Here is a 124,885-nt window from a genome sequence, read left to right on the forward strand (position 1 = left end):
TGTTGCTTAATTAAAATGTGCTCTCTCTCTCTCCCTCTCCAAGGCACCTGTGTTCTGACTGCCTCTCTGCTCTTTCTCCTCCTGCTCTGTGCACATTCTGACCTTGAACCCTACGCTGACAGTCTCAATGACTCAACCCCCTAACTAATTTCCTCACACAGACACGCATGAACCCCCTGAACTATTTACTACTGCCATTCACATCAATGGGACACACACCATCCCTCCCCTTCCTCCCACTTCCACCCCACTTTGATGTTGGTGCACTGTTTATTCCCACAAAAGTGTTGTTTTGAGCTGGGTGTGTAGATGTATAGGGTGTTCTCCCCATGCAAGGAGGTGGAGAATTGATCCACCTTTAGAATTGATCAAGTGAAAATTATTCAAAAAGAATCCCTTTCTATATGTGTAAAGGAGTATGTTCAAAAAATAATAAATAACTAGCTATTGTAAGTAGGCTGTTGTTGGAGCATCAGATATGGTATTGAGTAGATATGTTACTGGTTTGACCCTGATCAAGACTTAGAAACAACTTCAATGTCCCTGTCATGACTGGTGAGACCCAGAAGAGTGCTGAGGCTAAACAGTGTTTAGGGGGAGTCACAAAACAGAAAGGATTACTGCCACATACACACACACAAATGACACACGTTTCTCTCTCATGTGTGCACACACTTTCGTACGCACATACACGCATATACTATACAAACACACACATGCAATACTTGGGCACCATAAAGGTAATCAGTGGGGATTTAAAAGTCAGAACACTCAGGATGGAAGGGGCTTGGGTTGCTTAGCGACGGGCCTGTTGATGTCCAAACAATGTTAGCGTCATCAGAGCGGGGTTCTGCTGAGTGCAACAATGTCACTTGTGTTATCTGTCCCCCGTCTGCAGCTAGTCAGTGGAATGCTCCAACCCAACAGCCGTCGGGCAGACAGACATGACTTAGCCTACATCTCTGAGACACATTAACAGTGACACACTCTCTCTAAAACACACACTATAGGCTAGGTATGCACTCAAACAAACACATGCAAGCTCATGCACATCCAGTTGCAGCACACAAGCAATCTCACAGATGATTGTAAAGTATTCAACTAGTATACTATGTTGTACACACACACAGACAGACAGACAGACGTCCACCACACACACCACTTAATTCTGGAATAGTTTGAGGATGATCTCTCATAACTGTCTCTCACCTAACACATTTGTGCAAAACGTCATGAAGAGAAACAACATTTCCATGAAGGAAAATGAGGAATAGGGTCATGTCCACAAAGCACTGTGCTACTCCATAGGAGCAAGATGCATTCTCCAGGGGAAGGGGATAGGGATGCAACATGCTGGAGGATTATGAAAACTCCTGAAGGAATAATTGCTTTTCAGATTAATGAAAAACAAGGTGAAATGTATATTTTGTTTTCTAATGGTAGCTTCTTTGAATATCAATTCCATAATAGGTTACATATCAAAGAGAGATTTAGTGAGACTTTTAAAACGAATTATTCTAATTGCAACACATTGATATTTTAAGTGGGTTTCTGCCAGTTTTAGGCCATAATAATAAACAAGGACATAATTTGGACCAAATCTCACAAGTATCCATATTTATGTGGTGCACAATTTCAGTGAAGGATCAAATACTTTGCGCTCTGGGACATTGTTGATTCGTTCCAGGTTTAGATAAGATTTTACATAGCAGAACTTTGACAACCTATTGCCAATACTGTACAGTCTTTATGTTTGGCTATCAGAAACCGTTCCATCGGCACGGTTGGTTTTGGCGCGCTAGGACCCAGACGCGTGAAAGCGCAGCGCTTGGCCGCGAGCAGCAGCACTGGCGGCAGCGGGGCTCGGATCGCTTCCCCTGATTCCAAGCTTAACTTCCCGAGCTGCTGACGTCACTTGGCAGCCTGGGCTGTACTCGCCGCTCCATACATAGCGCCGAGAAAAATGCTGCTCTCCGTACCGCCAAGGACAGGAATCAATCCATACAACGGCTATAACAGCAGAAACGGCAAAAAGGTAAACCCTTTTCTGTTTTTTGTGCGCTCCCGGTCGACCAGTGGGGCAACACGCCCGTGTCAGTGGCGACAGAAATCTGTGTAGTGCGTGACAGCAATCTGCAGTGTCCTTGAAAAAGCGAATCGTACAAAACCAACTTCGTTCTCCGTGGAGAAAATTGCTGCTCACTATTCTGCACCCCCACTGTGGTTTGTGTAAAAACTGCTATTCGATGGTCCGGGCATCTATGCAGCCTTCATATTTAGTTGTTATTCCCGATTTGGGAATTCAACCGTAGAGAGCAATACACGAACCATATACTTCTGTTCAGTCATTAGAAAAAGTCAGTAATGGATACAAACTTTTATGGGCAACTGTACGGTATTGGGTCAGTGTACGTCTGTGCGTAAATGTGAATCCGAATAGGTGGGGGTGGGGTGCAGAAGAGGGAGACAGGGAATGTGTTATTCAATGTAGCCTTAATTTATTTCAGTCTCCTTTTCGGGATGGTGAACAATGAACAGTGATATCAAGTGTCAAATCAAGTATCCATTGTCTACGCAGCCGCGTAAGTTTGGCAAAGTTTTTTTTTTAAGGCAAAGATGCCCCACCCCTTGAAAGAACCCACCATTGTGACGATACTTACTTTCCCCAAATTATGAATAACAAAATAACAGTTACATTCAAAATACTGTAATGTTGTAGCCAGCAACAATCAATCTGCAACTGAAACGTTACAATTAACGTCGGGGATTGAACATTATAAAACATTGTAATATAACACATCTACAATGTAGCCTACCGCTTATGTAACAGTGATAATACATTTTTTGGGGTTTAAATTGTTTTTATGGCCTTACTATTAACGAGATTTTACAATGTTATTACAACATATATTTTGTTATTATATTGATTAAGAGTATTCGATTTTCTATTGCATAAATGTTGAGTTCAAAAGAAACACAATCCAAGATCAAAGCCAAAGATATTGGTATCTATTAATGCAACACCTGACATATTTGATCAGTTATGCTGTAGCCATAATGGTTTTGCCACAAAGAGAAATGCAATCGTGTTTTAATAGTTGTTCTGACGAAGTGAGGTTACCATAATTAACAGCATTTCAGTCTCTCTCTGGAATATGAACGTAGCCTAGAACTTTATATTTTAATGAAGGTGTTTTACTTAACTGTGATCAACTAAATGACTATATACTAAATGAAGATATGTCTCATCAGCCTTTCAAATTCGGCACATTTCAGGGTTGTTCATGTGGCTCTTGGATGCATTTGCACAACAGGAAAAACTCACATTGTTGAAATAATGCTTTTACATGAATATATTTGCAATGTAAAACGTGGCCTGTCTTGTATTATGTTGCTTGCTTGCCAGAGAGGCCTTTGAATAGTGTTTGGTATCCCTTCAAAGCCTCTGTCCTGTTGTGCAGGCCTGCTTGTGTCTGCTTGTGTTTACCTTTCCTCTACAAGAGCCTGATGTCATTTGTATTGCTTGAAGGAGGAGGAGGGTGTGGTCCTTTTCTCCATTGCATCAGAGAGGGAGAGATAGACAGAGAGGGAGAAAGAGAGAGCGAGAAAGAGAGCGAGAGATGCAGGACAAAATTAATACCACAGACCTACACCAATCTGTGACGATGCTAATTTTAGAAGTGCATGGTCTTGTTGTGACATATTACTATATCTATCATGTCTAGACAATCATGTCTGCTATATCACTGAATTGAAACTGAAACAACGGACATCTTCAGTTATCACACAATTGGCCTAATTTTATTACTGTATTACTGGGGTAAGATTATTGTGATTTAGGGATTGGGGGAAACTAGGGGAATCAGGTTCCAGAAGTAAAATCATTAGCCGGTTAGAGTTCTAGGATTTTTTTCTATAGGTGATTTCCCAAAGTGACTTTTCTTTCTCAAATTCCACTTCTTCCAACGGGTGATATCAGTGCACTCTATTTCCTCTGTTTTCCTTGATGAGATCTGTTACAACATGTATAATGTGACTGGTTGAATCAAAGTAAGAGGATGTGTTCCTGTTTCACAAGCTTTGGCCTGATCTCCCCTGTATTCTTGACTTTACTACCATCATTCTGGCATGGTGCCACTCCATGAAACTCAACTGACTCCTTAGGGATAAACATTGAGAATGCCCCATAGAAATGTGCACTCCTAAGAAGAGGACCATCAACCTACACTGAGTGTACCAAAAATTAAGAACACCTTCCTAATGTACACCTTCCTAATACTATCATACCCTGTTCAAAGGCATTTAAATATTTTGTCTTGCCCATTCACCCTCTGAATGGCACACGCATTCCATGTCTCAATTGTGTCAAGGCTTGAAATTCTCCTCCCCGTCATCTGCACTGATTTGATGTGGATTTAACAAGTGACATCAATAAGGGATCATAGCTTTCACCTTTATCCACCTGATCAGTCTATGTCATGGAAAGACCAGGTCCTTCTTAATGTTTTGTACACTCAGTGTATATACTATAGTATTCTAAGTAGCCTGTGTTATACTGTAGGGCTTATGAGTAAGGACATAACAGTCACAGTCCATATGAAACAGTGTATATCAAATATATTATGATTCATTTATTGAGAGCTGAAATGTAATGACGACAACAAGCATAATATTTCTTCAGTGACAGTTTGAGTTCTGGTTCATAAGGTTAAGGTTTGATGATTGAGTAGCTTAAGCTACCACTGTGAACTAATGTTTATTGATGTCGAGAGAGAGAGAGAATGAAAAGGTTTCTTTCCTAAGGATAGACTTTTTGAGTTATAATTTTACATATTCTCAGCACAGACAGATTTAACAAGTTGCTGTTCCCTCTGTATTTCATTTATACAAAGATTTCTACATTAAAGGGAAGGGAGATAGCCAGCATGTTGGTGCATTGCAGGCAACGGTCAAATATCTACACTAATCCTGTTTTTGTTTAGAAATTGGTCAGTGTGGTGGACCTGGAGTCCACTAAGATGTCATATGCACTAAGATGTGTGGAGAGATTCCTCGAATATCTCTCTCCCCCTCTCTGTTTCTCTCTTTCCCCATCAATTTGTCTCTCTCTGCCACCCTCCCTCTTCCACCCTCCCTCTCTCACCCTCTCTCTCCCACCCTCTCTGTCTCTCTCGCTCTCCCTCGCTCTCGCTCTCTCTTTCTCTCTCCCTCTGTCTCTCTCCCTCCCTCTCTCTCCCTCCCTCTCCCTCTCTCTCTCCGTCTCCTTCTGTCTAGCGTTCCCGTATACCTGAGCGGCTGGCAGGAGTAAATAAGAGACAGAACACAAAATATACAGCGTGCTGAGCTGAGGGCTGAAAAAAGAGCCCTTTGTGTGTGGGAGGTGATTAGCAACCAGATGGCACCAGGGGTTTGGTTACTGTGGTGCCTCCAGAGTCACCTGCTCCTCCTCCTCTGCCTGCCCCACTATCTCAGTTTCTCTCCTTTCCTGAATTTCCTGGTAGAAAATATAAAACGAGGAGGCAGGTTAATCCAAACCAAAGACTGAATGTTTCTATACAGTATTGTGCTCTTTTGTATGTGCACATTTGTGTTTTTTGCAATCAAATTTAGTACTCAATTAATGTGAATGAATGATGATTGAATGGCAGATGTAATTTGCAAGGTTTATCATAGTTTTATTGAGTGTTAATATATGCTGGTGTTTAGTGCTAAAACCCATGATAAAATAAATTATACAAAAGGCATGGTGCCTTGTCTTTGTAAGAGGATACCCTTCAATTTATAAAGATGGAAAAATTCTTAATGTTTACTGAATGGCAGCCTTTCGTTACGGTCTCTCTCTTTAATACTTATGACTAAGTATTAAAATGCAACGTGAAAATAAACATAAGCGACCACAACAAGTACCTGTTTATGAGGGAAAGATCTGTGAGTGTTCCACAAAAAGGCTATTCACTGTAAGATCCCCCTGAGGAGGCCTGGTGGAAGTGAGGCCCTGCATGCCTTTCCTTTGAGTTAAACCATTTCATACTTTCACTTTCAACCCCCAAAAACCTTTGAAATATCACCAACATAATAGGATGCTAGCCCTAATGCAAACCAGGGCGCTTACTTTCAGCACTCTTTTGGCTTTCATGTTCCTTTCTTTGGTGCCGAGAGATCTGAGTTGGGGAGATGACAGCTATGCAATTTTTTGAATCTGAAAAAATATGCTCCACACAACAATGGGTGTTTGTTTGTATGTCTGAAATGCTCAGAAGATGTCTGAAATGCTCACCAAGTTGTGTATCTTGTCATGACCAGGCTTGCCTTCATCCATAAATGTATTTTATTTTACTGCATGCACATAGAATTTTATCAAATGTAGCCGCCTAACCAACTTAAGAAAATATATTTAAGCTTAGTAAATTCAATATTCTCATGAATAGGCCATTGCAGTATGTCCTTTTTAGAAAAGGTATGACATTCACATCGAGAAATAACATAGCATTCAATGTCTTCTCCATGAAATCGGTCGTCACTAGTTAACACAGCCACAAAGTCTTAATTATGGTTAAACCTCCCATTTCTAAAATGTATCTTAAAATCAGATTTTAAACCTAACCCTAACATTTACCCTAACCTTAACCACAAATCTAAGCTAATGCCTAATTCTAACCTTAAATGAATGCCAAAAATCTATTTATTTTTGTCAACTTTGACTTTGTGGCTGTGTTATCTAGTGGAAACCCACCTAGAGTCGATTGACGCGCCGGTACGTCTATCTATGTAACATAATAACATAATCTACATCAAAATCTGTCAGTCTAAGCTAGAGATACCTGTGTTTTTGCTTTGGATGCATCTCAATCCACCATATCTGCCTATGTCGCACTTCCGCATCTGCCGTGAAAGGTGACAGAGCTAGAGCGGTATTTGTCAGATCATGAGACATCCTGAAAATTGGTCTTCTAACGAAATGTCTGTAGTGTCTGAATGGTTTAACCTATTATGACCAGGCTATGGAAAGGGGGGATTCTCACAAACACGATGCTGCGCTCCGTTTTGCTCTACGACGCCCAGAAGTGTCACGGGACTCGTCTGAAGATAATCAGTACCGGTTAAAAAAATATATGAAATTATGAAAGTAGTTTTATGCCTACCCCCAAAATTTGTTAAATATGTGTAAAAAAATAGTTTCCTGAGCTTTCATATCCTAGATATAGGACAGACACTTCAAAACCTTGTTTCTTAATATGTACTTTTTTATGTATTTGCCATTTATGAATGTGTTATTCAATGCATTTCTCTGGGCTATAGTAGTAAAGGCCATATTCAATATTTTACAAATATATATATATATTATACCTAAAGGGGTCCTAAAATTCAAAATCAAATAGCTAAAAGATCCATAGTATGACCATCCTTTAACAATTCCATATTTCAGCGTAGAACTGAACTTTTTTTTTCTTTTTTCTCCCCCCTTTTTCTCCCCAATTTCGTGGTATCCAATTGTTAGTAGTTACTGCCTTGTCTCATCGCTACAACTCCCGCACGGACTCGGGAGAGGTGAAGGTCGAGAGCCATGCGTCCTCCGAAACACAACCCAACCAAGCCGCACTGCTTCTTAACACAGCGCGCATCCAACCTGGAAGCCAGCCGCACCAATGTGTCGGAGGAAACACCGTACGTACACCTAGCGACCTGGTTAGCGTGCACTGCACCCGGCCCGCCACTAGCGATAGTGCGCGATGAGACAAGGATATCCCTGCCAGCAAAACCTTCCCTAACCCGGACGACGCTAGGCCAATTGTGCGCCGCCCCATGGGCCTCCCAGTCGCGGCCGGCTGCGACAGAGCCTAGGCTCGAACCCAGAGTCTCTGGTGGCACAGCTTAGACCACTGCGCCACCCGGGAGGCCTGAAAATGGTACCTTCTGGCGTTTGGACTTGTGGAGGTCTACAATTATTTTTCTGAGGTCTTGGTTAATTTCTTTTGATTTTCCCATGATGTCAAGCAAAGATGCACTGAGTTTGAAGGTAGGCCTTGAAATACCTCCACAGGTACACCTCCAATTGACTCAAATGAAATCAGTTAGCCTATCAGAAGCTTCTAAAGCCATGACATCCTTTTCTGGAGTTTTCCAAGCAGTTTAAAGGCACAGCCAACTTTTGTGTATCCACTGGAATTGTGATACAGTGAATTATAAGTGAAATAATCTGTCTGTAAAAAATTGTTGGAAAAATGACTTGTGTCATGCACAAAATAGATGTCCTAACCGACTTGCCCAAACTATAGTTTGTTAACAAGAAATTTGTGGAGTGGTTGAAAAACGAGTTTTAATGACTCCAACCTAAGTGTATGTAATCTTCCGACTTCAACTGTATATTTAGTATCTCTACCAGTAAGTCTTCTGTTGGGTGTCTGTGCTTTGTTACAGACTTGGTATATCTGGCCATTGTTATATTGTCTCCTTTGTATTGTCTCCTTTGTAGACTATGTCATGGATAATACTCTGTATAAGAGCCAGTTAAAATAAGTCTGGGCTTTTAAGTCCCGTATAGAAACATGCACAAACCTTTTGTCCCCCGGGGGAATATCAAAGAGGCCTTCTCAAACATGAACACATTGTTGTTTGCAGCAACATCAACTACCAGGGGGATGTATTATCAGACACTACACATTTATGCATTTTAAGCTGGGCTGGTGTAGTGGATAGGTGGAATAGTTGCAGTCAGTGGCTTCATTCCAGGCTGACTGCATTGCAGATGCTGCCAGATCTAACAACGCCTGGATAGGTGTTTACCATATCAGCTAACCATATCATATGACATACCAATCTGATGCCCAACTGTGCAGTCGATGGGAAGGTACATGTGTTAGTTGATGCAAAGCAACAACTGCAATGTAGTTGGCCTGGAAAGCGACCACTGGCGTAGTGGATGGGTGGGATAGGTTCAGTATGTTCTTCTGGTGTAGTGGAGGGTTGGGATTGGTGCAGTCAGTGAGTAAGGTTTACTGATGTAGTGGCTTGACACTGGATCAACTTGGCCGGTGAAGTCACCTTTGTCCCGCTGGCCCCGCTCCAGCTGTATGTTTATCTAACTCTCTGTCATTGTTTAATGCGTCAGACATTTGAAAGTGGTCTCTCCCTCCATTGCCAACCACATGAGTAGTACAAGGTGAGCAGGTATAGAGAGCAAGAAACAGAGGGAGAGAGAGAGAAACAGGGGGAGGGAGAGTCCTTGGAGAAAGCACAGCTGTCTGAAATATGATGCCAAGCACTGCAGTGATGCCAGGTACTGACATGAACATTACGCCTGAATGTGAGCAAGAAAGACAAAGAAAAGGATGAAAGAGATAGAGAGAAAATGGCATGGAAGAGGGACGCAAGAGAGAGAGAAAGAGGCAGGCAAGAACAGTAGGAGAGAGTGAGAGAGCGAGAGAGGGTACTAGGGGGAGAAGCGGGGGGAGGGGGGGGGGCAGAAGAAAGAACGTCTGGAGCCTGTTGTCCTTTGTCACCTGGTAGGAATGCAGAGTGGCTGTCTGGCTGGCTGATGAAAATGACTGATCAGGAGAAAAAGTAAAGGGATGTCCTGTCTGCCTCTGTGTGCTCTATCAGCCTGCCAACTATAACCCACAGCACCGGAACGTTCAGCCTATGTTCAGAGTAACGTTTGCCAGTCACCTGAGGCTAAGGCCGACAATAATGACTTCCTTTTACTGTAAGCAACCAAGCCTGTTGCTTTGTGGTTGTACCGTGTTGGCTGGAGAACAGGATAAGGAAAAGTAAGTCTTTGGTGGATCTGAGAGCACAGTAGTGGATTAGATGGATTTCGTTATCAGATACGTCATACATAGATTCAAATGTTGAATGATCTACTGTAGTTTTAATATCAAATTGACTCATTGGGTTTAACGTTGTAAAACCGTTAAGCATTTTACAGTCTTTAGTCTAAATGTACTCAAATGTGGGCTATTTTATTGGCTCTGAAAGAGTATCTCTAGTTTATCAAATATTTTCTCAACTAACAGAATTATGTATCATAAAGACTATGTAATTAGGACCAACTGGAGGCTGCTTCTCAGACAGTTCACAAATGTGTATGTCACCGTCCTCTCCTTTTGGAGGTGGGAACAAATGTTCCAGCTATAGGATACAGGAAACCAGCTATAAACAGACAAGCCCAACAGGAAGAAAAAGATAGAACCACAGAGCAAGACCAACAGAGTTATATCTAAGGGAGAATGGGTTTGTGCGCTCAGATTTCATGAAACTATTAAACAACAGAGTGGCCTATAAAATGGTCAGTGAACAGCAGTGTCTTCTATCCCAGGCCATTCTTCTGCCCATCATGGAGGAAGTGGGGAATATATTAAAGTTTGTCTGATATATGGACAGGGAAACTGGAAGCATTTCAGTGTAATGCAGATTGGGTAGCCTAGTCTGAGGGGAAATTGTCAGGTTGGTAGCAGAGGGACTGCTGAAGGAAAACGAGTTGAGGTTTTAGTGTTATCCTGTATGTGCGTGCGTGCGTGCGTGCGTGCGTGCGTGCGTGCGTGCGTGCGTGCGTGCGCCCTGGAAACGAGAGTGGTCACAGGATAAGGTAACTATTATGAGTTAGTCTGAGGTGGCTGCATGGTCAGAGAAACAGGTTGGAAACTCACTTCCCACTTCCCTACAGACAAAGATAGCCAAGCTAGACTGTGTGAATGTAACAAGTACCTTTGTGAATTAGTTCATTACAAGCAGAAAGCTACAGGCTATTTAGCCACTAGGTTTGGTATGATGGAATTACAGGCTCTGTAGCCACTAGGTTTGGTGTGACGAAAGCAGCTCCAGTCTACTCAACATCACACACACTGTACTTGCTGTGGTCATAATCCCTCATTTTGGGAAATGGAGAGCAATTAGATTGCTTTGATCTTCCACAGCAACTGTGTGTGTAGCCCTAGTTAAAGGTTACTGTAGAAATCATGTTCCTATAAAGATGTGGGCACACCATTCCTGCAGTTTTTCTATTCTACATAGGACACACACAAACGCACCAACATTAATTTCTAGAGTTACGAATATATAATGATCAGTATTCATGTGTTCATTACAAAAAAAGAGTGGGGAAAGTATTTGCTGGAAAATGATTGCACACCGTTAACACCAAGTGGGTGCACTGGTGTGTGTGGTGTAGTGCACAATGTTCCTTCTAAACTGCATGCGTGCTGGGGCGCGCAGCTTCCCGGGACTGCTGCACAGAAGAAATATCAGCTTGCGTAGAGAAGCACGAGATTGACCTTCACTCAACTTTCTTGTTTTCCCCTTTAGTTTCCCTCTACGGTGAGAATTGTGATCGAATCAACGCAATATACTGATTGCAACATATCGAAACAAAACAAACTATGCAAGAGATTTTCTTGTAGGCAGTGTGCATTGGAGTAGGATTCTATTACATTGACAGGCAGGACCCATACTCTATCTACCAGACTGGTGCGCCATAACCAATCAGAACTGCAGTATCCCTATATGCAAATAGACCATTGCCATATATGGATCTGTGCCATTCACTTTGAACTGGACTGTGTTCACAGTATGAGCGGTCGTGAGCAGTGCCTGTTTCGAGATCAAAGCGAGAGCTGCATGTAGCCAGTGTGCACATTTGTTCATATTATTTGCTATTAAGTGAGTTATTAGCCCAGTTATAGCTCATTTCTAGTCAGCAATGGGGGAGTGGTTTCTTCCTCCAAGAGCACAAAACATTTGCATTTCTAGCCATCTTTGAAAAACGAGTCAGGTAAACAGCTTTTTTATGTCTTAAAGGTAAGCTAAGTAGCCATTAGGCAGAGGTTAGCACAATTTGTATGATTCTCGGTAATAATGTTATGGGAATAATAATGAATTTTATTTTGTAAAGTGGTTTCTTGCATCAAACAACACAATATTTTCGGTCACCTACTTATCTGAAGGACAAGTGGATAAACAGGTTAATGTCAAGCCATGCATGTTTTTTTTCTCAAAAGTCTCATGAAATGTTGTTGAACACCGCACATTGGCTGCTACTGTAGGCTGAATGATAGAACAGCTATTTCCATGTTAAAATGTTATGGGATGCATTTTCTCCCATTGTTTTTGATGTTAGTCCACTCTGGTAGGCCTACATTATGATCAAATAGCCACAGTAGCCTGCTTGGCCACTGTTATAACTGTAACTTAAAGTGGGTACAGCCTCAATGTTCACAGTAAACGCGCACCAAAAGTTGCACAGAATTTTCAAATTTGCTCTATCGTAGTATAGTGTGTGTGTGTGTGTGTGTGTGTGTGTGTGTGTGTGTGTGTGTGTGTGTGTGTGTGTGTGTGTGTGTGTGTGTGTGTGTGTGTGTGTGTGTGTGTGTGTGTGTGTGTGTGTGTGTGTGTGAGGGAAAGAGAGAGAGGGGGGGGGGAGAAAGGGAGAGAGAGAGTGAAGGGGAGATTAAAACTCCCCCGTCTTTTTGTGTTTTAATTTGACCAGGGCATGCCCTCGTGTCATCTAACATGAGCAAATACAGAGAATCTTTTCAGGCTGAATCAGCATTGGAGGCCCTGGAGAAATGAGCCTGAGCCTGGGCTTCAGGGGGGCCAGTGGCGGCTCATATGGGGGGGGATATCTCCTTTTTTTTGTTCAGGGGACACAAAGGGGGACACTGTGTCCCTGTGGATGGGGTGTAATTAGCGAGATTCGGCCCCTGCTCTTGACTCGCCCCTCTGTGTCTCGACCCCTCCCCCCCCCCCCTGCCCACTGAGGTATTCCTAAACATGGGGAGTCTGATCTGTAAACAAATTGACCCATTGTCCCCCTGGTGCAGTTCGTACACTAAGCCTGGCCTAATTAGAACCCCTTCAGGAGACAAGCAGGGAACAGGAGAGGGCCTCTATAGGAGAGGTATACTATAGGCAGAATTCTACAAAACACCTTGGAATAGGCTACTGCAGAGAGGCTGGCAAGGATGAAGAATATTTGTTATTTTTCGTTAGTCAAACGACGCGTGGCGGTCGATTGGGAAGGTGAATGGAATGCTTCAGTTGTCTTAAGAAATGTTATTAAACACCGCAACAGATCTCAAGGAACTACACTGGACTTTGTGCAAACTGGAAACCGCATATCCTGACTCCTCATTTATTGTAGCTGGGGACTTTAATAAAGCAAATCTAAGGAAAATGCTATTGAAGTTTTATCAACACATCGCCTGCGCTACTCGCTCATCAAGAATTCTTGACCATTGCTACTCCCCCTTCCGGGATGGCTACAATGCCCTCCCCCGCCCTCCCTTCAGCAAATCAGATCACTCCTCCATTCTGCTCCTCCCTTCCTACTTAAACAGGAAGTACCTGTGGTAAATACTGTTCAACTTTGGTCTGACCAATCGGAATCTATGCTTCAAGATTGTTTTGATCACGCATCTTGGGATATGTTCCAGGTTGCCCCTGAGAATAATATTGACGTATACACTGGCTCTGTGATTGAGTTCATCAGGAAGTGCATAATGGACGTTGTTCCCACTGTGACGATTAGAACTTATCCAAACCCAAAACAGTGGATAGATGGCAGCATTCACACAAATCTGAAAGCGGGAACTATCGCATTTAACCACAGCAAGGTGACTGGGAACATGGGCGAGTACAAACAGTCCAGCTATGCCCTCCGTAAGGCAATCATACAAGCAACACGTCAGTAAAGAGACAAAGTGGAGTCGCAATTCAACGGCTCAGACACAAGACATATGTTTTAGGGACTCCAGACAATCACGGATTATAAAGGGAAAACCAGCCACGTTGTAGACACCGATGTCTTGCTCCCGGACAAGCTAAACACCTTCTTCGCACGCTTCGAGGAAAACACAGTGACCACCGCCGCTCACGAGGACTGTGAGCTCCCGTTCTCCGTGGCCGTGGCCAATGTGAGTAAGACATTTAAGGGTGTTAACCCTTGCAAGGCTGCCCGCCCAGACGGAATCCCTAGCCGTGTCCTCAGAGTATGTGCTAACCAGCTGGCTGGAGTGTTTACGCACATATTTCATCTCTCTCTATCCAGTCTATTGTCCCCACTTGCTTCAAGATGTCCACCATTGTTCCTGTACCCAAGAAAGCGAAGTTAACTGAACTAAATGACTATCGCCCTGGAGCACTCACTTCTGTCATCATGAAGTGCTTTGAGTGTCTAGTTAAGGATCATATCACCTCCACCTTACCCGACACCCTAGACCCACTATAGTTTACATATCGCCCCAACAGATCCACGGATGACTCAATTGCATTCGCCTTTGCACTGCACACTTTCCTATCCCATCTGGACAAGAGGAATACCTATGTAAGAATTCTGTTCATCGACTACAGCTCAGCCTTCAACACCATGGTGCCCTCCAAGCTCATCACTAAGCTCGGGGTCCTGGGTCTGAACTAGAGGTCGACCGATTAATCAGCATGGACGATTAATTAGGGCCGATTTCAAGTTTTCATAACAATCAGTAATCTTCATTTTTGGACGACGATTATGGCCGATTACATTGCATTCCATGAGGAAACTGCATGGCAGGCAGACCACCTGTTACGCGAGTGCAGCAAGAAGCCAAGGTAAGTTGCTAGCTAGCATTAAACTTATCTTATAAAAAACAATCAATCTTCACATAATCACTAGTTAACTACACATGGTTGATGATATTACTAGGTTAACTAGCTTGTCCTGCGTTGCATATAATCAATGCGGTGCCTGTTAATTTATCATCGAATCTCAGCCTACTTCGCCAAACGGGGGATGATTTAACAAATGCGCATTCGCGAAAAATGCACAATCGTTGCACGAATGTACCTAACCATAAACATCAATGCCTTTCTTAAAATCAATACACAGAAGGAAAATATTTTTTTAAACCTGCATATTTAGTTAAAAATAAATTCATGTTAGCAGGCAATATTAACTAGGGAAATTGTGTCACTTCTCTTGCGTTCATTGCACGCAGAGTCAGGGTATATGCAACAGTTTGGGCCACCTGGCTCATTGTGAACTAATTTGCCAGTATTTTACATAATTATGACATAACATTGAATGTTGTGCAATGTAACAGCAATAATTAGACTTAGGGTTGCCACCCGTTCGATAAAATACGGAATGGTTCCGTATTTCACTGAAAGAATAAGCATTTTGTTTTCGAAATGATCGTTTCCGGATTTGACCATATTAATGACCAAAGGCTCGTATTTCTGTGTTTATTATATTATAATTAAGTCTATGATTTGATATTTGATAGAGCAGTCTGACTGAGCGGTGGTAGGCTGCAGCAGGCTCGTAAGCATTCATTCAAACTTTACTGCGTTTGCCAGCAGCTCTTAGCAATGCTTGAATCACAGCTCTGTTTATGACTTCAAGACTATCAACTCCTGAGATTAGGCTGGCAATACTAAAGTGGCTATTAGAACATCCAATAGTCAAAGGTATATGAAATACAAATGGTATAGAGAGAAATAGTCAACGCGTCATAATTCCTATAATAACTACAACCTAAAACTTCTTAACTTCTTATGGCTGCAATCCCGTTAATGGGATCGATATGACAACAGCCAGTGAAAGTGCAGGGCGCCAAATTCAAACAGCAGAAATCTTATAATTAAAATTCCTCAAACATACATGTATCTTATACCATTTTAAAGGTAATCTTTTTTTTAAATTTTATTTAAATTTTACCCCCTTTTCTCCCCAATTTTTGTGGTATCCAATTGCTAGTAATTACTATCTTGTCTCATCGCTACAACTCGGGAGACGGGAGACACAAAGGTCGAAAGCCATGCGTCCTCCGAAACACAACCCAACCAAGCCGCACTGCTTCTTAACACAGCGCGCCTCCAACCCGGAAGCCAGCCGCACCAATGTGTCGGAGGAAACACTGTGCACCCGGCTCCCTTGGTTAGCGCGCACTCCGCCCGGCCCGCCTCAGGAGTCGCTGGTGCGCGATGAGACAAGGATATCCCTACCGGCCAAACCCTCCCTAACCCGGACGACGCTTGGCCAATTGTGCGTCGACCCACGGACCTCCCGGTCGCGGCCGGCTGCGACAGAGCCTGGGCGCCAACCCAGAGTCTCTGGTGGCGATGCAGTGCCCTAGACCACTGCGCCACCCGGGAGGCCCCATTTTAAAGGTAATCTTGTTGTTAATCCCACCAAAGTGTCCGATTTCAAATAGGCTTTTCAGCGAAAGCACCACAAACGATTATGTTAGGTCACCACCAACTCACAGAAAAATTCAGCCATTTTTCCAGCCAAAGAGAGGAGTCACAAAAAGCACAAATAGAGATAAAATGAATCACTAACCTTTGATGATCTTCATCAGGTGACACTCATAGGACTTCATGTTACACAATACATATACAGTGGGGAGAACAAGTATTTGATACACTGCCGATTTTGCAGGTTTTCCTACTTACAAAGCATGTAGAGGTCTGTAATTTTTATCATAGGTACACTTCAACTGTGAGAGACGGAATCTAAAACAAAAATCCAGAAACTCACATTGTATGATTTTTAAATAATTAATTTGCATTTTATTGCATGACATAAGTATTTGATCACCTACCAACCAGTAAGAATTCCGGCTCTCACAGACCTGTTAGTTTTTCTTTAAGAAGCCCTCCTGTTCTCCACTCATTACCTGTATTAACTGCACCTGTTTGAACTCGTTACCTGTATAAAAGACACCTGTCCACACACTCAATCAAACAGATTCCAACCTCTCCACAATGGCCAAGACCAGAGAGCTGTGTAAGGACATCAGGGATAAAATTGTAGACCTGCACAAGGCTGGGATGGGCTACAGGACAATAGGCAAGCAGCTTGGTGAGAAGGAAACAACTGTTGGCGCAATTATTAGAAAATGGAAGAAGTTCAAGATGACGGTCAATCACCCTCGGTCTGGGGCTCCATGCAAGATTTCACCTCGTGGGGCATCAATGATCATGAGGAAGGTGAGGGATCAGCCCAGAACTACACGGCAGGACCTGGTCAATGACCTGAAGAGAGCTGGGACCACAGTCTCAAAGAAAACCATTAGTAACACACTACGCCGTCATGGATTAAAATCCTGCAGCGCACGCAAGGTCCCCCTGCTTAAGCCAGTGCATGTCCAGGCCTGTCTGAAGTTTGCCAATGACCATCTGGATGATCCAGAGGAGGAATGGGAGAAGGTCATGTGGTCTGATGAGACAAAAATAGAGCTTTTTGGTCTAACTCCACTCGCCGTGTTTGGAGGAAGAAGAAGTATGAGTACAACCCCAAGAACACCATCCCAACCGTGAAGCATGGAGGTGGAAACATCATTCTTTGGGGATGCTTTTCTGCAAAGGGGACAGGACGACTGCACCGTATTGAGGGGAGGATGGATGGGGCCATGTATCGCGAGATCTTGGCCAACAACCTCCTTCCCTCAGTAAGAGCATTGAAGATGGGTCGTGGCTGGGTCTTCCAGCATGACAACGACACGAAGCACACAGCCATGGCAACTAAGGAGTGGCTCCGTAAGAAGCATCTCAAGGTCCTGGAGTGGCCTAGCCAGTCTCCAGACCTGAACCCAATAGAAAATCTTTGGAGGGAGCTGAAACTCCGTATTGCCCAGCGACAGCCCCGAAACCTGAAGGATCTGGAGAAGATCTGTAGGGAGGAGTGGGCCAAAATCCCTGCTGCAGTGTGTGCAAACCTAGTCAAGAACTACAGGAAACGTATGATCTCTGTAATTGCAAACAAAGGTTTCTGTACCAAATATTAAGTTCTGCTTTTCTGATGTATCAAATACTTATGTCATGCAATAAAATGCAAATGAATTACTTAAAAATCATACAATGTGATTTTCTGGATTTTTGTTTTAGATTCCGTCTCTCATAGTTGAAGTGTACCTATGATAAAAATTACAGACCTCTACATGCTTTGTAAGTAGGAAAACCTGCAAAATCGGCAGTGTATCAAATACTTGTTCTCCCCACTGTATGTCTTGTTCGATTAAGTTCATATTTATATCCAAAAACCTCCGTTTACATTGGCGCGTCATGTTCAGAAATGCCTCCAAAATATCCGGAGAAATTGCAGAGAGCCACGTCAAATAACAGAAATACTCATCATAAACTTTGATGAAAGATACATGTTTTACATAGAATTAAAGATACACTTGTTCTTAATGCAACCGCTGTGTCAGATTTCAAAAAGCTTTACGGCAAAACACAATATTCAATCATCTGAAAACAGCGTTCAGCCACAAAAGCAAGCCATACAGTTACCCGCCAAATTGTGCAGTCAACAAAACTCATAAAAAGCATTATAAATCTTCACTTACCTTTGCTGATCTTCGTCCGAATGTACTCCCAGGACTCCCACTTCCACAAGAAATGTTCGGTTTTTTTCTCGGTAATGTCCATCATTTATGTCCAAATAGCTATTTTTGTAGCGTGTTTGGTAAACAAATCCAACGTCACGAAGCGCGTTCACTAAAACCTGACGAAATGTCCAAAAGTTCCATAACAGTCCATAGAAACATGTCAAACGATGTATTGAATCAATCTTTAGAATGTTTTTAACATAAATCTTGAATAACGTTCCAACCGGAGAATTACATTGACTTCAGATGAGCGATGGAACAGAGCTCCCTCTCATGTGAACGCGCAGGGTCAAAGAATGGTCAGGTCATGGCAGACCTGACTAATTCCCCTCTCATTGAGAGTGGGAGCCGTAGGAAGTGCAAACTCATCCATATCTCGCTGTGATTTCAATAGGATCTTGGTTGAAAATCGACCAGCCTCAGAATTTCCACTTCCTGTTTTTTTTTTCCCTCAGGTTTTTGCCTGCCATATGAGTTCTGTTATACTCACAGACATAATTCAAACAGTTTTAGAAACTTCAGAGTGTTTTCTATCCAGTACTAATAATAATATGCATATATTAGCAACTATGGGCACCTCTGTGCACCTTTCATCCAAGCTACTGCCCCTGCAGCCATAATAAGTTTTAACTGGGAATATTGAAGAACTGGGAACATTGAACCACCAGCTTTCAAATGTTCTCATGTTCTGAGCAAGGAACTTAAACGTTAGCTTTTTTACATGGCACATATTGCACTTTTACTTTCTTCTCCAACACTGTGTTTTTGCATTATTTAAACCAAATTGAGCATGTTTCATTATTTATTTGAGACTAAATTGATTTTATTTATGTATTATATTAAGTTAAAATAAAAGTGTTCATTCAGTATTGTTGTAATTGTCATTATTACAAAAATATATAAATATCGGCCAATTAATCGGTATCTGCTTTAATCGGTATCCGCTTCCTGATGTGCCGACCCCAGGTGGTGAAGGTAGGCAAAAACACCTCCACTGTTCACCCATGACTGCATGGCCACACACGTCTCCAACTCAATCATCAAGTTTGCAGACGACACAACAGTGGTAGGCCTGATTACCAACAACGACGAGACAGCCTACAGGGTGGAGGTGAGGACCCTGGCGGAGTGGTGCCAGGAAAATAACCTTTCCCTCAACGTCAACAAAATGAAGGAGCTGATCGTGGACTTCAGGAAATAGCAGAGGGAGCACTCCTCCATCCACATCAATAGGGCCGCTGTGGAGAGGGTAAAAAGCTTAAAGTTCCTCAGCGTGCACATCACTAACAACCTGAAATGGTCCATCCATACAGACAGTGTGGTGACGTAGGCGCAACAGTGCCTCTTCAACCACAGGAGGCTGAAGGAATTTGGCTTGGCCCCTAAGAACCTCATGAACTTCTACAAATGCACCATTGAGAGCATCCTGTCAGACTGTATCACCACCTGGAATGACAACTGTACAGTCCGCAACTGCAGGGCTCTCAAGAGGAAGGTGCGGTCAGCCCAACGCATCCCTGGGGACACACTGCCTGCCCCCCAGGACATCTACTGCAACCGGTGTCACAGGAACGCCAAGAAGATCATTAACCTCACTAGGGTATGCGTCCCACCTCGTCAACAGCCAGTGAAATTGCAGGGCGCCAAATTCAAGACAACAGAAATCCCATAATTAAAATTCCTCAAACATACAAGTATTTTACACCATTTTAAAGATACACTTGTTGTAAATCCAGCCACAGTGTCCGATTTCAAAAAGCCTTTACGATGAAAGCACACCAAACGATTATGTTAGGTCAGAGCCAAGTCACAGAAAAACACAGCCATTTTTCCAGCCAAAGAGAGGAGTCACAAAAAGCAGAAATAGAGATAAAATGAATCACTAACCTTTGATGATCTTCATCAGATGACACTCATAGGACTTCATGTTACACAATACATGTATGTTTTGTTCGATAAAGTTCATATTTATATCTAAAAATCTAAATTTACATTGGCGCGTTATGTTCAGTAGTTCCAAAACATCCGGTGATTTTACAGAGAGCCACATCAATTTACAGAAATAGTCATAATAAACATTGCTAAAAGATACAACTGTTATGCATGGAATTTTAGATCCACTTCTCCTTAACTTCACTAGGGTAGGGGGCAGCATTCGGAATTTTGGATGAAAAGTGTGCCCAAATTAAACTGCCTGCTACTCAGCCATAAAAGCTAGAATATGCATATAATTAGTAGATTTGGATAGAAAACACTCTGAAGTTTCTAGAACTGTTTGAATGATGTCTGTGAGTATAACAGAACTCATATGGCAGGCAAAAACCTGAGAAAAAATCCAACCAGGAAGTGGGAAATCTGGTTTGTAGGTTTTCAAGTCATTGCCTATCGAATACACAGTGTCTATGGGGTCATATTGCACTTCCTAAGGCTTCCACTAGATGTCAACAGTCTTTAGAACCTTGTTTGATGCTTCTACTGTGAAGGAGGGGGGAATGGGACCTGAATGAGTTAAGAGGTCTGCCAGAGTGGCATGAGCTGATCATGCGCGTTCACGTGAGAGTTAGCTTGCGCTCCATTGCATTTCTACAGACAAAGGAATTCTCCGGTTGGAACATTATTGAAGATTTATGATAAAAACATCCTAAAGATTGATTCTATACTTCGTTTGACATGTTGCTACGAACTGTAATATGACTTTCCGTCTGAACCTTCGCCTGGACTTGCCCGCGCCTTGTGAGTTTGGATTGTGAACTAAACGCGCGAACAAAAAGGAGGTATTTGGACATAAATGATGGACTTTATCGAACAAATCAAACATTTTTTTGTGGAACTGGGATTCATGGGAGTGCATTCTGATGAAGGTCATCAATGGTAAGTGAATATTTATAATGCTATTTCTGGCTTCTGTTGACTCCACAACATGGCGGATATCTGTATGGCTTGGTTTTGTGTCTGAGCGCTTGTAACTGGCAATCTGCTGTGTCTGAGACCAAGAACTGTCAATCTGCCAGACCACTGACTCATTCCCCTCCCATCCGGTCCCACAACACAGCATAAGCTTCATTCCACGTTCTACTGACTGTTGACATCTAGTGGAAGCCGTAGGAAGTGCACACAGATACATATCCTACTGTGTATTCAATAGGGACTGAGTTGAAAATCGACCAACCTCAGATATCCCACTTCCTGGTTGGATTTTTCTCAGGTTTTCGCCTGCCATATGAGTTCTGTTATACTCACAGACATAATTCAAACAGTTTTAGAAACTTCAGAGTGTTTTCTATCCAATAGTAATAATAATATGCATATATTAGCATCTGGAACAGAGTAGGGGGCAGTTCACTCTGGGCACGCTATTCATCCAAAAGTAAAAATGCTGCCCCCTATCCCCAAAATGTTTAAACCATGCTAAAAGGAATATTCTATATCTGCAAATTCAAATTTACTGCACGACTGATAATTGTATGTGTGGGGGTACAGCGATGAAGAAGTTAATCAAAAATCATGTTAAACACTATTATTATTGATTCCATGCAACTTATTATGCGACTTGTTAAGTAACATTTTACTCCTGAACTTATTTAGGCTTGCCATAAAAAAAGGGTTAAATACTTATTGACTCAAAATATTTCAGCTTTTCATTTTTTATGAATTAGCAAAAATTTCTAAAAACATAATTACACTTTGACATTATGGGGTCTTTTGTGTAGGCCAGTGACAGAAACAATCTAAATTTGATCCATTTTAAATGCAGGCTGAAAACTTTCTGAAAGCACTGTATGTAAGTATATACTGTATTCTAGTCAAGTCTCATCCTATATAACTACTGCTGTACCCACATGTTGTATTCATATACTGTGAATATACACTACCGGTCAAAAGTTCTAGAACACCTACTCATTCAAGGGTTTGTCTTTATTTTTACTATTTTCTACATTGTAGAATAATAGTGAAGACATCAAAACTATGAAATAACACATGGAATCATGTAGTAACTAAAAAAGTATTAAACAAATACAATTATATTTTATATTGCTGCAAAGAAACCACTACTAAAGGACACCAATAAGAAGAAGAGACTTGCTTAAGCCAAGAAACACAAGCAATGGACATTAGACCGGTGGAATTTTGTCCTTTGGTCTGGAGTCCAAATTGGAGATTCTTGGTTCCAACCGCATGGAGGAGGAGGTGTTATGGTGTGGGGGTGCTTTGCTGTGACACTGTCTGTGATTTATTTAAAATCCAAGGCACACTTAACCAGCATGGTTACCACAGCATTCAGCTGCGATACGCCATCCCATCTTGTTTGGGCTTTGTTTTTCAACAGGACAATGACCCAACACACCTACAGGCTGTGCAAGGGCTATTTTACTAAGAAGGAGAGTGATGGAGTGCTGCATCAGATGACCTGGCCTCCACAATCCCCCGACCTCAACCAAATTGAGATGGTTTGGTATGAGTCGCACCGCAGATTGAAGGTAAAGCAGCCAACAAGTGCTCAGCATATGTGGGAACTCCTTCAAGACTGTTGGAAAAGCATTCCAGGTGAAGCTGGTTGAGAGAATGCCAAGAGTGTGCAAAGCTGTCATCAAGGCAAAGGGTGGCTTTTTGAAGAATCTCAAATATAAAATATATTTTGATTTGTTTAACACTTTTTTGGTTTACTTCATGATTCCATGTGTTATTTCATAGTTTTGATGTCTTCACTATTATTCTACAATGTAGAAAATAGTAAAAATAAAGAAAAACCCTTGAATGAGTAGGTGTTCTAAGACTTTTGACCGGCAGTGTATAGGAGACTAATGTCTATAGACACACCATCATGTACATAAAGTACATATTTACTGTATATTCCGGACTCTGACATTGCTTGTTGTAATATTTCAATAATTCTTAATTATTTTATTTTTTGGGCTTTGTGTGTATTGTTTTGTATTTTTAGGTAGTCGGAGCTAGGGACATATGCATTTTGCTACACCCATGATAACATCTGCAAAATATGTGTATGTGACCAATAAAATAAAAATTTTAAAACACGAGTTGATACATACACATACACGAATGTGCACACACACACACACACACACACACACACACACACACACACACACACACACACACACACACACACACACACACACACACACACACACACACACACACACACACACTCATTAAATCTTTCACAATAACAAACGGTCACAGCCTCTAGCCACTGGTGTTTATGTACTGTTGAAGGAATGTTTATTTGAGATTGTTAAAAGCATCGTGTAACGTTGTTGTGCTAAAATAGTGTTATTGCGTCAATATACTTGTTTTGGAAACGGCTCTCTTTCCTGGGAAGCAACTTCAATCAATCTCCAACTTAATGGAAGAACACAACGGTACTCAAACCATTATTACTGCCATAAGAAAACGATTTCACTTAACAGTTGTGAAATAAAAAATTGTGAAGCTTAAACATTTACTCTTGAATCCAACTATTCCAGACTCATTCATGGGAAACTGTGATGTTTTGCCTATTGGGCAAGAGCTCTACAAATCAAATCAAATTGTATTTGTCACATACACATGTTTAGCAGATGTTATTGTGGGTGTAGCTCCAACAGTTTGTGTGTTGCGACTCAGTGTGTTGAATAACTGATCCTCCCCATAGGCTATTTTAGCACCACTCAGAATGCTGCTAAAGTGCTATAGGGAGAGTTGTTTATAGGCTGAAATAGAGCCGCTATGAATGCGTTAAGCAGCTTGTTATAAACAGTTATAGAGGGTCAGAGAATGCTGCTCTTCTGTGCCAGGCTCAGCTGACGGGGAACTCTTCCCTAAAGAGTGTTTTGTTAATCATCGCTGGGAGCTCTCCTGTCTCCTCGTTTCCCCTTTGCTGTGACATATGTAACCACGGTGCTCATGAATGTACGGACCTTGGACCTATTTTGGACTGAGCTGACCTCACATTTTTAATTGTTTACTATTTTGGCACCTTTTGAGGGAGTCGAGCAAAGGTTAGCTATGCTGTATTGTTGAGGACACAATTGACTTAGGGGGGCATGAGAGGGAAATGTCTAAACAACTGAGTTGAACCTGTGGGTGTTGTCGAGTTGTGGAATAGGCCCGACCGGATGTTTGTGTTGTGTTTTGAAGCACTCCCTTTATACAGAGAGTGTGGTATGGGAGAAAAGACAGCTCATGACTTCTCACAAAGAACAAAAGGGAAAAAGTGTTTACACACGTCACAGAATTCAGCGGCATCAAATTAACCAAATATTGGTGTATGTTGTTCTTTGAATCATTGGGTTTCGCTGTGCAAAGCCGAGGAATTTTTCGCGGTTTGGAAATTGATAGAGAAAAAAGGAGCAGTTGCCCAATATGGAGTAAGCAGAAAGAGGCCCGTTTTCCCAATATGCCCTAGGCAGCGAAGAGGCCCCACGTTCACTTCAGAATGCAGTATTGGTGAATTTTGACATGAAGGCTGTGTGCTATCGTTTTACGCTGCTCTCACACAATTGCCTTTCTCTTGACCCACCATTTGTGTTTGCTAAAAACCGGGGTTTGAATTTTAGTCCTTTTGAACGGTAACAGCTATAACAATTAAAAGCATGCTATGAATAATTTATGAAAATGTAAAGTAAAGTCCTGTGTGGCGCGGTGGTCTAAGGCACAGTGCTAGCTGTAACACTAGAGGTTCTGGGTTCGAATCCAGGCTCTGTCGCAGCCATCCGCAACCGGGAGACCCATGGGGCGGCGTACAATTGGCCCAGCTTCGTCCGGTTTAGGAGAGGGTTTGGCCAGCAGGGATGTCCTTGTTCCATCGCGCACTAGCGTCTCCTGTGGTGGGCGGTCGCCAGGTGCACGGTGTTTCCTCCAACCTTTGGTGCTGCTGGCTTCCAGGTTAAAGTGGGTGTTGTGACAAGAAGCAGTGCGGCTTGGTTGGGTTGTGTTTCGGAGGACGCACGGCTCTCGACCTTCGCCTCTCCCAAGTCAGTACGGGAGTTGCAGCGATGAGACAAGACTGTAACTACCAATTGGATACCATGAAATTGGGGAGAAAAAGGGGTAAAAGTAACCTCAAATTAAATAAAAAGGTACCTGAACTGAATACACACCCACACATATTCCTAACCACCTAGAAAGAGAGGAATCTACCAGCTCCCGCTCCCACCCTTTAATTAGATTCTCCAATTCTAAAATCATAACTTTAAATTGTTTATCATCTTTGTGGTCCAGCAGAAGACCTGAGGACCTGAAGGACCTGAAGGACCTGAAGACCTGAGGAGCGTTACTGATTTCATGAAATAGATATATGATATATAACGGGTCCCGTGTGGCTCAGTTGGTAGAGCATGGCGCTTGCAACGCCAGGGTTGTGGGTTCATTCCCCACGGGGGGACCAGGATGAATATGTATGAACTTTCCAATTTGTAAGTCGCTCTGGATAAGAGCGTCTGCTAAATGACTAAAATGTAAATATAACAAGCATATTCAAATCTGGGCCTCAAAGCCAGTTCCATTGCTGATTTTCATTCTTCCCCTCTAATTAAGGGATGATTTAGACCTGGGACACCAGGTGGGTGCAATTATCAGGGAGAACAGAAAACCAGTAGTACGTCTGACCTCCAGGCTAGGATTTGAATACCCCTGACTTGTAACCGTCTCTCGCTCTCTCTTTTGTTTTCAGCATACGTATGTGTCCTATATAACCGTCTCTCTCTCCCTCTCTCTCTCCATCTCTCTCTCTCCCTGTGTTCTCAGCATGCGTATGTGTCCTATATAATTGTCTCTCTGTTTCCAGCAGGCCTATGTGTCCTCCGGCCACCAGATGGCACCCCCCAGTCCCAACACCAACAGCAACAACAGTGGCGGGGGAGGGGAACAACTGAGTAAAACTAACCTGTACATCCGCGGTCTTCACCCCGGGACCACAGACCAGGACCTGGTCAAGCTATGCCAGCCGTAAGTCTTCTTCTCCTCCTCATTGTCTGCCTTCGTTTACACGGGTAGGGTGAAGTTTCCCCTAGACCACATTTGTCAGACCCATTCCACAGAGGGCTGAGTGTCTGCGGGGTTTCACTCCTTCCTTGCACGTGATCGATGAATTAAGGTCACTTATTAGTAAGGAACTCCTCTCACCTGGTTGTCTAGGTTTAATTGAAAGGAAAACCCAAAAACCAGCAGGCACCAGGCCCTCCATATAAATTAGTTTGACACCCCTGCCCTAGACACTGATGTAGAAGAAGAGTACTTTATTAATCCTTACAAAATGGAAAAGTGTCTTCTGCTGTACCTAACCCCCTGATATACACACACACAAACACACATTTAGGTTAGGAGTATGGTGAAATAGCCCCTTAGACACATTATGTAAGATAATTTTGGTATTTTCATCCTGGTGGTTAGGGTTAGAATGGGAGCAGGAAGCTGATCCTAGATCTGTGTCCACGGGTGACTTCTAGTGGAGTTTTTCAACAGGTGCTGCTTTGCCACAAAGTGGCTACAGTTATTACTATCAGGCTACCTCCATATTCAGTAAGCCTACCCTCAGATCAGAACTTGTTGACTTTGCTGCATTATGGTTGGCGATACAACCTACACGTGTTGCGACAAGGATTGTGGCTGGATATTGCTTACTCTCAGGGCTGCCATGTCACATTTGGCGAAAGTTGCCCCTGACGCACGCACCAAGGCCGTCAATTGTTTCAGGTACAATGCACATTACAGACTCACAATATAAGTGCTGAAAATAAAAGGATTGGGTGGTGCTGTTCAGCCTTGGGCAGAGTTGGAAGGGCATGGATGTTAACTTCATAACAAGCTATTCTTTATAATCACATAATTTACATAATGACACTATGAACATCGAATGTAATCAAGTGGGTGTTTCATAGAATTGATACCTAGGTTACTTTCTAAATGTAATCAGTTACTAGTTACCTGTGAAATTGTAATCAGTAACGTAACTTTTGGATTACCCAAACTCCGTAACGTAATCTGATTACAGTTACTTTTGAATTACTTTCCCCTTAAGCGGCATTAAAATAAGACAAAAAGGATCCATCAAATGCATTTTTGTGTAGTCATAGTAGTCTCTGACTTGTGGTCAGACTCGCTCAGGTGGAACAAACTTAAACTTGTGCCTTTTTTCAATAATTTATTGAATGTCATTGAGAAAACAGAAAGGTGTCAATGTACATCCTTTCTGAATTTAAAAGTAATTCAAGAAGTAATTATATATTTTTTTCAAAAGTATCAAATCTGATTACAATATATTTGCTGGTAACGTAACTGATTAGTTCGTTTTTTTGTAATCGGATTACGTCATTGATTACATGTAATCAGTTTCTCCCCAACCCTGCCCCCGGGAAACAACTTTATTCGCCCCAGTCCAAATTAAGAATTTGAATCAGTTTTTACCAAGTATGTATCTGTCCATTTGAAATGTGTGTGAAGAAAAAAACAGGGGATTAAACACAGATAAAAACAGAGAAGAAAATAAATAGAGGTTAACGGGAGGGAGGGAGGGAGGGAGGGAGGGAGGGAGGGAGGGAGGGAGGGAGGGGGAAAATCAAAACCCACACCCAACAAGTCACTGCATACAAACAACACACACACACACTTATACTGCTCTCTCCTGACAGAGCACCGGGGCTGAGTGTACACTGTAACCTGATCTCTCTCTCTCTCTCTCTCTCTCTCTCTCTCTCTCTCTCTCTCTCTCCACACACGCAGGTAAAGCACCCTTTCTTCAAATCCTAGAAGCGTTTCCCTATAGTTCCTCACTCCAGCAGTAGTGTAACAGTCACAGTCTCCTGTAGAATAAACCAGTGGAGTATTGCAGATAGATAACAAACTGGTTTGGCTGGTTTGTTCCAGGAATTATTTATTTCTGTAAACATATACTTAAGCTCCTGTCGAGTGGGAGAGAGGTTAGAGGACTCTATGATCATCTGGGCCATCAAAATACCTAGGATGCATCCCAAATGACATCATATTTGCTATATCAGGCCTTTAATTTCCCAGCGGCATGTACTACCTTGACCGCCACTGCCCCCTGGCCGTAATGCCCAAAAAAGGAAAGGAACGCAGGAAAACGCAGTTCCACAAAGCACAACGCAAATGCGAGTGGTTTCATATGACAGAGATTAAAATATCCTTTAGAAAGAGGGAAGATCTAAAGAAGCAACAACTTGCATGGGTTGTAAATATGACTAGGATTGTGTCTTTTGGCTGCTGAACAATGAAAGGAAGTTGAGAACATGAGAGAAATAACCCTACTTGTTTCAATGGTATATGAGGAAATGTTCAGAAAAGAATCCCCTTAACATTCCTATGGTCGGCATGCATCAAATTGACAAAAAGAATGTCCAGGTTTTAAACAATTTTGTTTCTGGTTAAATAGTAAAAAAACTGACTGCCTCCGTTCAGAGGCAAGGTGGCTGATTGTTGTGGTGCGCTACAGACACAGGCCCTTCTCTCTTATCTGAATGACAGAATCAAGCCTTTAGACATTAATATGAATTATCCTACATTATATTTGTCATACATGACTGGAGTTTAGCATATACAGTACCAGTCAACAGTTTGGACACACCTACTCATTCAAGGGTTTTTCTTTATTTTTGCTATTTTCTACATTGTAGAATAATAGTGAAGACATCAAAACTATGAAATATTACATATGAAATCATGTAGTAACCAAAAAAGGGTTAAACAAATCAAAATATATTTTAGATTCTTCAAAGTAGCTACCCTTTGCCTTGATGACAGCTTTGCACACTCTTGGCATTCTCTCAACCAGCTTCACCTGGAATTATTTTACAACAGTCTTGAAGGAGTTCCCACATACACTACCGGTCAAAAGTTTTAGAACACTTACTCATTCAAGGGTTTTTCTTTATTTTACAATTTTCGACATTGTCGAATAATAGTGTCAAGACTGAATAATCAAATCAAGACTGGTGAAGGAGAGTCAGGCGTGTTCTACTGATGCTGAAAGACAAATTCCAGATACAAATATTTTAGCATTATTATACAATAGATGGCCGTAATCACCGTCAGACACACTTGAATATCTTGACGTGTCATGTAATAATCAAGCGAAATGGAGTCTTTGTTTAGATATATATCTAAAGATCAACCATAATCCTAATCCATAGAGTTCTAGCAATACAAACCGATTATCATAGCTAGCTAAAGTTAACCAAAATTGTTTCAGTGTTAGCTAGTTAGCTAGCTTTAGCTTGCAATGAAAACAACTTTCTGCTAAAATTAGTCAAGTATAATATATGAAACTGTGGCTAGATTCTTACCCGTATACATGGATGAACGCTTCCCGGCAGACTGCAACCCCTTTCAGTAAATAAGACGTCCTGTATCATTTCCATTTAGTTTGTACAGCTTGCTTGGCCTGTTGTGTCAAGTCACTCTGGTTCATACTGACCGTGTGCAATGCCATAAGAATCAGATCTTTCTCCCTGTCGTTACGGATGCCACCGTTGCCCGAAAAAAAACTGCAGTAGAAAGGATTATCTACACATAACGAGCAGCTCATTTTATAGACAGAAGATGCTACACGGCAGACCAATCCGAAACTCATCTCTTGGCATGTCCAGTCTATTCAAGGGGTTCGGTGATCAGGTCCGAGTCCAAACAGTACTAGGGGATAGGCAGGCTCGAGGTCAGAACAGGCAGAGTGGTCAGGCAGGCGGATTCGGCGTTAGGACAGGCAAGGGTCAAAACCAGGAGGGCTAGGAAAAAGCAGAGACTGGGAAAAAATAGCACACTAGCGACTCCTGTGGCGGGCCAGGCGCAGTACACGCTGACACTGTCGCCAGGTGCATGGTGTTCCCTCCGACGCATTGGTGCTGCTGGCTTCCGGGTTAAGTGGGTATTGTGACAAGAAGCATTGTGGCTTGGTTGGGTTGTGTTTCGGAGGACGCACGGCTCTCGATCTTCTCCTCTCCCGAGTCCGTACGGGAGTTGCAGCGATGAGACAAGACTGTAATTACCAATTGGGGAGAAAAAGGGGTAAAAAAAATTATCATCGTTTTTTTAAAAGACTGTTACCATTCAGCAAGCCTGGAGATGAATGTGTTGTAGTGTTGAATGAACAATCAGGAAAGATGGATACATTAGGAACCATGGCCAGAAGCATCAAGGGCACACATAATGGGCACACACACACACACCATAACATCCAGCCCAGGCACCAGCAAACCACTCCATTCTACTATTACCTCATACCTTCTGAGGAAGTAGTGGGGGCTAATGGACTGGGTTTACAGGAGGTAGGGGGTCAGGCACGGGAGACTGGGACACAGAAACAACAATGTGGACACACACTGGGTGCATCCCAATTATTTATATTTATCTTAAAAGCGTTGTATTGGTGGAGGCATGGGCTAGTGAGAGTTTCCACCATATTTCCTTTCAAATTATTGAATGGAAGTATACAAGTGCACACTTTGGGAAGAAGAGATCATTTGGACGCAGACACATCCTCTGTTAGTAGGGACCAGTTTGGATGCATCCTGATCTCATTGTTTGGATAAGTGCACAGTGAGTGACCTAGAAATGATGAATACTTTTTTTACTGCTATAAAAACAGAATCAGGGACTTAACAGGGAAAAGACTGGAGATTGACATCAAGTTGGAGAGGGATGGGTGGATTTGTGTAATATGGGCTGGAGAAGGGGGTGTTGGTGGGGGTGGGGTGGGGGGGATTGACTGAGAAGAAGGCCAACCAGTGAGGGGAAACTTAATTGACTTGGAAAAGAATACCATGGCATGCTGGGAAAAGAATGCCACAGGCCTGTAAGTGGGTCAGAGTTGACGGCTAAGACTTTCTTCCCCCCTATCGTCCCCACCCTACCAACTACTCACACCCTTTACAACAACTGTTGATGAAGTGGAGGTATGAGGGAGGTCAGAGAGTTACCACCTCACAACCTTATTGTTCGACAGAATGTCTGAATTTATCAACAACAACACAAGCCATTTCTCTCTCTCTCACACACACACTTTATGTAACACTCTTGTAATGCTCTAATTCAAATGTCAGTTATGTTTGTTCTACAGTTTGATACGTGCTTATTGCAGCAGTGTATGGGATGAGGCATTCCAAGTCCATTCATGTAATATGAGGATATCAAAGGAGGAATGGAAATCTGGCTTTATGTGGATTAATGTATCCCCCCAAAATCAGAGCCTTTAACCATGCAATATAATTAATAGTAATATGATTTTCTTTACTTGCAGTATTGGCTATGTGTGGGTGTGCCTCTCTTCCTATCTGTTTGATCAACATATAGCTTTCCTATCAACAGCTGAGCCATGCTGCCTGTCACGTACAGTATACAGTAGGGTTTAAAAAGATAAATATATATATAATATATATATTTTACAATGACGGCCTACCCCGGCCAAATTCTCCCCTAACCCAGAAGACGCTGGGCCAATTGAGCGCCACCCTATGGGAATAGGATCTGGAAATAATAGCATATTGCACACCTTGAACAGTCCTCCACTGGCTTATCCACACTCATATGGTGGAGAGCCTACAGATGTAGGATATTAATTTGATCACCCTGTTGCAGGTTAACTTTCCTGCAATGCAGGACTTTTAAAACTTGTAGTGTACAGGATTGCTGTAACAAACTGGCTCAAATTAAGATCCTACAGCTGTCTGTTCACCAAGAAGTCGGTATTGAGTGTTTTTGTATGGTTGTGGACATATGGCTAAAGGTAAAAATTGCTCCCTATTCACAGATCTAGGATCAGATTCCCCCAACTACCAAGCCTTACCTTAACCAACAGAGGAATGAAAGAAAATCTGCCTCAGAGAGAGAGAGAGAGAGAGAGAGAGAGAGAGAGAGAGAGAGAGAGAGAGAGAGAGAGAGAGAGAGAGAGAGAGAGAGAGAGAGAGAGAGAGAGAGAGAGAGAGAGAGAGAGAGAGAGAGAGAGAGAGAGAGAGAGAGAGAGAGAGAGAGAGAGAGAGAGAGAGAGAGAGAGAGAGAGAGAGAGAGAGAGAGAGAGAGAGAGAGAGAGAGACTGCTCGGCCATCCTGACTTCTCTAAGGCGCTGCGTTCAGGTCGCATTCTCCCATGGAGGCGTGGCTTCCAATCCCACTTCTGATATTCATTTTATTTCTTATACCATTGTGATTTAAAGTTAATCCGCATACTACAACTCTACTAAGCAGTACTTTAACTTTCCTATTCTAGACTAGATTGCTGAACACTGTTTTATATTTTATTATGTGGGCTTTATTTATATTATTTTGTTCCAGTAGACATTTATGTTCTAATTTAAACTGTCAAATGTTGGCTTTCATTTTGGCTGCATGGTACATATATATCATATAATGTTATGTTTATTTTCTCATGAAACCACACAAATTATTAGTTTTAGACAACAATATACTTTTGCTCATGGGTGTGGGAAAGTATGCCCTTTTCTGGACAATATTTCTGTCCATTTCGGGGACCCTTCCTGGCACAAGAGCACCACCAGAAACAAAGGTTGTGTTATAGCCTATTTAACAAGAATCTATTTTTCTATACTATCAGATGGCTATACAGGACAGATGGTGTCTAATTACATATGTATATATATATATTCCATTTAGCAGACACTTTCATCCAAAGTGACTTACTGTCATGCCTGCATGCATTTTTACATATAGGTGGTCCTGGGAATTAAACCCACTATCCTGGCATTACAAGCCCCATATGCTACCTACTGAACTACAGAGGACCATGCATTCAGGCCTCTAAATTGCTCAAATGTAAGTTGCGTAGGCCTATGCTTGTTCATATTTGGTAGCCCCAGTGCACTTAGAAAAATACTCACCCAGATAATACATTGAATGGTAAAATTCTAGTTGTTCATATGGGTTTGGGAGCAAAGTTGCTACATTAGTATCTTTGTTTCGTGTCTGGTGGGACCTGGCTGTTGTTACATTTGTATCATTATCGGAGTGGCATGCATCGTGGCAAAGTCTTTGTGACATTTCACCTCACGTGTGAAATTGACGAGGAAATTCAGCAACTCTTGGAGAACAGTGGAAGTTGATCAATATTTTTCTATGTTGTTAAAGGTAAAACGAACTCATTAGCCTTCTTCTGGATTTTACAAATGAAAAATTACCGAAGCTTTTATACATTTTAAAATGACATACAGCTTGGCTATTGGTCAGATTTTTTGCAAGTTATTTACCAATTAAATCATGTTTTGACTTGTATTTCCATTCTGATTGGATCCTGAACACATCAAATCAAATCTTATTTGTCACATTCTCCGAACACGAGGTGTAGACCTTACTGTGAAATGCTTACTTACAAACCCTTAACCAACAATGCAGTTTTAAGAAAATAGTGTTATATTTACTAAATAAACTAAGGTAAAAAAAAAAAAGAAAAAAAAGTTACATCCTAAAATAACAATAATGAGGCTACCGGTACCAAGTCAATGTGCAAGGGTACAGGTTAGTTGAGGTAATAATGAGACTATAAGGAGTACCAGTACTGAGTCAATGTGCAGGGGTACAGGTTAGTTGAGGTCATTTGTACATGTAGGTAGGGGTAAAGTGACTATGCATAGATAATAAACAGCGAGTAGTAGCAATGTAAAAACAAAGAGGGGGGGGTCAATGCAAATAGTCCGGGTGGCCATTTGATTAATTGTTCAGCAATTAAGGATGGGGGCATTTTGAAATATATAAAAGCCTTTTTCATTTTGCCGCCTGCAATATTAAAACCTGATGAAGCATGGGCTAGTTTATATTTTTAACAATAGGCTAAAGAACCCCATTTATCAGCTTCCACTGCCCTCCAAGAGTTTCTGAATTTCCTCTTCACTTCAGTTTGCTCCTCAATTCATGAACCTTATTGCTCATAGTAGAGCGAGGTAGCGCCAGTGTCCACTGCCCTTTGCACCTCACATGTGCGAACCATGAACACACCGGGCAAGTCTGATAAGGCTGGTTATCTACTCAAAATAAAAGTCCTGCACATGCGCCATATGTGAACAAAAAATGTAGAACTTGTGGAGGTCATTTATTTTGACATGAGGTAAGCAGAAAGGAAGTGGGTCTGTTTAATTAATAATACGATCCTTTAGATATTCTGTCTCGAATTCCTTCTGTCACTCCTTGACAAGAGTCACTAGAGACTCAAAGACAGAAGAGGGTAGAACACATGTCATACTTTGCTTGTTAGGCAGTGTAATAAAGGTTCATATATACAGTGGGGAGAACAAGTATTTGATACACTGCCGATTTTGCAGGTTTTCCTACTTACAAAGCATGTAGAGGTCTGTAATTTTTATCATAGGTACACTTCAACTGTGAGAGACGGAATCTAAAACAAAAATCCAGAAAATCACATTGTATGATTTTTAAATAATTAATTTGCATTTTATTGCATGACATAAGTATTTGATCACCTACCAACCAGTAAGAATTCCGGCGCTCACAGACCTGTTAGTTTTTCTTTAAGAAGCCCTCCTGTTCTCCACTCATTACCTGTATTAACTGCACCTGTTTGAACTCGTTACCTGTATAAAAGACACCTGTCCACACACAATCAAACAGATTCCAACCTCTCCACAATGGCCAAGACCAGAGAGCTGTGTAAGGACATCAGGGATAAAATTGTAGACCTGCACAAGGCTGGGATGGGCTACAGGACAATAGGCAAGCAGCTTGGTGAGAAGGAAACAACTGTTGGCGCAATTATTAGAAAATGGAAGAAGTTCAAGATGACGGTCAATCACCCTCGGTCTGGGGCTCCGTGCAAGATTTCACCTCGTGGGGCATCAATGATCATGAGGAAGGTGAGGGATCAGCCCAGAACTACACGGCAGGACCTGGTCAATGACCTGAAGAGAGCTGGGACCACAGTCTCAAAGAAAACCATTAGTAACACACTACGCCGTCATGGATTAAAATCCTGCAGCGCACGCAAGGTCCCCCTGCTTAAGCCAGTGCATGTCCAGGCCTGTCTGAAGTTTGCCAATGACCATCTGGATGATCCAGAGGAGGAATGGGAGAAGGTCATGTGGTCTGATGAGACAAAAATAGAGCTTTTTGGTCTAACTCCACTCGCCGTGTTTGGAGGAAGAAGAAGTATGAGTACAACCCCAAGAACACCATCCCAACCGTGAAGCATGGAGGTGGAAACATCATTCTTTGGGGATGCTTTTCTGCAAAGGGGACAGGACGACTGCACCGTATTGAGGGGAGGATGGATGGGGCCATGTATCGCGAGATCTTGGCCAACAACCTCCTTCCCTCAGTAAGAGCATTGAAGATGGGTCGTGGCTGGGTCTTCCAGCATGACAACGACACGAAGCACACAGCCATGGCAACTAAGGAGTGGCTCCGTAAGAAGCATCTCAAGGTCCTGGAGTGGCCTAGCCAGTCTCCAGACCTGAACCCAATATAAAATCTTTGGAGGGAGCTGAAAGTCCGTATTGCCCAGCGACAGCCCCGAAACCTGAAGGATCTGGAGAAGATCTGTAGGGAGGAGTGGGCCAAAATCCCTGCTGCAGTGTGTGCAAACCTAGTCAAGAACTACAGGAAACGTATGATCTCTGTAATTGCAAACAAAGGTTTCTGTACCAAATATTAAGTTCTGCTTTTCTGATGTATCAAATACTTATGTCATGCAATAAAATGCAAATTAATTACTTAAAAATCATACAATGTGATTTTCTGGATTTTTGTTTTAGATTCCGTCTCTCATAGTTGAAGTGTACCTATGATAAAAATTACAGACCTCTACATGCTTTGTAAGTAGGAAAACCTGCAAAATCGGCAGTGTATCAAATACTTGTTCTCCCCACTGTATATATAAGGACCAACCGTCCTGCCCAGCTCCACAGTAAGTTGAAATGGAATTGTACTTAACTTCTGGCTTCCCACTGACTGTTTTTGTGCAACCCAATACACTTGAAAGCAACTGCATTGCTAAAAGCACCTGTGTGTGTGTATTTTGAGGAATCAGAGCGAACAGGCAGGGATAAAGACAAGCCCAGAACAAATTGTTTTTGGCCCTGGGGCTCTTTCTCCTGCCAGCTGAAAACAACACCAGGGAACACGGTTACTGTACACCCCCTCCATCACCCCTCCACCTCTCAACCCCACAGACAAAGAGGAGGAGGGGTGAGAGAACAGACAGGTGTGTTTCTGCACCAGTAGAGATCACACTAAATAAGCACAATTGAGTCGAAGAGCGTGTATGGTTCAGGTTTACACCTTAACCACAGCCTTGGGAATGGGTGTGTGCGTGCATGTATGTGTGTGTGTAATTACTCAGCCGAAGGAAGTGTAGAGAGCTTCCACGAAATATCCGATAGTCACCTTCTCTGCACATGATCTGATGTCATGTTTTTGTGTTTTGGTTTTGAAGATATGGGAAGATTGTGTCCACGAAGGCAATCCTGGACAAAACCACCAACAAGTGCAAAGGTGAGAGTTCAGAGTTCAACAGGTTGTTTGGTTCATGACACAGATGCCACTGACATTTAACCTGGAGAGATCGTAGTGTTGTGTTGTCTCCTTAAACAATATCATGGACTTATGGACTTCAAAACTTGATCACAGCTGTATTGTACAATATTAGACTGTATTAGGCTATATGAAATATATATTTTTTATTAGTCTGGTTACAGATGCACTAAGCTCTTGTAATTTCACGGAATGTCTTTAGACCTCAAGAACCTGTAGTTTATCTAACAACCATTTTGAATGCCAAATTCATTCATCAATCATGAAAACGATGTACACATTCATGACTGTAAGGAAATGTGTGTGTATATGTGTTGTGTAGGCTATGGCTTCGTGGACTTCGACAGTCCGGGAGCGGCCCAGAAAGCGGTGAGCGCCCTGAAGTCCAGTGGAGTCCAGGCTCAGATGGCCAAGGTAAGACACTCATTTAAATCAACTCCACACACTCTTCATATTCACAGATACACATGATCTATTATTATATTATTTTGTATTATGAGATCAATCACATCTACTTCAATGTGACTCTTTACAATTCTGCTAGACTCCTTCCTCCCTCACTTTCTTTATTTTATTGCCAAATGTTCCAAGAAACTCAACTTTCAAAGAATTTCTCTCAGATTGGATGATGGATTTCCTTTGATTTGATGATGAATTGACAGCTAGTCCAGCCAAGTTGGTGTCTATATTGAACCACAAAAAGCATAGACATTCCTATAATGCAGTGTACATGCAAACACACTCCCTCCTACATTCTCAGTGGTATCAAATGTGAGCTCTTTTACTGTATGTTGTTATGGCTTGATTGGCAGTAAGTGCCCTCTTGGCACTGTCTCAAGACAAACTGCCATAGGTTATGGAGAGGTGTGTTTACCTTCATTAGCTGGCAGTTGACTGGCAGGCAGAGAGGGAGGTTGAAGAGGTCACAGGATTAGACAGGCAGTCTGTCAGATGACATGGAACTGGTCGTTTCTCCTCCTCTTCCCTCTCTTCCTCTTCTCTCCGCTTCACCTCTTTTCTCCCATCTCCCTCTGCCCCTTTTCATCTCCCATACCTTTCCTCTCTCTCACATATCCTTCTCCCTCCTTCTCTCTCCCCTTCCTTCTTTTAGTATCTCAACCTCCTTTCCCTCAACCTCTTCACTACCCCGCCCATCTGTCCCTCTCTCCCTACTCCTCTCTCTTCTTCCTTTACCTGCCCCACCCACCTATCCCTTTCTCTCCCTCCTCCTCTGTCTGGCTGGCTGTATGTGTCCTGCTAAGCGGCCCCTGCTGTGGGCCTTGTTATGAGCTCTTTGTGTGGGTGTCTGCAGTCAAAGGGGCTGTTGTGGGCCCATTAAGCTGATCCCTCTGTGCCTCTCAGGCCCCCCATTGAGAGGGCCCTGGGGAGTGTGCCACCGCACCCGCCGTCAATGGGCCGGGGACAATGAGCTGCCCTGTGCCTGCATGGGTTAGTGTCTGGGCACGGGGCATTCGCTATATGCCTTCATTCACTCCGCTCCAGCCATGCTCTCAGTCCACACCCAAACAACGGGGCCCAAGTCACTTCACTACTACAGATGGAATGAATTCACTCACTTCAGAATTAAGACAGACGAGCCATTGCAACTGAACATCAGGGTCCACCAAATCACTCCTGCTACCCAGATATTGTATCCAAATACTCACTGTATTAGAACACAAGGGCCTAACTTACCCAAACAGTATAACTGAGGAGTTGGTAGTGGACAAAACAGAGGAGAGTGCCCTGTTAAAATACCATTTGGACCTGTGAGCTATGGTGAGCTTTTCTGCATCATGGCCTGGCCTTCTGACCTGGGCTTAGGTCATCAGGTTATCCAGGTATAACTCTCTGGCACTGGCGACAACAGGATTTGTGCATTCCTGATTTAAAACTGTTTTTTAAAATCAGAAACTGAAATCAAATACTATGGCATTAGGTTAGGTTCTTTCCTTGTACTTCCACTGAATGTTGGTCATGTTGTTGTCATGTTTCCATTGCGTTGACTCTTTAAAAGTGTGGGCCATGCTGAGCGTTATCATAACTCCCAGCCAGTCAGTCGTCTCTACAGAGGAGTGTCTTTGGCTATGGGCTGGCTGGCTACGGACAGGGAAACAATGGAAAGGGATAGAAATAGACTGCTTTTTACTTCTGAGAGCCTCACACACCACCTGCCTGGTACATAGACACACGCGCGCACACACACGCACACACAAGAACAACACCTCGACAGACTGGCTTGACCAGGACCTGCACTGTAAAACATTTATTGTAAAATGTACAGTAACTTACTGGTAGTAATTTGCCAGTAAGTTACTGTAATTAATTTTACAGTACAGATACTCTAATCCTTTTTACAGTTCCAAAAATGTTACCGTAATCTAATTTCCAGTATCAAGTCAGTTACTGTAATCTAATTTACAGTACCAGTTACAATTACAGCATATTACTGTAATTACCCAGTGACATATTTCCCAGTGTTCTTTGCAAGTTTTTATTTTTACATTTTACATTTTGGTCAATTAGCTGGCACTCTTGTCCTTAGCAACTTACAGTCAGTGCATTCAACCAAGGTTGATAAAAGAAAACACATCACAGTCATAGCAGGTAAAAAGCTTCTGTAACCGTTGTTGAAAATGTTGTACTTATGGTCAAACTTTTTTTTTTTTTTTTTTATTAGAACAAAATATATTATGATATATCTCTGACTATCTCTGGGTATTGCCAATAGACTACTGAGATATTCAAGGGTTGTGTGTTACCAGGGGAGAGAGAGAAAGAGAGAGCAATGAAGAGATTCAATTTAACTTGTGGTTGGGTGTGGTCCCAACATCATTTGAGCATCTGCGTCAGAGGAGCCTTTTAAAAATGTTGGCCCCGCATGCAGAACAGGATTAGATGGACAAATTGAGTTATAAACAAAGGGTCAAACAAAGCCTTGTTCTGTTCTGACCCTTTATCACAGAAGGTTGCCTCAGTCAGTCATATCTATACGACTGCTCACAGTGCCACTAAGTTGCATAACAAGGAAGTGTCTCCTTAACCACCCATGTGGTTTAAATCCCAGAAATTGGCCTTTCCCTCTTGACACGTTGAATCCTGGTTAAGGAGCTAAATCACGTGGGAGGCCAGGCTACTCAGAGTGGCAATGAGACATGTTTCAGGCTGCTGTGTGTTCCCAGGCGAAGGGAAAAAAAACTACATTCCAATATGTTTAACGTCACGTAAAAAGTTTTTAAAATAAATGTAGATACATTTACATCTTTCCTCAAAAGCATGTAATGCCTTTAAATGTGTACGAACTGTCAAAATGCTGAATTTTGGCACTTTAGCAAGCCTCTGTGTAAAAACAGATTTATTGAAAATTAGATTTATTGAATTATCCATGTGTTCTATATTAAAGGATACATCATTTTTTATTTTTTATTTAACCTTTATTTAACTAGGCAAGTCAGTTAAGAACAAATTCGTATTTACAATGACGGCCTACCAAAAGGAAAAAGGCAAAAGAAATCCAGACCAAAGGACAGATTTCGACCGGTCTAATGTCCATTGCTTGTGTTTCTTGCCCAAGCAAGTCTCTTCTTATTATTGGTGTCCTTTAGTAGTGTTTTTTTGTTGCAACAATTCGACCATGAAAGCTTGATTTATGCAGTCTCCCCTGAACAGATGATGTTGAGATGTGTCTGTTACTTGAACTCTGTGAAGCATTTATTTGGGCTGCAATTTCTGAGGCTGGTAACTCTAATGATCTTATCCTCTGCAGCAGAGGTAACTCTGGGTCTTCCTTTCCTGTAGCGGTCCTCATGAGAGCCAGTTTCATCATAGCGCTTGATGGTTTTTGCGACTGCACTTGAAGAAACTTTCAAAGTTCTTGAAATGTTCAATATTGACTGGCTTTCATGTCTTAAAGTAATGATGGACTGTCGTTTCTCTTTGCTTATTTGAGCTGTTCTTGCCATAATATGGAATTGGTCTTTTACCAAATAGGGCTATCTTCTGTATACCACCTCTACCTTGTCACAACACAACTGATTGGCTCAGACGCACTAAGGAAATAAAACAAGGAACACCTGTTCATTGAAATGGATTCCAGGTGACTACCTCATGAAGCTGGTTGAGAGAATGCCAAGCGAGTGCAAAGCTGTCATCAAGGCAAAGGTTGGCTACTTTGAAGAAACTCAAGAGCAGCTAACCGATCGCTGCAGCTGTACATAGTCCATCTGTAAATAGCCCACCCAATCTACCTACCTCATCCCCATATTGTTTTTATTTACTTTTCTGTTCTTTTGCACACCAGTATCTCTACTTGCACATCATCATCTGCTCGTTTATCACTCCAGTGTTAATCTGCTAAATTGTAATTACTTCGCTACTATGGCCTATTTATTGCCTACCTCCTCACGCCATTTGCACACACTGTATATAGACTTTCTTTTTTCTATTGTGTTATTGACTGTACACTTGTTTATTCCATGTGTAACTCTGTGTTGTTGTTTGTGTCGCACTGCTTTGCTTTATCTTGGCCAGGTCGCAGTTGTAAATGAGAACTTGTTTTCAACTAGCTTGCCTGGTTAAATAAAGGTGAAAAAATAAATAAAATAAAATAATATAAAAAATATTTTGATTTGTTTAACACTTTTGGCTACTACATGATTCCATATGTGTTATTTCATAGTTTTGATGTCTTCACTATTATTCTACAATGTAAAAATAAGGAAAATCCCTTGAATGAGTAGGTATGTCCAAACTTTTGACTGGTACTGTATTTAAAATGTATTTTTTCACCGTATGGCTTGACATGCTTCAGTGCCATAAATCCACCCAGGAATTCCTTATTGTCAGATCAACAGAGTGACATGGTCACCTAGCTCAACTCCTAATCAACCCCCTGTGAAACTGAGTGTTCGTCCCAAATAGCACTCTATTCCCTATATAGTGCCAGGGCCCTGGTCAAAAGTAGTGCACTACATAGGGAATAGGGTGCCATTTGGGACGAAAATTGAAGCTCCAGTAGGCAGCTACCTGTGTCCTACCACTCTCCTGTCTGACTTGGTATCAAGCTGACTCTTTGCTTATGGTTCAACAGAGATACGTGTGGAATTACAGGTCTGTTGCTTGAACCTGTATATTTGGAGGGAGATGGAGTGAACAGTGGGATGTAGTGTAGTCATACAGTTTGGTGTCACTGGTGTGGGTGGTGTTTTTGACTGGTGATGACGATGTGTGCGTGAAACTGGAATTTAGACTTGACTAGACTGAAACGCTAGCTTTAAACACTCTAAAAATAAGCCCATATCCTCTCTATTACTCCCTGCCTGGGGCATGGACCTGGTAACCTGGTATTCACTATCACATTTCATAACAAGTTGTTCTTCCCTTGTGGTCTCTCAAACGTTGCATAAAAGTGATTTGTGATAGAGAAGAGACTGTGGGATAGACTGTATCAGGAGAGAGAGAGAGAGACTAGTGAATGAGATGGAGAAAAAAGGGAGGACTCCCATGGGAGAGAGTTCAACCCGTGATGGAAGGACAACTCCTATGAACAAACACACTTCTCTTCCCCATCATCCACTCCTCCCCCTTCGTCTTTCCTTCCTCCTGAGTGCTCCTGCCCTTTCTCCTCTCCCCTATGTTTGTTGAAGCTCCCTCTTCCGCCCCCCTCCTCCCTCTGTTTGGCCCAGCCCCTACTTGCCTGGTTGCCAAGCTCCTGTTGCTGTGCGAACTCTTAACTTCACGCCTGGTTTCCTGCCTGTTTCTACAGTCACACAAGGTTTCACTTTTGAGCCCTGGAATCAGAATCGTCTCGCATTCCTCTTCCTTTTATTCATTCTTCTGTTTTGGGCTGTTTCTCAGTCATTCCACATTTCCACATACTTTTTCTCTGTTATAATGCTTACATTTTCCAGCAGTTCTATGTGTTTTTAAGAGGTGAAAAGCACTCACATACAACCCACATTCAGTCCAAAAACCATTGGCAATGCATACTGTATGAACTTGTTATATCTTATATCTTTCATAACCATTACATCACAAAAATGTCAACTAGATTTTAAACAGTGAATGTAAACCCTCTTTGTTTGTGATTACACTGATTTATGTGTGTTTCTCTTATGCAGCAACAGGAGCAGGACCCCACCAACCTGTACATCTCCAACCTGCCTGTGTCCATGGATGAGCAGGAACTGGAGAGCATGCTCAAGTCCTTCGGCCAAGTCATCTCCACACGCATCCTCCGCGACGCCATCGGGACCAGCCGCGGCGTGGGTTTCGCCAGGTACTTTATAGCAATAGCATGCTACACACTACTGGCCCTATTCCCATTTAGGAAATTACGCTTTTTTTTACTCACGCCTTTCCTATGCACTTCTCAGTAGTTGGAATTCAGACTTACCTTATGAAGGTGCGTGACAGGCTTTGCAGGCGTGGTTGCTTGCATAAATGTAATTCAACTGCTGAAAACCCTCCCGCTTGCTGGCCAACAAACTTTCTTGTGAGGTTTTCATTCAATAGGGTTTTCAGTACATTTATCTTAAGCCATCCCTTTAAATACAGTGTACCTTTTAGTTAGAATTTTTCGACAGACTATAGAATATATCAAGAGAAAAGGTTCAGAATATTAGGTATTAATGAAAGAAAGCCATGTAAATATATGCATATTCGACTCCGTTTCAGCTCCCTTTGGTAGATCATGTAGGGTCAGGAAAGTATTTATGAATCATGAAAAAACAGTTGGAGAGCCATTACGCACGAAAGAAAAGTGGTTTGAATCATTCTGAAAATTACCACATTCAGTTCTTTAACCCATGGTAATGTTGGAAGATTAGTGTATATAGAATTATAATAGGGAGAGTAGTGTACAATAGTAGGCTATACCATAATATATTGCCTGCACTAACCATTGAACTGTGTGACACAGCCATGTATTGCGCCATGCGTCGGGTTCAAACTGTTATGGCTTGGTCTGCGCTCTGCTCCATAACGATTGAGTTAGCCTACATGTCTTTTTTTATATTATCAACTGTTACTAATGATCATCCGCAACTAGGGCTTTGGCGGTCACGAAATATCGTCAGCTGGTGATTGTCAAGCAAATAACTGTCAGTCTCACTGTAATTCACCGTTAATTAACATAAACACATTTAGCATCTCCTTGCTTCCACACATGCAGACCTTTGGAACATCTACATTTTAAAAGTCTAATAAATCCATGTAATATAGCCTACACCTTCACAATAAATCCATTACTTATTTTAGACAGGTCTAAAGAAACATGATATAAAGAAAATGTAGTTCATTTCAGAAGAACAGAATAGCATACTCTGAGTTGTCCTTATGTTAGGTCCTGATGTGGCTATGCCAAATGGCTGTGGGCTACAATAGTTCAGTTAGCAGACAAGATTGCTTAGATTTCCGTGGTATTATTTTATATTATTTTATAGTATGAAGAATACAATTGAACTAACTTGCTGACCAGACCGCATGCGTCCGTGTGCACCATCGTGCACATGTTGATTTTGTCCCCACACACCAGACACGATCAGGACACACAGGTTGAAATATCAAAACAAACTCTTAATCAACTATATTAATTTGGGACAGGTTGAAAATCATTAAACGTTTATGGCTATTTAGCTAGCTAGCTTGCTGTTGCTAGCTAATTTGTCCTGGGATATAAACATTGGGTTGTTATTTTACCTGAAATACACAAGGTCTTCTACTCTGACAATTAATCCACAGATAAAAGGGTAAAAGTTTGTTTTCTAGTAATCTCTCCTCCTTCAGACTTCTTCTTCTTTGGACTTTGTATGGCGGTTGGCAACCAACTTTAAGGTGCATTACCACCACCAACTAGACTGGAGTGTGGACCTCAGTTCATCTTTCAATCACCCACGTGGGTATATGCTCCTAAAAACCAATGAGGAGATGAACCAAGTTATATTTTAGTGCCTGACTACGCAGATGCTCGTTGATGTGCGCGATTTTGCAACGCTCGCACACGCGACCCGAGCGGTATAGTCAGCATGTAAGCTGAATAAAGTAGAAAGGATATTTTCTCCAAAAGGATTTGAGGGAGTGTGCACATGCGGTTATTCTATGTTGAGCAGTTAACAAAGAAATAGGTATTCCTATATGCTTAATTTAGAGTTATTAATGTAACTTTAGTTATTCTACAAACATTGGGCTATATGTTTTGATTTTTAATACATTGTAAGGCTGCATGATGTGACTCTAATGATTATTTGAAAGGCACGAGCTCCGCTTAGTTTTTTTCACAGGCTGTACACACTACATCAGTCACTCATTCACAATTTGACAAGCACTTGATAATTTCACGGCAGCATTCCCTTTGTGTGGCCGTAATGCACCCTAAAAAAATCCATGCCTTTTGCGGCCAGTGGCCGTTGAGCGCTTCTCCCTTTGTGCTGCGTGCTCCATCACGTGATCGGGTCTTTCGCACAGGATACAAGTAAAGACAGACAGATCTGGTACGCAGCGGCGCGCGTCCTTATCCAATTCCAAGGTGCATATTGAAGATATTGGAAGTCCTTTTCGTCAGCCAACAATATGAGTAGGCTTAACGAACAAAGTACATAGTACAAAGGTCAACCTATTCTATTCTGTGCGATAAATAAATATTCCAAACATAGTCTGGGACAGTTGTGGGATGAGAGAGATCCCAAATGAATACAACCACTAGCATCAACAACAACTTTTTTGCGCAATGAGCCTGACGCAACAGATCAGAACGTTTAGCTTAAAATGTTGGTAAACTATTAGGCAATTTCTTCACATTATAAGCACAGCGATGTACACATGGTAGTAGGCTTTAAGCGCACATTTTCTATCAGCGGAAAACACCATTATCAAAAGTGACCGCAAATGCAATTATGCATGTAATATTTTTATTATAAAGGTGCATTGTTATGGTAAAAATGATCTTCCCCAAACGTGAAACTCAAGAGCTGCTTTTATATGCCAGTTAGGCTCCACAACCCTTGTAAAGCGGATTCATGTGCTTAAATTTAGGAAGTTATTTAGCCACCTTAGTTGTGATACAAACCTTATTAAAACATATAGGCCTATGGGCTAGGCTACATGAGGTGTGAGACTATGATTAGAAAAAGTCGTAAAAAAAGGCATTGTTTCTTATGCTTGGCATCATTCACAAGTGATAATATATAATTCACAAGTGATAGGCTAATGTTGTCACCCATCAGACTATTCTTGATTTAATCTTTACACATACTATTTAATATATGTATGAAATTTGTTTTGATTTAGAACGGACCATTATCATGCACCTGTATCGAAACTGGGGCAGCGGAATAAATACATGTCATCTATGCACTTAAATAGCGAATGGAGGACGCTTTTCCCCTTGGTTTATTTTCATGCCAGCCAGGTAGGCTATAATCCTGTTGTAAATATAAGCAATGTGCTTAATAGTAGGAAAGTTGAGAAATAAATATAGTAGGCCTAGCCTATAGAAAGCTGATGGGATCCTCTTTTTAATAGAAGCCATCACTCTGTTTCTCCGCAATTGCCTAGCCTATTGAAATGTTGTGCAACATGAGCTCATGGGCTCTCATGAAGTGTTTGATTAGATTTTCGAATACATTTGCATTGATGCCAGAGTGATTTGAGGGACAATAGAGTGCTGAGTACCAGGCAGTAAGCAAGTTTGGTAGGTTACTAATAACCAGCAGCATCAGAGCTTGGAAAAGCCTAATTACTGTGACTAAACGGTAACGTGGAATTTGACTGCCTTCATGACGCATGACCGCCAGTACTGCAACAGCCCTATCCGCAACAACCACATGGCCGTGACTGCGTTTACAGAGCAAGCAAATGAAGGTAAACGGAACAATGGAATTAAATTGAATGATAATCTAGGCTATACCAACTGAAGGGAACTAACAGTAAATTGGCAGTTGAATATGTGTTGTTATTAGGCCCACTGACGATCGATACTGATAGTGGCTAATATTTAACATGATAGAAATAGGAAACAGAGGGAGTCGGGGAGCCTTTAATAATAAGACCTTTGAGACTGCCCATCCCTGCAATTAAAACGCTATACAATTTAAATTATGCATAATCGCAAAGCATTTCATATAGTTTACCTTGCGAAAGTCGATCTGTTGATATGCTTCAGTTTAGAGGGTCATGGCAGATCATTGCGGAGCGGTCTTCATTTTTCATGCTGCAGGTGGGAGCGGGTGGTCAGACAGATGACTTTGGGATGCTTTGCTGTCCCCCAGATTATTTGAAAACGGTAGACTTTCTGCTTTGTATGCGTTAGCCTAGGCCTACCTATTGTATTAAAAGCACAACTTTGACACATTATTCACATTCCGAATTCACTGCTTCAACTTCAGTAACTTTCCTCTCCTGGTTGGGGCGTGTGAGATCAAGTGTGCCTAGTATACAGTATTTGGGGTCTCATTGAAATAGAGTAAGTTGCCTATGCATGGGCGGAGAATCACTGGCAGTTATCTTTTCAAGGAAATGTACTTCCTAACTATGATTAGGCTATAGTTTACTACATTGCCTAGAAATAAATATTGATCATCGTTATTTGTCTCCGTCTGAAAATCATCCCACTCCTTAAAGGTAGGGTATAAAAATATCTCAAGAGAAAGTGCACGTTTCCAACTCTCTTCAAACTACACCTAGCATATTGGTTGATATAGCCCAGTAATACCGATAGCTTAATATAATGAGCCATGTGAGAATCAATGGTCATTTACCCTAAGCTATTTGGGCGGGTGTGGTATGAAAAGCTGCGGGAGCAGGGTGAAGAAATCTGTCCCGTGCAGACATATTCATGGTTTCCTGGCACGTAAAAGGTGATGGAATTATTAGGGAATTAAGAATTAAGGTCAGAATACGACGTATTTGTAGACACACCTCCGTCACAGCAAAAAAAACAACAGACATTGAATATCCCTTTGAGCATGGTGAAGTCATTAATTACACTTTGGATGTTATAGCAATACACCAGGTCACTACAAAGATACAGGTTTCCTTCCTAACTCAGTTGCCGGAGAGGAAGGAAATGATGATGACTTTAATGGTGACTTTAAACAGCTACAGACAGTGATAGGAGAAAACTGAGGATGGATCAACAACATTGTAGTTACTCCACAATACCAACCTAAATGACAGAGAGAAAAGAAGGAAGCCTGTACAGAATAAAAATATTCCAAAACATGCATCCTGTTTGCAATAAGGCACTAAGGTAAAACGGCAAAAACATTTGCAAGAAATTAACTTTATGTCCTAAATCCAAAGCGCTATGTTTGAGGCAAATCCAACACAACACATCACTGAGTACCGCTCATCATATTTTTAAGCATGGTGGTAGCTGCATCACATTATGGGTATGCTTGTCATTGGCAAGGACAAGTGAGTTTTTTTTAGGATAAAAAGAAAAGGAATAGAGCTAAGCACAGGCAAAATCCTAGAAGAAAACCTGGTTCAGTCTACTTTCCAACAGACACTGGGAGACAAATTCACCTTTCAGCAGGACAATAATCAAAAACCCAAGGTCAAATATACACTGGATTTTATTGTTCCTGAGTGGCCTAATTACAGTTTGGACTTAAATCGGCAATACTTGAAAATGGCTGTCTGGCAATGATCAACAACCAACTTGACAGCGATAAAAATATATTTTTAAGAATAATGTGCAAATATTGTACAATCCAGGTGTGCAAAGCTCTTAAAGACTTACCCAGAAAGACTTACAGCTGTAATCGCCACCAAAGGTGATTCTAACATGTATTGACTCAGGGGGTTGAATACTCTAATCAAGAGATATTAAATCAAATCAAAATCAAATCAAATGTATTTATTTAGCCCTTCTTACATCAGCTGATATCTCAAAGTGCTGTACAGAAACCCAGCCTAAAACCCCAAACAGCAAGCAATGCAGGTGTAGAAGCACGGTGGCTAGGAAAAACTCCCTAGAAAGGCCAAAATCTAGGAAGAAACCTAGAGAGGAACCAGGCTATGAGGGGTGGCCAGTCCTCTTCTGGCTGTGCCGGGTGGAGATTATAACAGAACATGGCCAAGATGTTCAAATGTTCATAAATGACCAGCATGGTCAAATAATAATAATCACAGTAGTTGTCGAGGGTGCAACAAGTCAGCACCTCAGGAGTAAATGTCAGTTGGCTTTTCATAGCGGATCATTCAGAGTATCTCTACCGCTCCTGCTGTCTCTAGAGAGTTGAAAACAGCAGGTCTGGGACAGGTAGCACGTCCGGTGAACAGATCAGAGTTCCATAGCCGCAGGCAGAACAGTTGAAACTGGAGCAGCAGCACGGCCAGGTGGACTGGGGACAGCAAGGAGTCATCATGCCAGGTAGTCCTGAGGCATGGTCCTAGGGCTCAGGTCCTCCGAGAGAGGGAAAGATAGAAAGAGAGAATTAGAGCGAGCATATTTAATTCACACAGGACATATTAGTGTTTTTTTGTAGTTCGTTGACAATTAAATCCCTTTGAATCCCTCTTTGTAACAAAACAAAATGTGGGAAAAGTTGAGGGGTGTGCAAACTTTCTGAAGGCACCGTACGCATAGAGAGAAAAGTGCATAAAAAGGAAATTATGTTTGATTTATGCATGCTTAACTCGTGTCGGAATTGGGCCCTACATGCTACACCAGCAGCAGCTTTAGCAACATGCTACATGCTACACCAATAGCTACATGCTACACCAGCAGCTATACTAAAGCTACATGCTAAAGCTTAATGCTACATTAGGGTCGTTCAATGAAATGAGTACACAAATATAGCGTTTTAAAAACCTGTTAAATTAAGTGCCCTTTAGTATAGACCACTTTAGTATAGAAAATTCTATAAATACGATTTTTTTTATATGAAAACGACTTGCTAGTGCTAATGACCCTCGATGACTTCTAGGAAGATTTAAGCCCATTTAACCACAACAGTCCTCTGAGTTTTCACCATAATTGTAAAGCCCTAGTTATGTTGTTGCATTGACAAAGTCATTTCTGAAGATTATTATTTATTTGATGTGATTAGTGATTCATTTTAAGGTAAAAACAAAAAAACGGTCCCTCATTTTAAGGTCAACCTTGTTTTGTGAACTTAACTCTCGTTTTAATATGGTGAAACTGTTCCTTTTTAAATAATTTCTTCAAATGAAACATTGAACATATAATAGTCAAATCATAGTGTAAAAGCAGGTTAGCTGGTTCTTCTCTTTTTGGACATTTTGTGGTGGAAAACTACCCTGTTACTTTATTTGGCACTTAATTGGCACTCACTAGAGCATTTGTTTTTTAAGTTGATACCTCTTGATATGGCAGAATGTTCAAATTAGGTGAAATAATAGGTGAAATAAAATACAAAAATGATCCAAGTTACACTACTCAAAAGGCACCTAATTGGTGGAATGATCCATTAGCAGCCATAGGTACATGCTATATCAGCAGCAACAGGGGTCACACCAGGGTCTCTCTGATTAATGGGCTTGAATGTTTGACTGTGTTTCAGGATGGAGTCCACAGAAAAGTGCGAAGCCATTATTCAACATTTTAATGGGAAATTTATTAAGACTCCACCAGGAGTTCCAGGTGAGCAGATCTCTCTACCTGTCTCATCTATGTGTTCTCCACCATGCCCAGATGTTATGATACCACATGATCCTCAGTTATTTACTTCAGATGGCAGATCGAGAGCTGTATCCAGAAACAATTGCTATCCCCTACCCCCTAAAAACTTTCAGAGATCTGAGAGGATTGGACAGGTATAAGCAATATGGCAAAAACTTCCATCTGTCAGAGGGCAATGTGGAGATAACACCATATTGCTTAAACCTATTGAATCCCCTCAGATCTCCACAAGTATCTAGAAGTTAGGGGCTAGGGGTTTTGTCTGAACAGGGCCTTGGTCTCTGATCCCAGGCTCCTGGTTTCCCCCCTCAACTCTTCCACTGGATTGTTATTCCTTGCCTCCTACAGAATTCCCCCTCTGATTCCATCAGTTTCTCTCTCCCACAGTGCCCCCGGAACCATTATTGTGCAAGTTTGCAGACGGGGGACAGAAAAAGAGGCAGAATCAGGGGAAGTACCTTCAGAATGGCAGGCCCTGGGCAAGGGATGGAGAGACGGTGAGAGGCTTGATTTCACGGGTGGAGGCATTCATGAATTGCCTTTTTGGAATTAGAGACTGCATGTTCTAAATAAGGTCATTGTCAAAGCAAGAGAGAGCTGGAATCTGATCTCACAGAGATAGGATTGTGTGTCTAACCCTAAACATTCTTAACCTAACTAAACATTCTATTTGTGCATATCTGTGATTATGTGACCTTCATGGCTTTTTATTCTGAGTTCTTTGTGTTGTTGTCCCAGGGAGGGATGACGTTAGCATATGACCCCACAGCCTTACAGAATGGGTGAGTACAGAGAGACAAAAATAGTCAGCCCACCCCCAAAAAAACATCAGTCAGGAGTTCTGTCCCTGTTAAACAGAGACACCTGGTGGATGCAGGAGGCATTACACCACTAGTTTATTTTATTGAGCTGTAGTTTTAACTGAAAGTTCAATCATTTTATAATAACTTTCATGCGCAAGCCATTATACATTCTTATTATTTATGCTCATTCATTTTAGAGTAAATCCTTTGTAAGAATTGTTCTGACATGCATGTCTTGATGTGTGTATGTTGTGCAGGTTCTATTCGTCACCCTACAGTCTGACCCCAAACCGGATGATCGCCCAAACGTCCCTCTCTCCCTACATGCATTCACCAGTCTCATCTTACCAGGTCAGACATAGAACACACACACACACACACCATCACCAAACCGCCATTCACAAACACACGAAGGAGGAAATCTCTGTAGCCATTGGAGCTATGTCATTGTTATTGTTATTTGTAATTCCTGTCCGGATTCAGATTTCATCTCTACTCATTCCCCTGTGTGTTTCTGTGTAAAGATCCTGTGTTTTCCTCTTCTCTCTCTCCAGCTACATAGTCCCTCCTGGATGCACCACCAGTCGTACCTCATGCAGCCTGCAGTGAGTAGTAAATAGTATTCTCTACCTCTGCTGCTAAAGTTTCCTCCTTACTATTCCCTCCACATTTGGTTAGCTTGAAGTTCTGCTCATCTATCTCTCTCGCTCTTATTCTCTTTGTCATTCTGTCTCTATTTATATTCCTCTCTATCTTCTCTTCCCCTCTCTCCCTCTATCTCTCTGTCACTCTCTACAATCATGTCTCTGATTTATTGGCTTACTGTCCTTCTCTTTTCTCTCTTCCTCTCTCCACTTATCTCTGTCTCCACTCACCCTCTTTCTCTCCCTCCCAGGGCACAGTCCTGACTCCAACCATGGACCATGCCATGTCTATCCAGCCCACCTCCATGATGGGCCCCATGACCCAGCAGCTCAGCCACCTATCTCTGGGCAGCACAGGCACGGTTAGTACCCTACAGATACCCACTCCATCTCCCCCTCCACTCCCTTCAACACCCCACAGATACCCCCTCTCCTTTGGTCCCTTAGTCTCATCTCAAGACTAAAACACATTGAACGAACCTGAATGGAGTTAAGGTCAATCGAGTTGTACTGAATTGCAGTTGAAAGTGAAAAGAAAAGCAGTTGCCTATGTCTCAGCTGCATGATGTTGTGGGGCCTGTTGACGTTGGATCTCTACACAGTAATAATGACTGATGGTTTCTTCTCTTCTCATCCTGTCACAGTATATGCCTGCCAACACTATGCAGGGGACATACATCCCCCAGTACCAACCAGTGCCTCCCTCCAGTGTCCCTGTAGAGGTAAGACCCGAACCAACACCAGAAGCATTAACTATGCGGAACTAATTAAAGGGATACTTCCGAATTTTGGCAATCTACTTTATCTACTTCCCCAGAGTCAGATGAACTTGTGGATACCATTTTTATGTCTCTGCGTGCTGTTAGCGCTCGTAGAAATTACCAACTAGAGTTAGCACAATGACTGGAAGTCTATGGTAACTGATAACATGCTAGTTGATATCATAGACTTCCATTCATTGCGCTAACGCTAGTTAGCATTGGCTCGCGAAACTAAACTACCTCTAACTTCCTTCATACAGGAATCCTGAAGTATTCCTTTAAAGGGATGACATTAGGGTGTTTCTTTCAACTCAGGGACCTATTAATACTGTTCCACTCCATTTCCTTCCTTTTATTGAAGGAGAACGGAGGACAACAGCAACAGGTTGCTATGGAGACACCTGCAGAACACACAAACTACTCCTACCAGCACACCAAGTGAAGCTAAGGTAGGTTTATGTCAAACATCAAGTCTATAAATAAAGTAGTCAAACGTTTAGTATTTGGTCCCATTTTTTGGGCATACAATATTGCTCAGTATTTGAATTATTTACTTTATACAGTCATTATTGATAATCTTTATCAAGGGTGTTAATATTTTCGTTCCACACTGTATTTGCTAACTTAGTTTCGGGGTACATTACTACTTATTTCTTGTTCCTCCCTACTAGCTCCATGTCAGAACATTGCATGTAGGAGCCAATTTGTTAGTTCACAAAAAAATCAAAAGCGTGTCAGATATTGACCACCTTAAAGAAAATGTAAAAAATTCTGAGTGAACTTATTGATCAGCATTCTGGAAATATACTGATTTACACAGATAAATAATGATATGGAAAGTATGTAGACTTATGAAATATTGTATGTTACATCTATTATGTAAAAGGTGTAGTGTGACAGAGGTAGGTATGTGTGTTGCAGCTCGGGGTCAGGAGGCCATCTTGCTGACTGAACCACAGAGGGTTGGTTCTCTACAAGAAGATAACAGAGCTCTGTTAGCACCAGACTTGAACACCGTTGACAAAAGGAATACGTGTGTGCTTTGAAAAAGAAGTTGACATGCTTATTTTGTCTGGACTTTTCCTCTCTCTTCTTCAAGAGTCAATCAGCCAAAGGTGGGAGCCTTCTGCAATGGAAGCTTTGATCTCTTTTGATAACTGAAAAAATAAACAAAGTAAAACAAGGAAACAAATTTGGAAAGGGGGAAATGACACAGAACGTTATTTTTGTGCACGTAAAATAACAAATTCTTATTTTTTAAAAGCATTCTGGAGTTTCAGAGTGGTAAAAGGAAAAGAATTACAACACAATGTGTCTTTTATTTTTTGGTAAAATATGCAAACTTTAATTTTATTTTTTTTATGTCTGTTTTTTGACATTCTATTCACAGCAGTTTGACAATATTTTGTACATAAAAAAATATACTAATACACATTTAGTTGGTTTAATGTTTTAGTGTAGGATACTTTTAAGTACGGAAAATGCAAAACAAACCGTTTAAAGCTACTTCTCCCTAAAACTAATCCAGTAAGGCAAAGTTCAGTTAACTCACTGGCAGATGGTAACATCAATTATTTATAGATGATTTAAAATTAAGTCAAACTTAAACCTTATAAAGCATTCACTCATAAACACTCAGAATTTGTTTTGAGCAGAGGACAATCATGATCATTCTTATTTATATGTACATCATAGTTCTATTTTTAGATATTTAGTAATATTCAAACATGTCACTTGCTTTTGTGTAAATTTTATTTAATAAAATTCCTTATTTAACAAATCTGGTAAATGCCAAACACTGGCAATAAACATGATACCACTTAGAAAATAATGAATACATGTTAAATAGGAGCTAAATGATTTAAAAAAGTAAGCACATTTGATATTGCTGTAAAACTTTCTTATGAGAAGAAAATTAACTATTGTTTTTTTTAGGGTATCATGTAATATGACGTATCCAAATGTCACCTTCTGTCTCAAAAAACTTGAGACAAAATGAATTGTTATAATATTATTCAACATTTAATAAATTAATTACTATACTATACAATCTTATAAGGTAAAGTAATACCGTGCATAAAATGCAAACTCTTTTGACATTATTACCTACATTTATTCACTGAAAATGTTATTGGATTCTTAGATCGTATAATAAATATTATACAAAATAATTATTATACAAAATACTTGACTTGGTTTGTGCTAGAGTCCATGTCACACCAGTGTCCATAAGAAGTGGTTTGAAGCGGTTTTGTTCTGGTAGTTGTTCAGATGTCTATAGGGAATTTCACCTTTTGTACAAAGTAGACAGACAAGTAAGTGGACATGCCGTAGTTTTGAGCAGGTGGGTTACTATGAAATATGTGTGCAAAATAGCTCAAACAAGTCAATTAAAAAGCAAAGCAATGAGGGGAGAAGTAGGACTAAGAAGAGTCCTTAAGAGTCCTTTGTTGTTGAGAAAGGGAGCTGCAAGTCTTTCTCATGCTGCTGTTGTCTCCTGAGTTTTAATTCCTGACTGTCAATGAATTTGATAAAACAATTTGTAGAAAGAAGTAAAGTATGTTTTCTCTTTTGGGCGTTCACTTGAACCCTTCTGAGCTGTCATGCCTTTTGTTTTCTTTGTTGTTGATTTTGTTGTTATAAAACGTGTTTTTGATGTATTTTATTTTCAAAAGATTTTAGATTTTAGCAGTAGGGAAAAAGTTTAGATTTTAGATTTTATTTTATTTTTTAAGAGATTCATAGGATTTTTTTTATCGTGTTGAGTTTGTGCGTTTGCACATGGTCCATGCAAACTAAAAGATGATTTTATGTTTTTTTATGTTTCTTCACATTCATTTCTGTTCCAGAGCACTGAGTTGTTCAATATGATATTGTTTTTCAGGCCTGTGTGAAATAGGTTTTAACTGAAACACGTCCACGTTTATCCTAGAGACACTCAATGAAACTCAATGACAACCATGCCCTCCAGCTCAGACCAGTCCAGTGGAGATGTACATCTAGTCTAGTGTAAACGCATTCTATTGTATCTGTCAGAGAAAATGAGGCTGTTATCCAGAAAACACCTAACATAATATGAAAGGGCTGGTAAAAAGTGTCCCATAACAAACTGTTCCACAGAAGATAACTAAACCTTGGATGAATTGTTTCTTGTTTCAACAAAGACAAAAATGCGTAAACTTGGCGGATTTCGTTAGAAATTCCGACCAAAGTATGTCTAAGCCTTAACTGTAACCAGGCAGATTAGCCCTATTTAAGAAGGGGAATCCTCTTTCTCCTCATTGAAGGCTATTCAGTTTCAGTTACGGTTGAGGGTATGGCAAAGAACAGTTCATACAGATGCAATCAATATCAGATGTTATATTGACATAATATTATACAGGGCTGAGTTTAACCAGCCTAGTGTTACCCTAGTAAACATCCCCCCATCACACTGGATCTTGGGTTTTTGCCATTTTTCAGTATTAATGACATCACATATACTGTTTCTTCTTCCTTCCCTATCTCTATACCTCGGTCCTCGCCCTACAAAACGTTGTTCATTATTATTTATGTCTGCAACACCAAAGATGATGAAGCCATCCACCTGTCAGCAAAGCTATCTGTCAGAGTATCTGTCTTGGAGAACATGTCTCTCTCATCCATATTGGCATACAAAGCTAAAGTAATGCTATAGTAACATCTTCGCAAAGTGGCAGTTCCCTGGTAAGTGGTGAACAAGCAATATGTTTCCTTTGGGTTCTGAATGAATGTATTGTTGAATAGAGATCCATAGATGTGTGCTTCATTTATCGACATATGCTTGTTTCGGTTTGGTACATCCAGCTGAAGACCAGTATATGGTACTGTATCTTTAATACAGAGAACAGGGCAATGGGTCTACTTAGCTTTTTTAGTGTTGATGAGGAGAGCTCAGCATTTATCTATCTTTCTGTAAATATTAGGACTATTTTCTGCTCTTTTTTTAGGTTGAACTCATGTCAAGACCATTGTTTGTTCCTGTTTCCACCTTTGTTGATGTGAGTGTTTTGTTGATGTCTTGTGATCTGTCCAGATAATACAAAAGTGAATACTTACACGTTTTCAGATCCAGTGCACCTCATGAAGGAAAATGTCATGGTTTTATTTTCTATTGTAATAAACTGATAGTCCATGTATCAGCCATCACTTTAAATACAAAAAAAACGTGGTTTTGAAACTATGAAATGACCAGTTGTTACACTGCAGTCTGGTTCATTGAATCAGATTTTCAGATTTGACAACTTGCTTATTGCTGTTTTTTGGGGGGAGCAAATCATTATATGACACTCAATTCCTTGTGAGAATGTAGGATTAGTCAGGTAATCCATTGTGTAATGATGAATGGTGTTAAAGGGATCCAAAATCTATTGTTTGTCAGTCGTCTTCAGACCTCAAAAGCGGTATAATGTCCATCTGTTCTGTAGATCTAAATTTCAATTTTTTGAGTGGACTTTCACTTTAAGTTACAACTAGCTACAATTACCTGTAAATCGTTGTCTGGGGGAGCACATTTGAGGCTATTGTATGTTTCCCTGGTGCTTACCTTTGACAGGTATCTTATAATACCAAGGAAAATGAGCAAAAACAAGATGTGAAACAGAGGTTTCACTTGCACTTATTTTCAAACCATGCTTATGTAAAGTAAAACCCTAATACCTAGCATTATCCTGTCCTTGCTTGTTGTCCAGATCATGTAGCTTCCATGGCTTATTTCATAGTTTCAAAATGTTTTGCTGCTAAAACGGGATGTCCGAGCAGTGGATAGATGGGAGCCACACTGGTTGGTTCAAAATGTCTTACTTTGACCTAGAATATCAATAGTAGATCAGATTAAAGTATAGTTAACATTCACAAATTATACAATTACATTTGAGACACATTTTGTGAAAGTGGTACTCTTTGAGTCATTTTGTAATCTCCTGGGTAATTCGGCAGAAATCTGACATTTTGAACATACAACTGTCTCATCTCTCTCACTGCTTGTAAAACATTTCCTTATTTATACAATAACTCATTTTGTACAGTTTATTAGAGGAGAGAGGTTTTGATATTTGGTTAGTTTGTTAGTTAGCTGGCTAGCCACTCGGTTACTTTCGTCTTCCTGTGCCGATAGTTGCTCAAGTCTCTGTAACTCTTGTTTTTTATTCCTAAAAAAAAAAAAATATCTTTCTTTGTTTTACTCTTTGAATTTTAATATGTCAATGTTCTTTTTTAATTAAAAAATATGTTTTTTAATGGCTGTATCTGTGTTCCAAAAAGTTATTACCTAAATTCTTAGAATACAATTGAAAGAAAGACAAGTCAATTACATAAATTCCAAGTTTATTTTAGTGTTGAGCGAATCGTATTATGTTTGTTCAATATACATTTTTCAATGTGGTAACCAAAGTGATTGATATCCATCGAAAGGTGTAAGCTCCTTTCTCTTTGGCAGATCATAGTAACTTCCAAACACAACTTTATTGACCAAGCCTTGACATTGTAATAATGATACTGCATTCAAAAGGCTATACATTAACCTTACAGAGGAGTCACAATAGAACTTGCAACTGATAAACCAATTGTAGGATCTAATATGATCGTTCTTTCAACTTCTTCCCTTTTGATTTGAAGTAATTCTGTATGTATCTGTGTAGCTAAACGTGCATAAAAGCAATCCGTACAAGATACAGAGCCTTCATGCCCATATAGAAACTACTCTAATCACATTGTAGTTTGGAAAATATTATCTTTCCATACCTGGAAGTTCCAGTATGTAGTTCCAAGCTGGAACCTTAGCAATGTGTTTGATCCAGATCAGAATCTGTAAACATTTACAAAATAACTGACAATAAAATTAAATCTAGGAAACACATCTGAAGATACTCTGTCATATCAAAACTATAGTTAAGACAATTAAACTCAACCCTGCTGAGTTCCAAAGATTTCCTGAATCAATATGATAGTTTAGGAAAACAGGAAAGAGGTATATTTACAGAAAGATAGCATGCTTTAAAGATACAGTATCAATGTTTACTTGTTTTTTTCTTCTTTGTGCTGAGTTGATGACAGACAAGAACCAGAAATCGGTTTCCCTGAAGACTAGAAAGAACAATAAGTTAAAGTATTATACTGTTTTAGTATTAGATCAGTGTCACCAACATTCTGGGACTCAAAATGTTAATGCTATTTATCGTTATGTGCTTTTGTAACCATCATTTCCTAACACAGAGCAGAAGACAAACACACTACTTACTTACTGTAAGTGCCCTTTTAAGTAATGGCCAGGTTTGTTGTTTCCCAAAGCTGACCTGCTCTCCAACTGTTCACCATAAATAAGGTGAGGTATGCAATCTCGGCACTCAGAACCAAATCTTTTAAAGGTAAACAGCCTGTCAGGACAAGAGACTATGGTATGTGAGAAATATCCTATTTTTTTTATCACAGAAGAGACAGGGTTGTTTGAGAAGAAGACAGAAATGAAAGAAGCTCTTAAAGACATCCTCCAGTTATTTTTTTACTTTTACTGTTGAAAAGCGATATCCCAAGTGTAAATACAGTAAAGTACACACAATAAAGGGTAAAAAATATATATGTTTTGAGAAAAATAGTGTTTTTTAGACATAACTACGAATTTCAAGGAGTAGGACATAACTGGACAACCTTTTGAGATGTGCCTTTTGTTCAGTAAATCAGGTGTTAAATGAGGTGAAAAGGCGACTGGAGTGGCACTTTAAGTTCTAAGGTTGAGGGAGATTGGACTGAGAGAGTGTAGTGAGCCAAAACACCCATGTGGTCCAAATGAGAAATAGACAGACATCTAGTTTGATAGATGTTTTTAGGTTCCCAACAGATTGAGAGACAGACGGGTAGACAGATTTATCAGTCACGGCCCCCTCCAAAACATGACAGTAGGAAGCTGAACAGGTTTACTATGTCCAGGTATAGGTTCAGGGTGGCAAAGACATATTCCTCTGGACTCATAGTGTAGCGCTTGTTGCCTATCAGCAGCTGGGTGTCAAACGCCAGAAACTAAGAGAGAAAGAGAGAGTGGAGGGAGGGAGGGAGGGAGGGAGGGGGGGTTGAGATCAAACCATTTCGCTACAGACTGTAACCCAATGATTAGGGCCAGGAATTTGTCTTGACCATGTGACCTTGACCAGGAAAAACTCTGGGCCTTCCCAATGATGAATGCGTGTAGAATATCTGCCACTCACCAGAGTGAAGAGGATAGCTCCTATCACAGCGTAGATGGCTTGTAACCAGGGCACCTGTGTCGGACAGTAAGAATTTTATCAAACAATCCTAATGAGGATAGGCCACCAATCTAGGAAAGACACTGGCTTATAATCATCTCACAACATTAAAGGGACACTTCAGGATTTTGGTAATGAAGCCCTTTATCTACTTCTCCAGAGTCAGATGAACTCATGAATACCATTTTTATGTCTCTGTGTCCAGTATGCAGGAAGCTCACAAAATTACCTCTAACTTCCTGCATAATGGACGCAGAAACGTAAAAATTATATCCATGAGTTTACCTGACTGGGAAATAACATAAAGGGATTCATTGTCAAAATCCTGAACTATCCCTTTAAAGGAATACCCAGGACTAATCAATCTTGTACATGTTAGTCTCTACCCACCCAAATAGGGCGAGTGAGGGCCAAAAGCCTTACTCTATATATAAACTCACTATCAGTCCCTCACAACTATTCTTATCGCCTTCTGGAAAGGTACACATCACGCCATCATGTGACCTAATTGTCCTTATTTACAGTGTCAGCTGTTAATGGAAGCTAAGCAGGCAGACGGGCTACTTACATATCCGAAGGGGATGACGATGGAGAGTATGATGCAACAGAACAGCATGACCATGGTCAGGACAAACAGGACTCCCTGGTAGGAGGTGAAGTCAATCTACAGTAGGAAACAAGGGAGAGAGAATAGGGGTGTGTTGTTAAACTGCACACATGATCTATCTGATTGCAGCATATTCAGAAGAAAACAATTTAACAAAAGATTGCACTGATACATAGGGTTAGGAGTTTTTCCTGGTCAGGTCATGTGGTAAAGTAAAACTCCTGGCCCTAGTGATACATACTAATTTCATTCATAACTATTTACGTTATCTGTATGTTTTTATTTCAATGAGTAGGAAGCTTGTGTGGTGATTGGGGTCATTTTTATCACCTTGGTCTGGAAGCTGAAGATGGTGACAGACATACACACCAGAGCAGTGATGCCTAGACACAGGACCACTGACTTGGTGTTGTAGAAGCTGGAGAAACAGAGTTGGTTAATCCATCAACCATTCATCCTACCCATACTTTGTAGATGTTGATAGATGTGTTAATTCATTCTTATCGTATCATAAATAATTGATGTCAACATTTTAGCCCCTAACTAACTCGGTTGAATGCATGACTGGGTATCCCCCTTTCCTTTTCCCTTTCCCCACACACACAATAAACACAAGTCATTTACCTGGACACAAAGCCCATCATGCAGGCCAGGCTGAGAGTCTGAGAACAGACAGAACAGAGACAAACACAGAGCAGAGTCAATCAGGTGCACAGACAGGTAGGGTGAGTATTGAGTACATGCTATTCTCTCTATTTGTTTAATATTTGTTACTCATCATACTCACAAAGAGAGCCAGCAGAACAAGGTTCCAGGGAAACTGTCTCCTATTATAGAGATACAGACAATTCAGGTTGGTGAATTCACTCTATAATATTGCAAGTTATCATTTACAATGGACGATCACAACCATTATCTAGGAATAATGTTATAAATACATTACTGTGTTATACACCTGCTTAATGTGTAATAAGTGTTGGTGTTCATGTGTATTAAAACTACATTCACTATTTGATTTAGTGAATATTACATCTGTTTTTTGATATGACTGTCGAGATTTGATGTAAGTGCAGTGTACTACCCAGATTGTAATTTTCATAGGAGGGAAACTCTTACCTGATTTGTTCACCACAGCAGTTCAATGCGATGTAGGTGGTCAAGAACATCATGCTGTTAAAAAGCAAAAAGAGCAAAAAGTTCATTATTAACACAATTACATAGCTAATCACCCCCTTCCCGTTACCCACCGGCCCACCATTTGCGCGTTCACGCGCGCAGCCGCCATATGCACAAGTCTCCCAAACCTGAGGGAGTGAAAATGATAGAGGGTGTAGGGGCTAATTAGTAGTCTGGCTAACACCTAATTCAAAGTCCTCCTGACTTCAGAGGCTGGAAAGGCTGTTTTGATGCTGTTGGCGTGATGCGTCGATAATGAAGAGTGCTGTGCTTTTACTGGTTGGTGCTCCTCTGTGTCTGTCTCACTAAAACACCCACAGGCACGAGTGATGCTCGGGTTGACTCATAACAAGCAAGAAGCAGAGATGAAAGAGGAAAGACAAAGAGAACTTTACCAGTGTCAACTAGACTGGAGAATTCAATCTATCAATTCATTACATTATTCTGGTGAGCAAGGGTTTCTTTAGTCTTCTAGGGCAACAAGTAATGCCAGAAGAGAAGCTGCATTTATCTAATTATAGACACGTTGACTAACAAATAGCCTACCATATGTCAGAAATGATAAGCAGAAACATAGGCCTATCTAAAAAAAGGCCTGTCAAAAAATAGTTCCGCCATCTGACTGTACAGCGCATTTTTCTATATTTGCCTCAGGCCTCAGATTTTCACTTTATCACATATAGTTGGGCGGTTGTGGATGGGTTATTAGCAATTGCGGGCAGGTGTGGGTGAACAAACAGCTGACCTGCACATCACTAACATGCACAGCCACATAGCCCCAGCGCACTGCCCCCTTCCATTACAATGGCTGGATTTTCAAATCCAAACAACCAGAGGTCTCAACACCCGAGGAAAAATGTAGATGTATGATATATTTGAGGGAACAAATCAATGTGTCGGCTCAATTTCTGAGCGAATACTGTATTTACAAAGGCCTCCTGTCCAGACCAGTGTGTGAGCTCTCCGGGTGCTGTGAGTCACGTCAGCCAGGCTAATAGACCCTCAGATAGCACAGATAGCACTTAGCTACACTAAAGATTGTCTACTATATTGACAAGATATTTGAGTGACCGCTCTAACAATGGAAATACATGTCATCAAAGAAGGAATGCAGGCGGGACTCCGATATAAAGTAATTTTTTGGTAAGATGCGGAAATACCACGTGCGTCCACTTATATCAGTGCATTCTTAATAACCTATCCATTATGAAACTTATATTAGATCAAATAAGCCTCACGTAGCAAATTAGCAATTACATTTTTGTTGACCAAATTCGGCGGCCCTCATTGACCTCCATAGAAAAACTCCTCACTTCGTGGGCTTATTTTCGTGCACAGATTTTGGGTCGAGTAAAATGTCTCGCTTTGCCTCTTCCTATCTGGCTACGCTGAGCGAAGTGGTATCCCATAACGCAGCAATTTGTTTTTGAGTTTGCTCTATACAAAATAATGGAGGCTTGTATTTCTTTGTGTCTGATTTAGAATAATATTAAATACTGTTACTGAGGTTTATATCTTGTAACAGGGGGAATTTTCTCATTTGAAAGTCCTGCTAATTTTATTATTGAAATGTCGAACATGAATTCCATCATTCAAGTCACGAGTGTGTCCCAAAGTTGAAGGGTTTATTTGATCCCCTCACCAATCTTGAAGTCACCCTCAGAGTTTCGTCAGCAACACGTGACAACGGAGGGCCCTGCAAGCAAGTTGGTAGGGTTGAGGGGCTGGTTTGGGATTCACTGTCTAGTTGAGGAAAAGTCAGGACATGTCAATCAAGATGTTAGTTGTCACTTACTAGGAACACATGTACAGGTGGGGGTGTGTCTGAATGTAGAACCTCACTGGTGCACTGTGGAGAAATGAGAGAATGTTACACTATGTAGAGTACACACACACTCAATGTTCATCAAATGTATTGGATATTTATGTTTTGGATATATTTGCAATGTATTGGAAATGATACATACCAGAATGTGAAGAGAGCAACAATGGCCACAGTCACAAAGAATTGGATCATCAGGATGGCATAGACCTATAAGGATACATAGAGGTGGAATAAGAGGGGACGGCCCAGATACACCCTCAAAATACCATACTACATGCTAGATCATGCATGTAGTAACATGGGTGACATGCTTAGAAAAGTCTGTGTAGCTCAGTGACAGTAATATCATTATCTGGAAGGATAACGGAAGACTAAAACAAGTGTTTCTTATTGGACGAGTGGTTCTTCTAAGTTCAGGCGGTCCCTCGCTGTTTCAGTACCTTTCTGATGAAGATCCTCCTGACGGCCTGGTCGTCCCAAGAGAACTGGGTTTGCATCTCCTCATAGTCTGACAGGGAGGGAAGACGGAGAGCTAAACATCTTGTTATAACAGCAGATGTGTAAAGATTCAACACTGACATTTACATGTTACATCACTTAGCAGACGCTCTTATCCAGAGCGACTTACAGGAGCAATTACGGTTAAGTGCCTTGCTCAAGGGCACATTGACAGATTTTTCGACTAGTCAGCTCGAGGGTTCAAACTAGCAATCTTTCAGTTACTGTCCCAATGCTCTTAACCGCTTGGCTACCTGCCACCCTGGTTACACCACACGCTAAAATGTTGGCGGCAGGTAGCCTGGCGGGTAGGAGCGTTTGGCCAGTAACCAAAAGGTTGCTGGATCGAATCCCCAAGCTGACAAGTAAAAAATCTGTAATTTTTCCCCTGAGCAAGGCAGTTAACCCACTGTTCCCCGGGCGCCAATGACGTGGATGTTGATTAAGGCAGCCCACCGAACCTCTCTGATTCAGAGGGGTTGGGTTAAATGCGGAAGACACATTTCAGTTGAATGCATTCAGTTGTACAACTGACTAGGTATTCTCCTTTCCTGCCCATTTGTCTTTGTTCTATAGTAAGGTGGTTGGTGTGCGTCCGGCAGTAGAAGACCACTGCATGCTGTAGCCAGAAAGGTGTCCATTGATAGAAGGGGATGAGATATCCTGTGTAACTGACTAGTTGAGATACAAAGATGTTTTGCTATTACCTGCAGAAGCCTCTTCATAGCTGGGTGGGTGTTCTTTGCCTGTCCTTGGAGACAGCTGAGTATATGGTGCGATACACAAATGATCAGAGATACCAGTCTTTATACATTGAGCCCAAAAGTATTGTGACAGGGACAATTCTGCTGTTGTTTTGGCTCTGTACTCGAGCACTTTGGATTTGAAATGATATGCACAAATATAATACACCACAAAAAATGCTAACCTCCCCTGTTATTGTAAGGGTGAGAGGTCAGCATGTCTTGGGGGTATGATATCTGTGCATCTGTAACTTTGTCACTCATCATTATTCACGATTCATTCAGGATTATCTGTAATCATGTTGGCATCCACATTCACGTAGAAGTGTTTAGAAACATATTCTATTATTATTTACAATAAAAGTGACTCCACAAGCTTGATGTAGTCATTTCGTACTATGAATATGGGACCAAATACTTAACTTTTTACTACTTTAATACACATAAGTGAATTTGTCCCAATACTTGTGGTCCCCTAAAATGGGGGGACTATGTACAAGAAGTGCTGTAATTTCTAAACGGTTCACCCGATATGGATGAAAATACCCTCAAATTAAAGCTCATAGTCATTTAAATCATTTAAAGTACAGAGCCAAAAGAACAACAACATTTTCCCTGTCCCAATACTTTTGGAGCTCAATGTATGTAGTTAATGGAAACATACGACAAGTTAATGGAAACATACGTAGCTATAGCCATGAAGCATGGCTTGAAACTAACTAATATTCTATCGAGTCATGTTTTAGGTCGTGAGGTGGGAGGGGCCCCCAACCAGATCTCGCTTGGGGCCCCCAAAAGGCTAGATCCGGCTCTGCTCTCTTTTAACATAAAACTTACTTGATCCAACTCAACTTCTTTCAACTCAACTTCCTTTTGCTGCTATAAGACAAAATGGGCAAGTGAAGGATAACATGTGAAGGATAAACAATTTATAAACTTGCTATATTGTATTCTATACATGATTCTATTCATGCATTCAACTCCTTGTGATCCACTGATAATCCAGATAGGCTACACATAGTGGCCTGTATCAGTGTAAACAAACCTCCATGTTTCATCAGTGTTGAGGATAGGATAAGGATTAGGATACTCTCAGTAGGCAGCCATCTTAGTTTGGCCGACATATAGGGCGCGTTCCTCTGCCCAGGTGTTGTTGACGCATTCCAGATCTTACAACGCCTGGATAGGTAGTTTACATATCAGCTAACCACATCATATGTTATAGCAATCTTGTGCCCGACGGCACAGTCGATGACCTGGCACGAAACTATTGGTTGATGCATGCAACGTCTGAGCAGGGGAACACGACCAGAGACTTGTTTACAGTGAATGAGCATAACATTTAAGAAATAGAGAAATATTTGTCTGTCTCTCTTTCTCTCTTTTTTAGACTATAGTCTATGATGATATTCTATAGTATATCAGAGAGAAAACCACATATAATGTCTGGAATTGGAAATTCAGAACAACAACCAATTTCTGTTCACATCAGCTTTGAAATAGTAATTTGATAAGAGAGAGGAATCTTTACCTTTCCCTTAGTCATATTTGTGTCTTTTTGGCTCCCTGTAGTGTTGAATTGCTGTTGTGTATGGTGTTGTTATCCTTGTTCTTATGATGTTAATGGCTTGTCAACCTCAGTAGTAGATTTCCTTCTATATTATAAAGCTTATTTTCTCTTCTTTTTATTTTTGTATCCCTTATGTCTTTTTTCTGTCCTTTTCTTTCAGCCGTGGGACAGTAGAAGAGAGAGATTGAACTTGTTTTTACAGTGTCTGTGCTGAATCTGTGGTCACTGTGCAGATTACACCATCAAAACTCTATATAGAGCACCATTAGGAGGTTAATCCCTCTCCAACCCTGATCCCATTTACCCCCCTATCTCTGCTGTAATGAGGCCGTTCTCGCAACATCCAGGTAAGGCTTCAGCATTGAGACATGCAGGAATGTACCACTGCCTCAACCAAAGAAGGGGTGGTTGATCTGTTTGTAGTAACACTGACAAACACGTTTCCCAAAGGGCTTCAGAGCAATTAGGAGGCCCAAACCAATACACTGAATGATCAGCTGATGATCCAGGCAGGGGGAACTGGGTTGCATATCTGAATTACATGTCCTTTACAGTATATAACATACTGACCCCCATAGTAGAATTCCAGTAGTAGGAAAGGGAGCTCTGCCAGTCAAAACACATCATCCAAATCTATTTTCATAATACATTTTATAAACCTTTTATAATATCATCAATAATATCCACCTCTCTCTGTCTGACTCTCCCTCTCCCCATACCTCCCTCCCTCTATCAAGACCAGCAGTCCACCACCAATTTCACGATTCCGTGAATAGAGCTGAACATTACATTTACATTTACATTTAAGTCATTTAGCAGACGCTCTTATCCAGAGCGACTTACAAGTTGCAACATTCTAAACATAATTTCTTAGAACTTCTTTTACAATCAACCATGTATTTTTTTATATACAGTGCCTTCGGAAAGTATTCAGACCCCTTGACTTTTTTCAAATTTTGTTACTTTAGAGCCATATTCTAAAATGAATAAAAAAAAACATTTAACTCCTCAGAAATCTATAAGTATTCAGACACTTAGCTCAGGCGCATCCTGTTTCTATTGATCATCCTTGAGATGTTTCTACAACTTGATTGGAGTCCACCTGTGGTAAATTCAGTTGATTGGGCATGATCTGTAAAGGCACACACCTGTCTATATGAGATCCCACCGTTGACAGTGCATGTCAGAGCAAAAACCAAGCCATGATGTTGAAGGAATTGTCTGTAGCGCGCCGAGACAGGATTGTGTTGAGGTACAGATCTGGGGAAGGGTACCAAAATATTTCTGCAGCATTTTAGGTTTATTGTTCAAACACACGGTAATGGGTGGCTGAGCTGGACCAAAGGAAAGAACTAATATATATATATTTTTTAAACCTAAGCTAGTCTTGCCTGCTTCAAGAACAGCTAGCTAACTAACCAATAAAATATAGTGGGTGGTCCGCCCAGTTCTAACTAGGGTACTTAGACAAAGTTTTCCTACGGGTAATGTATGCCCAAGGGCGACTTGGCTTGGTATCCCCTTCTCCCACCAACAAACAAACCATACATCACAGCAATACATACTCACATGATAACGGACAATGTGAGATGTAGGCGCAAAAACAAAAGAGAGATAGCTCCAGAGACAACTGATTGGGTTTCTTTTAAACCAAAGGAAAGGGGATGTGATTGGGTAAGGGAAAAGGAGCAGGTGTGTCTTCAGATTGGCGACTGATGGCTGCCACCTGTGACTAGGGCAGAAGGAGAGAAAACAAATACACACAGGATACCTGTATCCGTAACACTCCCACCGTTAAAAGAGCAACCCTATAAGGATTGCGACCAAAGTATTTACAACAAATACTAACAAGTTTAACAAGCAAAGGCAACCTAACGAGACATACAAAAATCATACATTTTTAAAAACGAGACAAAGCATCTGCCAATACATTTTCAGAACCCTTTTTGTGGCGGATCTACAAATTATAATTCTGCACAATAAGCGCCCAACGCATAAGGCGCTGGTTCTGGTTGTACATACGATGGAGAAACACTAAGGGGTTATGGTCAGTATATACGATCACTGGTAGGGCACTGGAACCAATATATACTTCAAAGTATTGCAGCGCTAACAACAAAGCTAGAGCTTCTTGTTCGATGGTTGCATAGTTAGCCTGACATTTGTTAAACTTTCGAGAAAAATAACAAACAGGATTATCCACTCCACTCTTGTCCTGCTGCAGTAGAACAGCACCAGCACCTCTGTCACTAGCATCTACCTCAAGTTTAAACCGTTGTTCAAAATCCGGAGCAGCAAGTACAGGGGTATTACATAAGAGTGCTTCAGCAGTATCAAAAGCTACCTGACAATCAGGGGTCCACTCAAACAATCTAGCCGGACTCAAACAATCTAGCCAAGACCTTGGCATCAACAGGGCGCACCTGTCCATGGCCAACCTCTTTGCCGAGATAGGTAACCGTGGCCTTCCCAAACTCGCACTTTGCCAAGTTCAGGGTTAGAGAAGCAGCTGCCAAACGTCCACATACTACCCTTAGAGAGTTAACATGATCTGACCACGCAGACGAATAAATCACTAGATCATCAATGTAGGCACTACAATTGGGAACGCCAGCTAATACGGAGTTAACCAGTCATTGGAAAGTGGCTGGTGCATTCTGCATCAAAGGCAGAAATCTCAGAAGCACGTGAGGTTAACGGAACCTGCCAGTAACCTTTTAAAAGATCTAGAGCTGGCCGCCCGGCCAAACTACGCAATCGGGGGAGAAGGGCCTTGGTCAGGGAGGTGACAAAGAACCCGATGGTCACTCTGACAGAGCTCTAGAATTCCTCTGTGGTGATGGGAGAATCTTCCAGAAGGACAACCATCTCTGCAGCACTCCACCAATCAGGCCTTTATGGTAGAGTGGCCAGACAGAAGCCACTCCTCAGTAAAATGCACATGACAGCCCTCTTGGAGTTTGCCAAAAGGCATCTAAAGACTCTCAGACCATGAGAAACAAGATTCTCTGGTCTGACGAAACCAAGATTGAACTCTTTGGCCTGAATGCCTGGAAACCTGGCACCATCCCTACTATGAAGCATGGTGGTGGAATCATCATGCTGTTGGGTTGTTTTTCAGCGGCAGGGACTGGGAGACTAGTCAGGATTGAGGCAAAGGTGAACGGAGATCCTTGATGAAAACCTGTTCACGTGCGCTCAGGACCTCAGACTGGGGCGAAGGTTCACCTTCCAACAGGACGACGACCCTAAGCACACAGCCAAGACAATGCAGGAGTGGCTTCGGGACAAGTCTCTAAATGTCCTTGAGTGGTCCAGCCAGAGCCCGGGCTTAAACCCGATCTAACATCTCTGGAGAGACCTAAACATATCTGTGCTGCAACGCTCCCCATGCAACCTGACAGAGCTTGAGAGGATCTGCAGAGAAGAATGGGAGAAACTCCCCAAATACATGTGTGCCAAGCTTGTAGTGTCATACCCAAGAAGATTCAAGGCTGTAATTGCTGCCAAAGGTGATTCAACAAAGTACTGAGTAAAGGGTCTGAATACTTATGTAAATGTGATATTTCTATTTTTTTTTATTTTTTATAAATGAGCAAACATTTCTAAAAACCTGTTTTTGCTTTGTCATTATGGGGTATTGTGTGTAGATTGATGAGGGGAAAAAACGATTTAATCAATTTTAGAATAAGGCTGTAACCTAAAAAAATGTGGAAAAAATCAAGGGGTCTGAATACTTTCCGAAGGCACTGTATATATAACCCGTTAAATGGATAAGAAAAACACAGCTCGTGAAACAGTGACATCATGCCTTTGTGTAAGACTAGTTTAGTAACAGCCAGGTGGATTAATAAGATAAAGGTTAGGTATATCATGGACCTGAGATGACTCACACATAAAATCATAATGGGATCCACCCACAACAACCATTGATCTGGTGCTGGAACATTAATTTCTACAGAATTTAAAAAAAATACTTATCTCACCTCTGGTGTCTCTATTCCACTTCCATCGTACAGTGTCGAGATGGAAAACATCAGCCAACTATAATATGGTTATTGTAAAAAATCCCACTCTGCTCTCCAGGTTTCTCTGAATGCTCGTTGCTCCGGTATGACATAGCTTGACTGAAACTAGGAAAGCAGACAAGGTTTTCCTTTCTCACAGTTATGTCTGTGTCTGGTTGTCTTTCCTAGTCTTTGGTTGCCATCACTGTGCTTTATTACTTTGGCAATCATAAGATCTATTTAACTAGCCTCTAGAAAACTCCTTCCACTCCCCTCCTACTAAGTGTGTTGGGCACCGCCTAGAGTTTTAGACAGTACACTTCCAATGCCTAGAGGGCAGCAGAAACTAGGTTGTGTTCTGAGAGTGCCAGTAGCCGGCTTGATGTGATCCCTGATTGGTCACAGTTGTGCTTGTCAGCAGGTGATTGCAGAGTGAGAGGTGGCTTGAGTAGCCTCTGAGCCTTCCCACATTTGTTTGATATCTTGTAATGGCATGTTTGTTTAAAAAATATATATATGATTGTTTTTGTCACCAACAATTGAACATCTATGAACTGCTTGGGCTGGTTGACTACAGAGTTAGGACACCAGATTTTTGGTATTCTTTACTGGACATTACAGGTTTGCCTGTACAAAACGTTGCCCTAGATTTTTCAACTAACCTGGTATTGGTGATACTATCTTCGTTCTGTATTCGGCCAAACATGTATCTTCAAAAATGTCCGTGCCCAGTTGCAGGTGTTTTATTTGATAAGTTTTATAATGCTTCCTTATTAAAATAAATAAATATTTTGCCCCATGAAGTAGTCAAACAATATGTACGCCACCAATCTTGTCTATTTCAAATGTTCTCTTCTTCGCTCATAATGGCGTTCACACTAATTTAATGTACATGCCTCCACCTACTGTACAGGTAATGAACTTGAGAAAAATACAAAATCCATTGTGGAAAGGGGAAATAAAATGACATCATACAAAAATAGATACAAAAAAAATACATCCCACTCCTTCAGTCATAGTCAATCCAAATCACATCCCAACACAGGCTCGGGGGCCTGGTAGGGGGGGGATCATCTTCAGTCAGTATTCCCTGCAGTGTTATAGCTGTTTATTCCTGAATACCCAAAAACGTTGCATCCACCTTCACTATCAATGTATGTGTATCCTTCAACTGGAGAACGACATTCGGAATCTCAACTGGCTGCTGGGCGTCCACTGCCATAGCTTCCTCAGATCCACTCCCTCCAACTATTTCCGTGCAGGAGACCTTCAAGGGTAATGTTTAAAGTGCATGCCGCCACCTATTGTTCTGGAGAGTGCAATCAATAATGGTTTGCCTAATTCTGTACTACTAAGAAAAATAAATAAACAAATAAATCCCTACTAATTTCTGACAAACCCTCCCCCATCCCCAAACCACCCCCCAACCACCTGTGATTGGGAGTCCCATAGGGCGGCGCAGAATTGGACGAGCGTCGTCCGGGTTTGGCTGGGGTAGGCCATCATTGTAAATATGAATTTGTTCTTAACTGACTTGCCTAGTTAAATAAAGGCTAAATAAAATAAGAAAATGTAAATCCTTCCATCATGCTGAGACACCTTCCTTAGGCTTTAGGATTATTCAGCATTTCAAAAATCATGTCGACAATAACATTTGTTACTCCTAATAACTCTCTTACCCTAACCACAATAATCATGCACCCAGCAAGTCATGTTGATAACCTTTTTAGTGAAAGCTATGAAGTCAATTTTATTTACTATCAAAGTGTGCCTCGACACAGCATATCTATGGGAGCAAGATTTCTGAACAGGTGTCAAAACCATGTCAGGACTTGTAGAACCCTCCCTCACAATTACAACATGTAGCCTTCACATTGTTCCCACAGTCACCATCATCATGTTCCCCTCCACACTTGGCACATATGTTCTTTCCTTTACACTGAGCAGCTGCATGTCCCATTCTTCGGGATTTAAAACACCGCAATGGGGATGGGACAAATTCTTGGACATTGAAAATAGTTAATCCGATCTGTACTTTTTCAGGCAAAACCTTCTCAAACCTAAGAACCACTGACAAGCTTTCATTGCTTTATCCCTCTTTCCTGCAGATCAACCTTTCACTTCAATTACTATGCCTCCCTTCACATTTCCTTTCATATCATTTATGGACATAGACAGTGGGACCCCAGACATGACTCCCTTTAATTTAGCATAAGCTCCAGGGACATGACTTTTGATCTGCAACTGGACGAGGAGATGTTAGAAGATACGTTTGACCGAAAAATCGAGAGCGAAGATAGTATCGCCAATACCAGATTAGTTTGGCAAATCTGTCCATAACTCTATCCTCCTGATTCCTGCTTACAAGCAAAAACTCAAACAGGAATTACCAGTGACAAGCTCAATACGGAAGTGGTCAGATGAAGCGGATGACAAGCTGCGGGACTCTTTCACTAGCACAGACTGGAATATGTTCCAGGACTCATCCGATGACATTGAGGAGTTTACCACACCAGTCACCGGCTTCATTGATAAGTCTATCAACGACGTCGTCCCCACAGTGACCGTAAATACATATCCCAACCAAAAGCCATGGATTACAGGCAACATCCGCACTGAGCTAAAGGCTAGAGCTGCTGATTTCATGGAGCGGGACACTAACCCGGACACTTATAAGAAATCCCGCTACGCTCTCTGACGAACTATCAAACAGGCAAAGCATCAATACAGGACTAAGATCGAATCCTACTACGTCAGCTCTGATGCTCGTCGGATGTGGCAGGACTTGCAAATTATCATGGATTACAAAGGGACTGTCATTAAGTTTGCCGACAACTCGACGTTGAAAGGGCTGATCACTGACAACAATGAGACAGCCTATAGGGAGGAGGTCAGTGACCTGGCAGTGTGGTGCCAGGACAACAACCTCTCCCTCAACAAGTCAGCAAGAAAAAGGAGCTGAATGTGGACTACAGGAAACAGAGGGCTGAGCACGCCCCCATTCACATTGATGGGGCTGTAGTGAAACGGGTCAAGAGCTTCAAGTTTCTCGATGTCGACATCACTAAGTATCTATCATGGTCCAAACACACCAACACACTTGTGAAGAAAGCACGACAACGCTTCTTCTCCCTCAGGAGGCTGAAAATATTTGGTATGGGCCCTCAAATCCTCAACAGGTTCTACAGCTGCACCACTGAGAGCATCTTGACTGGCTGCATCACCGCTTGGTATGGCAACTGCTTGGCATCCGACCACAAGGCGCTACAGAGGGTAGTGCGTATGGCTCAGTACATCACTGGGGCTGAGATCCCTGCCATCCGGGACCTCTATACAAGGCTGTGTCAGAGGAAGGCCCTAAAAATTGTCAAAGACTCCAGCCACCCAAGTCATACACTGATCTCTCTGCTACCACACAGCACCATGTCTGGAACAAACAGGACCCTGAACAGCTTCACCCCCAAGCCATAAGACTGCTAAATAGTTAATTAAATAGTTAACCAAATAGCTGCCTGGGCTATCTGAATTTACACTTTTTGTACACATTTTTGACTCATCACATACTCTGCTGCTACCTCAAATACCTCGTACCCCTACACATCGACTCGGTACTGGCACCCCTTGTATACAGCCAAGTTATCGTCACTCATTGTGTGTCTATTATTACTTTTATTATTACATGTTTCTCTTTTCTATTATTTCAACAACAACAACAAAATATATTTGTATTGTTGGCAAGGGAACACCTGTTGTTTACGAAGCATGTGATGAATAAAATGTTATTTGATTTTAATCTATGGCAAGGTTCCCCAACTGGCGGCCCGCTGGCCTTTATTGGACCCCCCAAGTTTTCTGAGCAAAATTGTTTTATTGTTGGACACAAAAGCCTGTAAAAACACCAGCAACTCAGCTCTAAGTTTGTTACATTTTGGAAATATGTTCCAAAGTAATCCCATGCATAATATAGATATGTGTGATCATACACAAATGTAAGCAAGGTTTGAAATTACTGTTTTAGTCAAATATTATAGCTGTTTCTTTCTGTCAATTTGCAGTCTACAAATTATTAGTAATTATGTTCCGGCCCCCTGATCATCCGGCTCAAGTAAAAATCCTCCTGCAGCTGAATCTAACTGATGATCCCTGATCTATGGCGACATTTTGCATAGGCAACCTGTAATGCCAAGTAATGGATACCAACATTTTTTGGGTATATTACAATATGTGGTGTAGCTGCTGGTAAGTAAGCGATCTTTCTAGGCACATGCAGCCAACACCCTGATCACTTATGTTTACTTACTTTCACGTTATATGCACACATTCAGACAGGTTATAGCACAGTTAATCAAGCCTAAAACACCTAGACATAGCGAGAACAGGCTTATCCAACTAGATGGCTAGTTGGTTTTGTAACAATCCTGCTTAAATAAATAAACTAATTTCAACAATGTAAAGCTTGTCAACTGTAAAACTAAATGTTTAGTCTTGACAGTTTAGTTTCAGCCTATGGAATCAAGAGTCCAGAAGCATTAGATAGAGATGTTGCTTAAATTGTACTTAGGCACCGATCTAGGACCAGCTTACCTTCCTTAAGGTCTACCCTTAATCATTAGGGGGAAAACCACAAAACTGACCATATATCAGCACCCAGTGGCAATCATACTCCATACGAGTCAGCAACATTCTGTGTCATTATGAACACTAGATGGTGGTAGTGTACTATCTGTAAAGTTATGGTGTCCTACTCTGCTGTATGGTTCTTTATCCACACGTAAGAATAGCACTGTAAATCCGCGTTCACGTACTAGTCGGAAGAAGGAAACTGAAATGTCCGATTTACTAATTCGTTGAAGGCGGGCACGCGTATAACTACAACCAGATAACTGTTAACAATTCGGACATTTGGTTCATAATTGACAGACGATAGACTCCACAAGTTTAGCGAGTCTTATTTTTCTGACTTTATAAACGTATGTTCTTAATGACATTATTCTTTTTTTTTAATTCTTCTCGTGTTATATATAGTCTGTGACGCACTTGTTAACGCTTTAGCTGTAACTGTCCTGTAGGTGGCGCATGAAGATCTGTTTTAGTAGGCCTACTGTGTGTTCCAGACAGAGCAATGTTCTACACAAATGTACCCTTCATTATGTTCCCAATGTTCCCAAAGGTTGGTGCTATTTATACCTTCTAAATCTGCTCTCATAGCTGAAAAACACTTGGGAGGTTTTGGCTCCCTTGACAAACTACAGTATTTGAGTGTAAAATCAGGTAAAGATGCCGTCAATCTGGGGCCAAATTAATATTTAGCTTCACTCGCAGCTGGCCAGTAAACATTTTCAAACATAAAACTGATATAAAGTACTTTAATTCACATCTGTCTGATGTGAATGCCCTAATTTAGGGGACAGGGCACTGATATAAAACTCATACACATGTGACTGGTTACCTTGATTATGTCCTATCTAGGCAGAGAGGAAGAGTTGAAGCGAGAGGATTAACTCTGCCCAAAATCTGTCCACGAAAATAAGACCACAAAGTGAGGAATTTTTGTATGGAGTTTAATGAGAGAATTTAAAATGGAATTGCTAATTTGCTACGTGAGGCTTATTTGATCAAATAGAAGTTTCGCAATGGTTAGGTTGTTATGAATGCACTGATATAAGTGTACACTTGTAGCACTTTAGCAACTTTATATCTTGAACCAATGACAAATGTATTTAAACGGCAGTGGCCATGCTGACAGCGTTACCCAACCCCTCCCAGTTTTTCAACTGGTCAGTACAGCACCGTTTCCCTTCAATTGAATGTTCCAGAATGTAAAAATGTACTGAACTATTGTTCACCCTGTTGTTCACACGTGTATCTGCCCTCTCATTGGCCAGAATGCTCCTATCTGATCTCGCCTCCTTCCGCCTGCATTCCATCTTTGATGATATGTACTGTATTTCCATTGTTAGAGTCGACTATCTTCTCAATATAATAGATCATCTTTCCCCAGGGTCATGGCTACAAGGGTGCTGGGGTGTGTGTGTGGGCCCTCCAGATGTTAGATGCCCTCTGAATGCCCTCTGTATCTTGCTCTGGTCGTTATATTTTTACCTTCACAAGGACACACACACACATGCATGGACACTTTCTATCTGATCGTAATCATTATTTTCTTAATCTCCAGAAAAGTACAGATTTCAGATGCACTGTGGACACATCCCAACTCTCATCTGTATCTAGCTCTGCGTGGACACGTCCCAACTCTCATCTGTATCTAGCTCTGCGACAAGTAGTGTTCAGACAATCAATCAATCAAATGTATTTATGAAGCCCTTTTTACATCAGCAGATGTCACAAAGTGCTATACAGAAACACAGCCTAAAACTACAAAAAGTAAGCAACGTAGATGGAGAAACACACACTTGACACATTTACCCACATTATTTTCTATCAAATATATTTGACACTGTTCGCATCCTAATCATTCTGTCCCTGCATGGTTCTTTGTTATATCTGCTCTGCGAGGATGAGTTTGTGTTAACCTGTGAGCTGTGTGCTTATATACACACACACTGATACAAATGCCCTTAACAGCCTGTAACAAGGCACTTAATTGATCTAATGATGCCCATTATCATTAATTTGGTATAATGGGTGACAAAAGCTGGAACATCATTGTTAAAAGTTACCTTACTTTGCTAGGTTACTGCTTTGTCTCTGTTGTGCAGCGTGGTATGTTGGGTATGGTTAATAGTGTTGGTGGCTTTTAGTCGATAACACACGGAAACGAGTGAAGAGTCATACACAAGAAGTACAGTATATCATCTCATTTAATATTGGTTCTCTATGGAAGAAGTTTAACCATGAAACATTTACAAAATATACACAAGGTAATGCATCAATCAATCAACAATAGTTATATTTCAATAATGTAGGTTCAAATCAAACACTTTATTTACACGGTTTTTGCGCTGGTTCCATCGGTAAGGATGAGTGTTGGGGGTTGTAAGGATCAGTTCATGACAGGAAGACCACTGGCCCCATACAGTAGATGCATACCTTGCACCCCCCCCCCCCCCCCCCCACACACACACACACACAATCGTGCACCTCTCAAACATAGCACCCCCGCTTTGTGTCTTCAATAGTGCTAACATCATACAGCAATCAACTCAAATGAAGTAGGAACCAGTCACAAATATTATGTACAATATGTTCAACAATAGAATACCTTAATACATATAACCCGACAAATTAGGTCTAAAATGACCAAATGTCTCCCTGATTACAGTATTCAAATATAATGCTTCATACTCTCAATTCTTACAAATGTAAATAATACATTTTCTCATCAAATCCCAAATATTGGATTTCCAAAAAGATTTATGACGTGATTTTGAAAATATCTTAGGCTGTTTTAACAGTGCATACACAGTCAGTTAGGGATCTAATAGTGTGTTATACATTGCTATTGCTCTGTCATATGGGCTTGTTGTTGTATGGAAAGTGCTGTGTTTGAATGTATAGAAAGAAAATGGCCCTTTCTCTTGTGAAAAGGGTGTGCTTCCTTCTTGCTGGTTTTCTGTCTGTCTGTGGCAGGACAGGAGGACATAGTGATGCGCGAAATGAGAGAGGAGGAATGGAACTGTCTTTTGGTCTTCAGTCACTGTCACTATCACTGGGAAATATGGGTAATGGAGGATTTGTAGACTCTCGTCCTTCAACTATGGGAGTTAAGTTGGACTAAGATGAGGATTTGCTGTCTAACTCCCAGCACACCAACTTGTTAGGCAGACTAAAAGTCTATGAGAGATTCTACCAGCTGTGAGTATTGTTCATAAGGTCATAGTTCAAGAGACTCCCTCCTATTATCCTCCATATTTCTCTGAGATGCCTCTCAGTCCACTCATTCACCCTGTCCAACCCTGCTTCTGCCCCAGTCCTAGTTCCAGCGCACACAGCCCATTGAAGAGAGCCTGAGGATGACCGGCTGGTGGCTTATGGCTGGAGTGAAGGAGTCATGAGGGTGTTCACCAAGAGGACTGCCCCTTTCGGCGGTCCGGTAGTCAGTGGGTGCCCCTGCGGGCTGTGGTTCCATCAGGCCCTTAGGGGTCGATGCTAAAGGCCAGCAGCTTGTCGGAGTGCATGTTGTTGAGGGTGCGCAGGTCGGGCAGGCGCAGCAGCAGCTTGGGGAAGAGGGCGCTGTCGTCGGGGCAACGGCGGGTGATGAGCGAGCGCAGGGCTTTGATCAGACTCTCCTGAAGCTGCTCCACTGCAACTACATCAGCCACACCTGAACAGTCTGAGAGAGAGGAGAGAATGTTATATACATGGTGAAAAATCTAAACAGTGAAAAAAATCTGTGATTTTTAAAGAGATTTAGAGAAGCCTGTGTTTCTTATGAGTCTCTTACCGGCAGACACTAGCACCACAGCCATGAAGAGGGCCATCTCGTCGGGCTCCAGGCCCAGAGCTCCCAGCTTCTCACTGAACTCAAACATGGCATCCAGCAGAGAGCCCATACCCAGCGCCCGCAGGGATGTCAGGGGGTATGTCTGGCCGTTCAGGAAGGTCACCGTCTTCTCCTTGGGGTCGAACAGTGAGCAGAACCTGACCATCAGCACCTGGAAGGTGCCGGCCTTAAGCAGCATGACCTGGTCATGCTGGCTGAGACTCTGGAACCCGGGGATGCTCTTGGCAAACTCCACCACCTCCTTGACGGCCGGGGTGAAGCACTGGGAAAAGGCGTCCCAGATCTGCTGGCTGGATCGGTCACGGGGGGCCACGGGACATGCGTTCAGGGGACATGCCTGAGAAAGAGGGAGAGGGTTAGAATGGCTCTATGACACATGCATTGTACATATAGTACATATACTGAGATTTAATGAGACTCACCAGAACTTTGGCGCCTCCACTTAACTTCCAGGGGCATGTGGTCTGGTTTAGAGACTCGCCGGCTGAAAAGTTGTTGTGACTGGCTTGGAAGGTCTGAGCGGACTGGCTGCCATTGGACATTGGGCATTGACTCTGATTGGATGATGGTTGGTATGTATACTGAGCGTTGTCAACATTGTTGTTGCGTGGGTAGCGAGGGGGGGTCTGGTAGCTTTGTGTGGGATGTGACTGGTACACCTGAGAGGGGTTGGAATGGGAGTGGGTTTGGGGTGCGGGCTGAGCGTAGTCAGAATCATGTGCTGGATTGTTGCGGATGTTGTTGTTGTTGACGACCATCTTGATTACTGGCTTCACATCCTCTTGGGCAAAGATGTTGCGGTAGGCAGTGGAAATGGACTCGCCAGGTTCTGGGCTGGCCGGGGCCTCAGAGGAAGAAGGGGAGGAATCAATCTCCATGGATGCTGATTCGTTGAGGCTATTCATGTAGCTCTGCATCTCGTCCAATAGTCTCTGCTTCTCACGCTTTGGGATACGCCCAAAACGCACAGCTGAGGAGAAGGAGGACATGGGGAAAATACGTTAGCCAATGAATCGATAATACAGATGGCAGTGACTGGAGCTGGTATAGCAGTGGCCTGTTACTTATCAGTCTAATTCAACCTTTACTCCCTGACACTGATTGGGAATGCAATCACTGTGTTGTATTATTACTGACTAATCCTACAGGGTAAAGAAAGCTGGGGGAGCTTTTCTCCTCTCTCTATAACCAGTCTGTTTCAATCGACCATGAAAATACATGGTTTACCACCCAACCCCCTCTTCCTCTTCCCCCTCTTCATCTCTCCAGTCCTTCCATCCCCCTCTCCATGGCACACGTCCTCTGGCAAACCTATTTATAGTCTGCTACTGTATGCTACACCCCTTCCCCCAATATCTTGCTCCCTCTGATCTCTCTCTTCCTCTTTCTACCTCACCCCTCGCTGACTCTTGCTCTCTCGCTCCTCTGTGTTCCTGTTAAGCAACACAAAGTAGGTTCTTGGGTCAGCTAGAGTAAACATTGTCATTGTGAGTGACAGAGTGAGGGAGGAGTGGTCAAAGTAGAGGAGTGGAAAGAGTGAGAGGGTAATAGGGTATGAGTAAAGGGGTGAAGTGGTAATGAAAGGGCGAAAGAGAGTATCATGGGAGAGAGGGAATGTGAAAGGGTGAGGGAATTAAGAGGATGATTGAATGAGAGTGAAGGGTAAAAAGATGGAAAGGGAAAAAGGGGGTAGGTAAGTGACATCAAATGTAGTTTTAAATAAATGCCTTGCATTCCTAAAATAAATCTTCAAATAACAGAAGTATTAAAAAAACATACAGAGCGAAAAGGCCAAACCTATGCATTGAGCTTTGTTGGGTAATTGGTGAAATGGTGGATCATTTTCCTCCTCTATAGCATTTTCCTTTTATAGGTCACCTCAAAAGGTTTGCTCCAGAAAAGCAGATGATTTATTATCACCTAGTTTATAAGATACCTCTGGAGGGTATGGTGGCCTGTAGGGAAATGATGCCATACAGGAGAGGGATGGAGCTGAGCCTCTAACTGTACCAACTGTACTATCCTCCAATAACATTCTAATAGTTTACCATTAGAACATGACCTATTAAATGCCTGTATGTTATAGACTTTGTGGTAATACTTCTAATAGATGTGCAAACACATTCAACCTAACACGGAGGGTAATGAAGCGGCCTGTGGCCTAATTTCCAGAAATAAACCGTATTTGCCACAGTTTTCCCCATGACTGATGACTACTGGGACTCCCCAACTGCTTCTGTCATCAATCAGACACTATGGGCCAGAGGAGAGAAAAAGAGGGAGAGGAAGATAGAATGTTCTCTTACCATCTCTGGACATGCCCACGTAGAGACACTTCTTGAAGCGGCAGTGTTGGCAGCGGTTGCGGTTCATGCGCATGATCAGGCAGCTCTCATTCTTCACACACATCTTGTAGTGGATGTTCTGCTGGATGCTGCGGCGGAAGAAACCCTTGCAGCCTTCACAGGCGTGAACGCCGTAATGGAAGCCAGACGCGATGTCCCCACACACCTTACACAGGAGCACCATGCCTCCTGTCTCTGTGAGGTAGACATAAATAGGAATGATTGGTTAGACATTACAATAGAAAAATATAAGAAGAAAGAAAGCCAGTAGAAGTGGTACTTACTGGTGAAAGTGCCAGTGAAGCTGCAGGGCCTCTTGGCCACCATAGGGTGGGCGTAGGTATTTCCAGAGGATGTAGCGGCTGTAGTGGCATTGGCTTCAGGGAACTGGAAGACTAGTTTGGGCGAGGGCCCACCCCTGTTCTCCCCTCTTTCTCTCTTCAGAGGGCCGATCTCGGGGAACGAGACAGGCTCAGGAGATGAGGGTTGGGAGTGGGAGGACCGGGGAGACTGGGTCTGGTACCCGCTGGAGGGGCTGCCAGGGCTGGGGCTGGCACTACCAGATGATCCAGCATATAGTATCACACCACCTGGAGCGCAAAGATGAGAGGAGAGAGAGGGAGGGCAGTTAGTGTTACCATGTCACAAGGAAGCAGACATTAGGCTATGCTGTCAGCAAACTATCTGTGCAAAGATATCTAGATTCGTATTTGTGTCGAAGGCAGGTAGGTCAACTAACAGATGAGTGTTGAGCAATAGGCACTTGGCTGGGTTACCAAACATGAACACACCTCCTGCCTGAGGTCGACATTTAAACCACAACCAGTCTCAGAGAAGCTGGTAAAAGGTAATAGAAGGTCAGAATGTATCAGGAGAATGAGGTCAAATCTAGCCTCGGGGCCAACCAGATCTTCCTCAATAGTATTTTTCCAAAATGTGGATTTATAAGATTTCAAAAAAGAATGATCATTTTAGCTTTGACTAATTCTGTGTTTGATGTGGGACCTTGAATGTTTACAAAAACAAAATAATGTAAAAAGTATTTTAAAAATTGCCCGACTTTGTAAGAAAAAAAATCTAGGCTATATAAATTGCACCGCGCCCACTCAAAAGTTCTAGAACGTTCCAAAGCAAGTTCGGTACGTAAACTCGGAAATGGCTCATAACTCCCTCCCTCTCCCCATCTCTCTCCCCCTCCCTCCCTGTAAAGATTGTGCTCTGTGTACGAGAAGAGCGACAGCCCCTCACGTGTACGCTCAGCCAGCCAGCCGCCTCCTCGCGCTAACAGCAAGCCTCGCTTTTCCTCGTTGATGCGCCCGGAGCTTGCTCAAACTGCCTGCCACCCGACTCCCGACTCACATGGACTCCTGACACACAAGGCGCTTTCCGCAGTCCCGTGTAGACAACAGTCGCAGTACAATAACAGGCAGCTGAGAGCTCACGGTTGAAAGAGAGAGGGTTTACGTTTGAAAGAAAGGGGACAGGCTACTGTGCGTGTATGGCATTCCACTGAGTCACCGGAAACTCCGGGGGGGGGGGGTTAGGTTGTCTGATGATGAAAAAGCGGTTTTAATATAATTTTAGTCAGCCTTACATGTTTTCAGTACAGGTCAAACCCATCATTGTGCTATCTGAAACAATGACTCCAATATTTTGACTCAGCCTTTTTCATGTTTCTCCCTTTATTCAAGGTCCTATGAATTTATGTTTCCCCCTATATTCAAGTGCCTATGAATTCTCTATGAAACATTATGTAGATCTGCCTGCCTCATGCCCCCCACCCCTCTGTGTTTCTCTCTGCTGGAGGAGACAAGTGCTGCTGGCTGGGAATTTCTGTTTAGCGTAAAATGAGTGTGCCTGACTATAATTCCTCTGCCAGCATTTGCCAACACTGACTGTGATAACTGCTGGGGCTTCACTGTTTGCGTGTGGCAGAGCTTCCCCTCTACCTGAAATGTCGGACTTTAAATCCACCCCCACCCCCTCCATTGACACACACTCATATAATCCTGAGCTGTTGGTTTGGTTTCCATTGGCAAGTGGCAGCCCAGTGAGGGGGACCTGACCCCTGGCCTTCTCTATGGCAGAGACAGCATAATTCACCAGAAACCTGAGCCTGGCCAGGTGGCTCGAGGAAAAGCCCCTCCCTGCACTATGCTATGACACGGTGGGGATAGGGCTGTATGACTCAGAGCTAGGATAAACATAGACAGTAACTAACCACTCCTTATTCCCTCCCCCTCTCATGGAGGTCCCACCCACTCAAAGAAGGGAGACAGCCAAGTGAAGTGTGTGTGTGTGTGTGTATACTTGGCCGTAAGTCTTGAGACAGGTGGGAAAACACTCAGCTTGGACTGAAATGCATATCAATCAAGACCAAATAGCTCATCAATAATATTGTAATCCTGTAATTTCTAACATGTCAATATAGTGACTATCGGTTTAGTTTATTGAAAGGCAAGCCCACAGCCCTTACCATCTGACAATCAGGCTTCTGAGTTCACACCTTCACCCCAGTACTATAGTCACACAGTTATAATGGTAATATAACCACTGCTGTTGTGGAACCGCTGTACTCTGTCACTAAGGTTGAGGTAAGCTTTAACTCCACTGCTTCGTTGGAAGTCAGATAAACGTCCGTGGCTCATGTCGGGTGAGGACTCGTGGTGAGCTAATCTGATAGTGGGTTGGCTGGAGGGAGTGCTCAGGAACGTGAGTCCTCCTCTCCCCCCCTAGTCAAATCCTTTCCCCCCCTCTCTCTTGGTGACCCTTACTCACTCCCTTCCTTCTTCTTTCCCTCCAGACATCCCAGACACTGCATCCTTGTCTAATCTATCATCTCAACCTCGCCATTTGTAAGTGTTTGGTAGGTTACATTGACATGGTAAATCTATAAATAAATTACAGTGAATAAGACGTATATTCTAAGAGGTGAACCACTGGTTATACACACAATTACATTGAATACCAGTAGATTAATAATGATAAATCCAGGCTGAATCACAACTGGCCGTGATTGGGAGTCCCATAAGGCGGCGTACAATTGGCCCAACGTCATCTGGGTTTGGCCGGTGTAGGCCATCATTGTAAATAAGAATTTGTTCTTAACTGACTTGCCTAGTTAAATAAAGGTTACACATAAAAAATATATATATATTGTCCAGTTACTCATGTTAACTTCCCATCAGGCTCTGATGATTGACAGAATGGCAGTCTATGCATTTATTGGCTGAAGAAGTAGGGCAATATAACAATTAGTGTATCTTGGAGTAGAAAGCCTATAGATACTTGATGACATAGAAAACAGTGGATTTTGATCCACCATATAAACTATATTATAAATATAGGCCAGCCTACCCTCCAACCTGAATTTCGAGAATTTGAATTTGCTACTTGTCAGGGTAATTTGTGATATTGGTGAGTGAACCATCGCTACAATGTATTCTCAACATGTGACATTTTGTGTATTGCTACAATGTATTACAAAAGTATCACAATATCCACTATATTGAATATACTGTATATCAAACTATTCAGTTGTCTTTCCGAATTAAAATATATCGGCGTAAAGAAATCAACATTAAACTAGTGAATAGGGTACTAAAATGTTCTGACCCACTGACCAAATTCTGGCAGCAGCAAAACAGAGTTCCCGGAAAGGCTGTGAGTAGGAGTTCCCGGAAAGGCTGTGAGTGAGCGAGGGGAGCGCGCAAGGGAGATTAAAAATATGAAGGCGAGGGTGGGAATCACGCGCTGCACGTGGATGCGGAGGTTTATGCACGTGAAGTCGGCTCTAGACAGGCAAGGTGGGAACTCGGGTAAATGAGGCGCATGATGCCGACCACTATCAGACTGTTGCCATGCAAATAATAGCTAAGATACTTATTAGACTTGAGAACATGGCTGTAAATAGGGGACTAAGTCATTCAATATCAATGCCACTGTCACATTCCCTGCTGTCTTCATGAAAACATACTTGGCAATTGAGTTATTCCAGCCTCAAATGTGTAATAACATGACCATTATGGTAATTACCTCATATTATTAATGGAACCTGACTCAAACGGCAATTATCTATTGAATTAACGCAATTTGAATATCGTTAACTTTAGAATATTGAGTGGTAAATTGTGTAACCTAGTAGGCTTACAGGGTTTCCCTTTATAAGGGAACCACTCCCATATTGTGACCTGCCATGGAGATTCATTCACTGCTATGAATTCATAGACTATGGGGGCCAACTTGGTCAACATATCAGTTGAAATAAAGGTTGAACACTCCCCATTACTGAGAGTTGGCTAGTGGTCATCATTCCACTGATGCCAATGACCCACTAGCTGATAGGATATGTTTGGCACCCAAACATATGCATATATTCAAATGAATTTTGGGTAATTCATATCTGAATGACTACTTTTTGTATTCCATATCTTGTATTTTGTATATCTTGTTATATTGTACATTTTATATTGCTAAAAATGTTTTGACTGTAGCTCTGCTGGTGCCTGCAGTAGATCAGGGAAGACACTATTTCACAATAAAACAGGTTTTATGACCAATTCACCACCTACTCAATTTGGACCTGGCTTGAATAGCTGTTAACTGTTCAAATGTGGCCTTCGTGTCAGGACCAGCTCTTTTAAAAATGCTTTTGTCTCACGTGTCTATGGAATGGGCATGATAGGTTCTTGACACACCATTGAAAGATTTAAAAAAGTTATGATGCTCAGCAGCACTGAACAAGCTTGGGGAGACACCAGTCAGGTAGCTTGAGCAGTTCTGTAAATGCCTTTCTAGAGTAGTGCTGCTGATGAAAGGATTTGGAACGGTTTCGTTTCCCCCTTGTAATCCGGTTTGATTCAATTACGCCAACAATTCTCAACTCTCCAAACCAAGGCAATCCATAAAATTGTTCCAAATTATGTAAAAGAAGCTAACACTAAATCAATAATGGAATAGTCACATGAAGTGCAGACCAGCACGTGCAGGCACCAGGGCCTGACGGAGCGTGTAAAGTGGGACCGGTACTGAACGTCAATTTGTTATTTACATGCAGGGAATCGGGAAGTAGCGGTCAGCTCAGTCGCCGCAAAATAGCAAAGATTGTGGCATGCCATACGACAACCCACTCCCTCCAAACCATATGCATCACTCACATTAGCCTTCATCCAAAAACACACTTAGCATTAAAACTTAGATTTAGCCAATCTATCTTTGACAAAATAGCAGCAAAATGATACAAACGCCAGTATTAAGATATAGTTAACAAAACCGTGTTAATTGCAAGCACCGAGCATTATCAGTGCTCATGTAAAATTGTGCCATATGGGATAGGAATCGCAATTCCAGATCGTTTCTATCTCATTATCTCCAATGTATACTACTATATAAACATTTAAAAAATAGGTAACCTAAAACATTACTTATTACATGATAGAAAGTAAATACGCGAAATAGTATCTGTCCAATACCTCACCGAAGTAGCATTTCACTTAAAATGGAGGGATGTATTGCAAAAGGAAATAGCAAAAATGGTATTATAAAAAATATGGGTTAATCTGTGGACATCGGATGGTTGGAGTTAAAACCTGAATGAACGGTGGATTGGCCGCTGTGGGTAAAAATCCATCCCTTGCAGAAAAAGGAAATTACGAATGTATTTAGAATTAGTTAACTACATATACTGTTTATGTGAGCGAAAACAGCTATTAGTAGCAGTAGAAGAGAAATTCTCTGCCAAAGTGGTGGTAGGGTTGGGGGAATACAAAAAAGCCTCGGGCAATACATGATCATGACATTATCAATGAACTCATTACCATTACGCACGGTATGTGTACCAAACACAGTGAAGGAATATACCCAAACAGTACACATTACATTTACTCAGTAGTGTTAATTTACAAGTAGTGTATTCGCAAATACATTGATGTTTTAGCCTACAACTGACAATAGCATTGATTGGTTATAACATGGCAATGGAACTCACCAGGGCTGTTGTCCATGTTTTCCGATATTTGGTTGATTCTAAACGGTATTGGAATTATTCAATGTTGGTTTTTCTCTTTGCGTCAATGAGGAGTTTCGTTGATATAGGTGAAATAGTCATGAACCGCCAAGAAAGCATAGAGCGGGTATCCCAATAAGAGCAATGAGACTGTACGCAGGTCATTGGGGGTCAATCAAACCCGTCAAGTGTGGAAAAAAATCGAAACTGATTTAAAGATCAGCAAAACCTAAACAGGTATCGTTTGACGAAATGTTTGCAAATCGTCTCCAAGGTGTGCAATTCAGTGCCTTGCTGCCTCTAGCCTGCTTCGCTTGGTGTTCGTAGGTCGTGTGGTGTACAGTAAACTATCACTGTAACGTAACAAGCATTATTTGAAAAGAAATCCCAAGCATTCGGCTTTAGTGCCAGTCAGTCACCATGAACATCTCCAAAGTCAAAAGTGTGAAAGTAGTTTAGGCACACCCACTCATTAATAGGCAATACACCGCGCCCACACTACACCAGCACGTTTTCAGGTGTCTGAGAAATGTGACCATTTTTTTTTTGTCCCTTCAACCTCTGTTTTGTATGCCAAGGATTACACTCACACTCTCTCTTTCTCTGACTGCATCTGTCACGCTCTAATAGAGTATCTCATCCACCTCTTTTACACCCCCCACCCTCCTCTAGCCCTTTATTCGTTCGCACGTTTTCATTGGTGGAGAGCTAGAGTGGAGGCGAAACAGTAGGACTCTCAAAATTTGGAAGGCTAGTAAAAAGCTCGGTTGCATGTGCGCGCGGCATGTGAGCCGCCGAGCCTTGTGTCCTACTGACATACATTCTATGCAAATATATGAGGCCTTGCGATAAGAAGGGTGGACGGAGAGGGGGTTAGCCAGGGCTAGCACATGGGAAGTAGGCGGAGCTCACCGTGCTACCGCTCCCTCCACCTCTCTATCAAGTTCTGCCTTCAGAAGCGATTAGTTTTTTCCTAGAATCTCAGCATCGGAAATTGGCATGAATCGTGGTGGGAATATGGGTCAACATCAATTACTTGAGAGAACACTTATCAAACAGCAAAGCTTTCTCAAATAAAATGTGGTGTCCTATGTAAAGGCACCTCATAGGAATCCTGAGTGCCCATGTTTTCGGTGGATAGACAAGGATTTTAATGTAGGTCATTGGGCTCTGCTGGAGGGGCTCTTAGTACGTGCGCCTCGTGTTTTATTATCATATATGCTAACGGATTTGAATAAAGAAGTCATGAAGAGTGACGCAAATGCTCTAGCCTACACCTAGGTTATAACACGTTATTATACAATTGGGTCAAATGGGGCTGTGTTATATGTTCTCTGGCAGCTGGTTAGATATGGTCAATGCTGATAGGCTACTAGACGCCGTCACTTTTAAACCTTGTGAACCCAGCATGGGTAGCCAATGACACGACAGCCAGAGCGTCAGAGCATGTCCTCACGTGTTTCTCGTACTGAAGCATCGCCACTCCGTTGTGGAGTTCACAGCGCTGTAGCTCACTCCTGCTGGCCAAACTTTATGATATACCAGGGCAGTAGGTGAATTATATATGCGTCATATTGCACAAGTTTAAGACCACGTTGTTTCCGATTCAAGAAACGTGTATAGCCATACGTCATTGTCATGTTTTAGACATTGGTCATATATGCCGCGTTCAAGTACTAATCGGAACTAGGAAACTAGGACATTTCCGACTTGTTAACTGGTTGTATTTATACGCGTGCCGTTTTCAACCAGTTAGTAAGTCGGACATTTCTGAGTTTCCTAGTTCCGATTAGTACTTGAATGCGGCATTAACCACACATGGAACTGCGCCCTTTGGGCATTGACGTGCAAGTATGCACAGAATGACACGACAGTTCTGGAGTTTACAGTCATTTAGTAACTATTTATATTAACTGATTCAGAGTCGGTAAATTACACATTCATAAGCATAGCATACGGGTATAACATTCATTTTAATGGAATATCATAGAAGTTTGACGGATTTTGAATAAAAGCGTCATGATGTGACAAAGTTACTTGGTTATGACACACTTGACCTAAACGGAATGGTATCCATATTGTTATACATGACCTGTCTTTATGATATTGAATATAAGCAATACAGATATAGGCTACATTGTCTGTTAATCAAACACCACCATTAAAAACTGTAATTCATTAATATTTTATAATTCGAAATGTAGCAGTTAAGTAGTGTACCTATAGATGTGTAATTCATTATGAATATGAGAGTTAATTTGAATCAAGACATATTTCGGTAGTTAAATAAATTGCAGTTAGGCTAATCACATTTAATCAGTTAATCATTGCAGTTAACCACAACGACTTACAAGAATGGCACAATATTAATGACTAATTTAATGTTATTGTTTTCATAGCTCAGTGTGTAGAACTACTAAATATACACTGAACAAAAATATAAACGCAACATGCAACAATTTCGAAGATTTTACTGAGTTACAGTTCAAACCAGTTGGCTCGTGTGTTTACGGACATATTCAATCTGCTGTCCCCACATGCTTCAAGATGGCCACCATTGTTCCTGTACCCAAGAAGTTAAAGGTAACTGAACTAAATTACTGTCGCCCCGTAGCACTCACTTATGTCATCATGAAGTGCTTTGAGAGGCTAGTCAAAGATCATATCACCTCCACCTTACCTGTCACCCTAGACCCACTTCAATTTGCTTACCGACCAATATGTCCGCAGACGATGCAATCGCCATCACACTGCCCTATCCCATCTGGACAAGAGGAATATCTATGTAAGAATGCTGTTCATTGACTACAGCTCAGCCTTCAACACCATAGTACCCTCCAAGCTCATCATTAACCTTGAGGCCCAGGGTTTCAGCCCCGCCCTGTGCATTTGGGTCCTGGACTTCCAGACAGGCCGCCCCCAGGTGGTGAAAGTAGAAAACAACATCTCCACTTCCCTGATCCTCAACACTGGGGCCCCACAAGGGTGCGTGCTCAGCCTCCTCCTGTACTTTCTGTTCACCCATGACTGCGTGGCCATGCACGCCTCCAACTCAATCATCAAGTTTGCAGATGACAAAACAGTAGTAGGCTTGATGACCAACAATGACGAGACAGCCTACAGAGAGGAGGTGAGGGCACTCAGAGTGTGGTGTCAGGAAAACAACCTCTCACTCAAAGTCAACAAAACAAAGGAGATGATCGTGGACTTCAGGAAACAGCAGGGAGCACCCCCCTATCCACATCGACGGGACAGCAGTGGAGAAGGTAGAAAGCTTTAAGTTCCTCGGCGTACACATCATGGACAAATTGAAATGGTCCACCCACACAGACAGTGTGGTGAAGAAGGCGCAACAGCGCCTCTTCAACCTCAGGAGGCTGAAGAAATTTGGCTTGTCACCTAAAACCCTCACAAACTTTTACAGATGCACAACTGAGAGAATCCTGTTGGGTTGTATCCCCGCCTGGTACGGCAACTACACTGCCCACAACTGCAAGGCTCTCCAGAGGGTGGTGCGGTCTGCACAACGCATCACCGGGGGAAAACTACCTGCTCTCCAGGACACCTACAGCACCCGATGTCACAGGAAGGCCAAAAATATCATCAAGGACAACAACCACCGAAGCCACTGCCTGTTTATCCCACTACCATCCAGAAGGCGAGGTCAGTAGACTGAAAAACAGCTTCTATCTCAAGGCCATCAGACTGTTAAACAGCCATCTAGAGGGTGTTGCCTACATACAGACTTGAACTCATTGGCCACTTTAATAAATGGATCACTAGTCACTTATATACTGTTTTTTATACCATCTATTGTATATACTGTTTTTTATACCATCTATTGCATCTTGCCTATGCTGCTCTGTCATTGCTCATCCATATATTTATGTGTATATATTCTTATTCCATTCTTTTACTTAGATGTGTGTGTATTAGGTAGTTGTTGTGGAAATGTTAGATTACTTGTTGGATATTGCTGCACTGTCGGAACTAGAACCAAAAGCATTTCACTACACGCACAATAACATCTGCTAACCATGTCTATGTGACCAATAAAATTCGATTTGATTATAAGGAAATCAGTCAATTTAAATGAATTCATTAGGCCCTAATCTATGGATTTCACATGACTGGGAATAGAGATATGCATCTGTTGGTCACAGATACCTTAAAAAAAATTGGTGGCGTGGTTCAGAAAATCACTCGGTATCTGATGTGACCACCATTTGCCTCATGCAGCACACATCTCCTTCGCATAGAGTTGATCAGTCTGTTGATTATGACCTGTGGAATGCTGTCCCACTCCTCTTCAATAGCTGTGCGAAGTTGCTGGATATTGGCGGGAACTGGAACGTGCTGTCGTACACGTCAATCCAGAGCATCCCAAACATGCTCAACGGGTGACGTCTGGTGAGTAAGCAGGCCATGGAAGAACTGGGACATTTTCAGCTCCCAGGAATTGTGTACAGATTCTTGCATGATCATGCTGAAACATGAGGTGATGATGGCGTATGAATTGCACTACAATGGGACTCAGGATCTCGTCATGCTATCTCTGTGCATTCAAATTCAAATCTGCCCATACCATAACCCCACCGTCACCATGGGGCACTCTGTTTACAACGTGACAGGTGAAGAAGCCGGATGTGGAGGTCCTGGGCTGGCGTGGTTACACGTGGTCTGCAGTTGTGAGGCCAGTTGGACGTACTGCCAAATTCTCTAAAACGGCTTATGGTAAAGAAATTAACACTCAATAACTCTGGTGGACATTCCTGCAGTCAGCATGCCAATTGCACTCTCCCTTAAATCTTGAGACATCTTTGGCATTGTGTTGTGTGACAAAACTGCACATTTCAGAGTGGCCTTTTATTGTCCCCTGCACAAGGTGTACCTGTGTAATGATCATGCTGTTTAATCAGCTTCTTGATATGCCACACCTGCCAGGTGGATGGATTATCTAGGCAAAGGAGAATGCTCACTATCGTAAACAAATTTGTGCACAAAATTTGAGAGAAATAAGATTTTTATGCATATGGAAAATTTCGGGGATCTTTTATTTCAGCTGATGAAACATGGTACCAACACTTTACATGTTGCGTTTATATTTTTGTTCAGTATACATACTGTTTCACAAAATGTAGCCTATGAGGGATTACTTATTGGCCTGTATTTGTAGGGTCATCATATGTTTTCCTGACCATGCCCAGGGACTACTTTGGTCTAGTTATAGGCTGGGCTATGAGATATACATGGACACATGTTGCTCTCTCATTCTCTCTGGTGGACTGACTCTACCCCTTCTCCCTGAAGTGTGCAATACTTGTCCCCTTCATGGATTTAAAGCATTGGATTGGTGTAGGGATTACCTGTAGTTGTCTTGTTCAATGGAAACAATAAATATATTGTTATAAATATATAAATATATTTCTTAATAAGGTTCCTTCCTTTTCAATCCACGAGGGGGAATGAATCAGTGCACATTTCAGGGAAGGGTATAAACGGACCCTAGCCATTCTCTACATTGGGAACCAAGTTGGAATTCCTACAGCATTGGGCAGTTTATCTTTTTGATTCTAGGTAGCTGTTGACAAATTAAAACAGAAAATAAGTATTTTTGTGAATGATTGTGTGTTGGGTAATGGTATGTCGAGGCTGCAGGTAGCCTAGTGGTTAGAGTGTTGGGAACAGTAACCAAAAGGTTGCCGGATTGAATCCCCAAGCTGACAATGTAAAAATATGTCTTTCTGCCCCTGAACAACCCCCTGTTCCCTGGTAGGCTGTCATTGTAAATAAGAGTTTGTTCTTAACTGACTTGCCTGGTTAAATTAAGGTTTTAACATTTTAAAAAACGTGTGTTGTGTCCATCACTTTGTTTTCATTCTTTTTGTTATGGTGTCTTATTTATTCTATTGTCAGTCTGTTGCCTTGGTAAAAACACTAATCCACACAAAGTCAAGGAACTCAAAGCCACACTCTCCAAAGAAGAACCTGTTTTCCAAATGTTTCTATGCATTGACTGGTGTATTTGTGCTTTTGAAGATGTTGGTATGTGTTTTTGTGTGTGTGAGTTATCAGTATGTGGATTGATTAGCAGCCTCAGTGTTGTGTCTGAGGGTGTTTTTATACGTTCGATTTTGAATAAAGATGTCATAAGTGACGCAGATGCTTTACACCTAGGTTATAACACATTATCATACAATTGGTCTTAATGGGTTAATTTGTGTTAAGTGTTCTCTGTGGTTAGAGCCCACCACGTGTAGACAATGTCATGACAACCAGAGCACCAGAGCATGTCCTCACGTGTTATTCGTAATGAAGCAGCGCCACTCCGTGGTGGAACTTTATGGTTTAGCAGGGCAGTAGGTGGATTCTATGCGTGTCATATAGCACAAGTTTGAGAGCACGTTGTTTTCGATTCAAGAAACGTATATCGAGTCATTCGTCATTGTCATGTTTCAGACATTGGTCGTATAACCATACATGAAACTGCGCTCTTTGGGTAATTACCCACATAATGTCACGAAATTCGTACAGTTTACAGTAATTTAGAAACTATTTATATCTACTCATATTCAGAATTGGCAAATTACACATTCATAAGCACAACATACACGTGACAAAACATTCCTTTTAAAATGGAACATCATAGAAGTTTGACGGATTTTGAAATAAGAGGTCATGATGTGATGCAGATGCTTTAAACTTTGTTTATGACACACTTGACCGATGGAATGGTATCCATAATGTTATATAAGACCTCTCTTTGTGACAATATTGAATATGTAGCCTATAGGCTACACAAACGCAGCCATTAAGCAATTTAATTCATAAAAGTTTTAATTTATAATTTTCTATGTAGCAGTTATGTACTGTGCCTATAGTTTTGTAATTCATTAAGAATATGAGAGTTCATTTGAATCGAGTCATTTTTCAGAAGTTAAATCAATTGCCGTTTACTACATTTAATAAGTTAACCATTGCAGTTAATCACCGTTAATCACAATGATTTACAAGAATGGCACAAAAATAATTGTTAAATCAATTTTAGCAATTGATTTCATAGCTCTGTGTGTAGACTATATTGTAAACACATACATATATATACTGTTTCACCAACTGTAGCCTATAGTTGCGAGGGATTACTTATTGGGCTGTATTTGTAGGGTCATCATAAGTTTTCCTGACCATTACCAGAGACTACTTTGGTCTAGATATAGGTTGGGCTATGAGATATGCTTGACCTAGTTTCCTGACCAGGAACAACTAGGCTATTTGCCCTAGTTGACATGATGCTCTCGAGTGGGAATTCTTCTGATGCATTTTCACAACATTTTGTAATTTACTTGATACTTTCTGATTAAGTGGATGATAATTAATGGAAAGTGGAAATGTCAATTCAGTATGTAGAAATGCAAATGTTTACATTGTCTTTACATGGACAGATGATGTTTACTCCCCTTCATGGATTTAAAGCGTTGTAATTGGTGTAGGGCTAGATGGAATTTAATTCGTCACATGCTTCGTAAGTAATAGGTGTAGACTAAGAGGGAAATCCTTACTTGTGGGCCCTTCCCAACAATGCAGAGAGAAAGAAAATTTAGAAATATAGAAAAGTAAAACAGTAATAATGGCCTCCCGAGTTTCGCAGCGGTCTAAGGCACTACAGACCCGGGTTCGATCCGGCCGCGAGCGGGAGACCCTTGATGCGCTGCACAATTGGCCCAGCGTCGTCCGGGTTAGGGGAGGGTTTGGCAGGCCGGGATCTCCTTGTCCCATCGCGCTCTAGCGACTCCTGTGGTGGGCCGGGCGCACAGCTCCCCTATGGACATTTTATTTTTCCCTCCTCCCTCAATGGACAATTACCCTGCCCACACTCCAATGGTCATTTATTTATATTTATCATTGTCACAGTAATAAACATGTATATATTTTCATTTGTCTTTTTGTTGTTGTTTTATTCACACCTGCACTGTTGGAACTCGGTGCTTAAGAATTTTCTGGCCACACTGCAACTACATCTGCGACCCTGTGCATGTGACAAAATTAAAATCAAGTAAAAAAATGTTTCAAAGGAAAAAATGATATGTGTTATATGTATATTTATTAAACCACTCCATTCCTTTTTAATCCACAAGGGGGAGTGAATGATTGCACACTTCAGGGACAATGGTAGAAACGGACCCTAGCCATTCTCTAAATTGGGAAGCCAGTTGGGCAGTTCATCTTTCTCCTACTAGAGGGCGCTGTTGGCAAATTTAAAAAAAGAACTGTACAACAATTTATATATTTAACCAGGCAAGTCAGTTAAGAACAAATTATTATTTACAATGATGGCCTATCCCAGCCAAACCCTAACAACGCTGGGCCAATTGTGCACCGCCCTATGGGACTCCCAATCACAGCAAGTTGTGATACAGCCTGGAATTGAACCAGGGTCTGTAGTGACACCTCTAGCACTGAGATGCAGTGCCTTAGACTGCTGCACCACTCAGGAGCCCCACAATCAATAAGCCCTTCTGGAGTATCCACAAACAAAATGGTGTAGTGGCGTTTTTATGTGTTTTTGTCAGCGAGTGCGGATTGTGTTTTGGGTGATGGTATGTGTTGTGTCTACGGTGTCCTTAGATGTTCTTCTTATTTTATTGTGAACTGTAATCTATTGCCTAAGTTTCTTCTTTGGAGAGTCTGGGTGTATCAAGGCACAAGGCAAGACCCAGATGTAGAGACAGGAGGCAGATGGTTGGAGTCTTACAATGTTTAATAATCCAAAGGTGTAGGCAAGAGAATGGTCGTGGACAGGCAAAAAGGTCAAAACCAGATCACAGTCCAGGAGGTACAGAGTGGCAGACAGGCTCATGGTCAAGGCAGTCAGAATGGTCAGACAGGCGGGTACAGAGTCCAGAAACAGGCAAGGGTCAAAACCGGGAGGACTAGAAAAAGGAGTATGGGAAAAACACGCTGGTTGACTTGACTAAACATACAAGACAAACTGGCACAGAGAGACAGGAAACACAGGGATAAATACACTGGGGAAAATAAGTGACACCTGGAGGGGTGGAGAAAATCACAGGAACAGGTGAAACAGATCAGGGCGTAACAGTACCCCCCCCAGGGACACCACCTAGCGTCCCACCTGGGCGCATACCTGGCTGACCGGGGTGTCGGCGGTGGAAATCGGCTATGAGGGCCGGGTTCAAGATGTCTTTAACAGGGACCCAGCTCCTCTCCTCCGGGCCATAACCCTCCCAGTCAACCAGGTATTGGAAACCCCTGCCACGTGGCCGAACCGTCAGGAGGCATCTTACCGTATACGCTGGCTGGCCACCGATAACCCAGGGGGAGGGATGGGCCTGGAGACAGAAGACAAAGGACAGTGAGACACAGGCTTAATCCTAGACACATGGAAGGTAGGGTGAATACGGAGGGTACAGGGTAACACAAGATGGACAGCAGTTGAACTCAGGAATCTGGAGATGGGAAAAGGACCAATGAACCAGGGAGACAGCTTGCGGGACTCTACCCGAAGGAGCAGGTCCCGAGTGGAAAGCCATACCCTCTGCCTAATGCGGTAGCGGGGAGCTGGGGTCCAGCAGCTTGTCGATGATACCTGGAGTTGGTCTTGAGAATAGCCGCCCTGGCTCTTCTCCAGGTACGTCGACAGCTGCGGAAAAACATCTGGGCCGAGGGTACGCTGACCTCCTGCTCTTGTTCCGGGAAGAGTTGAGGCTGATACCACATGGAGCACTCGAAAGGGTAGAGTCCCGTGGCAGAACTGGGAAGGGTGTAAGGGTGATCCGGGCATACTCCACCCAGACCAGTTGACGGCTCCAGGTAGTGGGGTTGGTTGAGACACTGCAACTACATCTGCGACCCTGTGCATGTGACAAAATGAAAATCAAGTCAATTTTTTTTTCAATGGAAAAAGTTGGTCTCCAGGTCTTGGTTGGCTCGCTCCGACTGACCGTTAGTTTGGGGATGGAATCCGGATGACAGGCTGGCCGACGACCCAATAAGGGTGCAGAATGCCTTCCAGAACTGAGACGAGAACTGAGGACCCCGATCTGAGACCATGTCTACCAGGAGTCCATGGGTCCGGAAGACATGCTGCACCATAAGCTTGGCCGTCTCCTTGGCAGAAGGTAGTTTGGGGAGAGGGATGAAATGGGCGGTCTTGGAGAACCGATCGACTACTGTCAGAATGACAGTATTGCCATCAGACGGAGGGAGCCCATTGTCAAAGTCCAGAGATATATGAGACCAGGGACAATGAGGGACTGGTAGTGACTGAAGGAGGCCAGAAGGAGCTTGCCGTGGAGTCTTGTTCTGAGCACACACTGCGCATTTGGCGACGAAGGCAGAAACGTCAGGAACCATTGTGGGCCACCAGAAATGTTGTCGGAGGAAGGCTAGTGTACGACGGGACCCTGGATGACAGGTCCGCCTGGAAGAATGAGCCCATTCCAGGACACGGGACCGGACTGGATTAGGGACAAACAGCCGGTTAGCCGGGCCCCCTTCAGGTCCAGGCTGGGAGTGTTGTGCCTCGTGGACCAGGTTCTCAATACCCCAATCCACAGTGGCAGCAAGGGATGAGGTAGGGAGAATGGTTTCAGAGGTCGAAGGTGTGGCAGAAGAACTGTATAGGCGGGAGAGGGTGTCAGGCTTCACATTCTTTGACCCTGGGCGGTAGGAGATGGTGAAGTTAAATCTGGTGAACAGGAGGGCCAGTGTTGAGGTGGAGTGGAGGTGCTTGGCTGTACGGAGATATTCCAGGTTTTATGGTCGGTCCAGACCAGGAATGGCTGTTCTGCTCCTTCCAGCCAGTGCCTCCACTCTTCCAACGCCATCTTCACCGCCAAGAGTTCTCGGTTGCCAAAATCATAGTTCCTTTCAGCAGGATTGAGACAATGGGACAGGAAGGCACAGGGATGAAGCTTCTGGTCCTGGGCAGATCGCTGGGACAGGATGGCCCCCACTCCAACATCCGTAGCATCCACTTCCACCACAAATTGACGCGAGGGGTCTGGATGGATGAGGATGGGTGCTGTTGTGAACCGATGCTTCAGATCCACAAAGGCTTTGTCGACAGCTGGAGACCATTTGAACGGTACCTTGGGAGAGGTGAGTGCCGAGAGGGGAGCCGCCAGGGTGCTGTAGTCCCGAATGAAACAGCCATAGAAGTTTGCAAACCCAAGAAACCATTGCAACTGCACCCTGGATGTTGGTTGAGGCCAATCCACCACTGCTTTCACCTTTCCAGGATCCATCTGAACATTGCCCTCAGCAATGAAATATCCCAGAAAGGTGATTGTATATCAGTGGAACTCACACTTCTCGGTTTTCACGAGCAGTTGGTTCTGCGCTGAAGGACATGTCTGACATGAAGAACATGTTCTTGTGCAGATCAGGAAAAAAACAGGATGTCGTCAAGGTACACAAACTCAAACCAGTTTAGCATGTACCGAAGCACATCATTGACCAAATGGCATGACCCGGTACTCATAATGTCCACTGGCTGTGTTGAAGGCTGTCCACTGGCTGTGTTGAAAGATATCCGAACTAGGTGGTAGGCACTTCCAAGGTCCAAATTGGAAAATATGGTGGCGCCCTGGAGAGGTTCAAACGCCGAGGAGAGGAGAGGTAGGGGTAACGATTCTTGACAGTAATGTCCTTAAGTCCCCGCTAGTCAATGCACGGACGCAGGGTCTTGTCCTTCTCCACAAAGAAAAACCCTGCGCTGGCAGGAGATGCAGACGGCCCGACAGCCCAAGTGGTCAGAGACTCCTCTATGTATTCCTCCATAGCTTTGGTCTCTGGTCCAGACAGAGAATACAATCGACCCCGAGGTGGTGTAGTGCCTGGGAGAAGATCAATTGCACAATCATAAGGACGGTGCGGGGGAAGGGAAGTAGCATGTGCCTTACTGAACACTTCCAGGAGGTCATGGTATTCTGTGGGGATAGCAGAGACATCCACAGTCTTGCTAACATCCCGAGGAAGACGACTTGAGGAAGGCTGTGCTGCTTTATGGCAGTGGGAATGGAAAAATGGGCTCCAACCCAGGATGGAGCTTGTGGTCCAATCAATCATCGGATTGTGCTTTTGAAGCCAGGAAAATCCCAAAACAACCGGAACATTGGGAGATGCAATGAGGAGGAACTGTATTGTCTCACTGTGGTTACCAGAAACCCGTAATTGAACTGGCACAGTACTATGGGTGACTTCCCCTATAGAGCGGCCGTCCAGTGCCCAAGCATCCATGGGAACAGAGAGAGGCTGAGTGGGAATACCAAGCTTCGTAGCAATAGTGGCATCCATAAGACATTCATCAGCCCCAGAGTCAATGAGCACTCGGAGAGACTTAGATTGGTCTCCTCACAGCACAAGAGCAAAAAGGGGTGTGCGGGTGATGGGAATTAGGGAACTCCCAGTCTGACTCACCATAGTACTGGTACCCACTAGAGACAAGGGTTTCCTAATAGAGCAGGTAGCTATAAAATGTCCTGCCCCTCCACAGTACAGACATTATTCATCCGTCGTGAGCGTTCCCCAACTGATAACCTAGCTCTTTCCCCAATTGCATAGGCTCAGGAATATCCAACTCACCCGTTGTAGATTCCCGTGAGCGCTCGGGTGGCTTCGAATCCTCTCGGAAGAGCTGCCTTCGGGAAACTTCCGGATTCCCTTGGAGGTGAATGCACCATAGCGGGTGCACGAGTGTGCCCGAGAACTGACCTCCTCTCGCTCTTGCGTTCCCTTAGGCATCCATCAATTTTAATGGTAAGGGAGTCGAGATCCATCGGCAATTCCCGAGCAGCTAGCTCATTCTTTACCTCCTCAGATAATCTGTGCAAAAAAGTATCGAAAAGAGACTCTGGATTCCAGGCACTCTCTGCGACCAATGTGCGAAAATCAACCGCGTAGTCTGCCACACTACGGGAGTTTTGACGTAAGTCAAGCAGTTTACTGGCCACCTTTCTCCCGGAAACCGGAAACCGGAGACTCAAATACCTTTCTCACTTCTCCCATGAATTCCTCCAGATGACCACAAATGGCAGATTGTTGCTCCCAAACTGCCATATCCCAGGAGAGCACCCTTCCCGACATTAGCGTAATAATATACGATATCTTCGATCTGTCTGAAGGAAATAAAAATGGCTGTAGCTCAAAAATAAGTGAGCACTGAGAAAGAAAACCCCTGAGAAAGAAAACCCCGGCAGGTACCAGGATTCCCCAAATATCGCTCCGGAGGAGGTAAGCGGGGTTCTCGGGGAGCTGGGATAGGCTGTACAAACTCACCACAGGTAGGGGGAAAATGACTGGGTGATTGGGGTTTTTCAGAGGTGGTGGGCAGCCTCTGAGCTAACTCCCTGATTTGCTCCATAATAGCCTTTAACCCATGGTCGTGGCGTTCCGTTAAGGACCTGAGCCCTTCCAAAAGGCCCTGTACCAACTCCTCATGTCTCCTAATTGTGGCTCCCTGCAGTTAGACCTCGTGGCGGAGCTGGTCCAAGTCTGCTGGGTCTGTCATGGCCAGTTCGTACTATCAAGGCACAAGGCGAGACCCAGATGCAGACACAGGAGGCAGATGGTTGGAGTCTTACAATGTTTAATAATCCAAAGGGGTAGGCAAGAGAATGGTCGTGGACAGGCAAAAAGGTCAAAACCAGATCAGAGTCCAGGAGGTACAGAGTGGCAGACAGGCTCATGGTCAAGGCAGTCAGAATGGTCAGACAAGTGTGTACAGAGTCCAGAAACAGGCAAGGGTCAAAACCGGGAGGACTAGAAAAAGGAGAATAGCAAAAGGAGTACGGGGAAAACACGCTGGTTGACTTGACTAAACATACAAGACGAACTGGCACAAAGAGACAGGAAACACAGGGATAAATACACTGGGGAAAATAAGCGACACTTAGAGGGGGGGAGAAAATCACAGGAACAGGTGAAACAGATCAGGGAGTGAAAGGGTGTGAGTTCCTTGACTGTGTGTTTGTGTGGATTAGTGTTTTTACAGCATTCCCTATGTTTCCCTATGCATTGACTGATGTGTTTTTGCTTTTGAACATGTGTGACCGTGCCTGTGTGTGTGCGTGCGCACGCGCGCTCGCGTGCACCTTTTCTGTGTGTGCATGTACAGTGGGGAGAACAAGTATTTGATACACTGCCGATTTTGCAGGTTTTCCTACTTACAAAGCATGTAGAGGTCTGTAATTTTTTATCATAGGTACACTTCAACTGTGAGAGACGGAATCTAAAACAAAAATCCAGAAAATCACATTGTGTGATTTTTAAATAATTAATTTGCATTTTATTGCATGACATAAGTATTTGATACATCAGAAAAGCAGAACTTAATATTTGGTACAGAAACCTTTGTTTGCAATTACAGAGCTCATACGTTTCCTGTAGTTCTTGACCATGTTTGCACACACTGCAGCAGGGATTTTGGCCCACTCCTCCATACAGACCTTCCCCAGATCCTTCAGGTTTCGGGGCTGTCGCTGGGCAATACGGACTTTCAGCTCCCTCCAAAGATTTTCTATTGGGTTCAGGTCTGGAGACTGGCTAGACCACTCCAGGACCTTGAGATGCTTCTTACAGAGCCACTCCTTAGTTGCCCTGGCTGTGTGTTTCGTTTCGTTGTCATGCTGGAAGACCCAGCCACGACCCATCTTCAATGCTCTTACTGAGGGAAGGAGGTTGTTGGCAAGATCTTGCGATACATGGCCCCATCCATCCTCCCCTCAATACGGTGCATTCGTCCTGACCCCTTTGCAGAAAAGCATCCCCAAAGAATGATGTTTCCACCTCCATGCTTCACGGTTGGGATGGGTTCTTGGGGTTGTACTCATCATCCTTCTTCCTCCAAACACGGCGAGTGGAGTTTAGACCAAAAAGCTCTATTTTTGTCTCATCAGACCACACGACCTTCTCCTATTCCTCCTCTGGATCATCCAGATGGTCATTGGCAAACTTCAGACGGGCCTGGACATGCGCCTGCTTGAGCAGGGGGACCTTGTGTGCGCTGCAGGATTTTAATCCATGACGGCGTAGTGTGTTACTAATGGTTTTCTTTGAGACTGTGGTCCCAGCTCTCTTCAGGTCATTGACCAGGTCCTGCCGTGTAGTTCTGGGCTGATCCCTCACCTTCCTCATGATCATTGATGCCCCACGAGGTGAGATCTTGCATGGAGCCCCAGACCGAGGGTGATTGACCATCATCTTGAACTTCTTCTATTTTCTTCTATTTTCTAATAATTGCGCCAACAGTTGTTGCCTTCTCACCAAGCTGCTTGCCTATTGTCCTGTAGCCCATCCCAGCCTTGTGCAGGTCTACAATTTTATCCCTGATGTCCTTACACAGCTCTCTGGTCTTGGCCATTGTGGAGAGGTTGGAGTCTGTTTGATTGAGTGTGTGGACAGGTGTCTTTTATACAGGTAACGAGTTCAAACAGGTGCAGTTAATACAGGTAATGAGTGGAGAACAGGAGGGCTTCTTAAAGAAAAACTAACAGGTCTGTGAGAGCCGGAATTCTTACTGGTTGGTAGGTGATCAAATACTTATGTCATGCAATAAAATGCAAATGAATTACTTAAAAATCATACAATGTGATTTTCTGGATTTGTGTTTTAGATTCCGTCTCTCACAGTTGAAGTGTACCTATGATAAAAATTACAGACCTCTACATGCTTTGTAAGTAGGAAAACCTGCAAAATCGGCAGTGTATCAAATACTTGTTCTCCCCACTGTATGCATGAATAAGTGTGTTTGTGATATGGAGACACTCTGGGTATGAGTTTTGTCAAAACATGCTGTGACAGGGCATGCTGATAATTACAGAGGGCTTTGTAACTCAACAGAAACTGCTGCCAACACACACACCTGCAAAACACGCCGTGCTTCCAGCTCTACCGCCTTGCCATCGCAGCCTCCATCATCGCTCTCACACACGCACCGACACACACATGATGTACCCACCCATACATTATATAGACACACACTCAGGCATGCACTTCACATATGCAGACATGGAAAAGACAGCCATACAAATACAAAATATAAACAGACAGGAAATGTAGAAACACACATTTAAAGAGACACTTTTAAAGAAAACGATTTTATTCAGCACTCACGATTTATCTTGCTCCCTCTCTCTCTCTCTCTCTCTCTCTCTCTCTCTCTCTCTCTCTCTCTCGCTCTCGCTCTTTTGCTCTTTCGCTCTTTCGCTCTCTCTCACACAGAAAAACATTTAAAGTAAGTTGTTCTAGTGTCAATGGGTGTTTAATGGTGTTGCCTTCCCCTCAATAGAGACAGACAGACAGACACAGAGACATACAATGCATTCAGAAAGTATTCAGACTTTATCCACATTTTGTTATGTTAGGGCCTTATTCTAAAATTGATCAAATAAAAATAAATCCTCATTAATATGAATACAATACCCTGTAATTACCAAGCATTTTATTTTTATTCATTCATTTTTAGCAAATTTATTACAAATAAAAACAGAAATAACTTATTTACATTAGTATTCAGATACTTTGCTATGAGACTCAAAATTGAGCTCAGGTGCATCCTATTTCCATTGATCATCCTTGGGATGTTTCTATAACTTGATTGGAGTCCACCTGTGGTAAATTCAATTGATTGGACATGATTTGGAAAGGCACATACCTGTCTATATAATGTCCCACAGTTGACAGTGCAGGTCAGAGCAAAAACCAAGCCATGAGGTCAAAGGAATTGTCCGTAGAGCTCTGAGACAGGATTGTGTTGAGGCACAGATCTGGGGAAGGGTACCAAAAAATGTCTGTAGCATTGAAGGTCCCCAAGAACACAGTGGCCTCCATCATTCTTAAATGGAAGAAGTTTTGAACCACCAAGACTCTTCCTAGAGCTCACACAGATCTGCTTAATTAAACAATCATTTCAACATGTGGATCAAACTGCTTATCAACTGTTCAACCTCTTACTCCCCCTCTCTTCCTCCCTCCCACCTATTTCTAATTTTTCCTCCCTGTTTTTCTCAATCCCTTATTTTCCCTTTCTTACACTCACTATCCTCCTCATGCCCCCTTTCTACCAACCCTCTCTCGCTCATGTCTGATTGAATTACCATAAGTGTAGCTCATTACCAAAATATGCCAGGTTTTTCTGATTAAGAGTGACCTTTTTGTAAGACCAGAACATTCCAAATGATCGCAAGGAGTTACAGAGAGAGAGATAGAGAGAGAAAGAAAGAGGGATATGTAAGGAAGGGATCAGGTGGGTGAATGCTGTAAAAAAAATAGTTTTAGAGAGATTTTTTTAAATGGAGCTAGGGACATGTAGAGGAACCAGAAAGTGGAGAGTGAAAGAAAAAGGGAGAGTAAGGAAAGGAGACAGAGTAAAGTGAGCGATGTAACGAGAGAGGAAGAAGTCGATATCTTTACATGTGAAATAGCTGTTTTCACATGTTTAGCTTAAATCTCACTGGTTAAACCATATTTACACATGTATTAAATTTAGAGTAACATGAATTGCAGTTTCACAAGTGAAAGTTACGATTTCACATGTTAAAAACTTTCACGTGAAAATTTGATATGCAAAACATTCACATGAAAATCTCACTTTCACATGTTAAATTCAATCATATGTGAAAATAACATTTGCAGGTTCACAAGTAAGAAAACACCACATCTCATTTTCACTTGTGGAATTGCAGATCCACATGTGGGGTTGAAATAATGTTATTCTCCTCACATCTGAAAAGATGTTGTTAACATGTTGAAGTAGCAATGTTTCCACCAGTGGAGGTAGGGCGACCACATCTAAGAGGCCCAAATTTAAGACAAGGGAGCGATTTTGTTGGACATTTGTGGAACTGTGGACAGAATAAGTTTTTGGTGGGCACATTAATGGATCACATTCAAATGTTGACATAATTCTGCTGTATGAAGGTCACTGCATGTTAAAGGGGCAATCCTTAGTTGCTACATCCATTTTTGGACGTATAAATTAATGATTGGTACCTAAAAACATGGTTAACTTCTTATGGCTGCAGGGGCAGTATTGAGTAGCTTGGATGAAAGGTGCACAGAGGTGCCCATAGTAAACTGCCTGCTCCTCAGTCCCAGTTGTTAATATATGCATATTATTATTCATATTGGATAGAAAACACTCTGAAGTTTCTAAAACTGTTTGAATGATGTCTGTGAGTATAACAGAACTCATATGGCAGGCAGAAACCTGAGAAAAAATCCAAACAGGAAGTGGGAATTCTGAGGTTGATCGATTTTCAATCAAGACCCTATTGAATACACAGTGGGATATGGATGAGTTTGCACTTCCTACAGCTTCCACTAGATGTCAACAGTCTGTAGAACCTTGTCTGATGCCTCTACTGTGAAGTGGGGCCGAAGGAGACAGGAATTAGTCAGGTCTATCATGACCTGACCATGCTCTGACCATGCGCGTTCACATGAGAGGGAGCTCTGTTCCATGCACATCTGAAGTCAATGTAATTCTCCGGTTGGAAAGTTACTGAAGATTTATGTTAAAAACATTCTAAAGATTGATTCAATACATCGTTTGACAAGTTTCTACTGACTGTTACGGAACTTTTTGACATTTCGTCTGCTTTTAGTGAACGTGCTTCCTGACATATAAATGATGGACATTACCGAACAAAACAAACATTTCTTGTGGAAGTGGGAGTCCTGGGAGTGCATTCCGACGAAGATCAGCAAAGTGAAAATGTATAATGCTTTTTATGAGTTTTGTTGACTGCACAATTTGGCGGGTAACTGTATGGCTTCCTTTTGTGGCTGAACGCTGTTCTCAGATTATTGAATATTGTGCTTTTGCCGTAAAGCTTTTGAAATCTGACACAGCTGTTGCATTAAAACTATAATTTTGATATCATGGATGGTCAGCTCTTGCATCCATGGCAAAGTCTATGGATTTGAGAGTTATTATGCTGGTGAATGAGGACCCAAAAGCGACGTAATAGTAACAGAGTCTTTATTCCAGTATTAAACAAATAATGATTCTCCTGGATAATCAATAGTAAATCCAAAACAGGAAACTGAAATCCTCTCGTCAATAGAGAGGAACGACTGGAGACGCGACCACAGACTGCAGGTCGCTTCGGGAACGCACTGGCCGTAGCTGACATAGACACCTGCTCACACGCAGCATCTGAAGAAGGCAAAGAACACGACAGGGCGAAACAAGGACACAGGAACAGCAAACATCAAACAAGAATCCGACAAAGACAGGAGCGGAAAACAGAGGAAGAAATAGGGACTCTAATCAGAGGGCAAAATAGGGGACAGGTGTGAAAGAGTAAATGAGGTCGTTAGGAGAATGAGAAACAGCTGGGAGCAGGAACGGAACGATAGAGAGAGAGAAAGAGAAAGAACCTAATAAGACCAGCAGAGGGAAGCACAGGGACAAGACATGATCAAAGACAAAACATGACAGTACCCCCCCACTCACCGAGCGCCTCCTGGCGCACTCGAGGAGGAACCCTGGCGGCAACGAAGGAAATCATCAATCAACGAACGGTCCAGCACGTCCCGAGATGGAACCCAACTCCTCTCCTCAGGACCGTAACCCTCCCAATCCACTAAGTACTGGTGACCACGTCCCCGAGAACGCATGTCCATGATCTTTCGTACCTTGTAAATAGGAGCGCCCTCGACAAGGACGGGGGGGGGGGGGGGAAGACGAACGGGGGCGCGAAGAAAAGGCTTGACACAAGAGACATGGAAGACAGGGTGGACGCGACGAAGATGTCGCGGAAGAAGCAGTCGCACAGCGACAGGATTGACGACCTGAGAGACACGGAACGGACCAATGAACCGCGGAGTCAACTTGCGAGAAGCTGTCGTAAGGGGAAGGTTACGAGTGGAAAGCCACACTCTCTGACCGCGACAATACCTAGGACTCCTAATCCTACGTTTATTGGCGGCTCTCACAGTCTGCGCCCTGTAACGGCAAAGTGCAGACCTGACCCTCCTCCAGGTGCGCTCACAACGTTGGACAAAAGCCTGAGCGGAGGGAACGCTGGACTCGGCGAGCTGGGACGAAAACAGAGGAGGCTGGTAGCCAAGACTACTCTGAAACGGGGACAGCCCGGTAGCAGACGAAGGAAGCGAGTTGTGAGCGTACTCAGCCCAGGGGAGCTGTTCTGCCCAAGACGCAGGGTTTCGAAACGAAAGGCTGCGTAATATGCGACCAATCGACTGATTGGCCCTTTCTGCTTGACCGTTAGACTGGGGATGAAACCCGGAAGAGAGACTGACGGAAGCACCAATCAAACGACAGAACTCCCTCCAAAACTGTGACGTGAATTGCGGACCTCTGTCTGAAACGGCGTCTAACGGGAGGCCATGAATTCTGAACACATTCTCAATGATGATTTGTGCCGTCTCCTTAGCGGAAGGAAGCTTAGCGAGGGGAATGAAATGTGCCGCCTTAGAGAACCTATCGATAACCGTAAGAATCACAGTCTTCCCCGCAGACGAAGGCAGACCGGTAATAAAGTCTAAGGCGATGTGAGACCATGGTCGAGAAGGAATGGGAAGCGGTCTGAGACGACCGGCAGGAGGAGAGTTACCTGACTTAGTCTGCGCGCAGTCCGAACAAGCAGCCACGAAACGACGCGTGTCCCGCTCCTGAGTAGGCCACCAAAACCGCTGGCGAATAGAAGCAAGCGTACCCCGAACGCCGGGGTGGCCAGCTAACTTGGCAGAGTGAGCCCACTGAAGAACAGCCAGACGAGTAGAGACAGGAACGAACAGAAGGTTACTAGGACAAGCGCGCGGCGACGCAGTGTGAGTGAGTGCTTGCTTTACCTGTCTCTCAATTCCCCAGACAGTCAACCCGACAACACGCCCTTCAGGGAGAATCCCCTCGGGGTCGGTAGAAGCCACAGAAGAACTAAAGAGACGGGATAAGGCATCAGGCTTGGTGTTCTTATTTCCCGGACGATAGGAAATCACGAACTCGAAACGAGCGAAAAACAACGCCCAACGAGCTTGACGTGCATTAAGTCGTTTGGCCGAACGGATGTACTCAAGGTTCTTATGGTCAGTCCAAACGACAAAAGGGACGGTCGCCCCCTCCAACCACTGTCGCCATTCGCCTATGGCTAAGCGGATGGCGAGCAGTTCGCGGTTACCCACATCATAGTTGCGTTCCGATGGCGACAGGCGATGAGAAAAGTAAGCGCAAGGATGGACCTTATCGTCAGACTGGAAGCGCTGAGACAGAATGGCTCCCACGCCCACCTCTGAAGCGTCAACCTCGACAATGAATTGTTTAGTGACGTCAGGAGTAACAAGGATAGGGGCGGATGTAAAACGCTTCTTGAGGAGATCAAAAGCTCCCTGGGCGGAACCGGACCACTTAAAGCAAGTCTTGACAGAAGTCAGAGCTGTGAGAGGGGCAGCCACTTGACCGAAATTACGAATGAAACGCCGATAGAAATTAGCGAAACCGAGAAAACGCTGCAACTCGACACGTGACTTAGGGACGGGCCAATCGCTGACAGCCTGGACCTTAGCGGGATCCATCTGAATGCCTTCAGCGGAAATAACAGAACCGAGAAAAGTGACAGAGGAGACATGAAAGGCGCACTTCTCAGCCTTCACGTAGAGACAATTCTCTAAAAGGCGCTGGAGTACACGTCGAACGTGCTGAACATGAATCTCGAGTGACGGTGAAAAAATCAGGATATCGTCAAGGTAAACGAAAACAAAAATGTTCAGCATGTCTCTCAGTACATCATTAACTAATGCCTGAAAGACAGCTGGAGCATTAGCGAGACCGAACGGCAGAACCCGGTATTCAAAATGCCCTAACGGAGTGTTAAACGCCGTTTTCCACTCGTCCCCCTCTCTGATGCGTACGAGATGGTAAGCGTTACGAAGGTCCAACTTAGTAAAGCACCTGGCTCCCTGCAAAATCTCGAAGGCTGACGACATAAGGGGAAGCGGATAACGATTCTTAACCGTTATGTCATTCAGCCCTCGATAATCCACGCAGGGGCGCAGAGTACCGTCCTTCTTCTTAACAAAGAAAAATCCCGCTCCGGCGGGAGAGGAAGAAGGCACCACGGTACCGGCGTCGAGAGAAACAGACAGATAATCCTCGAGAGCCTTACGTTCGGGAGCCGACAGAGAGTATAGTCTACCCCGAGGGGGAGTGGTCCCCGGAAGGAGATCAATACAACAATCATACGACCGGTGAGGAGGAAGGGAGCTGGCTCTGGACCGACTGAAGACCGTGCGCAGATCATGATATTCCTCCGGCACTCCTGTCAAATCACCAGGTTCCTCCTGAGTAGAGGGGACAGAAGACACAGGAGGGATAGCAGACATTAAACACTTCACATGACAAGAAACGTTCCAAGATAGGATAGAATTACTAGACCAATTAATAGAAGGATTATGACATACTAGCCAGGGATGACCCAAAACAACAGGAGTAAAAGGTGAATGAAAAATCAAAAAGGAAATGGTCTCACTGTGGTTACCAGATACTGTGAGGGTTAAAGGTAGTGTCTCACATCTGATACTGGGGAGAGGACTACCATCTAAGGCGAACATGGGCGTGGGCTTCCCTAACTGTCTGAGAGGAATGTCATGTTTCCGAGCCCAAGCTTCGTCCATAAAACAACCCTCAGCCCCTGAGTCTATCAAGGCACTGCAGGAAGCAGCCGAACCGGTCCAGCGTAGATGGACCGACAAGGTAGTACAGGATCTTGATGGAGAGACCTGAGTAGTAGCGCTCACCAGTAGCCCTCCGCTTACTGATGAGCTCTGGCTTTTACTGGACATGACATGACAAAATGTCCAGCAGAACCGCAATAGAGGCAAAGGCGGTTGGTGATTCTCCGTTCCCTCTCCTTAGTCGAGATGCGAATACCTCCCAGCTGCATGGGCTCAGTCTCTGAGCCGGTGGAAGGAGATGGTTGAGATGCGGAGAGGGGAAACACCGTTAACGCGAGCTCTCCTCCACGAGCTCGGTGACGAAGATCTACCCGTCGTTCTATGCGGATGGCGAGTGCAATCAAAGAGTCCACGCTGGAAGGAACCTCCCGGGAGAGAATCTCATCCTTAACCTCAGCGTGGAGTCCCTCCAGAAAACGAGCGAGCAACGCCGGCTCGTTCCAGTCACTGGATGCAGCAAGAGTGCGAAACTCTATAGAGTAATCCGTTATGGATCGATCACCTTGACATAGGGAAGCCAGGGCCCAGGAAGCCTCCTTCCCAAAAACTGAACGATCAAAAACCCGGATCATCTCCTCTTTAAAGTTCTGATAATCGTTAGAACACTCAGCCCTTGCCTCCCAGATAGCTGTGCCCCACTCCCGAGCCCGACCAGTAAGGAGTGATATGACGTAAGCGATCCGAGCTCTCTCACTAGAGTACGTGTTGGGCTGGAGAGAGAACACAATATCACACTGGGTGAGAAAAGAGCGACACTCAGTGGGCTGCCCAGAGTACATGGTGGGTTATTAACCCTAGGTTCCGGAGACTCGGAAGACCAGGAAGTAGCTGGTGGCACGAGACGAAGACTCTGAAACTGTCCAGAGAGATCGGAGACCTGAGCGGCCAGGGTCTCAACGGCATGACGAGCAGCAAACAATTCCTGCTCGTGTCTGCCGAGCATTGCTCCCTGGAACTCGACGGCAGTGTTGAGAGAATCCATAGTCGCTGGGTCCGTCTTGGTCGGATTCTTCTATTATGCTGGTGAATGAGGACCCAAAAGCGACGTAATAGTAACAGAGTCTTTATTCCAGTATTAAACAAATAATGATTCTCCTGGATAATCAATAGTAAATCCAAAACAGGAAACTGAAATCCTCTCGTCAATAGAGAGGAACGACTGGAGACGCGACCACAGACTGCAGGTCGCTTCGGGAACGCACTGGCCGTAGCTGACATAGACACCTGCTCACACGCAGCATCTGAAGAAGGCAAAGAACACGACAGGGCGAAACAAGGACACAGGAACAGCAAACATCAAACAAGAATCCGACAAAGACAGGAGCGGAAAACAGAGGAAGAAATAGGGACTCTAATCAGAGGGCAAAATAGGGGACAGGTGTGAAAGAGTAAATGAGGTCGTTAGGAGAATGAGAAACAGCTGGGAGCAGGAACGGAACGATAGAGAGAGAGAAAGAGAAAGAACCTAATAAGACCAGCAGAGGGAAGCACAGGGACAAGACATGATCAAAGACAAAACATGACAAGAGTGGTTGCATTTCTCCAGCCCCATCCCTCAGCTTTTTACTGAAACTCTGGCGGGGAAAACATTTTGTTGATGTTTCAATTAAGGATTGCCGCTTTAAACACCTTTAATAGAATAATAGTGTTATTATATGGTGCAACCCTCTAGTGAGTGACATACTTTTGTGCCAATCATATCAAGAAAAACTTCTGAAGTTGAGAACAAAATTCTTAATATTGCAAACAAAAAGAATGATTAAAACATAAACCCAAAAGTATTGATAGCAAAACAAAATACTGCAAGGAAATAAATAAAAAAATACGAGAACAAATTAATTGTAAATGGATGCAAAAATAATTGATTCAGGGATTTTTAAAAATGATAATGCAATTATATAAATCAAATCAAATAAATAAAACACCTCCCTCTTTACTTAAATTTTCCCTATCTTTGATTATGTTACCCTGGCCTTTGCTTTTGCTAGCTTTTTTCCAGTTGCAGGTTTTGGCACATTCATTCCAGCAACATATCACCCTGCATCCCACTGCTGGTTCGCCTCTGAAGCGAAGCAGGTTCGGTCCTGGTCGGTCCCTGGATGGGAGCCCAGATGTAGCTGGATGTGGTGAAAAATAAATATGTGAAATAAAAATGTGTAAAAAAAAAGTCAACATTTGGCTGTGTAGGCTATTTTGCGCGCGTATACAGTTAAGCCCTAAAGTTTAGGCGATTTTTTTTCATGTGTTTTTTTTTCTAACGGGAGAGCAGGCAATGCAGAGAAGGAAAATGGGGAATAAGACAGTCATGGTTGCTGACAGAGGCGGGTTCAGCGCACGTTCACTGTGACAGCACAACATTTATATTGGCATTTATATAGGAAAACTATTCACCTCTCATTGGACACACTTGTAGAGGAATATGCACTCCCTCCTCACACACACACACATGTACTACACACACATACACATGTACTACACACACATGCACAAACATTTTAAACATCCTGGCAGCCCACTGCCTCATACTGGATGTAAAACCACAAAGTAATGTACAGTGCTGCTTGAAAGTATGTACCATGAATTACATTTTTATTTAATTAGAACCAGTATTTTTGATCTGACATAACAGGTTTATAATTACCAATACCATATGATGGTGTAGAGGAAATCATGTGTGTAGTAGGGGAAAAAATGAAATTAGTGCAGGTGCAAAAATAAGTGAACCCTTTGTTGCATTGGTTAAATCAAGTAGGTAAGTAGATTCAGGTGGGTAAATAATTGGGTACCAAATGAACCAATCAAAGGAGAGATCATTAGGAAAGAGTTTGGGCGCGACAGAAACCCAGAGATAAGAAACCTGGTCAGTTTGGTGTAACCATCCAGGTGAATGCAAAGCACACCAAGCCGAGAGGAAAGGAGATCTCAGAGGACATCAGGACAAGGGTAGTGACAGCACATCAGTCTATACGATCATCTCAAAAAGATTTGAGCTCCATCAGTCCACTGTGAGGCATATCATTTACAAATGGAGAGCATTTAACATGACAGCAACTCTGCCTAGAAGTGGACACCCTTCCGAAATATCCCCAAGAGCCTCAACAACAATATTAAATCAGATAAAAGCCAACCCAAACATAAAATCTAGAGATTTGCAGACCTCCCTCGCTGCATACAATAAGAAGAACACTGAATCAAAATGCCATTCATGGGAGGGTTGCTAGGAAGAAGCCTCTGCTGTCAGAAAATAACCAAACTGCCCGTCTTAACTTTGCCAGAGACTACCTGGACAAACCTGAAGGTTTCTGGAAGTCCATTCTCTGGACCGATGAGTCCAAAATTGACCATTTTGGTCACAATCAACACCGCTATGTTTGGCGAAACCCCAACACTACCTACTACCAAAATAGCCTTCTCCCAACAGTAAAGCATGGTGGTGGGAATGTCAAGATCTGGGGCTGCTTTTCCTCCTCTGGACCTGGATGACTCCACATCATTCCATGAATTCTGGGGTGTACCAGGATATTCTTGAACAGAACCTCAGGCCATCAGTCAAGGAGCTAAAGCTGGGCCGAAAATGGGTCATCCAACAAGACAGCAACCCAAAGCATTCAAGCAAATCTACCAAAGAATGGCTCAGGGGAAAGAAGATTTGTGTTTTGGATTGGCCAAGTCAAAGTCCTGACCGAAATCCAATTGTTAAATAAACCACGTTTGTTAAATAAACAATGAAAATACATAATATTTGTTCCTGTATTTACTTGGAATGTCTTTATTACGAATTGGGGTTTAGATATGAATTGTATATGTTTATTTTTATATTTTATAGCAAAATCATGACCAGCCCTGTAGGGTTCACATACTTTCAAGCAGCACTGTATGACAATCCATCAGTAAACTCATTCTCTCTGTCACCCCTTTCTCTGCTGTTTATATTGCACTGCATCTTGGCTGCAGCTAAATTTGTGTGTGTGTGTGTGTGCGCGCATGCGTGCGTGTGTGTGCATGTTTTACTATACTTGTGAGTACCAGAATTCCTCACAAGAGTAGTAAACCAACTAAAATTCAGAGAAGTGAGGACATTTTGCCAGTACTCACGTGTAAAAGGCTATTTTAGGCGTAGGGGTTAGGTTTAGTGTTAGGGCTAGAATTAAGGTTAAGGTTAGAATTAAGGTTAGTGGCTACGGTTAGGAGTTAAGGTTAGGGTTAGGTTTAGGGGTTTGGGAAAATAAGATTTTGAATGGGAATGAATTGTTGGTCCCCAAAAAGTCCTCTCAAGTGTAGTAAGACATGACTGTGTGTGTGTGTGTGTGTGTGTGTGTGTGTGTGTGTGTGTGTGTGTGTGTGTGTGTGTGTGTGTGTGTGTGTGTGTGTGTGTGTGTGTGTGTGTGTGTGTGTGTGTGTGTGTGTGTGTGTGTGTGTGTGTGTGTGTGTTTTAGTGGTGCACGGGTCAGCTGTTTGTTCACCTGCACCTGCTCTCAATTGCTAATAACCCATCCACAACCGCCTGACTTTATGTGATTAAGTGAATATCTGAGACTCACACCCAACCCTAACACACAAATATAGAACATGCGCTATAGGCTACAGTCAAAGACGGCAGAACGATTTTTTGACAGAATTAGATATGTTTCTGCTTATAATTTGTCTATAATTAGATACATGTAGCGTCTCTTTTGTCATTATACTGTATGTTGCCTTAGAAGACTAAATAAACCCTTGCTCAACAGAACAATGTCATCGATTGATAGAATCGATAGAACTAGTTGACATCGGTAAAGTTGTTTCTGTCATCTTTCGCGGAGCAAATACCTTTAGAGACTAGGGAGAAAATACAATAATAATACAATTAAAAACAGGAACAATTTTCTGTGAAAAAATTACGGAATACCCCGGCCAAACGATGCTGGGCCAATTGTGTGCCATCCTATGGGACTCCCGATCACGGCTGGTGATGATACAGCCCGGGATCAAACCAGGGTCTGTAGTGATGCCTCTAGAACTGAGATGCAGTGCCTTAGACCGCTGCACCACTCAGGAGTTGAACTAAGCTCATGAGGCATTTATAAGTTACTTTATAATCTACTCATTCAAGCGTTTTTCTTTATTTTTTACAATGTTCTACATTGTAAAATAATAAAGACATCAAAACTATGAAATAACACATATGAAATCATGTAGTAACCAAAAAAGTGTTAAACAAATCAAAATATATTTTATATTTGAGATTCTTCAAAGTAGCCACCCTTTGCCTTGATGACAGCTTTGCATACTCTTGGCATGCTCTCAACCAGCTTCCTGAGGTAGTCACCTGGAATGCATTCCAATTAACAGGTGTGCCTTGTCAAAAGTTAATTTGTGGAATTTCTTTCCTTCTTCTTCGGGATCGGTGTCTCGTTCATGGGGTAGTTGAGCTAATGTAGGCTAATGCGATTAGCATGAGGTTGTAAGTAACAAGAAAATTTCCCAGGACATAGACATATCTGATATTGTCAGAAAGCTTAAATTCGTGTTAATCTAACTGGACTCTCCAATTTACAGTAGCTATTACAGTGAAATAATACCAGGCTATTGTTTGAGGAGAGTGCACAGTTTTGAACATATAAAATTATTAATAAACAAATTAGGCACATTTGGGCAATCTTGATACAACATTTTGAACAGAAATGAAATGGTTCATTGGATCAGTCTAAAACTTTGCACATACACTGCTGCTATCTAGAGGCCAAAATCTAAATTGCAGCTGGGCTGGAATAATACATTACGGACTTTCTCTCGCATTACAAAGATCGTACAAAAACAATACAAAAGAACGGTTGCTTTTTTCTTTGTATTATCTTTTACCAGATCTATTGTGTTATATTATCTTACATTCCTTTCACATTTCCATAAACTTCAAAGTGTTTCCTTTCAAATGGTATCAAAATTATACATATCCGTGCTTCAGGACCTGAGTGACAGGCAGTTAGATTTGGGTATGTCATTTTAGGCGAAAATTTAAAAAAAAGGGGCAGATCCTTAAGAGGTTGTGCGAGTTTGAGCATGTGTCCATTAGGCCTATGGATTTCTTTTTATCAGCATGAATTAGATTGAGCAATAAAAGCCCCACTTTTATTTCATAGGCTGCAAGAGCGTATTTTTCACTGTCTTTCCACTGGTTTCAAAAACAATGATTGTGTAACGATTTTCGTCGTCAGATGAAGAGTAGTCGGACCAAAGCGCAGACCAAAGCGCAGTTAATTTATTAAAAACAGAACACTAAACAAAATAACAAAGAGAATGAAACGAAACAGTCCTATCTGGTACAGACACAAAGACAGAAAACAATTACCCACAAAACACAGGTGGGAAAAGGCTACCTAAGTATGGTTCTCAATCAGAGACAACGATAGACAGCTGCCTCTGATTGAGGACCACACCCGGCCAAACACACAGAAATAGAAAACATAGAACACAAAACATAGAATGCCCACCCCAACTCACGCCCTGACCAAACCAAAATAGAGACATAAAAAAGGAACTAAGGCCAGGGCGTGACAGATTGATAGGCAGCTTAAACTTCTTGAATTCAAGCCTTATTGGGTTCAAATACACATTTAGATTTGTAAACAGTTGTCCACAACAACCACAATCTGTAAGACACAAATAGATACATGAGAAAGCATCAGTGTGATTCACATCAATGCGCTATGTAGATATCAATAATAAATTATGACCGTATAGCCGTGGACTACACCACTGCTGTCATCCTTACCTCCAAGCGTTGATTCAAGTTGAATAATCTTTGGATGCCAACTGCAGTCGCACCATTGGAAGACAAAGTTTGGACTGTAGCCTACAAAAGCCTATTCCTGCGCTTTTTAAGCGATCCATCAAACCCATTTGGTGTGTCATCATAGTGGTCCCTGACTTGTGGTCAGACTCACTCAAGTGGAACAAACTTAAATTTGCACATTTTTTCAATGCTGATTTGAATGTCATTGAGAAAACATTTAAACATTAAAAATGTTAAAGTAATCCTCGAAATAATCATCTAGTTGTTCAAAAGTATCTGATTGCAATATTTTTGCTGGGAAAGTATTACAGTATTACAGTTGAATGTAATCCGTTACTCCCCAACCCTGTGTATCATTTTACTGCAAGAAATTATTAATTCTGCAGGAGTTATTATTAAGGCTATGTGGGAGGTTATAGACATACAGTCAGTGTCCAGATTTCATTTTCTATTTAACCCATCTAAACAGTGGGCTACAGTTCCCTTGACATGCCATAGGCCTATTTGAAGACCCATCTTGTGACTGTCAAATTTGTATAGCGCCTCACAATCGTCACACATAACATAGCCGGCATTGCCATCATCCTCTTTTACCACTTATGAGTCAACCTGCACATCACTAGTGTGTGTGTGTGTGTGTGTGCGTGTGCGCGTGCGCGTGCAACCCAATCTCCAAATAAACACCAACCCATGGCACAACTGCTGTAACATAATTAAACCATGGCTTGACATTTTAATTACGCCACATGGTGCTGTAGTTTAGCTGTCAAATCTGAAACTTAAACGTAAGTTTAGGCATTCATTCCGAATGGTTAAGGTTCAGGTTAAGGGAAAGGCTTTTTTGGGAAAGGCTTAAAACAAAAAATAAGTATCGACCGCTGGGATTGAATACGTGACCTTCGAAGCTATTAATTCTGAATGGTTAATCTTCTGCCTCTCATTATGGTGTTGTACACATTTCTTGATTTATTGTATTACACCTTGTTGACGGCATTTATTCTATGGTACTTCTTCTGTGGTGCTGTGTCTGTAAACAGGACATAGGAAGCATTGGGATCAGTTGACCAAATGTCTGCACAGTAATATGTACTCTCTTGCCATCCTTGTTGTTTCTGCCTTCAAAAAGCATTGCCTTTTTACACCGGTACATCAATCTAATCCTGACACTTGACATGGTTTTTGAGTGGAGTTTGGCTGGCTGTCTAATTTCGGTTACACACACTCAAAGGAGGACAGTACAGTAAAAAGGCAGGTGACCAGCTGGCACAGCAACTTCTACGGCAGTGGAGCCCACGCCAGGGCAGAGGAAGCATGCGCCCATGCATCATTCGTCGACAGAGAGACATGGATTGAAGTAGAAAAAAATAAATTTGAAGCTGAGTTAGACACGTTAAGTCTTCATAGAGAGGCAGCCGCAACACTGGCTCAGGCTGAGATCTGGGAGGCAGCAGTAAAACAAGAGGATGAGGTTTTCCACAATAAAATGAGCCATCCACTAACACAAAATGACACACATACATCAGGAAGCAAGCTAAGCTATATACTAGTCATCCTTCCATGCTTAGACTTGAACCAGCATACGACAACATTAGGTCACCTTCGCCACCCCATCTCAATGACAACCTAGTCACAGGGTGTGTCAGACACATGTCAGCAACCTATTCACTCTAACCAAAGAGCAGCACAACTTTAAGTCAACTGGGAAACATGCAGCATGCTCCAAGCCTCAAACCTCACTTCCCAACCAGACAGGAGCCCCCGCTACAAGAGCCCCATCGACTAAAAGAGAACTAGGCCAGTCATGGAACCACCTAACACAGCCCTACACCACGCAACACTACACAGCTTTGGGAAACCAGTCCGAAGCCAACATGATAGACTTTACTAAGTACCAAGCACGTCAAGAGCTAGTGAACACAGGACTCGCACAGTTTGACGACCAGCCTGAGAGCTTCAGGGCATGGCAGCTATTATTCAAAGACGCTACCAAGGGCCTGGACCTCACTGCTAGTGAGGTGCTGGATCTGGGCAAAGAGTCCTCGGAACACGTAAAGAGGATACGCTCGGTACACATCAAAGACCAAAGCGCAGCACTAAGAAGAGGCTAAGAAAGACATGTATCAGACTAAAGCAGAATTACATACCGGAAATCATTGAAAGCTTACTCTTCAAGAGGTTAGACAGCTTCCTCAGAATCTCCAGCGGAGACTCTCAAGCTAAGCGGGCTCAGTGAGCTCAAAATGGAAGTTCAGTCAGCAAAAGTAAATGGATACCTGCCTGGTCAACGTAGGAAAGCAAAGGCTAGCTATTTCAAACAGAAATTTGCATCCTGTAGCACAAACTCCAAAAGTTCTGGGACACTGTAAAGTCCATGAAGAATAAGAGCACCTCCTCTCAGCTGCCCACTGCACTGAGGCTAGGAAACGCTGTCACCACCGATAAATCTACGATAATCGAGAATTTCAATAAGCATTTTTCTACGGCTGGCAATGCTTTCCACCTGGCTACCCCTACCCCGGTCAACAGCTCTGCACCCCCCACAGCAACTTGCCCAAACCTCCCCCATTTCTCCTTCACCCAAATCCAGATAGCTGATGTTCTGAAAGAACTGCAAAATCTGGACCCCTACAAATCAGCTGGGCTAGACAATCTGGACCCTCTCTTTCTTAAATTATCCGCCGCAATTGTTGCAACCCCTATTACTAGCCTGTTCAACCTCTCTTTCGTATCGTCTGAGATCCCCAAAGATTGGAATGCTGCAGCGGTCATCCCCCTCTTCAAAGGGGGAGACACTCTAGACCCAAACTGTTACAGACCTATATCTATCCTACCCTGCCTTTCTAAAGTCTTCAAAATCCAAGTTAACAAACAGATCACCGACCATTTTGAATCCCACCGTACCTTCTCCGCTATGCATCTGGTTTCTGAGCTGGTCATGGGTGTACCTCAGCCATGCTCAAGGTCCTAAACGATATCATAACCGCCATCGACAAAAGACAATACTGTGCAGCCGTCTTCATTTGACCTGGCCAAGGCTTTTGACTCTGTCAATCACCGCATTCTTATCGGCAGACTCAACAGCCTTGGTTTCTCAAATGACTGCCTCGCCTTGGTTCACCAACAACTTCTCAGATAGAGTTCAGTGTGTCAAATCGGAAGGCCTGTTGTCCGGACCTCTGGCAGTCTCTATGGGGGTGCCACGGGGTTCAATTCTTGGGCCGACTCTTTTTTCTGTATACATCAATGATGTCGCTCTTGCTGCTGGTGATTCTCTGATCCACCTCTATGCAGATGACACCATTCTGTATACTTCTGGCCCTTCTTTGAACACTGTGTTAACAAACCTCCTGATGAGGTTCAATGCCATACAGCACTCCTTCCGTGGCCTCCAACTGCTCTTAAATGCAAGTAAAACTAAATGCATGCTCTTCAACCGATCGCTGCCCTCACCTGCCCGCCGGTCTAGCATCACTACTCTGGATGGTCCTGACTTAGAATATGTGGACAACTACAAATACCTAGGTGTCTGGTTAGACTGTAAACTCTCCTTCCAGACTCACATTAAGCATCTCCAATCCAAAATTAAATCTAGAATCGGCTTCCTATTTCGCAACAAAGCATCCTTCACTCATGCTGCCAAACATACCCTCGTAAAACTGACTATCTTACTGATCCTTGACTTCGGCGATATCATTTACAAAATAGCCTCCAACACTCTACTCAGCAAATTGGATGTAGTCTATCACAGTGGCATCCGTTTTGTCACCAAAGCCCCATATACTACCCACCACTGCGACCTGTATGCTCTCGTTGGCTGGCCCTCGCTTCATATTCATCACCAAACCCACTGGCTCCAGGTCATCTATAAGTCTTTGCAAGGTAAAGCCCCGCCTAATCTCAGCTCACTGGTCACCAGAGCAGCACCCACCCGTAGCACGCGCTTCAGCAGGTATATTTTACTAGTCATCCCCAAAGCCAACTCCCCCTTTGACCGCCTTTCCTTCCAGTTCTCTGCTGCCAATGACTGGAATGAATTGCAAAAATCACTGAAGCTGGAGTCTTATATCTCCCTCACTAACTTTAAGCATCAGCTGTCAGAGCAGCTTACCGATCATTGCACCTGTACATAGCCCATCTGTAAATAGCCCACTAAACTAACTCATCCCCATATTGTTATTTTATTTATTCTCCTTTGCACCCCAGTATCTTTACTTGCACATTCATCTTCTGCATATCTATCACTCCAGTGTTTAATTGCTAAATTGTAATTATTTCGCCACTATGGCCTATTTATAGCCTTACCTCCCTAATCTTACTGCATTTGCACACACTGTATATAGACTTTTCTATTGTGTTATTGACTGTACATTTGTTTATCCCATGTGTACCTCTGTGTTGGTTGTGTTGCACTGCTTTGCTTTATCTTGGCAAGGTCGTAGTTGTAAATGAGAACTTGTTCTCAACTAGCCTACCTGGTTAGATAAAGGTGAAATAAAATAATTTGTAAAAAAAAATGTGCGTGCTCTTGTGCGGTTTCCTTGTTTCTGTTAAGACTCTAAGTAAAAGTTTTGGAATTACCCTTAACTCTGCTTGCTGTGTTCCTCTGCTTCTGGGTTTGAGTTTGTACTAGCATTATTGTTACATTGCTGTATTTGAGGTATTATATGGTTTCATGATAATGGCCCCGGAGGAGATGGCCCCGGAGAAGATGGCTGCCAGAGGCGGCGCTCCTAGTGGCTGGGGACTTTAATGCAGGGAAACTTAAAACCGTTTTACATAATTTCTACCAGCATGTTAAATGTGCAACCAGAGGGAAAAAACTATATACCACCTTTACTCCACACACAGAGATGCGTACAAAGCTTTCCCTCACACTCCATTTGGCAAATCTGACCATAATTCTATCCTCCTGATTCCTGCTTACAAGCAAAAACTTAAGCAGGCAGCACCAGTGACTCGGTCAATAAAAAAGTGGTCAGATGCTAAGCTACAGGACTGTTTTGCTAGCACAGACTGGAATATGTTCCGGGATTCTGCCGATGGCATTGAGGAGTACCCCACATCAGTCACTGACTTCATCAATAAGTGCATTGATGAAGTTGTCTCCACATTGACCAGAAGCCATGGATTACAGGCAACATCCGCACTGAGCTAAAGGGTGGAGCTGCTGCTTTCAAGGAGCGTGACTCTAACCCGGAAGCTTATAAGAAATCTTGCTATGCCCTCCGACAAACCATCAAACAGGCAAGGCATCAATACAGGATTAAGATTGAATCGTACTACGCCGGCTCCGATGCTCGTCGGATGTGGCAGGGCTTGTAAAACTATTACAGACTACAAAGGGAAGCACAGCCACGAGCTGCAATGTGACACAAGCCTACCAGACGAGCTAAATTACTTCTATGCTCGCTTCGAGGCAAGTAACACTGAAGCATGCATGATAGCATCAGCTGTTCCGGACGACTGTGTGATCTTGCTCTCCGTAGCCAATGTGAGTAAGACCTTTAAACAGGTCAACATTCACAAGGCTGCTGGGCCAAACAGATTACCAGCACGTGTACTCCGAGCATGCGCTGTCTAACTGGCAAGTGTCTTCACTGATATTTTGAAACTGTCCCTGACTGAATCTGTAATCCAGAGGAAAAAGAAACGCACACCTATTTAGGCGTGGTGCTGGCTAGCGGAGTGGAAAACTTGAAAATAAAGGAGAGCCGCAAACTCTAATAGCTCAGATGCAAAAATGTAATGTCCAACATTTCGAAACGTTGGACATTACATTTTTGCCTCTGAGCTCATAGAGTGTGCGGCTCTCCTTTATTTTTGAGTCTGTAATTCCAAAATGTTTAAAGCAAAAATAAGTCATTTTTCAATTGACAAATTTCCTTATATGAACTGTAACTCAGTCAAATCTTTGAAATTGTTGCATGTTGCATTTATATTATTGTACAGTATACAGTATATACACACACACACACAGAAACGCCCGCTGACACACACACACACACCAGGGCCGTGCACAGACCTCTGGAGGGGCAACCCCCTCCCCAAATAAAAATCTACAAAAAGGTCTTACGTTCATAGCTAATGCTCTTGTAGTCAAACTTCAATATATATATTTTTAACATAGACCATTATTTTCTGCAAAATCCCACTCATCCCACTGTAAGCAAGCTTCTGGCTTACTGCTGAAAGCAGAGAGGGGTTCAGTATACTTTTGTTCAGTATATATGGGCTCCATGGTGCGAAGTAAGTTGCAAAAAAAAGCTTGCACTCTGTTCCTTTCCCCAGGCTACACAGCTGTTCTCTCATCAAGTGATCATCACATTTTCACCCATCAGACTATTCTCAATTGAATCTTGTCTTTCGATTTAGAATGGCCCATTATCAAATGGGCAGGAACAGGGGAAGGGGAAAAAAGACATGTCATCTGTTAGCACTTGAATAGCGAATGAATGGAGGCCGTGTGCTTTGCTGCCGTTCAGTTTTGTAGGCTACTTGGGTTTTATAGCGGAGCATGTGCTCATTATGAGTAGCTGAGAAATAAATACAACAACAGTTATTTCACTCCACATATCAACCACTGTTTGAGTAGCTGCCCAACAGGTGATATTCTACCCAAACTCAGTATGCAATGGGCTCTCTAACCGTGTTCCTGCAGCTAACCAGTGGCTTGTATTCATGGATGCCAAGGGAAGCCAGGCTTACACAAAAACATTTTCCAACATAATTTTTCTTCAATTTGCAAGAGGCTGAATGTATCTCACAGGAGAAAGCATCCGAGTGAATGAAACAGCGCCCCTCTATCTCTCTATGTGTAGGCCGTCTATCTGATGCTGTCTGGTCCAAACGAGTATGACATTTTTGCTGCCCGTAGCATTGAAGGCAAGGGAAGCCAGCGAGCATCTGGTCTCCCTTGACAAAAAAAGTATAACAAATTAGCCAGTCAGCGTTGAGCTAAACTGAGCGAGCTCAACTGTGAATGGTCCTGGTTCACCAAAAAGAAGTGTCAAGGGAAGCCAGCTTGGATTTGGTTTCACTCCTATCAAATCCCATTGAGAGAATACGCAATTGACAGAAAAACTTGAATTGTTGCATCTCATTGTGTTGTTGTCCACCGGTGGCTAGCTAGCCAGCTAGCTAAAATTATCCCTTTCCTAAATTAGCCATGGAATTGGACTTGTGGTTTTACTTCTCCGTACTGGCCAATAATTTTAACGTCGTTTCTGATCCAACCATTAATTAATACATTGTTGTGCCCCTGGCCTGAGAGGATGGAAGTTCAATATGCAGCTAGATGTAGAAGGCTAATGTTAACTGGCTAACATTGCCCATGAATGGAAGTTAAGCTAGTGAGCAAGCATTTTAGCCAGGTAGCCTAAGACAACAAAAAATAAAAGTGTGTACCGTATGACAGAGTAATAGACCGTTTCGCCAACATGAAAGAGAGGAGGATGACATTGGCGTTTCTCTACAATTAGGGTGAGTCAACATGTTTTTCTACTTGCACGAACGCGCACACACACACGCAGAAATCAGAACCATGGACAGCCAGATCATATTTAGTTTACGTTGATTGGACTAAATTGTTTTTGGTATCTTTTAGTTGTCACTGTATTAGCAGAGGTGATTTGATGATGTTGAAATGTTGAAGTTGAAATTGTGCTGGAATAAGTGGAGGCGGCTCTTGTTTTCTTTGCGACTTGCAGTAACTCTCTTCGGTTCTAAACCTGTAGTTGTTTAGTGGTCCAAAAAGGTTGGAAACATTAACTTGCTTGACCATGCTGTAGGTCATGTAGATCTGTTACTGTATGTGCAAAATGCTTTGTGGACTTCACTGGACAGAGGCTGCTATCCGGTTTTGTGATATAACAAAGGTGTGGTTGAATTTATTCTGCCACTGTGTGTTCTTATTGTGTCGGCCTTCAGGCCCATAGATCACGGTCGCAAAGCATATGAATAGAGCAAACAACGCAATTATCACAACACAGGCTGTAATATGGCTTTTTTGGAGGGAGGGGCTTGGCTTCCCCAGTGATTTTACCCACTCACTACTACTGCAGCTATCCAGTGCTTAATTTGGGAAACCAAGTGAAATCTGTTTGGGAACATCGATAGTAACATGTTAGCGCAATGAAACATTTCACTAAACTGTTGACAGCCTGTCTGTCTGCTCGAGAAAGT

The 124,885-nt window shown here is 42.5% G+C and overlaps 3 protein-coding genes across 7 annotated transcripts; 1 reads left to right on the forward strand and 2 right to left on the reverse strand.

Moving 5' to 3' along the window:
• Positions 1-1,844: 1,844 nt before the first annotated feature.
• On the forward strand, positions 1,845-57,974 carry LOC139560546 (RNA-binding motif, single-stranded-interacting protein 2-like). 3 transcript variants are annotated; one of them, XM_071377433.1, is made up of 14 exons: positions 1,845-2,035; positions 26,155-26,312; positions 36,768-36,826; positions 37,188-37,279; positions 42,985-43,142; positions 50,392-50,471; positions 50,898-51,007; positions 51,249-51,292; positions 51,571-51,664; positions 51,868-51,918; positions 52,209-52,319; positions 52,602-52,679; positions 53,080-53,167; positions 53,640-57,974. In XM_071377433.1, the coding sequence occupies exons 1-13, from the start codon at positions 1,964-1,966 to the stop codon at positions 53,158-53,160; spliced, it is 1,188 nt and encodes a 395-aa protein (XP_071233534.1). In that variant the 5' UTR covers positions 1,845-1,963; the 3' UTR covers positions 53,161-53,167; positions 53,640-57,974. The 3 variants fall into 3 exon arrangements, with proteins under 3 accessions (XP_071233534.1, XP_071233524.1, XP_071233516.1); XM_071377423.1 differs by having other exon boundaries at positions 1,848-2,035; positions 26,152-26,312; positions 53,625-57,974; XM_071377415.1 differs by having other exon boundaries at positions 1,849-2,035; positions 26,152-26,312.
• Positions 57,975-58,068: 94 nt separating this feature from the next.
• LOC139560560 (protein lifeguard 2-like) lies at positions 58,069-70,867 on the reverse strand. Its single transcript, XM_071377447.1, has 12 exons — positions 70,380-70,867; positions 64,788-64,842; positions 64,023-64,090; positions 63,725-63,789; positions 63,553-63,606; positions 61,698-61,751; positions 61,369-61,408; positions 61,206-61,243; positions 60,912-60,999; positions 60,543-60,638; positions 59,936-59,989; positions 58,069-59,750 (listed from the first exon to the last, which is right to left on the reverse strand). The coding sequence occupies exons 1-12, from the start codon at positions 70,428-70,430 to the stop codon at positions 59,601-59,603; spliced, it is 813 nt and encodes a 270-aa protein (XP_071233548.1). The 5' UTR covers positions 70,431-70,867; the 3' UTR covers positions 58,069-59,600.
• A 6,336-nt stretch (positions 70,868-77,203) lies between these two features.
• Positions 77,204-87,832, reverse strand: LOC139560564 (nuclear receptor subfamily 1 group D member 2-like). Of its 3 annotated transcripts, none has more exons than XM_071377459.1 (6): positions 87,196-87,832; positions 81,494-81,799; positions 81,171-81,404; positions 79,287-79,834; positions 78,805-79,201; positions 77,204-78,693 (listed from the first exon to the last, which is right to left on the reverse strand). In XM_071377459.1, the coding sequence occupies exons 1-6, from the start codon at positions 87,209-87,211 to the stop codon at positions 78,497-78,499; spliced, it is 1,698 nt and encodes a 565-aa protein (XP_071233560.1). In that variant the 5' UTR covers positions 87,212-87,832; the 3' UTR covers positions 77,204-78,496. The 3 variants fall into 3 exon arrangements, with proteins under 3 accessions (XP_071233560.1, XP_071233574.1, XP_071233570.1); XM_071377473.1 differs by lacking the exon at positions 87,196-87,832 and adding an exon at positions 82,569-82,668; XM_071377469.1 differs by lacking the exon at positions 87,196-87,832 and adding an exon at positions 82,458-82,545.
• Positions 87,833-124,885: the final 37,053 nt, after the last annotated feature.

Source organism: Salvelinus alpinus, chromosome 2 (genome assembly GCF_045679555.1).
Source record: "Salvelinus alpinus chromosome 2, SLU_Salpinus.1, whole genome shotgun sequence".
Lineage (NCBI taxonomy): Eukaryota > Metazoa > Chordata > Actinopteri > Salmoniformes > Salmonidae > Salvelinus > Salvelinus alpinus.

Bases quoted from the DNA above. Each gene is read 5' to 3' on its own strand.
- LOC139560564 (XM_071377459.1), bottom strand. The intron at 81,405-81,493 runs GTAAGTACCACT...TCTACCTCACAG, and splicing joins CTTCACTGGCACTTTCACCA to AGACAGGAGGCATGGTGCTC. The intron at 78,694-78,804 runs GTAAGAGACTCA...CCTCTCTCTCAG, and splicing joins TGTGGTGCTAGTGTCTGCCG to ACTGTTCAGGTGTGGCTGAT.
- LOC139560546 (XM_071377423.1), top strand. From the start codon at position 1,964: ATGCTGCTCTCCGTACCGCCAAGGACAGGAATCAATCCATACAACGGC. The intron at 43,143-50,391 runs GTACTTTATAGC...ACTGTGTTTCAG, and splicing joins CGCGGCGTGGGTTTCGCCAG to GATGGAGTCCACAGAAAAGT. The intron at 51,293-51,570 runs GTGAGTACAGAG...TATGTTGTGCAG, and splicing joins CCCACAGCCTTACAGAATGG to GTTCTATTCGTCACCCTACA.
- LOC139560560 (XM_071377447.1), bottom strand. From the start codon at position 70,430: ATGTTTTCCATCTCGACACTGTACGATGGAAGTGGAATAGAGACACCA. The intron at 64,091-64,787 runs GTAATAGCAAAA...CCTCCCTGTCAG, and splicing joins CTATGAAGAGGCTTCTGCAG to ACTATGAGGAGATGCAAACC. The intron at 59,990-60,542 runs GTAAGTAGCCCG...TGTCCGACACAG, and splicing joins TCGTCATCCCCTTCGGATAT to GTGCCCTGGTTACAAGCCAT.